The sequence below is a fragment of the Phyllopteryx taeniolatus genome, chromosome 1 (assembly GCF_024500385.1).
Source record: "Phyllopteryx taeniolatus isolate TA_2022b chromosome 1, UOR_Ptae_1.2, whole genome shotgun sequence".
NCBI classification, from domain to species: Eukaryota; Metazoa; Chordata; class Actinopteri; order Syngnathiformes; family Syngnathidae; genus Phyllopteryx; species Phyllopteryx taeniolatus.
Window position 1 is genome coordinate 44,572,743 of NC_084502.1, and position 144,179 is coordinate 44,716,921.

Genomic DNA, 144,179 nt, shown 5'->3' on the forward strand with positions numbered 1-144,179 from the left:
GGCTCTTTCTCAAGTGTGGGATGGATAAAATGATTGGTCCAAGCAGAAAATGCGATGCTAATTCAATACTAGCAGACAGTATTTTGTGTTCCTCTTGCATTTATTACAAAGTTATACCTCTCTCTGTTGGCGCTTCATTAAGAATAATTGGCCCAATGACAAGTCACCGTGTTGCACAGCCATTTCATCAGCATTGCAAGTCACTATAATTGGGACGAGGAGCCACGGTGACAAGGTTACCCTCTGTAATGAAAAAGGGGCCAGACTTCAAGCACTACTCATGGATATAAATATATAATCTAAAATGCCTTTGGAATACAAGTATTGGAGGGATCACAAAAAGATCGGGTACCAACATCAAGCAGCCAAGATGGGGTGGACTGCCAAAGCATCAATAAGGAGCCCAATACAGAGCTCTAACTGTATAAACATTTAGACAAGCAGTTACTGGGAAATAAAAGTAAATGCTTATCCTTGTAGTCAAAAGGCTAGGAAAGGGGATTTTGAGCTATAGAAATGCGATAATGACACCAACCTCTTTGTTATTTTGAGTTATCACTTTATACAGTTTTCTAGATAACAAGCTTAGAATTGAGTGGTAGAGAATATTTGGACGAATCAACAGTCTTTTCCGATTCAGCCATGACAATCCAGCACACAAGTTTCTCTGAACACAGAAAATGCTCAATAGACTGTGGTCTTTGTCCACACTCTCCCCTTTGGAGCACAATCATTAAAACTAGTTCTGATCTGTGGTCTATTATTTTCTCCACAGTGGATCTTCTCTGCTTCAGTGCTAATATTAAGCAGCCGCACACGCCACTCAGGGAATTTCAGAGTCCTAAGCTTATCTGTTTTTATAAATAACTGTAGTTGTTCCATATTGGCACAGATTCAATGCGTCTGCCAGCCAGACTAGACAGAAATGTGAAACCATCCAGTATCACGACAAAATCAAATATGCCTCACATATGTTTCACAGAGCGGCTGAAATGGAATGGGAGATGCTTAAAATGTTGCACCCGGAAGAATGCTCTTACTTTTATGCGCCAGATGGCTGTTTATGTTTGAGCTTTTTTATTTCCTCAAGAGAGTTTTACCTATCACTACGCTGAACACATTGGTAGAGCTAATGTTGCTCTTGTGCTATGGCAAGTGTTTATTATTTATTTTTATTTTTTTTGATAAACGCATTATATTATTACATGTTGATTATTGCTAAAAGAATAAAATGATTCAGGCTGTGCAGCAAGCCTTTCCAAAAAGCCTGGAAATGTTTGTAATCTGAAGACAATCTAGCTCCAAAAGTCCAGTCTTTTATTTTATTTTGTATCAAAACCAAGCATTCTGGCAGTGTCTTTTAAAAACAATGAACTGCCATGTAAATGCAGCGCTCTAAAATATCTTTCTTCCTGTTTTGAGAGAACATAGAGGAGGGGGTTATGTTTTTTGAACAATGTAATGTGAGGTGACAACCTGTGGTGTGCAGTCAGTTCTTCAGCGCCTGTGGTTTCAGTGTTGTAGCACCAATAGTGTTTTTATGAAAGCTTGTCATATGGCATTAATTCACTAGATTCCATTGGTGGAAAATCAAGTAGCAAACCTGAAAGACATTCAACACGAAACAGTATCCTAAATGACAGATGAAAATAAAGCCAGTTGGCCACTGAAACACAATCATGCTTCATAATTTAAGTGGTAACATGGCTTGAATTAAAGCATACAAACTGTTGAAGACAACAGCATTATAGACAATAAATCAATTTTAATTTTCACAATGGCATATTTCTACCAAGCAGTAAAATTCAATTTAAATCGCTAATCAGTGCATTGGTCTGTTTTGGAATCAAATATATATTGAAATGCAATCATAGGTAGTCAAACAATGGCATGATGATGGCTTGTTGCCACGTTCAGGGTTGATCTATTTCTTCAGAAAGGTGTCTTGTCTTGGTTGTAATCTTAAGCATGCATGTTTTGAAAGGCAGCATATTTAGGTCAAGCACAATAATGTGTCCATACATCCACAGAACATTTGACTGAATGCAGTCTGAACAACCTTCTATGTTACCTCTGATTTGCACACAACAAAAATTAATGTTTGCAGAACTGATGCTAAACACATTATAAGCAACATAGTACTGTATTTACTTTGTTTTGCATCACATATGGAATGTTTATGAACATTTGTGGCATACAGTAATCCTTTCAAAAAATTCATTCACAAAAAAATGGAAATAAATCAATGGATTAATTACAAAAAAAAAAAAAAAAAAATCACACAAACTCAGTCGGCGGCACAGTGAACTGGTTAGAGAGTCTGGCTCACAGTTCTGAGGACCGGGGTTCAATCCCCGGCCCCGCCTGTGTGGAGTTTGCATGTTCTCCCCGTGCCTGCGTGGGTTTTCTCCGGGCACTCCGGTTTCCTCCCACATCCCAAAAGCATACATGGTAGGTTAACTGACGACTCTAAATTGCCCGTAGGCGTGAATGTGAGTGCGAATGGTTGTTTGTTTGTACGTGCCCTGCGATTGGTTGGCAACCAGTTCAGGGTGTACCTCGCCTCCTGCCCGATGATAGCTGGGATAGGCTCCAGAACGCCCGCGACCCTAGTGAGGAGAAGCGGCTCAGAAAATGGATGCATGGATGGACAAACTCAGTCAGCTTAAAAGAGGCAACCTCACTTAATATTTGTCGGAAAGTTTCTGCATGGTATAAGGGTCTAAAGAGAATCATGTCATAGAATGACTTAAAGGACAAAACGCATCAGGATGATGTTTGTTTTAAATCTCAGTGCATACTGTACTGGATTGGCTCGGAACCAGTTCAGGGTGTACCCCGCCTCTTGCCCGAAGATAGCTGGGATAGGCTCCAGCACACCCGTGACCCTAGTAAGGATAAGCAGTACAGAAAATGGATGGATGGATGAATACTGTAATTTCCATTTAACAGAGGGTACAAAGGCATCAAAAGGACTGCATGGTGAAGAGATTTTATCAACAAATGAACTTTTTATCCATCCATCTCGTGTTCAGTCATGAACATGGATGAAAGGAATCCTGTTATGCTCATTGTACCATTACTAATATGTTTGACAAGATGGATAAGACATCTAGCATGGTGCAAAGTCCAAGCAAAGCAATCTATGATAGCAAGCGACTTAATCACTCAATTTTGTCTTTTGTCTTTTAGTTCATTGATTAATTTACTAATCGCTTTGATATCTGGCTGTATTGTGAGGGGAAGGCCGATGCACACAATCACAAAATTCTAAGTTAAGTTATAAGTTATAAATTATACAAAAGCACCAATTACACCAGTTTTTTTTAAATAGGTTATTTAAAACCTGCATTTTTTGTTTTTTTTCATTGTTAAATGTGACTTTTTCCATTGTTGTGAGGGGCCACACAATGATATCGCACCCAAAAAGCGAAGCTAGAAGTAATATAGTCTGTTGATAGTTCAACAGAGAATGGGCCAAAACACAAACCAAATCAGGATTTACTGTTCTAAACTGTGCAGCGTTGACCTGAGCTGAACCGTACAACTTGGTAGAAACATGACTAAGGTATACCACAAAGACGCGCCAAGTGACACAGTGATGAAGTTTGGGAAGGAAAGCAGCTGGCTTCTATGGCAAAGGCTAGGGATTATGAAAGCATCTTGAAAAACAGGAAATCCCAAAAGTCGATAGTACTCTACGAGTTTTTGGCCCACCACACACTTCTTCTCCCAAGAGAGTATTTTTGTCTGTACCAGCACATCACTCCATCTCCTTCGGGGCTTGTCAGACATCCATCACAAACTGTGTGCCACAGCTTTAACAGGGTCAGCAAAGGGCTCCTTTCTGAGTCACTCATATGCCAGAGACCCATACATAGATTCAGAATGTTTTACACACGATTTTGAACTTAACTGAACTTCCGAGCTCACACACACTGAGCTTCGTGACGCGTGATTTGATCAGTATGGAAAGCTGCCAGCAGTGTTTGCACCAGAACGGTGCAGTTCTGACTCACACACACACACACACACACACACAGACACGATACCTTCCATCCATATTCAGTGTGTGAGCACTTGCATTCCTGTGAGGGGAGTCACTCGAACGGTTGTCGGATCTTGGTACGCTGACTCGTCTTTACGCAGATAAAAGGGTAAGCCACGGTGCAAGAGGCGACACCTGGGGCAGGGAATAACACCACACACTGAGTTGCAGCAACATCAGTGGTGATGGATGCAGACAAGGGTGTAAAGTTCCATCAAGGGAGGTCAATGTTATCATGAAAGTTGAAGAACAAAAAAACCTTGTCTGGTCGGTTTGGCACATTGGAGTTGATGTAAATCAGACCAAAGGGGACCAAAGTTGTGTCATGCTTCAAAGGACGGAGTAGGGAAAGCATTAAACTAACAGATCATGCTGAAGCCAAGGTTTGAAGTCTAGTGTACCTCCTTGGACTGATTATGGCTACCCACTCTTTGATGTATTTATTTTCTTAACTTCTTTCACATACAATTCATAAAAGTAAACCAAACCTCTCAATCTCATGAATAGATTTTTTGGGGAAAATTCTGTACTGATGACACCAGACGTTTTAACCATCCAACCATTTTCTATGCCTCCTATCCTGTGCATCCAAACGGACACCGGAATAGAGTAACACTGTACATCGCTGGTGTCCAGCGGAAACCTCATATCTCCAAAACCATCACTTTTAAGGAAACCCCCAAAAACGTATTATTGTTGAGACAATAACATTGCATTGTGAATGAGAGAAAGCCTTTTTAAACACTTTATATTGGTCAATAATTAGAAAAAAATAACCACCCACCGTGGTGACTAACAAATAGTATCAATTTGTGAAAAGTATATCCATCCATCCATCCATTTACTGAGCCGCTTCTCCTCACTAGGGTCGCAGGCGTGCTGGATCCTATCCCAGCTATCATCGGGCAGGAGGCGGGGTACTCCCTGAACTGGTTGCCAGCCAATCGCAGGGCACAAACAAACAAACAACCATTCGCACTCACATTCACACCTCCGGGCAATTTAGAGTCTCCAATTAATGCATGTTTTTGGGATGTGGGAGGAAACCGGAGTGCCCGGAGAAAACCCACGCAGGCACGTGGAGAACATGCAAACTCCACACAGGCGGTACCCCGGTCATCAGAACTGTGAGGCAGACGCTCTAACCAGTCGGATATATATATACATATTGGGCATAGGAGAATTTGACCCAATGCCAACAATATGTGATTGCAATTGAAAGGGGCCATTTACAGAATGTTTTAACTGAAAACAGAAAGTAATAATAATAATAATATGATGATGATTCTGATTTGGATTCTAAAAAGTGAATGTTTTCATTTTTTTTGCAGATCTATCTGAACAGGGATTGTTCCGAACAATGTTGTCTCAAAAGTGTCACCTCTACATTAATGATATTATTAAACTTTTACAAAATGTGAAAGGCTTTATTTTACATTCAACTTCCGTTCCACTTATCCTCACTAGGGTCATGGGCGTGCTGGAACCTATCCCAGTTATCTTCGGGTGAAAGGCGTGGTATACCCTGAACTGGTCGCCAGCCAATCACAGGGCACATAGAAACAAACAGCCAGTCTCACTCACATTCACACCTACGGGCAATTTAGAGTCTTCAATTAATCCCTGTTTTTGGGATGTGGGAGGAAAGCAGAGTGCCCGGAGAAAACCCACACAGGCACGGGGAGAACAGGCAAACTCCACACAGGCGGGGCCGGGGATTGAACCCCGGTCCTCAGAACTGTGAGGCAGATTTGCTAACCAGTCGATCACCGTGCCGCCTTTATGTTACATTGGAAAAATATCATATTTTGAATGCATGCTCCTTGAAGAATGCATTTTATATTGTCGCTTCCACACCTTTTTTTTTAGCAGAACTAAATTAATACAGATATCAGGAAGAAGGATTTTCAAGCCTTGATTATTCCACAGATCTGATTACTGAGCTAACAATTTTTGTCCTGATTGCAATGATGCGATCTCATTTTCACAGTCCCAAACTTAATTTGGGTATGCATCAAACCCATTTGTGACTGACAGGCAGTGAGCTTCCCCCCGATGTGTGGCGCTGAGCCAAGTGGCCGGTAAGTGTCCTCCTGACGGACGCTAAATTGCAACAGTGGGAAGTGTTGAGGGTTGGAAGTGCTGACAAGACAGACGGGTGAAAGAGGAAAGTGGTGACAGACACACCTTAGAGTGCTGACAGATAACATCATAACTGCCTTGATCTTAGCTGAACATCCATACATGATGAGAGAGAGAGAGAGAGAGAGAGAGAGAGAGAAAGAGAGAGTAAAGCAGTTTTCAAATTGTCCTCGAAGGCAACACCTTACTTAGATAGATAGATAGATAGATAGATACAGACAGAGAGAGAGATAGCGAGAGAGAGAGAGAGAGAGAGAGAGAGAGAGAGAGAGAGAGAGCGAGAGGGAGAGAAATGTCTCATTTTCTATGCTCTGCCAGGAAGGTTCACCTAAAAACATAATATGATATTTCCCGTAAATTCTAAAAAGCAAAATGAAGTAACGATGCTTATCCCCAACAGTAGCAAACACGACACTGCTGTGTAGATAATTCGTGCAATTGGGATGGGGGGGGGGGAATCCTGATGCAGCATTTACTGCCCACTGTGAGACAGTGTACTTATTGTTGTGGTGGTGAGCAGCTGTTGGTAAAAGGGTAGACAACAACACAAACAAAAGCAGAGCTGCGAGTCTAGGGATGTTACACAAGCTTGTGAGATTTAAATGCAAGGAGATGTAACGGCTTTCACATCGAGCATGGAAAGCATTAACCTGTCTTTTTATATGTATAAATTGGGGGTGTTAACATCTGTCAACACTCACATTGTTGAGATTTGGTGACAATTATTTTGTTGCAGGACATGCTCAAGAATCACTTGCACAAGGACAAATGTGTTGGGACACAAGGTTGAGAGTCTGACAGGGAATGAAAAGGGAAGAAAATGTGTTTGGTTTCCCCTTTGCCGACATAACAGCAGACTCATTCAAGTAAGTCTTTATAAACCTTGTTTTGGGCACTGGGACCCAAGTTTCAAAATAAGAAAAGGGCCTTCTCCAAACCTTTCTCACAAAGCTGGAAACGGAATTCTCCAAGATTTCACGTATTCATAATTTGACTACAAAGTGTGTGTGTGTGTGTGTGTGTGTGCGTGTGTGTGCATGTGTGTGTGTCTGTGTGTGCGTCTGTGTGTAGTACAGACCCTTTCCCAAAAAAATTTAAATCATGGAAATGATAAAAATAAAAGTCTATTTCCATAATTCCATTCAAAAGGTTAAACTTTCATAGATTATAGATTCAGGGCCCACAATTTAAACAATTTCAAGTATTTATTTGTTTATTTTTACATAATTTGGGCTTCTAGCTCATAAAACCCACGAAATCAGGAAATAAAAAAATTTGAATATTGTGAAGAACTCAGCATTTACTTCTCAGTTTTTGTAGGAAAAAAATAAACAAATTAGGGTCATATTAAATCAATCAAAATATGGTACTTTCAAAACGATATGTTAATCTTCAATACTTGTTTGGGAATCCCTTTGCTTTAATCACTGCCTCGATGCGCTGTGGCATTGAAGCAATCAGCCTGTGGTATTGCCTGGGAGTTATGGAAGCCCAGATTTCCTTGATGCTTGCTGTCAGTACTTCTTTGTTTTTGGGTCTGATGCCCCTCATATTCCTCTTGATAATAGCCCATAGATTCTCAGTGGAATTTAGATCTGGCAAGTGGGCTGGCCAGCCAAGCACTGCGATGGCATGGGCATCAAAGCAGGTTTTGGTGCTTCTGGCTGTATGGGCAGGGGCCAGGTCCTGCTGGAAGATGAAATCTGCATCTCCATACAGATACTCAGCAGAAGGAATCATGAAGTCCTCTAAAACATTCTGGTCGACTGTTGCGGTGCACAAGCAGAGTTTACCAACACCTGCACTGGACATTGCACCCCAAATCATGACTGACTGTAGATATTTCACACTGGATCTCAAGCAGCTTGGGTTCTGTTCTTCACCCGTCTTCCTCCAAACCCTTGGACTTTGATTCCCAAATGAAAGGCAAACTTTACTTTCATCGGAAAAGAGGACCTCGGACCACTGGCCAACAGTCAAGTCCTTCTTCTCCTTGGCCCAGTTGAGACGCTTCCTACGTTGGCTCAGGCTCAGAAGTGGCTTGACCTGAGGAACCCGACAGTTGTAACCCATCTCCCGGATGCGTCTGAATGTGGTGGTTTTTGAAGCTGTGAGTCCCGCCTCATTCCACTCTTTCTGGATCTGTGCTAGATTCTTGAATCTTATCTTTGATAATCCGCTGAAGCCCACGGTGATCTCTTTTGCTGGTGCATCTTCTCCTGTCACATTTCGTCTTTCCACTAGACTTTCAATTGATTGGACACAGCACTCTGTGAACAGTCAACCTCCTTCGCTATGAACTTTTGTGGCTTACCCATGCTATGGAGCAACGGGGTGAAACTCAAATTCACGGTGGGCCAAAATAAAAAATGGGGACAACGTCGCGGGCCAAACTCAATATTTCATGAAAAATCACTGCGATGTGCATGTTTCCCTTCTCTGCAGAAATGTAGCGTTAAAGTTTATCATATGACAACAAACTTACATTTTGCTGAAACACTGAATCTGGAATAAACAAACTTTAATATTATAAACACGAGAAATCAAATTTGCGATAAAAGACATCAGTGGTATTTGTTTGTTGTTTTGTAATTAAATAGATGACACAAATTTTTCTGTCTCTCCATCTTCTATTTATCTATTTCCAACTACCTTTCTTTTAATGTACATCTTTTTTCAAAGGCCAACAACAAACAACCCAAAAAAATAAGAATGTCCTTCAATAAAATTCCAAACTTCAAACTCTTAACAGTCCCTGCCAAGGAGTTGATAAAGGGCATTAAAAAAAAAAACATGAATTCAATGGTGTTATGTTCTTTGTTACAGCCACATTGCTCCGCACACAACAAACAGGTTGGTCTTTCACTTTAGTGAACAGATAATCCGCCTCCCACCTGTCTTGGAAGTCAACTGTTTTCCATCTTTTGTTTGGCCATTTTTGGGGAGGGAAAGTGTAAATTTGCTCGAGGAGACTAGTAGTATAGTTGCTAACGACTGCAACAGAAAAAGAAGGAGCACTTGCCAGTCTAGACTGATGGGCCAACACTCCAGCAAAGCATTCTGGGATTTGTAATATTCGTGGCGCATGTGCTATATACTGGCGGGCCAGCTCTAATACACATTTAATATTGTCTTGCGGGCCAAATATAATTACATCGTGGGCCAAATTTGGTCCCTGGGCCTGAGTTTGACATATAAGCTATGCTATGGAGGGTATCAATGATGGTCTTCTGGCCAGTTGTCAAGTCTGCAATCTTCCACATATTGAACCCAACTGAGACAATTGAACCAAACTGAAGTAATTTAACGACACCTGGGGAAATCTGTGCAGGTGCTTTGAGTTTAGTAGATGATTAGTGTGTGACACTCAGTTTACAACATTTATGGCCTGCAAAATTTGGGCTGATTTCGTCACAGTATTCTACTTTTTTGAATTCCTGATTTTGGGGGTTTTATAAGCTGGAAGCCCAAATCATGTAAAAATAACAAATAAAGGCTTGAAATTGTGGGCCATGAATCTTTAATCTATGATATTTTTTAATGGAAATATGGAAATAAATAAACTTTTCCATGATATTCAATTTTTTTTTGGAAAGGGTCTGTGTCAAAGTAGACAAAGTTAGCTTCCCCATGACAGGAATTCTTGGCTTCATCCGAAATCTAATCTGTATCAGCCTTTCTGGAAACAACCAGAACATGCATGAAAAGGAGGCCAATTTTTCATGGTCTCGTTTATTCTAGTGTTAGGTAAAAGAGATCTAGTCTAAGGGTGCTTTTGATTTATTCTCACATCAGGCATGGATGGACACATCAGAAACAAGACAGTGTGTACAATAGAAGCAAACGATTAAAAGTGAAAGCTAAATAGAACATATGTGACCCGTTGTAAAGTAGGTTTTTATTGAGATTGTAACCAGCAGTCTAAATCCTGCACAAAAAAAGTAATTATAACTACACAGTAGAATGAAGAAATCCACCAGCCAAACAATCTTAATCAAATCCATCTGACTTCTTTAATGGATTGCAATGCAACTAAACTAAACCATCCATCCACCCATGACCTATGACACTTGTCCTCAATAGAGTTGTGGGTGAGCTGGAGCCTATCCCAGCTAACTGAGTGAGAGGGAGGGTACACCCTTGGACTGGTCGCCAGCCAATCACAGTGGAAATTAACTGTAAATCCAAAAGCGAAAATTACTGTACTTTGATTCATTGGTACACGCACACAAACACACATGCCCACATTTATAGACATAAAAAAAAACGAATTAAATACCTTTTTCCTGTGTATATATATATAGGCGGCACAGTGCCCGACTGGTTAGAGTGTCTACCTCACAGTTCTGAGGACAAGGGGTTCATTCCCCGGCACCGCCTGTGTGGAGTTTGCATCTTCTCCCCGTGCCTGCGTAGGTTTTCTCCAGGCAAGGTAGGTTTTCCCACATCCCAAAAACATGCATGGTAGGTTAATTGACAACTCTAAATTACCCGTAGCTATGAATGTGAGTGTGAATGGTTATTTGGTTATATGTGGCCTGCGATTGGCTGGCAACCAGTTCAGGGTGTACCCCGCCTTCTGCCCGATAATAGCTGGGATAGGCTCCAGCACGCCCGTGACCCTAGTGAGGAGAAGCGGCTCAGAAAATGGATGGATGTATATATATATATATATATATATATATATATAAGTATTTAACACGTCACTATTTTTCTCACTAAATATACTTCCAAAGGTGCTATTGACATAAAATTTCCCTCAGATGTTGGGAACATCCTGAGTAGTCCATACATACAAAGAAAGTAGAACAACTAAGATCAGAAATTAGGTTGTGTGTAATAATGTGAAATGACACAGGGAAAAGTACAACTTTGTATTTAACACATGAAGATAGGGAGGTGCAAAAAGGTATGCAAAGCCAAGACAACACCTAAAGTCTGTCAGTAATAAAACAGCAATCCAGCCCCATGTCAGTATCAATATCAAATCAATATGATCTGGTTCAGTCCTAATTTATGGCCTACAAAAAGGTCTCATTGCCAAGGTGTGAGTCAAGACACATTTCATGATGGGAAAGTGTAGAGAGCTGTTTCAAGACCATCGCAAAGTAATTGTTGCAAAAGATAACGATGGCATTGGTTACAGGTGCATATCTAAGTTTCTGAATGTTACAATGAGCACGGTTGGGGCCAAAATGGAAAGCCAATTATACCACCATAAATTTGCCTCGATCAGGTGCTCTTTACAGGATTTCTGAGAGATGAGTGACAAGAATAATCAGAAGAGTTTTCCAAGAACAAAGGACCACCTGTGGAAATCTTAAAAAGACCTGGAATTAGCAGCTATTGTTGTCACAAGAAAACAGTGAGTCATGCACTCCTCCGCCATGGCCTGTATGCATGCTCATCATGCAAGACCTCATTGCTGAAACATTGCTGGATACATGAGGCCATCACGAAGATAGAGAGACAGTTGATCAGCCCCAAGGTGTTCTATTTATTTTCTTATTGAGGGGAGATAACCACAAAAGTCATGAGTAGTGTCCCCTGAAGAGAAAGCCAAATATATGTATATATATATATATATATATATATATATATATATATATATATATATATATATAAGTATTATGTATAATATATGAATATGTAAGTTTTTTTTAAATCAGTAGTAATTTTAAACAGCACAATATACTGTTGCACTTAACTAATAAAATGTACCTGATTCAAGTTAATTTTGTTTAAAAACATGTAACCCTTTTAATTTTAATTTATGAAGACGTCCAAGACATTGGAATTTAGTGAAACCATGAATCTTCATATTCATTGGGCTTATTTCCAGTAGTTTTGCATTTGCAGTGTGCAAGGTTTTCATTTTAGGAAATACATTAAAAATGGTAAGCATAATAAAAATCACTAGTAACCACAGAAAACAAACACATTTTTATTGAATTGATCAGCAAACATTTGACCAGTTTATTTATCCAATTTATACTGTATGCCTCTGTATATAAATTTAGGGTAGAAAAACATAAAAGTAGACTGTGATTTAGTACTTAGTGGAACTTTTTTTTTAATTACTGCCCAAAACAGCATTTTGACAAAAAAGACAAAAATTGTTCTGTATACCAATAATTGCTCTTCAATAAATGTTGAGTATTTCGGACCCTTATCCGACTCCCACTATAGGACAATATTACTCAAACATCCATCCATTTTCTGTACCGCTTATCCTCACTTGGGTTGCGGGCGTGCTGGAGCCTATCCCAGCTATACATCTTGGAAATTGGAAAAATATGTTTCGTCCCAATAATTGAACCCTCCAGTTTTCTTTTGTGTTGTTAAACCATATTCTGTATGAGTGTTTAGCTGCAATGTGTTTTGGCAACCCCTCATCAAGAGTATCTATCCTGTTTCCGTACCTCTATCTGTACCTACATCAACTTTTAGAAGCAATTCAAAAAATCACTTTGGTGGCTATTATCTTGCAGAGCCATGAAGAGTTCTGCTAAGATTTTGATAGACCTGTATTGACTGTGTTGATGAAACATATGGTAGAAACGCGCCACAATGGATTAGACTTGCAGCCATAGCTTCAAATCATCCAGGTTTATTTCACACTGCATCTCTACACGGCATAAGTTTACTTGCCCTCGGCTTTGCATCAGGAAGCATCAGCCTCATCTGCTCTTAGCAATAAAAGGGAACAATTTGTACAAAAGAGCAAGGCTTCTAACTAAAATATACCAAATGTGATGTCCTGAAAAGTGACATATGAGCAGACTTGGAAGAAAAAAGCAAAACACAAAGGCACAGGTCCAAATTTACTGAAGGCACTTTGTCCATGTAATTATTTTTAAAACAGCAGCAATGTACATGCAACTGACTATGCTGGCCTGCTCACAGTAGCCACATTGAACTAGCACTTTCACTGATGGAAGAATACAGTTTTGTAATTTTTTAATTCACCACTGAGGGGGGGAAAAAATCATTGGGGAATTGATATTTCTGTCTTTTTCATACTTTTTTCCCCATCACGCTATTTTAAATATTTGCTTGAGTTTGTCGTGTTGGGCATTACATAATTCATTAGCAGTTTAGATAAAAATCAATAACTCCTGGCACTTTTGAGAAATGATGATTTTGCTCTCCGGCTAACATTTTCTTACTTTGATTATAACATTATTTGTCAGGAAGATGAATATAACCTTTTAAAACATGAGTCATATTTTTAGTCAGATGGAATGTGTGGTGGAGATTTGCCAGTTTGGAGCGGTCAGTGGCAGCAGCAGCTGAGCTTGTTTGTGTTTGTATTTGTCAGCGGTATATTGCTCATTCTTCTTTCTGTCGACCCACCACCCCTCCTCCTCCCCACCCCAACCCCCACTCGCTGCTTCTCAATAGGTTTTCTACCCATTTGTGACAAACACACCTGTGTTATCTTTGTAATTAGTGCCTCGCTCATAATAATGTGGACCAAAAGCTAGATGTCATACAGAATTGGGCTTTGAGACTACGTACAGTGTTAGATGTGGAGATTGGGTGTATTGTCCTTACATGTTAGAAGGGCAACAGCTATCGTCAAACTATTGAGCCAGTTTTTGATGTCATGAAATACGATAGCAGAAATTGCCAGTCTAGACTGATGGATTGACAGCATGTCAGAAAGCAATAGAAGTTGAATTGGAACACTTTAATACCAGCCCAACAGTACCAGTATCTGTAATACCAGCATGGATACCTCCGGATGCAAATGTAGACTTAAAATTAGTTTAGAATATTTTTTGTCAACTTGGATAGATGCTGTATTAATAATCATAGTAATTGTGTTGAGAGCAGCAATTGCCATACCTGAATTCAATATTGAAATAAGACGAGGGATCACTGGAGAGGTTTCAGTATATACAGGAGAGATGGAAACAACATTGTTATCACCACAATGGACAGACGAAACCGGACCGACACTTGTATGTTAAGATTCCAGTTCAACATTGAAAAGTTAACAATGTAGTCAGTCAGAGAGCAGACCAGGCATACTGTAGCTCTAAAAAATCAGCAGGTATTATACAGGGTGGACCAAAAGTAGGCTTACAGTTGTTTCATGTTTTAGGTCCGTGCATTTTGTTTAAGCTACTGTATATTCTGCCTCAGGCAGCTCCACTTTACTACTGAATTGCATATAAATGAGGGCGTTTCCCCCTAATGTCTTTTGTTGACGGACAGTGGCCTCTATGTCAGGCATAATAAGGACTGTTCTTTTTTGCAAAAAAATTATCCCATACATGGTTTGGGACGTGCATAAATAGTGGAGTTTTTCCTCACCAACTCAGGCTAATCTGTCCTAACTTAGCCTTGTTGCACGAACCGATGAAGCGTCCTCAGATGAGAGGCAAAACGTTTGTGCACTATGTCAGACTACTGCCATGAAATCTTGCTTTATCTTGGTCAGTCACTGACAACAGTACAGGACATTTATTACGATACCACCGTATCCTGTCTGTTACAATCACTGGGCATTTTCTTGTCAAATCAAACACCGTTGGGTAGGTCAGGGACCAGAAAACGTGTCACTCGTCAATGCGACCGGATACGCAGTGGTGTATCCCCCGGCCTATCGTCATTGGTAAATAATAAGTAACTATTACCAAAAAATATATAATAATGATAATAATATAATATACAGTAAATATGATACTGGGGATAGGCGGCACGGTGTACGACTGGTTAGCACATCTGTTTCACAGTTCTGAAGACTGGGGTTCAAATCCTGTGTGGAGTTCGCATGTTCTCTCCGTGTCTGGGTGGGTTTTCTCCAGGCACTCCGGTTTCCTCCCACATCCCAAAAACATGCGTGGTATTTTGATTGAAGACTCTAAATTCCATGTAGGTGTGAATGTGTGCGCGAATGGTTGTTTGTTTATATGTGCTGTGCAATTGGCTGGAGACCAGTTCAGGGTGTAGCCCGCCTCATGCCCGAAGATAGCTGGGATAGGCTCCAGCATGGATGGATATGATACTGGTTTATTGGAAATTAATTGGTTTAAATATCCTGCACATTGTGTCACTGGCCTCTGGTAATTATTTTCCTTAAGTAATGACACATATCATATTTAGAACATGCTTTCACTGTTGTATAGATTTGTGGTTTTAAATGTTTTTATTTGTTTTGTTTGAGCAGTGTGTATATTGATTACCATTATCAAGCCAGCATTGACAGGGTATATCTGGTCTGTCTGATTATGTTAGACTGACATTGGCACACGGAAGACACGTCTGTGACAGCCATGTTGTAGGTCGATGCACCAATTTTGAATCAGAATGAGAAGACTGAGCATTTGTTAAGAAAATATTGATTGTTGCTGTGGTTTTATATTAAATGTACATAAGTAAAATTTTATATTAAATGCACATAACCACCATAAATGTAGGACTTTGATTACCAAAATGGCAGTTCACTCCAACTATACTAACTGCTATCTCGCCTTCGGTGTTAATGTTCAGCAAAGTCAATGCCGTTTTAGCTAAAGTAAGCTAAACTGTCAACTATTCCGGCACATTAAGTGAAACAGTCTTGGTTTTATTTCTGCTTGTTTTGACACACAGACATTGAGAGATGTTTGAATTGTGTGCGCTTATCAGTTGTTTATGATAGCCAATTTGTCATTGTTTTGCGCCTGTACTACTGCTTCCAAAGTTTCTCTCTATTATCAACATTTTACCCCTTATCTTAGTACGTCTAAGGAGATAGGAAAAATTATAACATACAGTAACTGATATTAACTGATAGGGTTATAAAGAAAAAACAAACAAACAAAAATGAACAAGCATCGGTCGACTCGTATTTTCGTTTCGAGCCAAGCTTATCTTCCCAATCTTGACCGCCAAAAGGGCAGGGCTTGTACGAACTTTACCACACAGGATTAGGTCTCGTCTATCAATCCATTTTTTTTTTTTTACCGCTTATCCTCAATACGGTCGCGGGCTGCTGGAGCCTATAGGTCCTGTCTATTTCAATATTAATTTGTTATCGTTATCAGTTTAGCATCTTTATCTTCTGACCATGTCTTTGAAACTTAACAAATGCATGTTTACCAATTTTTTATTTAAAACTAAATTGTACTTTATGCCAGTTCGGTCCTAAATTTAAATTTAAAGTTTTCTGACCAGCTTAATATGAAAACACCCATCTACCTACCTTATACCTATTAACTTTGACCTTTTTCCTCAGCAAAATTGACTAGCTATTACAAAGTAAAATAAGGACTTGTTTTCACATACCAAGTGACTTTGCATTATTAATTCAATGTCAAATTGTCAGCTAGTAATGCCCAAATGTACATTTCTCTGAAACCTAGAGCCCAATTGATGCATCCCAATGCCCGTGGCATTGATATTCATGGCGATGATGAGCCCGCAGAAGTGGATTTATGCAGGAAATGCATAGGGAGACAAATTTGTCAGATGAGAAATCCTCTGAAACTGGAGGACGCCCTTGGCCTGTCCCCTTCAGTGGACTCCTGCACGTTGCCAAGCGCGTGCATAGGCTCAGTTCTAGTGGCAATTTGTCATAGTTTCAATCCGTCTCTATGCTGATGAAGCTCCCAAAGACCAAAATATCAGTCCCGGCTCATGCATTTGGTACTGTAAAGTTGAGACAGACACTCACGGACATTTTTATGCAACCATACATGTTTCTCATTGAAAAACATCTGATTTAAAATACAGCAGACATGTCAAATGCCGATATTGATTGAGGTCTGTTTCATTTGCTCCCTAGTCAACTTGTGAAGCACGCCAAATGTTACTTGCAAAGGACAAACCACATTTGCATCTGGTTCTTTGACACAAGTACTGCACTATGGAGCAAATGGAACCAATTCCATCCTTCTTATGTCACTCTCTATCTAGGTCACAAAAAGTGGCAGACTGGTGATGGTAAGGAGCATCATTACTTTACTTGCAGCACAGTGCTCTCTCACTTTTTGGCTTTCTCTGTCCAATTGTACTCCTTTTTCAAAGGCTTTGATTTAGAAAGACGATTTGCAAAGAGAGAAGCAATGAAGCAAGTGCAACCTCTGGCCTCATCTGAAGATCATTTATATATATATATATATATATATATATATATATATGTGGCTGCATTGTTTGATGTGAAGTGGTTTGAAAGAACTCTCGAGAGAGAGGTCATGGGGTAGACTACAGACGATGTCTGTTATCCAAGAGATTGCAATATGAATGGCAGCACAGTTTGCACAGGAAATACCACACTGGGATAGATGGAAAGCTTTGACTGAAGACTCATGTATTGCTTGGTATGTCTCAAATCCCTGTAAATGTAATGAAGCTAGTGACTGGCAATAAAGCACAGCAAAAGGGAAGCCTTGCTGAATGACAAACTGAAAGGAAAAGAAAAAAACAATACAAATCATAAAGTCGCTTGACAATTTATAAGGTAGAGCTGAATCGAAGGACAGCCATTTTAAGATTTACATAATTGGGCAAGGCGGGACGGTGGACGACTGGTTAGCACGTCTGCCTCACATTTGTGATGACCCGTGTTCGCCTTGCCTGTGTGGAGTTTCTCCAGGTACTCTGGTTTCCTCCCACATCCCAAAAACATGTATGGTAGGTTAATTGAAGACTCTAAATTGTCCGTAGGTGTGAATGTGGGTGTGAATGGTTGTTTGTTTATATGTGGCCTGTGATTGGCTGGCGACCAGTTCAGGGTGTACCCTGCCTGCCACCCAGAGTAGCTTGGATAGGGTCCAGCACGTCCGTGACCCTAGTGAGGATAAGCGGTTCAGCAAATGGATGGATAATTGGGCAAATGTCTTAGACCACCATTAAATGTTTTTGTCTTCCATGATGAGCATTTATAACTAGAATGCCGCAAAGTAAAGCGAAGACCTTTACCAAGGCTGAACTGTTATAAAATTTAAAAAAAGTTGTGTATTCAGGTTTGCTTGTCCATCTGTTTGTTAGTTGGCAGGCAACTTCTGGACTCATGGAAGATGACAAATAGAAAGCAGTTTTCACTGTGGTGCTGTGGGGGGACAGTTCCACTGGTATCATAGTAACAAATATCCCCACCTGTATCCAAAGTCTAACAATTTTTGTGGAAATTGGTTTTGTGGTTTTCTTCTTCTATTTACTGGTTTACAATGTCAAAATTGATGCTGAGAAAAGGGTTCATTAAATAAACAAAGGTAGTGGTGGCAACAGGCTTTTGCACAGTACTGTCCATGAAAAATTGTGCTCTATAAACAATAATAATCAGTTTCTATTGACACTTTCGAGATCTACATTTAACCAGGTAGATAGCAGATAGTTTGTACATCATATTCACAAAATGTGTTCTCTGCATTCAACCCATCATAGTAGTGATGAAGACTTGTAGCACATGGAGAGGTTTTAGTCAACTTCCTTTGCAGAAATCTATCCATCCAGCCTATCGTCATTAGGGTTACGGGTGAGCTGGAGTCTATCCCAGCTGACTTTGGGTGAGAAGCGAGTACATTCTGGGCTGGTTGCCAGCCACATATATACACACTTAAATTCACACCTACAGGCAATTTAGATTATTTAATTAACCTACCATTCCTTATTTTGTTGCGGTGGTGTGGAGGTATGTGTGGGAGGAAAAGGGACAACTTGGAGAAAACCCACACAGGCAACACAGGAGAACATGCAAAACATATACAGGAAGGCTGGATTTTAACCTGGGACTTTGTATAGAACCCCACGTCACGTTGTAGTTTGTGTCGCCCGGAAAAAAAATGGCACTTGTTTACAGCACAGAGGCAGTCGGATCTGTTTCCAGTCAGACATATCACACGTGCTGCTCTTTGAATGTGTGATGGATGGGTCGTGGTTGATGATCCGACAGCTTCAGTGAAGAAGTTCACCTCACACCTGCCACATGGTGTCCGTTTACCTGCATTGTGGGGAGTAAGTAAATCCAGCTGCAGCTTTTATGCAGGTTGTTTTGTTACATACACAAATGCCAAGTCGGTTGTTTAACTACTTCCCTTTTGCTAGTAAACACATTAACTGATGACGGAAACGTTTTGCTAAACTCCTGAAATAAAACAGATGGCTTCAACCAGTAAAGGTTTACATGATGGGAATGTATTTGTTTACATGGTGCATCAATCTGCCCAATGAATGGAACTTTGATTTTGAACACTATGTGACACATGGACATTGTTCTCCTGAAGACCAAAAATACAAGATAATGCAAATGATGCAAGTACATTTTTTTGTCATCCGAATAAAACATCAGCAAAGCATTTTATCATAGTTTATCCCAATATGTAAATACACAATGATACAAATAAAGTTCTCTAACTAACAGATCTAGATGCAGAGAATGTTATTTTCACGATGGTGGACAAAAAAACAACAACTAACCCTTGTGGGAAAAGTCATTAAGTTTTCTTCCAATGAGGTCTTTTCAGGAATAACAAAAAGTGGGTCATGGGATTATTTGTTTCTCCAACAATCACATTCTTCATCTCAAGAGCCCTGCAGGATTAAATGCAGAAGAGAACCACACACTAAAAACATGTAAAGAAGTTTCAAAAAGCCACAAGCAGCTGCAACGGATGATGAGAAGCACATTTTCCAAGCTCTTTGAGTTTTACATCTGCACCCTTCGCTCCAGTGTTGCAGAGGCCAAAAGGTCGCCAGCTCGTATGTCGCACTTCGACAGCCCCACTCTCTTGTTTCAGCAACAAGATCCACTGACTGTGTGCCGGTGGTCATCCTCCACGATGCAGAGCTATCAGCCCTCAGTCAAAACCAATCAGCTTATCATAAGAAACACCTCCTTGTGGCTGTTTGAAGTCAGTGAAAAGACATGTAGGAATGCCACCTTATTTAATGGTCTAAGTATATTTTGGCTCCCATGGCGATGAGAATGTAGTTCAAAGACTGAACATTGTCTAGGATCAAATAAAAAGCATCACCTCACATTCTTCATGCTGTCAGGCACTGGTAGGGTCAGCAAGGCTAAGGTGGAAATGGAGAATGTAGCCTTTAAATAACTGTGCCCAAGCAAAATGTTAATTTACTTTTTATACATCACCTCAATAGGTTCATTTAAATGCATGTTGGGTATTAAAGTGATGGTCCAATATAAAATCAAAGTCGAGCAGTGCGGCAATTGCCTAAAACATCAGAAATGAACTGCTTAAGGGGAAACATTGCTGCTGAGACCACATGGCGCCTCGTCCTGCTGAAATCACCCTCATGTGCATCAGTGTTTATCCTCTGGACATAAACAGTTACCTCATGCTGACTTATTCTCTCTCTGGTCCTATTAGATTGTGACAAGCTTACCTGACCTATCTGGGCCATGGTAAACTTTGTCGGGGCATTTGTCCTCGAATCAACACATTGCGGATGTGTATACAAGTGATGTGGCCTTCCCTTCGCTCGGAGCCTCTTTTGCATTTGGAGTCACACTTGTTTTCATGTATTATTTAGTTTGTTGGTCAGCTGTGTGTTAGTACACAGAATGATGATAAGCATTTGGGACAGTTTTTTTTTATTTTTTAATGTAAACCTGTTTCCTGTGGCTCAGGATGTGTTTTGTTGGAACACCCTCAATGTGATTTGCTTTCCATTCTGGACTAAATACATCATTGTATCGATGGAACTGGGGAGCAGTTATTTTGTGGGGAGCAATTATTTGGTGGTGTTTCAGCACTGTTTTTTCATATGGTCATGTACTAAGAGTTGTTCGACAGAAATTAGATGGGCACATCGGGCTCTTGTGTATGTTTAACACAACGTCCCAACTTCATTGGAATTGGGGTTGTAAGTGACACCCCATTCTTAGTCCATCGGGTTTAATATGACATTGACCCACCCTCTACAGTTATAACATCCTAAATTCTTCTGGGAAGGTTTTCCACAAGGTTTAGGAGTGTGTTTCTGGGAATTTATTACCATTTTTCCATTTGTGAGGTTACACACTGATGTTGGACGAGAAGGCCTGGCTCCCAGTTTCCGCTCTAATTCATCCAAAAGTGTTCCATAGGTTTGAGGTCAGGATTGTGCAGGCCAGTCAAGTTCATCCATGTCAAACTCTCTTGTCCGTGTCATTATGAATCTTGATTTGTGCACCGATGCACAGTCATGTTGGAACAGGAAGGGGCTATATGCAAACCGTTCCCAAAAAGTTGGAAATCTCCAAAATATTAGCCCAGCTCCAGTGAAAGGAACTCTAAATGCTTCGGCAGACCAAGAGATTTTGGCCAGTCAAAAAGTTTAGGGATTGACCTTTCCTGTTCCAACATGTCTATGCATCAGTGCACAAAGCAAGGTACATAAAGACATGGATGAGAGAATTTGGTATGGATGAACTTGACTGGCCTGCACAGAGTCTTACCCTCAACCTGATAGAACACCTTTGGGTTGATTTTAATTGGAAAGCCAGGCTTTCTCGTCCAACATCAGTGTGTGACCTCACAAATATGACCCTGGAAGAATAGGGAAAGAAATTCCCATAAACTCACTCCTAAACCTTGTTGAAAGCCTTCCCACAAGCGTTTGAAGCTGTTACAGCTGCAAAAGGGTAAACCAACATCATATTAAACTATATGGATTTTGAATGGGACAGAAAATCACATGTGAGTCAGGGCAGGTGAGTGAATATTTAGACAATATAGTGTATAAACACGTTTGCTCACTGATGGAAAGTGATCAAATGTCGGCAAACCTTCTTGATTTCAGACCTGGTTGATTCCGAGTTGTTGGTGAAGTCTCTGGGAACTCTTGGTAATTATTTCCCGTAATGATGGAAATATTTCTTCATGATGGAAAACCGAAGCTTCCACTTTTCCGGTTTGCATCGATTTTCTAGAAATTTGCATTGTAGAAAATGTTTTGACAAGCAAAAACTACATTGCAACAGCTTGAAGAAACGTGTGTGACTTTTGGATAACTTGTTAAAGCGCCCTACAGTAAATGCTTCAGAATAAGTAGGCTGATTGTCAAAAGAAAATCTCTTCATTAAATTATATTGTAGGCTATTACATTATATATTGTTATTACATTTCAAGTCAACTTGAAAGTAAAATGGGTGAATGTAATTGTGCACACGTTGAAGCAAAAGAGTAATACAGTACTAGCAAACAGGAAAGGAAAAGAGGAAGTGCAACCCAGTGTTAATAGTCACCATCTGGGATAGAACATATTGTTTATTCACATTCAGTATTGCTTATGTACAGTATGTGCTGTAGCAAATGTGGATTGTTCAGTGCAGGGATGTAAACCTCATGAGTTCATCTAGGGGTGCTGCTCAGTAAGTAAGAACACATTTACATTTGTTGGGAGAATAAAAAACATGCAAATCATGATTAAGATAGGGACAGCGATTACTCAGTTTATGGGTTCAAATAGCCAGAGGTCATTTTTGTAAAAGGTTTGCCCTTCAAACATCTGGCGGCGTACATCTTAATATTACAGTACATAATTCTATGTTGTGCGAAGACCTCCACATAATCACATTGGATGCATTGCTAACTGCTACATACTGGCACTCCAGGAAAAAACAATGATTCCGCCAAAGAAAATAGCAAAATTCCCTTTGTCTGGTTTGGTGTCCAAATTTCCACTTTCTGACTGCCATCGTTTTTTTCTTTGCCAACTTAGGCTCACACTGGGAATCATTTCAGGACCAGGTGGACTGTTAGAAGCTGCTACTGTCTTTACACTCCCTTTTGAAAATGTGTGCTGATGCCTGAAGCTTATCTTGAGGATTCAAGTGTATACAAACCTCTAATATTCCAAGCCTTGGGTTCTTTTGAGATTATTGAAATTCACTTGTCAGAATATTTTTAGCAATCTTAAAATGCTGGTGTGTGTTTCTTTACTGAACTGCAGTAGCATCATTCTTCTTCTTAGGGAGATGGACTTGGAGGTTTAAGTGTGATACATACACTAGCATCCTTTGATTTTAACCGAGGGCCTCAAAGGGTGGTTCCACATCAATTACACATTTTGGTTTGTAAATCAAAGGTAATGTTGTTCATAAATTGCATGTAATGCAAGCAGCCTTCCAACCATAAACATTCAACAAAGTAACCATTTCTATACCCAAGTAAATAATAACAATGTGCACATGAAAGACCCCGCTGTAGCATTTGATTTTTCAAAAAGGGAACATTTAGCAGGCTACCTTTTGAAAAACTGATGCCTTGAAGCCAGCAGGTACATCATGGTGCAAGCTCAAATCTGCTAAACAAATTAGCAGTCTGCAAGAAACCAGAATCCTAAAATAAGACCGCTAACAATACAAGAAGCTTCCAGGATGTGAGCCTTTCGAGCGCATTTAGATATGAATTTAGCCTAAAGGCAATCAGGTGGCCTTATGAGTGCCATCTGCCTGATCGAAAACAACAAAAGGGTCATTGAGTTATTGGCCAGGCCAGTGTCTTTTACACCATTACTTCCATGGGTTTATTCCGAATGGACAAGTTCTTCTAAAATGGTAAATGTATTTCTTTTTATCTTCTGGCAAACAAAACTTGTATTGATCTGACAATCCCGCTCATATATTACAGTATTGTATATAATACCAATAGCTATCAGTCAAATCTTTGGACTACTGCACAACCAATCTGGTGTTGTTTGCCTTTCGTCCAGTTAGCGCCTAACGACACCAGTTTTCCTAAGACTCCATACAGGATAAGTTCTTGAAATTAATAAACAATGGAACATCACACGTTTTAACACCCTGCTAAAATGAATATATAATATGAAGTTTTTAAGAAAAATATTACTCAAAAATCACATTAAATATTGAAGTTCGAGCCTCTGCCATGTATAACGCACCACAAGACGTGAGCGCACAGTACATCAAAAGACCTCAGTTCAACGAGCATCAAAGGATTGAGTCAAAAAGGGCTGGCCTCAAAGAGGGATATTAAGAGAAGAATATGAAATCAGTACTTATACTCTAGTATTGGGATACACATCATTGCTTGTTATGAAAGTGAACTAAAGTGTTTTATTGTTTTTACACAATAATTATATGACAATCAAAAATGTTATTAAGTGCGATGTATGGGGTTACATCTGTGTCATGACTGTTTGCATTATCCACCCATCCATCCATTCTCTGAACTGCTTATCCTCACTAGGGTCATGGGTGTACTGGAGCCTATCCCAGATGATGCAAGAGGATGGGTACACCCTGAAGTGGTCGCCAGCCAATCGCAGGGCATAAATAGACAAACAACCAATCACACTCACATTTACACCTACAGGTAATTTAGATTATTCAATGAAACTACCATGAATGCTTATTGAATGGGGGAGGAGAACGGAAACCCACACAGACACGGGGAGAACATGCAAATTCCGCACAGGAAGGCCGAATTTGAACTCATCACCTCAGAACTGTGAGGTGGATGTGCTAACCAGTCATCCATCGTGACGCCCTGTTTGCATTCTAATAAGAACAGTTCCTTATTAAAGTGAAGACTGAGAATTTTTTTTTATGATTTAATATTAAGTGTAATTACCTTATTATTTTAAAATGTCCATCCATCGATCCATTTTCTGAACCGCTTAGCCTCACTAGGGTCGCGGGCATGCTGGAACCTTTCCCAGCAAGGGCGAGAGGCGGGTTACACCCTGAACTGGTAGCCAGCCAATCGCAGTGCACATATGTACGAACAACCATTCACACTCGCATTCACACCTATGGGAAATTCAGAGTTTTCAATTAACCTACCATTCATGTTTTTGGGATGTCGGAGGAAAACGGAGTACCTGGGGAAAACCCACACAAGCATGAGGAGAACATGCAAACTCCACACAGGGAGGCCGAATTTAAACTCACCACTTCAGAACTGTGAGGCGGCTGTGCTAACCAGTCATCCACTATGATGCCCTGTTTGCATTATAATAATAAGAATTCTTTATTAAAGTTAAGACTGGCGGCATGGGGTATAACTGGTTAGAATGTCTGCCTCACAGTTCTGAGGACATGGGTTCAAATCCGGCCTCGTCTGTGTGGTGTTTGCATGTTCTCCCCATGCCTGCGTGGGATTTCTTCAGGTACTCCGATTTCCTCCCACGTCCCAAAAACATCCATGGTAGGTTAATTAAAAAACTCAAAATTGCCTGACGGTGTGAATGTGAGTGTGAATGGTTGTTTGTACATATGTGCCCTGCGATTGGCTGGCGACCAGTTCAGGGTGTACACCTCCTCTCGCCCAGAGGCAGCTGGCATAGGCTCCAGCATGCCCATGACCCTAGTGAGGAAAAGCGTTACAGAAAATGGATGGATGAATGGAAGTTGGGACTGAGTATTGTTTTTATGAGTCAATATGAACTGTAATTACCTTATTATTTTAAAATGTGAGTTTGAAAATTGCCTGGGGAGGACAGGGTTTTGAGCAAATCCATTTTCATTCACTTAACCTGGACATTGATGTCCCCAGCCACCTCCCCTAGTCCCACCAGTGTGACACAAAGTCACATATGGGTCACCGGTCAGATGTAGTTAGTCCAGGATGTGGTAGATCTGCATCAAAGCCTCTTCTGGTAGGACATTCCCCTGCCAGCCAGGATGGGACCAGTGGAATTCATTGCAGAGGCTCAAGCCACCACATCTGGCCCCTTTTGATATGAAGGAGCAACAGCTCTATTCTATATTCGTTCGGATGACTGATCTCCTCACCATATTTCTCTGGGTGAGCGCCCAGACATCATGCAAAGGAAACTGATTTTAATGCTTGCTTTTTTGGCCACTTGTGATCAACGATCTCGACATACTCCTTCAGTCGAGGCAGGACAATCTGGAGTGTTGGATCCACCTGTTTCTGACTGAGATTCATGCCCTCAGATATGAGGGTCCTGATTCTCATTAACATGGAATGTGCGAACAGCTCCCGCCCAAGGAGACCAAAATGGGCAAACTCAATTCCTTGGTTATGTTTAAAAATTACAAGCATTAAAGTAATGAACAGAACTATTAATATTACACAACACATTCATGTGGTTGATGCAAAACTGTATATATATATATAGGAGAGTATTTAGCAGTATTATCATCTGAATGTTTGGTATGGCTTTGGCATTGCATTTCATTAGAATTTATTCAACCTTAATTTATCCAGGTAAAGCATTTGAGAACAGATTCTCAGTTGCAATATCGACCTGGCAGAAGACAGCAGAAGAAAACAAAGCAAAATAAAGTGTAGTTATTGAGGTTTTGTGTGTGTGTGTGTGTGTGCGTGCGTGTGTGTGCGTGTGTGTGCGTGTGTGTGTGTGTGTACTTTTGACTATTTTGGGATTTTTATGAAACACCAATCTTCCCCAGGAAGCATCCAAGTGTGAACCAAACATTTCCCCAACAATAAGTCCTATCGACTTAGTGGGCTCTATTTTTATGAATAGCACAAATACGGCGTGGTCCCTCGCATAACTGTGCGAGGCGGCGGGTTAGACCGGGTTGTCATAATTTCGCAGATCTGTGCAGTTGGTGTATTTTACAAAAGGAGCTGTCTGCTTCGGTGGGAGTGAACACAGGTGACATGATCCACCCCCAATCAAAGCTGCTTATTTCACAAATGATGGGCTTAAATATGTCTGTGGACCTCATTGATCTATATCTCCTCCAATGATCTTTCGTTTTCACCCTCTCCCACCCCCCCAACCACCATGGCGGCGTGCCAATCGGTATGTTATGATTTACAAAATAGAAGAATGATGTTGACAATAATAATGCATTTAATGGATTGATTTCTACAATGATTAAGAGGGTTGGATGCCCACTGTTGAAATAAATCTGTCATCCACTACACATGTCCAAGGAGCTTGTGTGTCTGGCTGCCTGCATCTGCACCGATCAGACTTAAACGTGGTATGAGCAGGCATAATTTTAGACTTTCTGACACCAAAATGTTACTTTAGCAAGCGCATCTCCAACTGCGCGTCGGCAGACCCAGACCAAAATGGGTTGTGTAAGCGCAGTGAGTCTTGCGCTTGCACGAATATCAAGACGCGCCACTGAAAATAATTGAAATTGCCACATGTGCGGGGCAGATGCCAAAGGACACACCCTCGATACGTCGGTATATGACCAGCTTGGCGCGGACTGGTTTACAGAATTGGAATGGAAAACGCACAGCGAGCCTTAGGCTGGCACAAAAATTAAGATGCGCCACCATTTATGGTCCGGCGCATGTTGTGCAGTCTACGAATTTGGAGCCCAGTGTCTTACGTTAATAATTCAGACATAAGGGGTTAACATCACGCATTAATGCACCATCTCCACATCCAGCAAGGACTCGAGCATGAAGACCCCCCATCCTGAAATATTTAACATATTTCTCACGTATTGTTCCTTGTATCTTGAGTTATAGGACAGGACAGGGAGCTTGAGTTGTCCTTCCTAAGACATCATGACTACACTTGCAGAAGGAGGAAGGCAAACGTTCCCTCCTCCCATGCTGTAACCCCTGCTGTTCAGCCTAAAGGTAATCAGTGTGAGTTAGTTTTAAAATGAATTATACACAGTGGACCACAGCGCAAACCAGTTTGGAAAACATTTTAATTTTGGCTTTTGATGTAAAATACAATCCACCCCACACCCCCTGCGGTCCCCAAAAATACTGCATTTGTGTTGTTGGAAACACATTTTTTCTCTGTTGGATGCTTCTTCAGAGGCCCCACACTCAAACATCAAAACACACATTTGTCCCTTGTCTTTCCTCCTCTCTTTATCGGTGAAGCAGGAAATAGAACGCATAGACACAGTGATGTAACAGTGTTATCCCGTAGCCTACTGAAAATGGCTCAGTTTGCATCAGCTTGATAAGAAAGAACCTCCATACTGGCAAGAAGCTTTTGCCACTGTGCAACACGCCCGCCAGTTAGTGATCCACCCGCTATCTGCATCACACTCTAACGCATCATATCAATATGGCATAATGCACGAACATGTCTGAAGGGAGGGTACGCACGGTGTGAGGGGGTGTCCAGAGAAGCGCTACTTAGCCACTAGCTGGTCCCTGCGGGTCAGCCCAGGAAAAAGGAGTCGCGAACTTTCTGTGTACATCTTGGAGACAGTGAAAGACAGTGATGACCATTACTGGAATAACCCATGACAGCCACAAAACAGCACAAGGCCATGATCGCCAAAATGCAGCCGTAATTATAGCTAGCTATATACTGTAGTATAGCGGCGGTAATGAGCTGCTTTTCGTGCACTTTTTTTCTTATCTGCCAGAGAGTCTTCTCTCGTTAACACTTCAGCTCAAAAGATAATGCCATACAGTTCAAACCGATAATTTTGACTAAGATGAAAGTGGTGTTTTGATGCTGCATTGTCACATAGCTCTGAAGAAAAAATGAGTGCAAGAAATAAGTATTTGAGGTCGTTAACTCTGCCTTCCCATTAAAAAATATATATTATTAGCTTTGTTTGGCTTCATCCAAATTGTAAGGATTGGGCCTTGTGGCCATTACGGGTGAAGGAAATATACCTGTAAATGGAAGGTTGCTTGGCCCCACCCTTTGCAGATTAAACAGCTTCTTTTTCATTTTTCTCTTTTACTGCAAATACTTTTTACCAGATTTTGGAGTGTGTTTGCTTCTTTTGGTCAATTAATCAATACATATAATCTTAGTGAAGTTGGGGTCCACCGATGTTGAACGAATGTGCTTAGCACACTACCTCTGTTCTTGTTAAGGTGTTTAATGGGGTTGAGGTCAGGGCTTTCAACTCATCCAAGCATGTTTTTGTTGACCTTGCTTTGTGCACTGGGACACGGTCGTGGTGGAACAGAAAATGTCCATCCATCCATCCATTTTCTGAGCCGCTTCTCCTCACTAAGGTCGCGAGCGTGCTGGAGCCTATCCCAGCTGTCATCGGGCAGGAGGCGGGGTACACCCTGAACTGGTTGCCAGCCAATCGCAGGGCACATACAAACAAACAACCATTAGCACTCACAGTCATGCCTACGGGCAATTTAGAGTCTCCAATTAATGCATGTTTTTGGGATGTGGGAGGAAACCGGAGTGCCCGGAGAAAATCCACGCAGGGAGAACATGCAAATTCCACACAGGCCGGGCCGGGGATTGAACCCCGGTCCTCTGAACTGTGAGGCTGACGCTCTAACCAGTCGGCTACCGTGCCGCCAGAACAGAAAATGTCCTTCCTCAAAATGGTCCCACAAAGTGGAATGCATGAGATTATCCAAAATCTCTTGGGAATAAGAGTCAGTGGGAAGAAATGGCTAGGAGATGTATCTGAATATGTCTCTGTATGATATAGAATATGACTCATAATTTCCCTGTTGAGAATCAGTCGGATTTCCTGGTGGTTTATTGGCTTTATCAGAATACTACCTGTGCATTGTGATTTAAAAGCTGAATTTTGAACATCCTGCTCGTGTACTCCGGTTGGCCACGTCCTTCCCATCGCCATCTGAGGTTGCATTAACTCGTGGCCTCACACCGCACTGGAGACTGTGTGAATCACATGTGAATAAAAACTGCAGGCATCTCCTAGCCACACAATTCTCACATTATTTTTTACCACTGTTGAGGATCAACAGTTTGAAGAACCTTTTTGAGGAAGTCACACGTCCTGCAGCAGCCTGAACTTTTCTGCCAGTGGGTGACAAGTTGCTTCTAAATGACGCAGATGATGTGTATTCAAAGGCACAGGAAATAAACTGCATGGTCTCTTTGACCTCTGCACTATTACACAAACTAAATTTTGATCAATTTCAGAAATTGCATAATGCTTTTTATTATAAATAAATATGGACAGTATACAGGTACATTACTTCAAATCATGCTGGCTGATGCACACAAATTGTTTGAATTATCACATACTGTGAATATTTGAAGGTTTTTTTTTTTAATCATCCTTCCTCCATGCAGAACATCCACGAGGTCACAAAGAGCCATTGTGGCTTGTTAGTTGGAATGGGTGTTCAGTGACAGTGTGGTGAAGTGAAGGGGGAAATTGTGACCTTTAATTAACCCCTCACAGTGTTCTTAACAAGCTTCTTCTACGTATGATTGTGCACACGATCCACAAGCAGTAAAGAAGCCTCTTCATCAACGATTTAAGTCACACACAACACAAAAACTTTTTTTCACTTTTGGTAACAGTTTGGCCTTGAAGGAGATCTGTGCTTTTTTTGATCCAGTCAACCGATGCCAACTCACGAATCATCATTCGGATACTCACCTACACACACATATTTCCTGTAGCACAACTAAAACCAATTCCCTAAAACAATGCACCTATCAGATTACTTTTGTGCTCTTTCTGTAATGCCAAAGATGCCGCCTAAATGTAGTTTATGGCACACTTATGATGCTAAAGGAGAATGTAAACCTCCTGGTTATGCTCAAATGATCAAAATGTTATGGCATGAAGGAAAGTGTTGCATGGTACAAAAAGAAGAACAAAATAGCAATAAGGAAGACTGAAGAAGCTAGCTTTTGTTAGTACTAAACTGGTTATCACGATTGTCAGAAATAAGCGCATTGTATTAAGATTTAACTATCAATCTATCTTGGTCTCCTTCCCACAGGAATAGCGAGGGTTGAGTGTAACTGAGATTTCTTTTGACAATTGTTGTGGATTTTCAGCACTCCCAAAATGATTCACTTTCATTAGTATTTTTGTTGTTGGAGTCTTTACTCTCTCTCAAACATCTTGATTGTTTCATATCAATGTAATCATAACTATTTACGACTTGTCGAACCTAAGCAGACTCAGAGCGTTGCAGTTAATATGCCCTTATTTTTTCCCACAAACAAATAATAAAAACTGTCGAAAAAAAAAAAAAAAACCTAAAAGAACTACTAGAACAAAAAGCACTGCTGACAAGTAAAAAAAAAAAAAAAAAAAGAATAATACTGTGGGGACAAAACAAAAGTAAAACTACAGTGCGAGGTGAAAAAGGGTACCACGACAAAAAATAGAGGGCAAGGAAAAAAATTACATGGCTAACAGCCAGTGAAAAGCGAAGTAAGGAGAGAAGCCAGTTTGACGCCAAAAACGACCTGAATCAAAAATCTAATCTAATTTCTCTGGTAACCTAGTAGGTCCTCGAGCATTGCTCCTCTGTTTTCATGTTAGCCTCTCCCACCAGAGATCTCATCGAGGAGACGAAGAAAACAACAGAGAAACGATGAGGTAGGAGGGACATATATTTGGAGAAATGAGATGGTTACTCGATGACATCCTTTCATGGGGACAGCAATTAAAGATCACGTCCAGGCAATGACACGTCACAAATCAGTCCACTCACCACATAGGTTCACGTTATGCTTTGTTTCAATGGGATTACATTAAAGTCAAATATGATCGACACTGTTACTCTTCACAACTCAACAGATGCAGAGGGAATTATAAGTGGGCTTCCACAACGACTCCTGTTGATATGTTGATCATGTACTATGTGGAATGCTAAAACAATGTAGAAATATCAAAACAAAATTACATCCAGTGTCATTGTGTAGTAACCATGAGCCTGTGTAATTAAATAATTTTAGTATTAAATATTGACTAAAACAGTATAGAAACTCAGCAAAATGTTTTTTTTAACTTAAATAATGAAGGAATGGCAAAAACAGAAGAGCAACTATTTCATTTTAAGTCCTGCTCTGTTTACGGTAATCGTCTATTTTTACGTCACTGTTGAGGAGCTAAAAGAATTCTGCAAAGGATATGTGGTTCCTTGACTTTAGCTACTGGAACCTCTTTGATGCTCGATCCTTGCGCCTTGAAGCACATTAAAAAGAACAGACATATTCCTGCCCATGGTGGCATTGGAATAACTTCCTTGTGGCTTTCGAAGCGTCAAGGAGCGAGGAGCTACGAAAGTTCAGATTAAGTGAAATGAGATTCAGACAGGGTGTTAAACAGAAAGTTAAATCGAAAGGCGGGAAAAAAATCACAGATGAAAAACAGAAGGGGACAGGATGCAGTACAGCAAACGTCAGTAATAAAAGGAACAATCTGGTATCATTGTAGTGGGGATTCTAAATAGCATTCATGTGTGCCTTGCTGTTCCACTCTCCACTGGCAACAACGCTACCTAGAGGACACAGGAAGAACTGTGAACTAACAGAAAAACAAAACAAAACAAAAAACTCAAGAGTTAATCATGACTATCACAGTGTTTGATTTTGCCAGAGTTTTTTTTCTGGGGTCAAGCGTCTTTACACAATTGCTTCATGTTTTACCTGCGCTTATCCCTGAAGAACATGTCACCTTGCAAACTTTCCCACCTGCATTTCATCTTTGAAAAAAATTTAAAAAAAAACAAAAACGAATTAAAATGCTAATTGGCAGAGGTGTACAGGAATGATGATGGGGCATATCAAAACGACATTGTCCTTTTTTCAACAAGGGCAGTCACGCTGAGAATAAAATCATTTATAAATTGATAGTCGGGAAAATAACATTTTGGAGATGGACCCTCAGTGAGCTGGCATTCTCTGCTGCATTGTTATTTCTTTCTTCTTTCTTTTCTTTCTTTCTTTTTTTTAAATTACTAATTAATAGGTACGTGCACAGATTGACCCCTAGCAGTGCACTAGCACTTGGCCTGGAGCTCTGGATGAGAAAAGTACCCATTTCTTTGCTTCATTCATCAATATTTCAAAAAAAAAAATACCCTCTCTGTCAATAACCCCCACACCCAATTTTTCAATATCTGGGCTTTTATTTGACTTTTTGTGAGAATTGTGCCCCTATTGATCCCCACCACCTCCTCCATTTTGCTCTCATGGAATGCTGAGCACCAGCCACCAGGTCAAACAGGTCTTTTCTGCACATAACATCAAAGACAGGTAATGACAGTGTGAGCAATCCCTTGCCTCCCCCTGATAGGTGGAAAAATTAACCACAATACTTAACATTGTACCACTGCTGAAAATATTACTCGGCTACTGGCCCAGCGTTTCCTGAACCCACAGAAATAAAATGTGTGTGTGTGTGTGTGTGTGTGTGTGTCTGTGTGTGTGTGTCTGTGTGTATGTGTGTGTGTGTGGCAGGGGAGGGTGGGGGCGCGGTAACATTATTGTTACCCATTGCCTCAGCTGCATTGGATATCAAGTGTTTTTCAAAATAAGTACACTTCTTAAAAATATACAGGGACACCTCCCATGGGGTTGTTGTATGAAGCCACTTAGAATACAATTGTTGATTATGAGCATAAGACAAAGTTGTTCAAAGGCGATTTAAAAAAAAAAAAAAAAAACCTGCTCTAAATTCCCTCTGATTGACACACTGCACATTAAATTTTTAATTTCATACTTTGCCACTGAACCATGATGCTTGTAATTGTGAATTACGTTGCAGCTGTTAGCTCTCTCCTCTCATATACGTTACATTGTATTGAGTGGAGGAAACCTGCCAATGCCATTACTCCTCAAACTCATCTGACAGCTGACATTGTCATGCTGTGGTGGCTATGTTTTGGTCGTTGAAGAATGAATAAGTCTCACCTTAAGAAGTTGTTCAATGTGGCCTTTGGGATCATAAAAATCCCCTCTTGGTGTAGTATGCATAACCTGGCAGTGCCTTTTTAGTATGCCAACTTTACGTTAAGTCACACGTTAGCCATGATTTATCAAAAAGCGGTGTACCTGAGATCCTTTCAATGTATTTGTATGCTATATACAGTAATTAAAATGTATGTATGTAAAATGTATGTAATACTTAGTTCAGATGCCTTCGTTTTCTTCTTTTTTAGTAATTCTGGCTCAAAGCCCATGACAGTTATAAAATATATTACATAAAGCTAATAGTATCTCTGAATATCAACCACACTCATTTTGATCAAACCACAGGGGGAGACCTTCGGTTCTGCGACACAAACAATGTGAGACAAATGAAGCCAAGCTAATGAAGGAGCATGGTAAACACCAACGAGTCTGTGCTTTATTCAAGTTTAGAGTGAACACAAAGTAAATGAATCTGAACAGTGAGCATTAACACTGGTACTAACACAACATAGGTAATGTCTCGGCTGGTCTACTTATAGCCTACATTAGAAGAAAACAGATGACAGAGTTGCCATGACAATAACACAAATTTGATCGGCTTACAATATAAAGAGCACAATAAAGATTAAGATTGTGAAGCAGGTCGTTTGAAGTCTAATTTTTACCTATTTTTGCTTTGTCTCCACCAGTGAGGTCTTCCTTTTGCAAAGATATACAATAAGCTTTTTGGGACAGAAAAAGTGATCCTCAAGATCAAATAAAAGTGAGCGGAAAGCATCCTGAGCCCATTCACCAGCTCGTTATTGACCTCAGGTGCTGCAGTCCGAGTTGTCTCAACTAGCCAATTCCTGAGTGTTTAGCTGCCATGATGAGACTGACTTCAGAGAAAACATCCCCCCCAGGTTTTTGCAGTATGCAAGCTACCAGTGATTGACAGTAACTGTCTACGAGGACATCGTATCAATGCCAGACTGATTCAAACGTCTTAAAGTGAGGAAAAAGCTTGCAGCAAATAAACCTTAGATGTGTGCAATCGTATTTGTGATCCCTCCAGGAGGGTTTGGGGACCGGCTCTGCTCCATAATCTCTGACGTTTCAAAGAGATTCGATCTGTAGAGATTTAGTCCCCTCTTCTAACTTTCTGAGGGTGATGCATGACTCATAATAAGTTTCCAATAAAGTTTGAGGAGGCTCAGGCTCATTTCTCAAGTAGTGGCTGAAAATAGCTTGGAGGGGAATGGAGCAGAAAGGAACGTGCTCCATGTGAAAGGGCTTGGAAGAGAAAGAACACTGGACATATCGTAATGTGTTGCTGCATTATTTTTTTAGAGCGTAAAAAGATGCAGTATAGATGTTTAGAATACAATGCAATACAATGAAATACAACCCCAATTCCAATGAAGATGGGATGTTGTGTTAAACATAAATAAAAACAGAATACAATGATTTGAAAATCATGTTCGACCTATATTTAATTGAATACACTACAAAGACAAGATAGTTAATGTTCAAACTGATAAATGTTATTGTTTTTAGCAAGTAATCATTAACTTGGAATTTTATGGCTGGAACACGTTCCAAAAAAGCTGGTACAGGGTCATGTTTACCACTGTGTTACATCACCTTTTCTTTTAACAACATTCAATAAACGTTTGGGAAATGAGGACACTAATTGTTCAAGCTTTGTAGGTGGAATTCTTTCCCATTCTTGCTTGATGTACAGCTTCAGCTGTTTAACACTCCCGGGTCTCCGTTGTCGCATTTTACGCTTCATAATGCGCCACACATTTTCAATGGGAGACAGGTCTGGACTGCAGGCAGCCTGAACTCTATTGACTGACATTGGTTTTCTGAAGTGTTCCTGAGCTCGTGTGGTGATATCCTTTACACATTGATGTTGGTTTTTGATGCAGTGTCGCCTGAGGGATCGAAGGTCACAGGCATTCAATGTTGGTTTTCGGCCTTGCCGCTTACATGCAGCGATTTCTCCAGATTCTCTGAACCTTTTGATTATATTATGGACCGTAGATGATGAAATCCCTAAATTCCTTGCAATTGTATGTTGAGGAACATTGTCCTTAAACTGTTCAACTATTTTCTCACCTCACCCCATCTTTGCCTGTGAATGACTGAGCAATTCAGGGAAGCTCCTTTTATACCCAATCATGGCACCCAGCTGTTCCCAATGAACCTGTTTGGAGGTGGAGATGTTCCAAACAGGTTTTTGATGAGCATTCCTCAACTTTCTCAGTTTTTTTTGCCACCTGTCCCACAGAACGTGTTGCAGCCATAAAATTCAAAGTTAATGATTATTTGCTAAAAACAATTAAGTTTATCAGTTTAAACATTAAATATTTTGTCTTTGTAGTGTATTCAATTAAATATGATTAATATTTAATATAGTAATATATTATAAATATGATGATTTGCAAATCATTGTATTCTGTTTTTATTTATGTTTAACACAACGTCCCAACCACCTGATACGGGCTGTTCGGTCCCTGTACGACCGGAGTCAGAGTTTGGTCGGCATATCCGGCAGTAAGTCGGACTCGTTTCCGGTGAGGGTGGCATGCCCTCTCCAGGTCGGGGATGAGATCTTACCCCAAGTGGAGGAGTTCAAGCATCTTGGGGTATTGTTGACGAGTGAGGGAAGAATGGAATGGGAGATCAACAGGCGGATCGGTGCAGCCTCTGCAGTGATGCGGACTTTGAGCCGTTTTGGTAAAGAAGGAGCTAAGCCGAAAGGTCCGATGTGTCCAAGGACTGAACAGGACACAACTGTTCATGCTTTTGGCAGGAACTTTGAGCCTGCTGTCAGGATGGTAAAAAAAGGCTGCTAGCCTCGCATTAGACTTAGTTTTGCTACATTGCAACACACTCTTCGCTGTACAAGTAGCATGTGACTGTCAACTTGCCTGGGTCCGAGTGGACCATGTTCTGCGCCTCCATTGCTGAGGCGGCCGACCGGAGTTGTGGCTGTAAAGTGCTTGGTGCCTGTTGTGGCGGCAATCCCCAAACCCGTTGGTGGATACCAACGGTGAGGGCTGCTCCTCCACATCGAGAGGAGTCAGATGAGGTGGCCTGGGGCATCTGATTTGGATGCCTCCCGGACGCCTCCCTGGTGAGGTGTTCAGGGCACTTCCCACCGGGAGGAGACCCCAGGGACGACCCAGGACACGCTGGAGAGACTACATCCTACGGCTGGCCTGGGACCGCCTCGGGATCCCCCCGGAAGAGCTCGATGAAGTGGCTGGGGAGAGGGAAGTCTGGGTGTCACTGCTAAAGCTACTGCCCCTGTGACCCGACCTCGGATAAGTGGTAGAAAATAGCAGGATGGATGGATGGACAACGTCCCAACTTCATTGGAATTTGGGTTGTAGAAACGGTACACACGGACGAGATTGTTGGCCTTACATTAAAGAAAAGAAAACACAATTGTCATTCAAATTACTGAGTCCAGAACTTCTGGTTCTACAGTGTTAGTGTCAAAATAAAAGCATGAGTTTCAAAATATCGAGAAATTTAGTTTGGATGCATTATTATGTCCATTAGCAACAACACTCTTACATCTAGGGGTGGACTGGCCACCGGGCACACATGCCCAGCGGGCTGGCAGTCCTCTGGGGCTGATTGTGACGCTGTTTTGTTTTCCCCCCTTTTTTGTAATTATTATTATTATTTAATTTTTTTTCAATTTATAGGGGCAACCCATTGGTCCATCTTTAACATAGACAGTGGATTGAACAAATCAGAATATTGTATGAAACCGGCCGCACCTCTTTGGGAAATATAAAAGGGTGGCCTATTGGTCCATCTTTTACATAGATGGTAGACTGAACCAATCAAGATATAGGATGAAAGTGGCAACACCCCTTTCCTGTGGGTTCCGGTTGTCATCCAGGCAAGTTGACACAGTCACATGCTACTTGTACAGCGAATTGTACAGCGAAGAGTGTGTTGCAATGTAGCAAAACTAAGTCTAATGCGAGGCTCGCAGCCTCTTTTTACCATCCTGACAGCAGGCTCAAAGCTCCTGCCAAAAGCATGAACAGTTGTGTCCTGTTCAGTCCTTGGACACATCATGAAATAAACCCCAGTTGGAAAAAGAGAATCCAAATTGCTCCAAGGGGCTTGTGCATGAGTCACCAAGTCAGTCGCAATTCTGTGTTTAGCCGACAATGCTGGACATGGTCTGATTACAACGTGCACATAAATAAATGTGTGGTTGAAACTCTGGAGACTTACAGTTATTGATCCATTGCAGCTGACTATGAATATATAAGTATGACTGCACACCAACAGCAAACAATATGCTAATGAGGTGACCTGTTCACAGCAAGGCCGGCCAGTGTGTGTAAATGTAGGTGCGTTGGAAGTTTTCACCAGGCACAAATTAGCAATGCTTTTGAGATGTGGTGGGTGGTTAGAAAAAGCACATGCTGACCTCTGTGAGGGAGTGGCATGCGCTTTCATAGAGCTATGATGCAGATAAGAGCACAAAACTATGGGCCATGTGGGCGTCGCATTTCTGTTATCATTCCTAAACAGGCTTATATTTGCACTGTAAGACATGCATGTTTCAGGTGAGCAATGCCATCAGAAAGGACTTTTTTTTTAGAGGTGCCATCCACCCTGTTCTCGATGTACGATGAATCCCTTGGAGGTTAGAAAATGAGTAGCTGTGTGCTGTTGTAAAACAAACTATCCCAAACGAACAGCTTCTGCACTACATGTAGTGCTGCTTGAGCCGACCAGTTGACTTGGATTTTCTTTTATGTATTTCTTACTATGAAATCACAGTGGGAATAAATATTTTATCTGTCCCAAAAACACTGCCAGATATGTGGAAATACCTCTACACAAAATTGCAATTTCTGTGTGTCAGTGCATGCTTGTTCGCCTCCACACAGTACAGGCCTATGGGTGGAGAGTGACTTAATTGTTTTGACTTATCACATCAAGAGTACAAAATCAGCAATGCACAAACCCCAGAGCAAAGCCTGTTCATGAGTCTTTTGTGTGAATGTAAAATTTCCTTGAGGTTATATATATATATATATATATATATATATACACTCCAATTTGAAATATTATATTGAGAAACTTGAAAAAGTTAAGGAATGTAGGTAGTTTTTTTATCGCTGATTATTATTCATCCATTCATTTTCCATACCGCTTATCCTCACAAGGGTCGCGGGCGTGCTGGAGCCTATCCCAGCTATCTTCGGGCAAGAGGCTGGGTACACCCTGAACCGGTCGCCAGCCAATCGCAGGGGACAACCATTGGCACTCATATTCACACATACGGGCAATTTAGAGTCTTCAATTAACCTACCATGCATGTTTTTGGAATGTGGGAGGAAACCGGAGTACCCGGAGAAAACCCACGCAGACACGGGGAGAACGTGCAAACTCCACACAGGCGAGGCCGGATTTAGACCTGGTTCCTCAGAACTGTGAGACAGATGTGCTAAACAGTTGTTCACTGTACCAGATTATTATTCATTCAAGGAAAAATTAAAAGGAAGGAGTACAACCCAACCTTCTTTTAATAGATTCTTCCCCCCACACCCCCCCCCCCCCCCCCACCGCCTCATTTAAATCTGTTTTCCTTTTCTCTGAGAGCAATCCGCTTCTCCGTAATCCCTAAAATTAAGCTCTGGCTATAATACCATTTAACCGATTTCTGAATTTAGTGATTCCACCAAGGGACGCCCCTAAACCCAAAACCCAAGCTGTGAGTGGATCTCGAAGACTGAGAGAGCTCCAGACATGTGGGACGTGACCTGTGAGTCACATCTGTTAGGTCATGTGAAAACCTGGATTGAATCTTTGGACACATCTGTTGGTGTTTCCCACACCATCACAGATATCCAAGGAAATCCACAAACTAGCAGAGATTATATCATGTTTTACAAGTTAACATGTATTTATTTATTTAACCTTTACTTATACAGGTAAGGCCATTGAGAACATATTGTTATTTACAATTCCGACCTGGCTACAGGAAGCAGGGTAAAACAATGTAAAATAAAAGCAAATACATGGTACAAAAATAATGGGTACGGAAAGTATTCAGAGCCCCTTAAATTTTTCACTCTTTGTTGTATTGCAACCATTTGCTAAAATAATTTAAGTTCACGGTGGCCGACTGGTTAGAGCGTCTGCCTCACAGTTCTGAGGATCGGGGTTCAATCCTGTGTGGAGTTTGCATGTTCTCCCCGTGCCTGCCTGGATTTTCTCCGGGCACTCCGGTTTCCTCCCACATACCAAAAAAACATGCATTCATTGGAGACTCTAAATTGCCCGTAGGCATGACTGTGAGTGCGAATGGTTGTTTGTTTCTATGTGCCCTGCGATTGGCTGACAACCGGTTCAGGGTGTACCCCGCCTCCTGCCCGATGACAGATGGGATAGGCTCCAGCACTCCCGCGACCCTTGTGAGGATAATCGTCTCAGAAAATGGATGGATGGAATTTAAGTTCATTTTTTCCTCATTGATGTACACACAGCACCCCATATTGACAGCAAAAAAATTGAATTGTTGACATTTGGCAGATTTATTAAAAAAGAAAAACTGAAATATCACACAGCCATAAGTATTCAGACCCTTTGCTCAGTATTTACTAGAAGCACCCTTTTGAGTTAATGCAGCCATGAGTCTTTTTGGGAATGATGCAACAAGTTTCGCACACTTGGATTTGGAGATCCTCTGCCATTCCTCCTTGCAGATCCTCTCCAGTTCTGTCAGGTTGGATGGTGAACGTTGGTGGACAGGCCATTTTCAGGTCTCTCCAGAAAACAACCAACAAGGGACACCCTCCCGCCCTCGGGGCTGGGCGGGGACTGGCTGCAGCGTGGACCCTACAGGTTGGGGTGGCGTCTGGCTCTCCTGGGGGAGTAGGGGGGTGGGGAGGGTGTGGGGCTGTTGGTGTTGGTTGGGTGGGTGGCATTGGGTCCCTGCAGCCTCCTCCGGCTGGCTGGTTGTTGGTGTGCCTCGGTGGGGCCAGCGGACCGCCCTGTCATGGGTGTGTGTTCTGGTTGTTGTCTTCCCCCTGTCTCATACACACCTGCTCCTGAGAGCATCTTCCTCACCTGTGCCTCGTTTACCCTAATTACACCATGCATTTAACCTCGTGTCTCATTTTTTCTGGTCGCTAGTTCGTTGTACCTTGTTGTCACGTTGCAGCATTCCACGTCACCGACCCATAGTAAGACTAAACCCTGTTCTGATTTTTTACCTTGCCTCTTTGCCTCACGTTTTTTGGATACTGTTGCCTTTTTTGGATTGCCTGCCTGTGTACCAACCTCTGCTCGTTTATTAAACCTCTCTTTTTGAAACTGTCCATTTGTATTAGAGTCGTGCATTTTGTGTTGTGTCCTTTGTTCCGTTCATGACAGTGTCCCGTCCACCGGGATGCTCTCGAGTGGACCACTGGGCTCTCGATTGATTGGGTGGGGTCCTCAGCCTCCGCGGTGCAGGCACAGCAATTACAGGACACTTCTGTCAGGCATTGTGCATGCGAAACGGTGTCAATTCACTTGCATGTGTCTGCAGGCACACACCCCTGCGACTCTTTCGCTGGGTGTTGGGCTACTGTCACTTATTGCGACAAATAACTCATGAATATGCAAATCGCTTGAGTATCCCCTCACTCACACTCTTGTCCTATAGACTTTTATAATTTACATAGTCAATCCCACCACACTTCAGTTGTACAGCCGGGTTCACGACCCTTGTCCTGGAGCGCATTTCATACACAAGGTAACTCAATGTGCTTTACATGATTAAAAGCATTAAAAAACAAAGAAAAACGGCTTATAAACATTTAAAACAAAGAGAGACTAAATAAATAAAAATACAATTTAAACAGCATACAGTGCAAGAAATATCATTTAAAAGTGGAAATGCTCTAAAAAGCATAGAAAAAAAAGAAGAGTTTTTAACCTGGACTTAAAAAGATGCACACTTGGGGCTGTCACTTCTGTTGGCAACTTATTCCATTTGTGTGCAGCATAATAGCTAAATGCTGCTTCACCATGTTTGCTTTGGACTCTGTGCTCCACTATTTGACCTGAGTCGGTCAATCTCAGATCCCTATTGGGTTTATATTCCATTAGCATTTCTTTTGTTGTTTTGCTAAGCCGAAAGGCGAAGCTCTCGATTTACCGGTCGATCTACGTTCCTACCCTCACCTATGGTCACAAGCTGTGGGTCGTAACTGACAGAACAAGATCCCTGATACAAACGGCCAAAATGAGTTTCCTCATGTTCGGGCTCTCCCTTAGAGATAGGGTGAGAAGCTCTGTCATCCGGGAGGATCTCAGAGTAGAGCCGCTGCTCCTCCACATCGAGAGGAGCCAGATGAGGTGGCTGGGGCATCTGTTTAGGATGCCTCCCTGACGCAGGTAAGGTGTTCCGGGCACGTCCCACCGGGAGGAGACCCAGGACACGCTGCAAAGACTACGTCTCTCGGCTGGCCTGGGAATGCCTCGGGATCCCCTCGGAGGAGCTGGAGGAAGTGGCTGTGGAGAGGGAAATCTGGGCGTCCCTGCTAAAGCTACTGCCCCCGCGACCCGACCTCGGTTAAGCGGAAGAAAATGGTTGGATGGATGGATGGATGGATAGCATTTATTTTATGTATTCAGGACTTAAACCATTTAGTGATTTATAGACCAGTAGCAGAACTTTAAAATCTATTCTAAAGCTGACTGGAAGCCAGTGTAAAGACTTTAGAATTGGAGTAACATGCTCTGACCTCTTTGTTCTAGTCAGAACCTGAGCCACAGCATTCTAAACAGTCACAGAGTTGTTCTGAAGCCACTCCGTTATTTTAGCTGTGATCTTTGGGTCATTGTCTTGTGGGATGGTGAACCTTCGGCCCAGTCAGAGGTTCTGAGCACTCTGGAGAAGATTTTTGTCCAGGAAATCCCTGTACTTGGCCGCATTCATCTTTCCTTCGATTGTAAGCAAAAAAAAAAAAAAAAAAAAAACACAGCATGACGCTGCCACCACAATGCTTCACTGGTGGGACTGTATTGGACAGGTGATGAGCAGTGCCTGGTTTTGTCCACACATGCCGCTTATAATCTTATTTCTCACCATCTTGGAGTCATTCAGGTGTTTTTTAACAAACTCCATGTGGGCTTTCATGTGTCTCGCACTGAGGAGAGGCTTCCATCGGGCCACTCTCCCTGATTGGTTTAGGACTGCAGTGATGGTTGACTGTGTAGAACTTTCTCCCATCTCCCGACTGCATCTCTGGAGCTCAGCCACAGTAATCTTTGGGTTCTTCTTTACTGCTCTCACCAAAGCCCTTCTCTACCGATTGCTCAGTTTGGCCGGACGGCCAGTTCTAGGAAGGGTTCTGGTCGTCCCAAACGTCTTCCATTTCAGGATTATGGAGGCCACTGGGCTCTCAGGAACCTTAAGGGAAACAGAATTTTTTTTGTAACCTTGGCCAGACCTGTGCCTTGCCATAATTCTGTCTCTGAGCTCTTCAGGCAGTTCCTTTGACCTCATGATTCTCATTTGCTCTGACATGCACTGTGAACTGTAAGGTCTTATATAGACAGGTGTGTGACTTTCCTAATCAAATCCAATCAGTATAATCTATCACAACTGGACTCCAATGAAGGTGTAGAACCATCTCAAGGATGATCAGAAGAAATGGACAGCACACAAGTTAAATATATGAGTATCACAGCAAAGGGTCTGAATACTTATGGCTGTCTGATATTTCAGTTTTTCTTTTTTTAATAGATCTGCAAAAATTTCAACAATTCTTTTTTTTCTCTCAATATGGGATGCTGTGTGTACGTTAATGAGGGGAAAAAAAGAACTTAAATGATTTGAAATGGCCGCAATATAACAAAGAGCGAAAAATTTAAGGGGGTCTGAATACTTTCCATACCCACTGTACGTACTTTCATGAGCTGCGATATTAGTGCGCTTTCGATATTCACTTGTCATTGTTTCATATTACGCTACAGGCCAATGACGCTATTTTGTCAATGCGGTTCTTCTGTGTCCAAATGGCTTAAATGTGCAGCTTTTGAGGTGACATGAGTAAAAAAGATTAGAGCGCTGTCACCCGTGGCCCTTGAGGACTATTGTCATAAAGAATATGTCACATCTGACACGTTATTTCAACACACATTTACTGTGCCATTTGTTCCCCAAGTAGTCCACACTGCACTTTATTTTGGGTTTTAAAAAAGGGCTTTTATGACGATAGTTTTACGATTATGCGGCTGTAACTTTGTTGTGATGGCTGGGGTTTGAAAGACATTATCTTGATGCTTTTTAATGATTTGTGCAAGATAAATATGGTAAATACTGGGATGCAACTGTGTGTATTTTAATCTCAAAACAATCTATCATGGTAGCCATTTTTTTATCATCTTCCCATTGGATTTATAGCATTCCTTTTGATCACTGAGAGACAATTGCTTTTACAATTGTGCTACAGAACAAAGTAGACTTGAGTTTATTGAAGCCACCCTCTACACTGAGATTCACTGATTTTTCAAAGTAAAAAAAAAAAGCAGCTTCCTCAGCTTATTGCAAAAACTGATCTGACTCAGCTCTACTTTTAGAATGACAGGACAAAGTAGAAGACAAAGGTACAGTTTGGAAGAAGGCAGGACAACAAAAGAAGCTGGGCTTTGTGTGTTTCCATGACATGTCTTTGAATGAAATTGACAAAATAGTAGGGAGCGCAACTGTCAAACTTACGTTGGCATAGAATGAAAAGTTTTAATATTGCTATCTTTCAGCGTTGGAATGAGTTGGTGGCTCACACTGCTGTCTTGTGTCATTTAAAAAACCATAAAAGGCCATCAGTGAGCGTACTCAATGGTCCTAAGGGGCCAAACTGTACTAAACTAAAATGGGTCATTGTCTTGTAATATTTATAGAAACACTTTCATTTATTTTGCACAGCACAATTATAAAAGGATATTTGTTTCAATGTCAAGAGTGAAAGCAACTTTCTGAAGACGCTCGCGTCACTGCCAGTGAAGCAGCCATCTCCAAACTGTTCCCACAAAGTTGTAAATGTCCAAAATATTAGCCCCTGAGGTCCAGTGAAAGGACTTTGGATCGTCAAACAGTTTCGGGATTACCCCTTCCTGTTCCTAGGTTTCTGAGCTTTTTTGTTCAACTTTCTTTGTATGTATGGATTACTTGGGTTGTTCCCAACATCTGGTGAAACTTTCATGTAATAGGACATTTAGAAATATATTTAATGAGAAAAAAAGTGAAGTGTTAAATACGTATTTCATCCGCTGTGTGGTGTGTGTGTGTATATATGTATATATATATATATATATATATATTTATTTATTATTATTATTTTTTTGGGGTGGGTTGCGGGGGAACTTTTGACCACCCTGAGCCAGGGTTGAATTCTGGGTAAAGTAGTAACAATGCGTGTTTGTGGCTCTGCCAATGCCTTGTGATCTTATATTGAAAACACTGTATTCCCAACACCTTGAAGTTCATTAAAAAAGATTTGTTTTTTGGATTTCTTTGGCTCTGAGGCAACATTGTGGAGCAGGAAAAATACGTTTGGGCATATTTCCTAGAACATTAATAGTGCTGAAACAAACCACCAATGGTATATATGTTTGTGAGTCGTAATTTGGTATTTAGAGATATGCGCGAGACCTACTTCAGCACCTTAAGGATACACGATGCTAGCATACTGCTAAAACCGGACCCCATAAAAAGTGCAAGGCATTTAAGTGGGAGATTTACACGAACTGTTATCATTTCTATACTGTTTACCTGATTTGGATGTAAATACCCTTAAATTAAAGCTGAAAGTCTACAGTTAAAGTACATCTTTTTCATTTAAATTTAAATCCATTGTGGTGGTGTTCAGAACCAAAAAGGTGAGAATAGTGTTCACGTCCCATAAATGAAATGATAGTAAGGAGTGAACTTTATGCATGAGCTGAGCTCATTTATGTATGATGCAGTTTGCCTACCGAGCAAACAGGTCTGCGGATGATGGAGTCAACATGGGACGGCACTTCATCCGAGAACACCTCGACGGCGCGGGGACTTGGATCCTGTTCGTGGACTTCAGCTCTGCGTTCAACACCATTATCCCCAAACTCCTCTCCTCCAAGCTTCTCCAGCTCAGCGTCTCGCCTGTCTTCTTCCAGTGGATTTACAGCTTCCTGGGGGACACCACCTCATCCACATGCACCACCAGCACCGGGGCACCCCAAGGTTGTGTCCTCTCTCCGCTGCTCTTCTCTCGCTACACGAACGACTGCACCTCAATTTACCCGGTACCTGTCAAACTCCTGAAGTTTGCAGACGACACCACAGTCATCGGCCTCATCAAAGACGGTGACGAGTCCGAGTTTCAACAGGAAGTGGAACGGCTGGACCTGTGGTGCGGCTGACACAACCTGGAGCTGAACACACTCAAGACTGTAGAGATGATCGTGGACTTCAGGAGGCATCCTTGGCCACAGCTGCCCCTCACGCTGTCCAACTGCCCTGTGTCAACCGTCGAGACCTTCGAGTTCCTGGGAATTACAGTCTCTCGGGACCTGAAGTAGGAGACCAAGGTCAACTCCATCCTCAAAAAGGCCCAGCAGAGGATGTACTTCCTGCGGCTTATGAGGAAGCACGGCCTGCCAGCACGGTCTGCCAGACAGTTCTACACAACAGTCATTGAATCAGTCCTGTGTTCTTCCATCACAGTCTGGTTTGGTGCTGCTACAAAAAAGGACAAACTCCGACTGCAACGGACAATCAAAACAGCTGAAAAGGTTGTCGGTAAACCCCTACCCGCCCTTGAGAATTTGCACGCTGGCAGAACTAAGACAAGACCACACAAAATCCTCTTGGACCCTCCACATCCTGGTCACCACCTCTTCCAGCTCCTTCCTTCAGGTAGACGCTACTAATCAATGCAAACTAAAACAAGCAGACATTCCATCAACTTCTTCCTTCTTGCCATTAACATCTTAAACAGTTGACTTTCATTTCATTCAATTCCATTGCAAATTGTTGTCACATCTCTATCGGTCGGGCCAATTATACTTTACTGGTGCACTCACTGTAGTAGTCTCACCACTCTGCACTATTTGCATATCTGTTGTTGGCTAATGCTGGCTACTCATGTGCTTGAGTAGCATCTGCACCTTTGCAAAATTGACATTGTCCCAGATTATCGCACTACGAGTCACTTTAAACTGCATCAATTTCTTGAAGTCTGCGCTCTTTGCACAATGCTCATTGCACCGGACTATTGTTCTATTAGTAATTTCAAACTGCTCTAATTACTCGAGGACTCTGAATCTTTTTGAACAATTGTCACACAAAAAAAAGAAATGGCCCCGGCATTACCACATTACTGTTAACCTTTTTATTGCTCAATGACTGTGTTTTTTATGTCTTTATGTCTCAAAAGTATTCTCTGTCAATCGATTCTAATTCTGATTCCACTCTTCAACAACACATTTATTGTCTTCGGTTTTGCATTATTATGCTCTAATATCGTTATATCCATAGCTTAAAAAAACATCGATACTTTCCTTTGTCATGATAGTTTTTGGAAAATATATTGTCCCTAAAATGATTTGCTATCATGACAGGCCTAAACACATATATGTAATATACTGAGAGAGAGCAAGAGCAAAGGATAACACAAAAATATTGTAAAAACAGTTTAAAAAAATAGAATAACTGTAATAAAAATCTGAAATGTAGTGGGACAGCGAAGCAAGAACCTTGATATGGCGAAGGATTACTGTATCTGTATTCTGTGAACATAAATTGTAGCAGGGACTCATTGCCCCCGGATTGAGACTCATTGTTTCTATGACTTGCATTCTAGGACTCACATAGTCTCAAGGGTAAAGATATTTCCGCTTTAGAGGTTCAAAGAAATTCATTCCCTGAATTTTGAACAATGATGACATAATATTCAATTTAATGGTATTTACTAGACTTTACACCAATTTGATCGGGCTGATCGGTATCGGCCGATATTTAGCATTTTATGCTGATCGGCTGATCGGCTTTAATGTCATAATTCACCGATCCGATCAATGACGTCATTGATCGGATGACATCATTGATCGGCTCCGCAAAAGATATTAACTCAGCGTCGCCGCGTGCACAGTATATTTGAATCCAAAAGCTCGTTTATTTTTAGCCTTGTCGCGTTTCTTTTGACGTAGTACTGTAAATATCTGACGGCCAAAGAAGTTATTTTAAAAAATATATAAAAAAATAAACCTTGGCGGTGTGGGATAGACAACACGTCGGAGACAGTCAATACGTAATGCACGGATCAGACTCCAAGACATATTTCCTCATTCACAATTGCACAGTCAGACTACTGCAATAAAATCTTGTACTCCGATACCACCGCATCCCATTTTTTACGATCATTGGGCTTTATCTTGTCAACTCAAATGCGACCGGATACACTTGGCGACGACAACAAGAGTGGAGTGCGTCGCCTTTGTATTATAAGGACAAAATGGGGAAAATCGTGTGTTGGTGGTCACCAGTGCTCAGGACAGGAGAGGACGTTCATTTAAGGCTTGCCTGAGGTATGTTCACGTACTTTTAATACGATACGGCTCGCAAGCAGGCAACAAAACGTTATGTAGCCTAGCAAGCTAGTGGTACCACGAACGGTTGGACGTAAATATGCCGCCGTTCTGTCGAATCATGCTCTAAAGTTTGTCTAAACTGGGTGAAGTAATTTAATTAAAAATAAAGTAATTTAATTACAGAAAGTAATTTTTTTCTGTCATGTAATCTTGGTTTGACCTGACTGACCTTACAATACACGATCTGACGAGAGCAGTGATTTCCAAACTTTATGGAGCCCAGGAACATATTTTACAATTGAAAAATCTCACGGCACACCAACAAACAAAAATGGTACAAAAAGTGGATACATTAATTACTGAATTTACTTCCTGCCATCTAATAGAAGACCATTCATTTGTTCTGTCTGTCACTATGCCTCACTGGGATAAATAGAGGACCAAAGATACATTATTTATTTTCAACATAATTTTTTGAGCAATTAAGTACACAAGTATATACAGTAAATGAACAGGTCATTTAAATAGACACATTCCTCCATCTTGTGATCAGATCGGTGATCAGTTATCGGATTTTTAAACTCGCTGATTGGTGATCGGCCCCAAAAATCCTGATCGTGTAAAGCCTAGTATTTACTTTTATCAATGTCTTCTATTCAATTTATAATAAGCAAAGTTGTAACATTCGATTGATAAACTTTGAACAACTTGGCATAAACACCTTTCCTTAGCACACTCCGCTGGACTGTTGGCCTTACGTATTTAAAATCCTCCACCCTTGCTATCTCTTCTCCCTGTAGCCTCACTCTTCCACATCCACCCCTCTCATTCATGCACCTATATTCTGTCTTACTTTGGCTAATCTTCATTCGTCTCCTTTCCAGTGCATGCCTCCACCTTTTTGATTGTTCCTCCGCCTGCTCACTGCTTTTATTACAGATCACAATTTCATCTGCGAACACATAGTCCACAGGGATTCAAGTCTAACATCATGTGTCAGCGTATCCATCACCACTGCAAACAGCAAGGGGCTCAGGGCTGATCCCTGATGCAGCCCCACCTCCACCATAAACTCCTCTGTCACACCTACAGCACACCTCACCGCTGTTCTGCTGCCCTCATACATGTCCTTTACTATTCTAACATACTGTACTTCTCTGCCACTCCAGACTTCTGCATGCAGTACCACAGTTCCTCTCTGAGTACTCTGTCATAGGCTTTCTCTAGATCTACAAAGACACAATGTAGCTCCTTCTGACCTTCTCTGTACTTCTTTCTTACGTACTTCTTCTTGCTACTTCTGTACTTTCCTTGTCTGATTTCCTGTACTTTAAGTTTCCACCACCAAATTTCCTTCTCCCCTTTCCTACCAGAAGACACACCAAGCACTTTCCTGACTGTCTCTCTGATCATCTTGGCTGTAGTGGTACCAGTCTTCTGGAAGGTCCTCCTGTCCACCAAGAGCCGCACAACACTCTTCTTTCCTCAGCTTCTACCACATGGTTCTCTGCTCTGCCTTTGTCTTCTTAGGCTTCTTCTCTACCACCAGTCATCTTACACACAACTATCCTATGCTGTCTAGCTACACTCTCTCCTACCACTACCTTACAGTCAGTAACCTCCTTCAGATAACATCATCTGCACAAAATGTAATTCACCTGTGTGCTTCTAACGCCGCTCTTGTAGGGCACCCGATGTTCCTGCCTCTTCTGGAAGAAAGTATTCACTAAAGCCATTTCTATCATTTTTGCAAAGTCTACCACCATCTGTCCCTCCAAGTTCCTTTCCTGGATGCCAAACTAACCCATCATTTCTTCATAATCCCTGTTTTCTTCCCCAACATGTCCATTACAATCTGCACCAATCACAACTCTCTCTCTGTCTGGGATACTCAGAACTACAGGACTTTCTCCTTCTCCTTCCAGAATTTCCAAAATCACTAGGTCCAATCCTAACTGTGGGGAATAGCTACTAATTACATAAAACATCCATCCATCCATTTTCTGTACCGCTTTATCCTCACAAGGGTCGCGGGCGTGCTGGAGCCTATCTCAGCTATCTTCGGGCGAGAGGCAATGTACACCGTGAACTGGTCGCCAGTCAATCGTAGGGCACATATAAACAAACAACCATTCATGCACACATTCACACCTAAGGTTTCCAATCAACCTACCATGCATGTTGTTTTTGGGAATGTGGGAGGAAACTGGAGTGCCTGGAGAAAACCCACGCAGGCACAGGGAGAACATGCAAACTCTACACAGGCGGGGCCCGGGATTTGAACCCCGGTCCTCAGAACTGTGAGGCAGATGTGCTAACCAGTTGCCAACCGTGCCGCCTAGATTAAATATAACACCCCAAATTTCTCATCACTCAATCTGACACTCTTTTCACCTCCAAGAAATTCTTAACTGCAGTAACTCTTCCTTTAAAATAACCCCTACTCCATTTCTCTTCCCATCTACACCATGGTAAAATAATTTGAACCCTGCCCCAAACCTTCGAGCCTTATTGCCTTCCCACCTGCTCTCTTGGCTGCATAATATATATAATTTTATTCTAATCATCCTGTCAACCAACTCCCTAGCTTTTCCTGTCATCGACCCAACATTCAAAGTCCCCATATTTGGTTTTATTTGGTAGTGAAGTAATCCAAATGTAATTACAAGTAATGAAGTTACATTACTTTAATCTTACGGTACTTGAATGATATTACTGACTACAGTTTTTAACAAGTATCTACTAACTGTATCAGAATACATTTTTAAAGTAACCCTCCCAGCTCTGGAAACAACCCAATGCAAAAAAAAAACAGGTACACAACAGTAAACTGGGACGCAAATGGAGGGAAGCAATGAACAAAGAACCTGCAATACTCTGGTTATGTTCTCCTGCAACAGCAACGCTTCTATACCAGGTGTGTTGCCTGAAACTCCACCCACCAATGTTAGCTGCAGCAACTGAGGAAACAGACAGGCAGAGAAACAGGAATGTGACAACACTGTGATTGATGTTATCTTTGCTCTATTGACCCAACAAAAAAAGGGCCAGAATATAAAAATAATTTCAGAGAATGGACTTTTCAGTTTGATCTGTTATGCATTCATGGTTTCTTTCATTACAAAGGAATATACTGTATCGTACATCCCATGACTGAACACCTTTGATGTTTTGAACCAAATTGGGTCACCGGCTTGATGCTCCAACTGCTTTCCAAGCGAACAACAGGATCGGGGTGCAATCCGTGAGCTTTATAGCAAGCTGCGAAGCTTGGCAACCCAAGCATCAAGAGATCGCTGAGGGAGAAGGGGGATATGTGAAGGAGCACCAAAATACAGAAGTGGATATTTGCGAAAAATAAATGGACACAATCCATTTCAAATATGGAAAGTGGAAGTCGAAATATTCCATTTTAGACAAATTCAATGATTAATGAGACCTCATATATTTTTTTTAAATACTATTTTCAATTTTGGATTACTTTGTGATGTTGACTTTAATCATGTTTTTTCATTGAACAACGACATGAATGTCAAGTAGAATAACCATTTCTTATAGTTCTCCTTGCATTCACCAATATACTGCAGGGGTGAATCATTCAATTAGACTACTACTCTACTAAGCATTTATGTTTTATGTTATCCTGTATTTTTTCATGAGCAATGTATATTCCAATGTAAATATTTTCCAATATCGTGCAGCCCTATATGTGTGTTATACTTATTATTTCAGTTGAATTTTTTATTTTTTTTTGTATAGGACTTAGTCACCTGAAGCTGTGTTTAAATGTGGTGTATGAATGAACTTGACTTGCACATACCACAATTATGGTAATAATGTAATGAATAAGCTTCAAGTGTGAATTTGTGAAATTAGGCTAGAGTGAAGACACTGCACTGTATGAGTGAGGAGTAAAGCAGGACATGTTTATTTCAAAGTCATTTTTGGGATAATTGTACATTTTTATTGTATTTGTATATGCTCAACAGTTTTTCCTTTTTCTTCACCATTTCTCATTTATTGTTCTGAAAGCTCAGGTCCCTTTTAAACAACACAACATATTTATTTTTGTGCACTTTAATTATAAAAAAAAACATATATTTGGCAGATATTGTGTAGCATAAATTTGTATGTTTATGTGTTGGTCCATGGCCTATTGTAAAGCTATTTGACCTCAACATTTATCCATCCATCCATCCATCCATTTTCTGAGGTGCTTCTCCTCACTAGGGTCGCGGCCGTGCTGGAGCCTATCCCAGCTATCATCGGGCAGAAGCCGGGGTACACCCTGAACCGGTTGCCAGCCAATCACAGGGCACATATAAACAAACAACCATTTGCACTCACATTCCCACCTACGGGCAATTTAGAGTTGTCAATGCACCTACCATGCATGTTTTTGGAATGTAGGAGGAAACCGGAGTGCCCGGAGAAAACCCACGCAGACACGGGGAGAACATGCAAACTCCACACAGGCGGGGCCGGGGATTGAACCCTGATCCTCAGAACTGTGAGGCAGACGCTCTAACCAGTCGTCCACTGTGCGGCCAAGCAGCAACCTATTTGCACAATTTTCTGCACTGCCAATTTGAAATAATGTCCTGTGTTTGAATCAGAGGATGAAAATGAAATATATTTTATCCGATTCTTTGATTATTAAAATAATTGTTGTTGCCATTGGCAACATAATTCCTCCCATGGTTCCTTGCATGCGCCATACAGAACATTCTGTGCGAGATGGCCAGTAGGAAGTATTGGGTATTGGAAGTGTAATTAAATCTCGATAGATGCAGTAGTCAGATTTAATGATATTTTTCAAGCACTTTGCAAACCACACTAAAGTCAGCCTTGAGAAAAAGGTGCTACTGCTCTTGGATAATATTTCTCACCTCTTTACTGTCGCCATCGACTTCTATTAATAATAATAATAAAACCTTTTTTCATACAGCACCATTAAAAACACATGTTCGCAAAGTGTTTTGACATAAAGAGTAAAACACAGTACACACCAAAGGTCAAAGACATCACATAAATGCCACTTTGTAAAAGTGCCTTTTAAGTGATCTTAAAAAATGTCACAGATTTTGCATGCGTCTGCTCCTCAGGCAGGTTATTCCAAAGTTGAGGCGCTCTGATGGAGAACACTAGATCACCTTTAGCTTTGAGCTTCGACTTTGGAACAACCAGTAGGCCCTCACCTGAGGAATGTGAGTTTGCACCTTCTCAAGTAACAGCCAGAAACCCATCAAACCTGGAAAACTGAGCCACTGGAGACTGAGAGAGTCCTCTGATGATGATCATTTCTGTATCTTCTCCATGGAACACTTAAATAACTCAAAGCCAAAAGAAGCCTGCATGGTTAAGTGCATGGCATGTCTTCATAGGCCCATTAAGCTTGCACTCCAGGAATCACCACTGTCAGTCGGACACCAACAATTATACAACATAGTAGGCACATACAATCCCCCCAACACACACACACAAACACCGACATCTACTGTACAGCCCCTTTCCAAAAAATTTTAATATCATGGAAAAGTTTATTTATTTCCATAATTCCATTAAAAAGTTAAACTTTCATAGATTATAGATTCAGGGCCCACAATTTACAGTAAACAATTTCAAGTATTTATTTGTTTATTTTTACATAATATGGGCTACCAGCTCATAAAACACACTCAATCAGGAATTCAAAAAATTTTAATACAGTGAAGAAATCACCATTTACTTCTCAGTTTTTGTATAAAAAAAGAAAAGAAATTAGAATCAAATAAAATCAATCAAAATATGGTACTTTCAAAACAATGTGTTAATCAATACTTTGTTGGGAATCCCTTTGCGTTAATCACTGCCTCGATGCGCCGTGGCATTGAGGCAATCAGCCTGTGGCATTGCCTGGGAGTTATGGAAGCCCAGATTTCCTTAATGCTTCGTGTTGTTCTTTGTTTTTGGGTCTGGTGACCCTCATTTTCCTCTTGGTAATACCCTTTAGATTCTCAATGGGGTTGAGATCCGGCGAGTTGGCTCGCCAGTCAAGCACTGTGATGGCATGGGCATCAAACCAGGTTTTGGTGCTGGAAGATGTAATTGGCATCTCCATACAGATCCTCAGCAGAAAGAATCTTGAAGTCCTCTAAAACATTCTGGTAGACTGTTGCGGTGACCTTGCATTTAAGAAAGCAGAGTTTACCAACACCTGCACTGGACAATGCACCCCAAATCCTGACTGACTGTGGATATTTCACACTGGACCTCAAGCAGCTTGGGTTCTGTTCTTCACCCGTCTTCCTCCAAACCCTTGGACCTTGATTCCCAAATGAAAGGGACACTTAACTTTTATCGGAAAAGAGGACCTTGGACCACTGGCCAACAGTCCAGTCCTTCTTCTCCTTGGCCCAGATAAGACGCTTCCTACGTTGGGTTAGGCTCAGAAGCAGCTTGACCTGAGGAACCCGACAGTTGTAACCCATCTCCCGGATGCGTCTGAATGTGGTGGTTTTTGAAGCTGTGAGTCCCGCCTCATTCCACTCCTTCTGGATCTCTGTTAGATTCTTCAATCTTCTCTGTTTGATAATCCACTGAAGCCCACGGTGATCTCTTTTGCTGGTGCATCTTCTCTTGCCACATTTTGTCCTTCCACTGATATGCTTGGACACAGCACTCTGTGAACAGCCAGCCTCCTTAGCTATGATGTTTTGTGTCTTACCCATCCTATGGAGGGTATCAATGATGGTCTTCTGGCCAGTTGTCAAGTCTGCAGTCTTCCACACATTGAACCCAACTGAGACAATTGAACCAAACTGAAGTAATTTAATGACACCTGGGGAAACCTGTGCAGGTGCTTTGAGTTTAGTAGATGATTAGTGTGTGACACTCAGTTTAAAACATTTATGGTCTGCAAAATTTGGGCTGATTACTTCACAGTATTCTAATTTTTTGAATTCCTGATTTCCTGGGTTTTATGAGATGGAAGCCCAAATTATGTAAACCTAAACAAACAAATAATTGAAATTGTTTAAATTGAATCTATAATCTATGAAAGTAATTTTTTTAATAGAATTATGGAAATAAATAAATCTTTCCATGATATTCAAAGTTTTTGGAAAGGGTCTATATGTTCAGTTGTTAAAGCCAGTGAATGTTATCACATTTTGTTAATTTCTTCATAATTTCAAAATGTTATGTTAGACAGCACACATACTGTTTGATTGTTGAAGCTAGTGCAGACTTTAGACTGGTGTAAGTCCTAATTTTGTTTAAAAGGTTTGAACTAAAAGCTTTAAATGTATTATTGTGATGGTTCTTATTTCATAATGTTACATTACACCCTGAGGTATGTTAACACTGACATGGACTATGGGGTCAATTGTAACATTTCACTCCTTTAAGCCATGAAGCCATGCATTTTCTGTTTGGGTTGTACAGGCATTTTTGAGGCATTTTATGAGCAGACCCTTGAAGCTTTTCCGTTTGGTAGTTTGAATGCACAAGGTTAAAAGAGCTCTAAGTTCATGACAGAAATAACAAATATTACAACTGTCTCCAAATTTCGGTGTTTTAGAATCCAAAATAGGCACAGATGCCTACACTTCTTCACAAGTAATTGGCAGGTGCTAAACAATTGCCAATGAGCTCATGTATGAAAATACTGTGCTGTCTCATTAACAAGAATGATACTTGAATGCAATAGCTTCAATAAAATAATTAGTTTGTCCATGTTTTGACCCCACACAGATCAGGGGCACTCCTCATTGGCTCACACCCAGGGGGAAAGAAAATCGTCCACCCATAGCGGCGGGCTGGGCCACCCCACCGGCGGGTGCGGACACCTCGCTAGTGGTCACAGCCACCGCTAGCTGGTGTCCCGAATATAGTGTTTTTCAACACAGAATGGTTTGATCAGCAGCCCCCCGCCCCTCCATCAACGAAAAATTTCAGCCAACCCTTGGAAAATTTTGGTCACCCCACGGAAAGATTTCTGGCTGCGCCCCTGCTTGGCTCTGACTTGAACCCTGCTACTGGGTCTCATCATGTCCACTTCAGAAAAATCTGTTACATGGTCATCATTGGTGTCACAAGTGACTTGCTCTTACAAGTTGATTTTTACTACAGCGTATCACATCTACAGAAATATCAATAAAACATACTCGGCTGGATGTAGTCTGTTGCTTAAAATGCAGCAGCGGGGTGTCAGTTCTCCTGCTGAAGAATTTTGGAACTCATGTTTGCATTGTAATGGAGGATTGCACAGTGCATGTATGCTGTGTCTGTGCATGCCGTACAGGAAGTTGTGTGGTGTTTGCAGGTGGAAAATCGATTAAATTTGCTGCACAAAAAAAATGTAGATTGTTTTGGATATAAAGATTGGTGTCTAAAAAAAAAAACCTGTTCAAATGACAGGATTTTGTAAATTAAAAAATAAATAAATAACGAAACAAAGATAGATTATTGTTATGTTATGGTCTGATGAAACCATGGTTGAATGTTTTGGCCGTAATTCCAAAAGGTATGTTCATGCTCATCACAAAAAGAACACTATAGCTCCAGTGAAGCATGGTGGATGCAGCATCGTGCTTTGGGGCTGTTTTTCTTCAGCTGGAACTGGGGCCGTAGTCAATGTGGAGGGAATTATGAACAGTTCCAAACAGCAGGCAGTGCTAGCATAAAACCTTCAGGCTTCTTCTGGAAATCAAGAAAATAAATGTCAGTAAAAGCCCACTAGAACACCTAAACTTTATTTGGGGTTAATCAAAGGCGCTTTAAAGGGTGGCACGTCTGTGTTGACTCCCATTTAACATAAGTTTGAATGTGATTTGGTTAATTCTGAACACAGCCACCATCACCAGTTATAAGAGGGTGCGCACACTTGTGTAACCACATTATATCAGTCTTTTTATTTTTATATATAAAAATATATATTTTTATATTTAAAAATATATATTTTTTTAGTTGTTTGTGCCGGCACGGTGGACGACTGGTTAGTACATCTGCCTCACAGTTTATGGGACCGGGGTTCAAATCACGGCCCCGCCTGTGTGGAGTTTGCATGTTCTCCCCGTGCCTGGGTGGGTTTTCTCCGGGCACTCCGGTTTCCTCCCAGATCCCAAAAACATGCGTGGTATTTTGATTGAAGACTCTAAATTCCCTGTAGGTGTGACTGTGAGTGCGAATGGTTGTTTGTTTCTATGTGCCCTGCGATTGGCTGGCGACCAGTTCCGGGTGTACCCCGCCTCCCGCCCGAAGATAGCCGGGATAGGCTCCAGCAGCCCGCGACCCTAGTGAGGATAAGTGGTGAAGAAAATGGATGGAAAGTTGTTTGTCAGGTTCTAGATCACATTAATGGTGAAAAACGTTTTGATATGAATTATTTTGGCCTCATTTCGTTATATCACAAAAACCTGGGGCAGCACGGTGGACGACTGGTTAGCACATTTACCTCACAGTCCTGAGGACCAGGGTACAAATCCCAGCCCCGCCTGTGTGGAGTTTGCATGTTCTCCCTGTGCCTGCATGGGTTTTCTCCGGGTACTCCGGTTTCCTCCCACATCCCAAAAACATGCGTGATAGGTTGATTGAAGACTCTAAATTGCCCGTAGGTGTGAATGTGAGTGGGAATGGTTGTTTGTTTACACTGCATGTGACCTGCGATTGGCTGGCGACCAGTTCAGGGTGTTCCGCCTCTCGGCCGAAGATAGCTGGGATAGGCTCCAGCACGTGCGCAACCCTAGTGAGGATAAGCGGTACAGAAAATTGATGGATGGACAAAAACCTGGCATTGGAACAGGGGTGTGTAGACTTATTATATTCACTATAAGTTCCCCGTGAAGAGTAGCCTCAAGTTTTTCAAAGTTCCAGTTCATTCCCATCAATTCCATTACATTACCATGTATTCTCGGTAATTTTGTAAATTCTTGTGAATGTCCACTGGAAGTTGCCCACTTTGAAAATTCCCAGAATTTTGTTACCCTTGAGGCTAATTCTACTTCAGCACACAGGATGCGGTTTGGCTGTGATGGAAAACAAATACAAACAAATGGCGACAGTGTGTGGCTGGTATGTTGTTCTTGCTCACTAGTTTGTAACATATCGGAAAAATGGCCTTTGTGTGTTTGTTGTATTCCTTTTCTAAATTAGCTCCAGCCACGCTGAAGAACTTTAATAAGAAATATTTATTTTCCTCATAAAGTCATTGCGTGTAATTACAGTGAGTGAACAGAGGAATCATTGCGCAGCTGCTGCCTTGACATGTTGCCTGTATCAGCACTAGCTTTCCATCAGGTAAGCTTAAAAGCAGAACTCGGCCCTAATGAACCGCCATTTTTTTATCAGCACTGTGCATATATATGCAGTAAAATATTACTTTGCATCATCTCCTCTGTGTGGGGACCATCACATTAACTGTGAGGCTACTTTTGATCAATTACTAAAAAAAAATAAAAATGAAATGTTTTAAGCTGAGGTGAAATCATTTAGAGCAGGGGTATCAAACTCATTTTTCCTGGGGGGTCCGTCATGAGCGCGAACACATATATAGTAAATTCACTATTGCCTCTTGCTATTACATATACACACAAAAAAATCGATGAATAACTATATTTGAAACCAGAAGCCAGTAAAAAGTTGTTAATTCAGTTTATTTTTAAATGGGGATTGGTAACAAAAATGTTTGGAATCAACATTATATAAAAGGGAAGACGATTTGCAATGTTGTTATTTTAGCAAGAGACATGAAGCGACGCACTTGATTTGCTTTTGCGGGCCACATAAATTGATGTGGCGGGTCAGATGTGGCCCCCGGGCCTTAAGTTTGACACTTGTGATTTAGGGGAATAATTTAGAGTATGCCATAGTAATAATGTAACATTGACAAAAACAACAAACAGCATGTTCTTTTCTATACCTTTGTATAAAAAACAAAATCCTAGTCTTGCACCGGCAAAGGACTTTTGCAGCAATATTCACTAGGCAGGATTACTAATGCACCAAATTGGACCTATTCCTATAATTTCTCCCTTGTAAATGATTTAGTCCACCTCAAAATGGAAAGCAGTGCTTTATTGGCATTTTTTTTCTACCACCTTAGTGCACACTAGTCTAATTTCTCATCATTTGTGGCACTACATTGGATCCTCCATGGCTCCATGTGTTTAGCACACAAGTCCATAAACAAACATCAATCCCCAGTGGTGTGGGTTTTTTGTGCTGGTGCTGTATACGTATATGTGTTTTCATCTCCCCCACTGTGAGGTTGCATGCGCTGCTCTCGCAAGGAGCTTCTGCAGCATCAATTGTTATAGAAACTGTGCTGGCTAGCTACAACCCCCACAGCCATTGTTGTGTGATTAAGGACTAGATTTGAGCCTTTGCGCAGAACGCAGGGGTACAACAGCAGGGAGATAACCAAATTAGTATTTGCACAAGTATGAGCCTGTAAAGAAGGAAGCTGATTGGAGGGGAAGAGGAAGGGGGGATCAAGAAAGCAAAGACTGAGATTTCCCTCCTCAATACTTAAACACACATTAACATGCCCATAATTATGTTGTATTCTTTATTTTTCTGTTCATTAGTTACAACTTCATTTTATGGTCTGTACAGCACTGAAGGCACACAGAACCAAAATATAGAATGCACCATGACTATTTACAAGTTGTACAGAATAAATAATTCAATCAAGTAAGGTAAAAAAGCTACAGAGTGTGTGCTTATATGGAATCCTGAATAATGTCCAAGTTTAGAATGTCAGTCGCTGACTGTCTTTTGCTTATAAGAGTCATAAAAGGGAAATGCATTCTTTTGCAACATTCCAGTCCAGTTCACAACATTGGTTCGGATTAGACAAATTGTGACGTCTGTATTTTTTGGAGCAGGAAGAAGAAGAAAAAAATATCAGCAGGACTCAGTTGATTGTCATGCACTATCTTGTCGCATCTGATTAGTGCAATGCATTTTACAATAGTACTGTATAACAGACTGTACTTCTAAGTGCTCTATTTGTTTATTTAGACAAAGAAACCTTCCTCTATGTGACCTATCCACACATTTGTATAAAAATAAATATTCTGTGATACGTGTTCAGTGTATATGACAGGAGAGTTGACAAGGGAAAACATTATACCCATACTTCTGTATTTCTGATGTACACTTAGTATGTTGCTGACCCGAAAAACCCACCACCAAAGATACACTCCCTGGCCCATGGCACAATGAGCATTCCGGTTCGAGCAATCCAGCTGGCTTATGTTGACAGAGAGTGTAATCAGGTCAGACCCGGAGTGAGGATAGACTGATTAAACGGCAATTCTAGGTCAAGTGGTGATTCAAATTCACTGTTTTCTAACATCTGCTTTATCCTGAACGAATGGGCGTGGGCTGGATGAGGGCAGAGTCTTTACTGATCAATTCATCTGCAAGCTGTGGATGCTGGATGGGTTAAGAAAATAGTCTATTTATGTTATATTTGGCCCCAAAAAGTACACCTTCCACAGGCTACATCACATGGCTGTCAATGGATAATAAAATATCTGCGCAGTTACATTCTGTGCTACAGTTTGACTTAAAGTGACGTGCCTGTTACAGATAATTTCACACTGTGGAAAATAGAAGAGGGCAAAGAGGGCAAGGCACTTGCTTCAAAACGTCACACTTGGTCTCTATTTCTGATGGAGCTCAGTTATATGCCGGTTGATGCTCTACAATCTCCAAGTAGTCTGGCTCAGTATGTAAATTGGCCTTGAGTTCAAAGTACTCATTCTTAGTTTGCTCGAGCATGACCTTACGCGGCCGGGAGTACATAATTGTCTCCATTAACTTTAACTCCTCCTGGTGCCCTGGGACCTGCCTTTCTACAGCAGGCTGAAGATGGGCCATGTTTTTTCGAAGGTACTCCGTTATACCAAGCTGCTGCAGCTCTTTCTCTCGCTCCAGGATATTCCTATACAAGGAGTTGGGGTCTCCAAGCGTAACAAACTCAGCCGGGCATTCCCCTGCCATGTGTTTGAACTTGGAGCTCGGGTTTCCTGTAAGTGGGGAGGTGTTCTCTTTCTCCATGATACTCCGGCAGACATGATTCTTGGAGCTAGATTGGTCTACGCCAAAATCCAGATCTGTATCGCGATCTTTGTGCTGAGAGCAGTAGGTGGGGTTGCGACATATCTGCACAATGGGACTGTGCGATCGCTCCTCATACAGTGTGGCAGACCCGGGTCTTTGTGTCAGAGTGTGGTGTGTGGTTTTCTGTCCATACATGCTATAATGTAAGTGGATGGGGCTGCTGCTGCTGTTTTCTCTTGGATGATCTCCTGCTACTTTTCTTTTTGCTCTGCGGCGCCTCCTGTGCACCATAAACACAACCAGCCCGGCTGAGCAGAATATAACCATGAGGACTAAAACAAGAAGGCTCAGGATGAGCACTGAGAGTGGCACGGTGTCTGTGATAGAGTTGAGCAAGCCGCTGCCAGTGCCATCGGGGCCCAGCGTGGCAGTCACACTTTCCTCTCCATCTGGAACCAATGAGTGGGTGCCCAAACCGGTGCACAGCACTTCATGACGAAGGCTTCTAAGATCAGCCTGCATCACTTTCTTTGGGGTGTGGCACAAAATGGAGCCCACTACTGTGTCTTTTCTCAGTTTTTCTACCCACTGTTTCAGGCTAAACAAGTCACAGCTGCAGTCCCAAGGGTTGTCCTCTAAATAAATCAACTCTAATGAGTCGAGTTGATCAAGCACGTTGCTCACTGGCAGGTGCATAAACAGATTTTTCCTCAGATTTAATTTGGTGAGGGGTGCATTGCGAAATATCTGTGCAGGAAGAGAGCTGAGCAGGTTGTTGTTTAATGACAACAGATTAAGAGTGGGCAGGGGATTAAATGTGCCTGGAGCAATGTCCTTGATAAGGTTATATTCCAGATATAAGTATTCGAGATTGTGGAGACCCACAAACATTGTGGAGTGCAGTTTTTCAATTCGGTTGCCATTCAAATGCAGTTTCTTTAAACTGCTTAAGCTAAGGAAAGTCTCATTGTCAATATAATCAATCCTATTGTTTGCCAAGTTGAGCAATTCCAAGCCGTCATGTGTAACAAAATCATACCTGTAGAGTTTCTGAATCATATTTCCTGTCATTACCAATTTAGTTGGGCTTTGAGGAGGTACTCCGATATCTGAAACCTTTTGAATTCCTCTGTCTTGACAATGCATCAAAAACCCTGTCACTGGGTAATTGTGACATGAACAATGCTCTACACAAGGACTACCTGGAACGTGAGATGGTGTTGGTTGCTTGGCGTCATCTTTGGCATCAGTCAATTTGGGAATCTGTGCCCCTTTGGATGATGGTGTGACAACCATATCCAGTGACTTAGAGGGCTCCTCTAAATTGATATCTACGTGGGATGGACAGAGAATTTCTCTCTTGACTTTAGCTAAAATGGTCCCCTTGAAGTTGTGTGGTGTGCTGCAAACCACCTCCCCAATAGCAGATTGCCCCCTCATATTTTCCATCCAGATTTTTAGATGCAAAATATCACAGTCACACACCCAGTCATTGTCCTCCAAGAGTAGTTCCATAATCCGTCCGATGTGTTCTAAAAAGCCAACATAAGGCAGCGTCTGGAGTTTATTGCCACGCAGGTCCAGGTGGGTGAGAGGCACAAAACGAAAAATGTTGTTTGGTAAAAACTCAATGGAATTATCATTGAGGATTAGGACCTTGAGGCGGATCAGTTTGTTGAAGGCCCCTGGTTCGATGACCCGAATGAAATTTGTGTCCGCTTGGAGAAACTCCAGATTCCCCAGGCCTTGAAAAGTGTCCTCTTTGAGTGTGACGAGGAAATTTCTATTGATGTGGAGTTTTTTCAGCGAACCAAGAGCACTAAAGACCCCTGGTTCTAACTCTTGTATGCTATTACCGCCGACGTGTAGAGAAAGGGCATTCTTGAGCACTATCATTTCTTCTGCACGAAGCTCAACCAAGTCATTTTTGTAAAGGTTCAAATGGAAGGGGACATTTGACAGAACTTTTATTTGGGAGATTGTACTGATGTTTCTCTGCTCGCAGTTAATATAGAAGATACCGTCCTTTGCCTCGCAAGAACACAAGGAGTCACAAGACTCGCTAATGGAGGTTGACGGCCTGTAAGGGATGGGAATCTTGGGATTGCGCCGCCCTTAAAAACAAGCTGACGAAAATGACGCAGGACAACATGATGGTCTGTGACACCTGTAAAAACAAAAAGTGGATGGGGAGCAGAGAGGAAAAAAACAACATTAAATGCAGTTAGTTTCATGTTTTAAAATCTTAAAACAACACTGAAGTTCAAGGTTTAGTTATATTGTAGAGTGTGATTAATAATAAAATGTCTACAAAGGTGTACTACAGGAATGTGTCGCAGCTAATGGCAACCCAAATAATACACTTTTACAGATGATAAATATATGTTTCAAAGGCTGAGAGACAACACAGTGATGGCATCTCTCTTATGACTCTCAGTGGGGTAATGGCGCGTTTGAAAACATGTCTCTTCTTTGACTCAGTGTTTGGCCCTGCCTATGCTATGCATCTATATGACTCATATAGAGCTCTGTTCAAATGTCATCTCATGTCTAGCTCAAGAACACATAAGAACTTTTCAACCGGTTATCTCTCAACCGCACAGAATGGATATCATCACAGATGATGGTATAAGCATTGGTGATACATCAACAAAATGTATCCATTAATTTGATTATAGTGACAACAGATCAAAAGCTGAATACTTCTCATGAACCGTCTGTGTGACATCTTGAATCATGAGTACATAATGATGGGAATGCCTTCTTTACAAAACTCAGCATCTGGAATGCCTCATGGAACAAGACTAAGAAACTGTGTATGATTCGGAGATCAAAACCTATGAGCCATTCATACTTCCTTACTATTTAATATTACTAAAACACTTGGATGATGTGTGTGTGTGCGTGTAACGCAAACATAATCTTTATAATGTTATCCATCCATTTTCCGTACCGCTTCTCCTCACAAGGGTCACGGGTGTGCTGGAGCCTATCCCAGCTATCTTTGGGCGAGAGGTGGGGTACACCCTGAACTGGTGACCAGCCAATCGCAGGGCACATATAAACAAACAACCATTCACACTCACATTCACACCTACGGGCAATTTAGAGTATTCAATCAACCTACCACGCATGTTTTTGGGATGTGGGAGGAAACCGGAGTGCCGGGAGAAAACCCACGCTGGCACGGGGAGAACAACACCCGGATTTGAACGCCAATCCTCAGAACTGTGAGGCAGATATGGTAACCAGTCGTCCAACGTGCCGCCTTTATGATGTTATATCAAATTTAAAAAAAAAACTGCCAAATGCCACATTTTTTGAAGGAGTATTTAAATTAAGGACAATTGTCATAGATTATAGAACACAGGATACAGAACACAAAATAAATACAGTGAAAAGTGAAACAATGGGAGACTATTGTATCTCTTTGAGAAAACAAAAAGAAGACTGTAGTTCACGCAGTTCTCCAAATAAGGGACGAAGCATGCTTGCATCAAGCCATTTATTTATTCTACCAGTGAAATTTACTGTTAAATTAACACATAAAACCAAAATATTATGTTAACACGAAAAATATTGAACCAAATGATATAATTTCATCTAGCGAAAGGCCCCTCGCTTAATGCTATCATGTAATGTGAAACGCCATAGATGAGCTAACATTTGTATTGTTACAGTAATCAAACTTTTAAACAACTACCTGTACTACGATATCACACAGTAACACATACAAACAGAGCATACAACAGTACTCACAGGCATACATTATTTTTGCTCTGTCTGAACTACTGTTAGTTAGAGACCTTCTGTCCCTTTTGGCTTGCTCTTAATTACATGCCACATCACTTCCAGTAGACTTCAGTGTGTCTTTGCCTGTTGTAGCACAACTCTCAGTTCAGACTTGCTTGTATTCTGTAAAAAAAATCATAAAAACCAATCACTTAAAAATCCGTAATAGAGTGTGGGCGCGAAGGATAAACCACGATAAACTGTTCTCCAACCTTGCCGGCATTTAGGATGTTTTATGAATAGTTCTGCTTTCTCCCTCATTGTTTAACACCTTTCTGTGTCTCACAATGCAAACATCCTTGCCACAATTGACATAATTCCAAGGTCACTTTCCAGACACCTCACAGACACTGAAGCTTTGCAAAAGTATGAAGCACAGTTATCACAGAGGATATTTTCAGATAAACATGAATGAAACACCAAAGCCAGAAATAAAACATTACTCCTCTTAACAAAAGCAGGCAACTGAATAAATAACCTTGTTGGTTACATTTTATCAAGAAGGATGGAAACATGTTCATGAGATTACACCATTAATTCTTCACACAGTCGAAAAATCAGTTTCCGCTTGAAGGACAATCTATGAGCATAGTACTGAAAAACTAACCCACTGTATTATTGATAAATCATAATACAGCGCAATATTAATTATAGACCCTGGTCCACTGTGTGGCTTTGAGTTGCCTTGTTTTTTGTGGCACATGGGATGGCTAAGGCCAACCTAAAGTAACAAAGGATGTAAGAATCCCCAAATTAAGTTAAGTTAAAAAAGTAAAAGAGCACAACTAATCTGACCCATTTGTGTGTCATGTTGTGTATCAACACCCCATCAACATTTTTGGAATGGAGATTTGCCACTGTTTTTGTTTATGCTCGCAGCAGTGTCACATGCTGACGATACAAATTGATATTTTACAAGTTTTCCACTTTCCAGTCCCAGAAGCTTATATTTGCATCTCTGTTTAAAACCTCCTCTTTTATGGTTAAGTGTAAAGTTTGGGAATACAATTCTATTTTTTAACCAAAAACCTAAATTAAGAAGAGTTCAAAGATGGATTCCAAGTCTAAGGTTGACCTTTGGAATTTTTGTCATCACTAAGAAGGCGTTTGCTAACACTGTTTTGACCTGAAACTGGATAGAAATGGTGTGTCGAGTGCATGTTTGTAAAAACAATATTATGTTCATTTAAATGCTGAAAAGAGTTGCCTGTAAAAAGAATAGAATGTGAATGAATGAGTGTTGAGTGTTTAGTTGAGGCATCATGCACTGTTACTGTATCCAGCTTTCATATTACTTATACACATCCATCCATTGTCTGTACCACTTATCCTCACGAGGGTTGCAGGTGTGCTGGAGCTTATCCCAGCTATCTTTGGGCGAGAGGTAGGGTACACCCTGAAATGGTCGCCAGCCAATCGCAGGGCACAGCTAAACAATTTTCACCTATGGCAATTTAGTCTTCAATCAACCTACCACGCATGTTTTTGGGATGTGGGAGGAAACCAGAGAACCCGGAGGAAACCCACGCAGGCACGGGAAGAACATGCAACCTCCACACAGGCGGGGCCGGGATTTGAACCCTGGTCCTCAGAACTGTGAGGCAGATGTGCTAACCAGTTGTTCACCATGCCACCTACTTATACACAGTATGTCAAATTTGAAACCAATACATAGGCTGTGTATTCCAAAGACAGTTTCATATAAGACCTAAAAGCAAAACAGTTGGTTCACGTGCACAAAAACACAACAGTCGAACGTCAAAGCAGTAAGGCAATTTCCTTTTAATATTTTAGCACCATTTTTGTCCGTGGTCCTCATACCCAAGATGTTCACCACACAAAATAAAAACCAGACTATGATCCAGTGTTATCTGATGGTGAATAATATCACAGCAGTAGCCAAATATAGAGGGACATTACACTTCACACTGTTACACTTTTTCATCTGCATTTCAAACAAACTTTGTCAAAATTCTTTGTACTCCCAAGACGATCAAAGTTGTATGTGACACCAGGTCACAGGTGTGTGAGAGAAAACGTCTTTCAGTCCTAGTCTTCCTACTCCTCAGTCGACATTCAGATATAAAAATTCACTTTGCCGTTCAGACGACTCAATTTGTGGCTCCGCCAAAGCCCAGTGAGAACTCCCCTCATGTGTGTTTGCAAAGACACTTTATTCTTAACTGTCCTCACCATCACAATGTATTTTACTCATCAGCATTAATATTTTGACCCCTATTTGCTTGTTCAAGCATTCTGAGAACACAGTCTATTGTTAAAACCTTGTCTGAAGACCACAGTATACCAACCTTTGTGCAACTCTGACATTAACAAACCTCTGCAACACACAACTGTTCATTGTTACATTACAAAGGGAGCATCGCAAAGCATGTGATGTTTACTGACGGCATAAAACCCTTTTTTTCTGTTTATTTTGTATGCCTTGTGCACAGAATGCCCCATGTGTTAGTGTTATTTTTATCCTCAGATGTGTCACACTTTGTGTCACAACTCATTACACAAATCTGAATTCAGACAGTGCAGAGTTGTGAGCATTCAGTATACTGTAATCATGGAGTATGCACACAGCGGATTGTACTGCCATCAAATAAAATACAGCATACTGTGAAGCCCAATTCCATTTCCCAAGTATAAATGGCCTGTGAGCCATAATCTTTGGATTCCAAATTAAAATGTCAATCAAAAGAAGCCCTGTATACATTTTGAGAACAAAGTACAATCATGATTCTGGAAGTTGTTTGATTTTCAGTTCATCTCCAAAATCTGCACAGTCATTTCTTCACATTTTATTCATGAGCTTCACCCTCATTAACAAGCTACTGTACCTGCATTCAGGTGATTTATAGAGCTTGACAGCAGCTATGTTGAGGGAGTCCACTTTATTTGAGAAAGTTCTCAAATAGAATAGACTACAGAAGTAGGATCAAACATGAGCTGAAAAGTGGTGCAGAATTTTAAACATTTGAATGTAGGAATGATGCCATCCTGGGAAATGTTCTCACTTAATTACCGTTTGCATATACAGTTGCCTTTTGATAGACTAGTTTCTAACTGCAAACATGCATGAAAAGATTAATAATACTTCAAAAAGAGTGAAAAGTTCCACCCCTTGGTGCAATATTCTACAGGCGGGTCCACCATCCCTTCTGGCTTCATCTGTTCTTCACGACTTGAATTGCTCAATTGAACACCGCAACCACAGTCAGTGAGAAAGGCCACAGGGTACTGGCAAAGATAGTCTTATGATTCACTCCATAAATACAGTAGGTGTTGCTGCTGTATGATACTCAAACTTCCCTCTCAAATGAGGCATCCCTGTTGAGCAGGGCAACACATGCACACAGTAATACAGATATAAATTATGCAGATATGAATATTTGAGGATTAGAACAGGATTCGACAATGATATACAAGCTTCAGCCCCGGCGGCCAACTGGTTAGCACATCTGCCTCACAGTTCTGAGGACTGGGGTTCAAATCCCGGGTTCGCCTGTGTGGGGTTTGCATGTTCTCCCTGTGCCTGCGGGCACTCCGGTTTCCTCCCACATCCCAAAAACATGCGTGATAGGTTGATTGAAGACTTTAAATTGCCCGTAGGTGTGAATGTGAGTGCAAATCGTTGTTTGTTTATATGTGCCCTGCGATTGGCTGGCGACCAGTTCAGGGTGTACCCCGCCTCTCGCCCAGATTCAGCTGGGATAGGCTCCAGGACGCCCGCGACCCTAGTGAGGATAAGCGGTAAGGGAAATGAATGAATGAATGAATAGCGATGCGAGACCGCTTCATTCAAGCCTTGTTTGTGACAGGTCTTTTTAATGTAACCTCTGAAATAATGTGAGAAAATTAATTCATAGCATAGCATTTTCATATAATAACTGAAAACGTACCATCAATCAGTTTGAAGGGGCACAAACTAGACTTGACTTGGGACTTTTTTGTAAAGACTTACTTGTGACTTGCAAAGCAATGACCTGGTCCCACCTGTTCCCTGCGATTGGCTGGCGACCAGTTAAGGGTCGCCAGCAGGCTCACCCAAAGATAGCTGGGATGGACTCCAGCACGCCCGCGACCCTAGTGAGGATAAGCGGTGCAGAAAATGCATGGATGGATGGGTTCAGCCCATCTTTGATTAAGAATTGATTATTGATTTGGCGCACAGCAGAAAAAAAAAAACACTTTGGGGCCCTCAATGTCAGCGCTCCATATTGGAAATACTATTTTCTCGGTCAGTCGTCAGTCAACTGTCAGTCGTGAGCCCTTAGATTCTACAAACCCCCATCCTGCTTGCCTTTTGTGACATGCCAAAGTCAGTTTTAGTTGAATCAAGTAGAGGAGATCAGTCGTCCCCAACCACCGGTCCGCGGACCGGTACCGGGCCGTGAGGCATTTGTTACCGGGCCGGAGAGAAAGAATTACCAATTTATATAATTTCTGTTGTATTGCAATTCGCGTGTCAATGTGCTTTATTTTGAAAATTGACTGGATCTTCTCAGCCACACTAGCTGCGCGCCTCAATGACACGTCGAGTCTGCACAAAACGCTTCCGTTTCCAAGCGGCCTGGCTAACGGCGGGAGAGCTCAAAGTACGAAATCATTTCATAAACTAACTCAGTTCATTGCGTTTACTGAAAAGATTTGTTCTTTTGAACGAAACGTTCGCGAACGAAACAACACTATATCAGGAGTCCTACTTAAAATACGGGTTTATCGCAACAGTTAACTCTCACGCACCAAGTCTGTTACAGTTCTGCTCTGATACAGATACAGTCACACACACACACGCCACCACCTGTCGGTCCGTGAGAAAAATGCTGACTCCTAACCGGTCCGCGCCGCAAAGAGGGTTGGGGAACACTGGAGTAGATGACTTATTTCCTGCGAACTCCTCCCTCACCAAACACAGTTTATTTACTTCACATTTCAATGATTCATGCATGCTTCATGAAGCAAAGTTAGGAGTTTAACGACAAATAAAACAAATACTGCAGTTTTTTTGGAAAACACAAATTCAGGGTTTAAATCTGAATAACTAAAAATATACAATATAATAATACAGTGAATGGAATAATAATCGTGCCCAAAAGTGCTTACATATAATGGTGGTGATGGTGTCAGTGGAATTAGTTTGAGCAATTGTAGCGAATAAAGCAAGAGCAGCAGCATTAATGTAGATTAGTAAGAGGGCCGTTTATGTTTAGCCCCCTCAAGCAATGCTGGAATTAACTAAATGTCGAGACTCAAGTACAGGAGACCGTTCAAGACCAATTCAACAAGAACGTAAGTTAAAAAGGTCTACAACCCATGTTAGGGCATGTCAAAAGAACAAAGCCAAGTCAAATAATGAAAGCAAAACTTCCAACGCTCTTTCTACTTGTTTTTGAATGGCCTTACAATTAAGACCTTAACAATAATGCAAGACTGCATGCATTAGCTTTCAACAGCACGTCTCAAGTGTGTGGACATCACCACACAGGAGGATGCAGTGTGAACAAAATTTATTTTCGTTAAATAATGCTTACTCTTCTTCAAAAAGCCCATCGATCCTCTGTATGCTCGTCTCGGAATTCCATATATTTACAGTGTTCAGCAAGAGGCCCTTTAACCTCATTGCACACCACACATATAGTTGTGTAGCTTAGAACTAACCTCTTTCTTCAACTGTAGGCAAAAATAAGTTTAATATTAATGTAAAGGTTGTTTTGTGAATACAGCCATCCATTTTGGCGCCCAAAGCACTGAGTCCTCTGCAAGCAGCTTCTTGATTTGTCTTTTTTTTCTCCCCCCTATCTGTGCTATTTATCTCTCTCAACATTTGGCAGTTACACAGGCACGCATTGCTGCAAAACATGACCTGCCTCAGGAGCCGTCATTTTGGGGTGTCCTGATCCGCTCTTTGAGATCGGAAATTGGTCCGATGTCAGCAAAACAAAAATAAAATAAAAAAATAAAAAATAATTTAAAAAAATCTAAACAAAGAAAACAAAAAAAATCGGCCTGGATGTAAAAGCTCCGATTTTACCACTCTTATACAAGCATTCCATTCCATATTTCCCTCCAGCACTTCTACCCAGCAGCGTATCCGTCATGCAGAACCCACATGATCACAACAACAGGTTGCTAAAGTGCTAACATATCAAGGAGTAAGAGTGAATGTTACTTGCTTAAAGTCGTTTATTGACACTCCAGTTTAAGTTCACTGTAAAACTAAAAACATATAACAAAAGTATTACATCTATTGAATATTCAAATACATCACAGACTTCGTTTCTTTCTTCAATTTTGTTCACAAAATTCGCTAGCTCAAAGCTAACACACAGTGAATGAAAAACATCATCCATCCATCCATCCATTTTCTGAGCCGCTTCTCCTCACTAGGGTCGCGGGCGTGCTGGAGCCTATCCCAGCTATCATCGGGCAGGAGGAGGAGTACACCCTGAACTGGTTGCCAGCCAATCGCAGGGCACATACAAACAAACAACCATTCGCACTCACAGTCACACCTACGGGCAATTTAGAGTTGTCAATTAACCTACCATCCATGTTTTTGGGATGTGGGAGGAAAGCGGAGTGCCTGGAGAAAACCCACGCAAGCACGGGGAAAACATGCAAACTCCACACAGGCGAACCCCAGTCCTCAGAACTGTGAGGCAGACGCTCTAACCAGTCGGTCACCGTGCTGCTGAAAAACATAATTGACGAGCTAACGAAAATTAGCATTGAACTTGCTGCACTTATATCTCTCAAAATAATGAATATTGGTACACAAATGCAAGCAGGCAACATAACAGTATTCTCTGTTAGAACGTACCTCTTTCTTCAAACTCTGTGAAAAACGAGTTATATTAACAATATTCTATCATGACGTCTTCCCGTGCCCACCACACTGGTCCCACAGAGGTCAAGACATGCACCGCAGAAACTGCGCTCCCAACAAGGCATACAGAGACAGCTAAGCACCTCGAGCCTCAATACATAATTCATATCCACCACACCATTGTCATTAAAACTATACCCCAGGTGCATCAAGAAGTTCAAGTGTATTGGCGGACATGTGGAAAAAGCAAATGCTATTTCCACTATATACAGACAGTAAAAAAATAAATAAATGAAAAATAAAAAATAAAAGAAAATCACGGAATTGAACTTTTATTTACACTTTAAAAGTATAATTTGTATTATTTATTGAGGTTATTTTTCATGGTTTTTGAAATTACTTTTGATTTAATCTATTCAAATGTAGAATATGCTTCTGTTTAAGTTAAGTAGAGGTTATGTTGCAATTTAAATATTTATTTTGTTATTATTGGTTTTATTTAAGTTATTTTTCAGGATTTTTTAAACAAATTATTATTTATTTTATTCAATTGTAGTACATTCTTATTTTTAACGTTACTTTATGTATGGTTAAAAATGGGTCAATTTTCTCATTCCTACTGTTTCTCTGTTTGAGTAATCTCACTTGATCAAGCCTTTTCTTATATTCCATACCACAAAATAAGGAAAGCATATTTGATTATTGCTGATATCGGTATCGGCCAAAACTCAAGGCTGCAAATATTGGTATTGGATCAAAGGTGAAAAAGTTGGATAGGGACATCCCTACTGTCATCCCTCAAACAAGTCCCTTGGAGGTCAAACGCCAACGGTCACGTGTGGCCCCTATTACATCAAGTCATCAACTGCTTTTTCTCGCAGGCGCAAACGAGAAGGGAGTCAAAGACAGTGTTACTTGTTGCATGCAGCTAGGCGCTGTTTCATTTCAGTCACACACACATACCCCTCACCCCTCCTCTGCTCTATTGCTTGACTATGCAGAAATGTGAGTGCATTTTTGTGCCTTTTTTATGCACACATGCACACTCTCATCGTCGCATGCCACAGCACCGTGCAGTGATCCCGAGAGCCAATTACTGAGGGAGTGAGGGTCCCTTTTTCATCCATAGTAATGAAAGTGATGTGGCTCACCCTACAGGGATCAACACCACTACTATGCCCTCGAACATGCGAGAGCAAGAGAGATTCACTCCAACGCAAGCCTGATTTAATGATACTTCTGACAACCGAGGTACATCCACTTTTCCTTTTGCCATGCAGCACTTTTTGGGAAGTGCATGCATGTTTCTCTCTATGGAAACCACTGTTACACTATTTGATATTCCAATGGAAACTTCGGGGGGTTTTATGTCTTCTACGGTTAATTGTTCATGGCGTTCGAGCTATGAAACCTTAAAAAACAAAATAACCCTAAACTAACTAGAATGATGCGGCAGGGTGAAGTGCTGTGGAGTTTCCTCCCACATTGCCCCAAAAATTTATGTTCGGTTTATTGAAGAACCTAATGAGAAATTTTATGAACTCCCTGAAGGATCAGCACCAAATTGTGGATTTATAGATAGCCACTCATTGCATATGTCTGAAAATTATTAAATCAATTTATGAGAATCTTTTTTGCGGCCCATGTCAGAAAAACAGGTTTTTAAAAAAAAAATTTTTTTTATTATTGTTCCATCACAAGTTGGGAAATCTACATAATACTGTCCCCACAGCAATTTTCTCCACTCATGACCTGGCAGCAAAGATCTGCCATTTGCTTTACTTCTTTACGGACTATTGGAAAACACATCGTGTCAAAGCCAAACGCTAACACATTAGCGTTAACTTACAGCAATATCAGTGTTGGCTTCCAACAGCCGACATTTTGAACTTTACAATGGGAGTTACTGTAGTTAATTAGAGGATAGTTTTTTTGATGATGCTTCTACTGCCTTTATAGGAACTTTTCTTCAGACTTGGGGCTGCCGCTTCAACAAGCAGCTTGCCAAATAACTCAATTCAAAATGCTACACCTTTAAGTAGGGGTAGAGGGCCGGGTGAACAGTGGCTCTTTTGCAGGAGACAAAACAGGCTGATTTCAATGAGGCTGTATGAAGAGGGTGAAATGTGTGTGGTAATTCTTGATATTTGGGGTAATTGATGAAAGCCTGATGAAATGTTAAAAGGACACCTGTGAGCTGTTTACATTTGTGAGTGAATGAGTTTCCTTTACAATCCGTGCATCAAGATTCATGGAGATTCAGAAATGCCTCTCTATAAATTTTTTACAACCACTTATCTGATTCAGGGTTGCAAGGAGTTGTAGCCAGACTTTTGACAAAAGGCAGACTACACAGTGGACTGGTTGCCAGATTTGTGATTCATATAACCCTGTTCACTAACACAACAACTAACTATCCAGCCATCCATTTTCTATACCGCTTCTACTTATTCGGTTCGCGGATGAGCTGGATTCTTTCCCAGATGAATTTGCCAGCCAGTCGCAGGCCACATAGACAAACACCCATTCATACTCAATTTAACACCTCTGGACAATTTAGGTCTTCAATGACGCTAACATGCATGTTTTTGGAAAGCGGGAGGAAGCTCGAGTACTCAGCGAAACCCCACGGAAGCACAGAGAGAATACCGCATGCAAGCGCCACACAGAGAGGCTGAGATTCGAACCCATAACTTCTGAAGTGTGGGGCAGCTGTCTGCTGTGCTAACCAGGAACCATGCTGGGCCAATTAACTGATGCTGAAAATCAAGTAATGTTCAGGACAGTGTAACACCCAGACACTGCATCTACTTTCCAAAAAAGAGAGCAGTATTATGAAATCGGTGTCAAAAGGATCGATGAACTCGGATATTTTGGAGGTACGGTCAATTTTGACATGGCATAAACACCTACCTGCTTTCATATTGGTCTACATACGTGGGTGTACCTGAGAAGCCTCAGGTTAAAGCAAATACAGCACGCCTAACACGCCTGTAATACACAGTGAACAGGGAAAGCGAGACATGAATTTACTTATGTTACTGTGAGACGAAAGGCAGTGAAAGGGCACAACATGAGTCTGTGCTGTGCCGTCGATTGTGTTACGGGGTTCAAGGTTAGCTGTCAAGTTCAAGCTTTTCTTTTCTTTTTTTCATCAAATAGACAATGGAAATTGTGAAGGAATCGTGTCTCTTCGTGTTATAAAATGCTCTAAATTGGATGTTATATTGATGCATGTCCGATGGAGTCCATCCCATAATAGTAGCCACTATTGATACACGGTAAATTAGCTTTCCGAACGTTCATTTCGCTCACCATTATAGACGTAATAAAATGTAATGTAAAGTTGAGGGGGGTGGGAAATGTAATGACAATAAATTCTTACCAACAAAAAAAGTGGTTGGGAAAGAAGCTATTCCAAATGACACCGCGCAGAGTCCATCAGTGCGCAGAAGCGAGTCAGTCCGCGGTTGTGGGTGAACTTCTTCAGTCTCCCGGTGGTCTCCCCGGGTCAGGTCTCCGCTTGCCCGGTCACTGACACGCTGTCACACGCGTGGAAGTATGTTCTCTCTCCTCTGAGCGACACTAGTCCTCCGTCAGCTTTCCCCGAATGAATGTGTCGAAAGTTCCCAGCCTAAAGTAATACAAAAATGTACGGTGTTGTGGAATAAAACAGGTGTTAATTTGTTTCTTCACAAGCGCAGACCATAATAACGTGCTCCGTAATGGTCTGCTCTTGCGGCGCCGTGCTCTTTGTAAAGCGTTAACAACTCTGCGACGCCTTGGCTTGGCTCTTCTGCTCCCTCATTTGCATGCCGTGGAGGTGCACACAGCGAAAGGCGAGGAAGAGCAAGTGTCAAAGCGAAAGGAAATGACACATCCGGTAAAGCTTAACAAAATAAAAGCAGTGAACACCATAACTGCGGTGCAGTAATACTATAACTAGCGGCCGTCTTCGACGCCATTTGATTATTACTGATCACAATCTAATATTGTATACGAATAGAAGGAATTGATATTATATTAATACAACAACAAAAAATACACAAATTTCACGTGTTTCAAACGACCAACTTCCGGTATTTACCAATCCAAATGTGGGGGTCTAATCATAAAACAGGGAGCTGTTCGACCCAACTCCCTCCTCCTGGAGTATTTTACATTACGGGGGGGGGGGGGGGATGAATTGAAGCGCTTTAAATAGCTCATCTGCAGCGCCGTTCAAAGGGTTGCTGTTATATAATAGACAGGTAGCAGGAATAAACATATTCTACGATCCAGTGAAGGATAACAAAAGTAATGAGACGGAGATAAAGGAAAAGTGTCGAATGCAGAAAAGGTTAATCAAGTTTGTTCAGCTCAGAAGGCATCCAGTCAGTCTGAAACAACCTTTGACCTCCCCATTGTTGCATGATGTCTGTTATTCCAGCTCATGACTCTGTGACAAAGCCCGAAAGGCAACTGATTCATCCCCCCCATCTAAATTCTCTGCAGCCTTTACAGGCTGATCGCTTTCAGATGGGCGCTGATGTGGCTTTACACAGCTTGGAGCCACACTTGGTTTGTCACCAGATTTAGGGTGAATTACATTCCCATCTGGAGCAACAGCAAGTTTTTGCAGAGCTTCACTTGTGACCCAGTCTGAGCACATGATCAGCATGGTAATATTTCCAAATTAAAAGCTAAAAGAAGCGGTTTTGCTGTTTCAGTCATTGTTCCATTGTTGCCACTGAATAAAGAATGGTCTTTAAAATGACTTTGGAGAGCTGGTGTTTAAATAACTTGCAGACACGACTATTTTAGAGTATTTTAGAGTATATACTGTAATCGATCCTCTTAGTGGCGCCTGGTTCAAGAGAGCTTTTAAGCTTCATAATTTTGTATGAACGCAATAAAGCTGTGTGTTGGTGCATGATATCATTGGGTCAGCGAGGTTGAGTGATCTTTTGAACACACTTGAGTCGAGCCGCTGCTCCTCCGCATCGAGAGGAGCCAGATGAGGTGGCTCGGGCATCTGGTTAGGATGCCTCTCGGACGCCTCCCTGGTGAGGCGTTCCGGGCAAGTCCCACTGGGAGGAGGCCCCGGGGACGACCCAGGACACGCTGGAGAGACTACGTCTCTCGGCTGGCCTGGGAAAGCTTCGGGATCCCCCCGGAAGAGCTGAAGTGGCTGGGGAGAGGGAAGTTTGGGCTTCCCTGCTTAAGCTGCTGCCCGACCTCGGATAAGAAGAAGAAGAATAATCACCTTTTATTGTCATGAACATGCATGCATGTACACCAAATACATAAGCAGAGGAAAATGGATGAATGGATATTATTTTTGGTGTGTTACATCATTTTCAAATGTTGGCTTGACATAAAAGAAGTTATTATTAACAACAAATGCTGAAGCTGAACACATGCTGTGGTACGGGGCGAGTGTAGTTTAGGACCCAAGGGCAGCATACCAAACCACCCAATAGTTGAAAATGTCTTTAATATCAGCTGTGACAGTTAGCTGGTTACAGTCGAGATGGTGAGACTTTAAATATTGGGAATTTGTCTTTTTACAAAGTCATGTAATGCTCCGTAAACCACAGATAGCAGGCCAGGGATGCATACATTTCCTTGTTGTCTTAATCAGCAGCCAGGGAAACTCACTTTGTTGTCTTTTTTGCACAATCTCAAACAGCCATGGGGACAGGCAAACAAACGCGCTAAGGCAGAACTCGTGGTCGGGCCAGAAGGCTGGGCCAACAGCCACAGGAACAGGCAAACGAGATATGGCAGAACTCGTGGTCCAAGGCAGAAGGCGGGGAGGTTCACGGGGTGGTGTAGCGTCTTGCGTGGATGAGTTTCAAACAATCTGACAATGAGTGAGTCATCAGCAAAGCGTTCAATAGATGGGATGGGTGTGGCTAACTGGCGGAGCTAGGCGGGGCTTCCCGTGGCTGAAAGACTGACATACACATTAGCTTAACTTTCTTAATGCAAGCCCTTTTTCTGCTGTTTCTTATATTTTGGATTTCCTATGTGTGTGGACTGTGGATTGTGTTTGTTAGTCTCCAAGCAAGATATGGGCAGCTCTTAAGTGATCAATCTATCTATTTTTTTTTTTTTCATTTTCACAGGCCTGTCATGATCTAAATTTTGGTTTAACATGGCATTAGGATAGATTATTAGTTTTCTATGTTGAGATTTAGTATTGCCTTCCCTCCCATTAGTTATGTTCCACCTGTTCTCGTCATCCCTGCTCCCCTTATGTATCAGCCAATCAGTTCTGTCATTCCCTTGTGTCTTGTGCAGGTGTGCCTGTGTCTTGTCAGTTTGTATGTAGTTCCCTCTTTTCCATGTTCTCTTCCTCTGACCATTGTCAGTTGTCCTGTGTTGTGTCATGTTGCCTATCATCTTTGGTGGTGTCTATTCCTTGTGTTTTGTTGTTAATTTGAATCTTGGTTTTACTAAATGTTCTTTATTCTACATTACATTTTGTTTGCCTTTTTGAAAATACATTGTTTTGAGACTCCCCTGATCTCCTGCCGTCTTTGCCTGCGTCCCTGCGCTTGGGTCCAGCTCATGCCCGCACACCACCACGATTAACCCCCCGACCACCAATGTAGTTATTTGAGCCTCTTTAAACACATTTTACAAGTTTTAATTGCAAAGTACAAATATGTCAAAGCTGAAATGGTAGACTTCAAGGTGTTTCTACATTTATGCTTATAATGCTTCAGCACTATGCAAGTGTGCACTTTTCAAACCACTGGTGTCCAACAGTCACATTACTTACCGTACAGAGAATATAATAGGTATTGTCATTGATAAAGAATAATGCAACAGTTTTAAGCCCCACCAAATGATAAACAGTTTGGTCAAAGGTTTACATTTTTATACTCACAAAGTATTTATTTCAACTGTTCTCTTTCCAGAATGCATTTAGAAGCGGCTCTCCAAAAAGAGCCGAAATTCCCATCAATAATTCTATGAAATTAGTGTTAGTGATTGGGTCCGCAGATTCTACGAGGAAGCCTTCGCCGATGTTGGTCGCAATCAAATGGGTCGACAGGATCTTAAGGATAGCAGCAACGAAGAAGATAACTGACTGTGCAATCAATGTGACTTTTCTCTCCCTTTGAAGGGTTAGAATTAAGGGTTAATTTAGATAAAGGTTAAGGGTTAATTCAAGAGATTGTAGTTCTAGCACACTCACCTGTTAATATTTTTGTATTCACAAAGCATAATACTTATATTTTAGTGTAATATTATAGTTAAAGGTATGTGAAAATTTGGACTGAGCTGTTTTTCCATCGATCAATTTTCCGGACTGCTTATCCTCACTAGGGTCACGACCATACTGGAGCCTATCTAAAATGACTCTGGGCGAGAGGCAGGGTACACCCTGAACTGGTCGCCAGCCAATCACAGGGCACATATAAACAACCATTCGCACTCACATTCCCTCCTACGGGCAATTTAGAGTCTTCAATTAACCTACGATGCATGTTTTTAGAATGTGGGAGGAAACTGGAGTACCTGCAGAAAACCCACGCAGGCATGGGGAGAACATGCAAACTTCACAACGGTGAGGGCATATTTGAACCAGGATCCTCAGAACTGTGAGGCAGATGTGCGACCACTGGCTACCATGCTGCCCTGATCTGTTTTTGAACAAAATAATTTTCTTGAAGTTTTGTCTGGTTTTGTGTTTAAATTACCTTTTTTAATAAATGCCAGATTGTATCCAAACTAGCTAATTAATTGTTAAATACATATTAACTACCATACACTATATCCTGGATTAAATACTCAAAATAAAAATACTAGTTTTAACCTTGAACCAGAAACAGTAATGGGCAAAAATCCAAGTAATTTCACTCAATTCACAAAAAATGTGGAGTTATCTGTTTTTTGCATTTGAACTCTTAAAATCCCAGTCTTGTTCCAAGTTACTGCCCTTGAGCAAGATGCCGCCCCCGACTCAAGAGGTGCATTGTTTGTGTGTCCCTGTATTCTAGCATCTCTCCTTGCATGCTTGCATGTGTGTGTTTCTATGTGGTGTGCAAAGTAAAAGATACAGCCGACTGTGAGTTGAATTAATTTGAATTTTCAGCTGTTATCATGAGCTATTGTAGCACTTTTATGTTGCTTTGTTTTGCTCATGCTTGACCTGTTATCAGTCATTATTTTCCAGTCAAAATGTAGTTTGCAGCAAAGCTATGCCCATGGGTTTGTTTTATTCTTCTTGTAACACACACTTTGCAAGTTAATCAAGGAAAACTGTGCTGACATTTTTTTTCATATAGCCAAGTTATTAAAACACCCATTGTATATAATTGAAAGTAAAAAAAAACAAACAAAAAAAACTTTCACTTCTTTACTTAAGTATATTTCAGAGTTTGTACCGTTTCACTTAAGCAAAGGAGTTTAATCTATTAGGGTCAAGTGAAAGCTACTACAAGCCACACAAACCAGATGAGGGAACAACTCCAACATGGCCAAACACCTTGCTGACTGGCAAAATTTGGAGATGACATCTATCTCACAGTTCTAAGGTTGGGGGATCTAATCTTGGCTCTGGTCTTCCTGTGTGAATTTTGAATGCTGTCCCCATGCTTGCATGGATTTCCTTCCTCCCACATTACAAAAATATGCATGTTAGGTTAATTGAACACTCTCAATTGTCCATAGGTCTGAATGTGAGCACGAATGATTGTTTGCATATAAGTGCTCTACGATTGACTGGCGTACTGTAACCCATCTCCCACCCCAGTCAACTGGAATTATCTCCAAATCCACTGTAATGAAGACAAAGGATGTAGAAAATGAACGGATGGAAATTCTGTTGAGGCACTATTAGTATCTAGCTTTTTTGTTAAGCTTTTTCTACTTGTTTATTCCCTACAGTAAGGTTAGCACGCTTTCTTCTCACTCATATTTGTATGTGTAAAATGTTTTGCTTATGAACGAGAGTGCTTTATGTGTTAATTATTGGGTGTGGCTTATTTGCCATGTACTCAATAGACACGCATTTGACGATATTTCTATCATATTTAGTCTAACAGAAATGAACTACAATGTCTTATTTTATTTGTCCTTTGGTTTTAGCAAAACTCATGCTCCACATGCAATCTTGGCTTTGTTTGTACCCCAAGGCGTTGTCTTCCTCTTCATTTTCTGCTTCCCATACAGAGCTGCATCCGCCATGCTCTTACTTTCCCTACCTCTGATGTCACTATAAGTCATCTTCATGGGAGCAGCTTAGTACCTAAGGAGCCAAAGGAGTAATACACAGCTGCATGATGGGATGTATAAGACAAGGCAGCTATTGGTCGTCGACACAATGCATTGCTTCCTTTTTGCATCAGCAGCTTTTTTTTCTCAGTTTCAGAGTGCACGTGTGAACTATTGAGGTCATTTCAGGTTAAACAGATATGGCGCTGTCTTACACATTGGCAAAAAAACTACATTGGGACACGAGGACAACATTAGTTTCTTTCCAACAAGTTACAATATATTCTGATGAAGAAATTTTGTATATTTCCATTATATAAGACATTATTATCGTAGAGGGTGACGTGTCCGCCTCACACATCTGAGGTTCTGGGTTCAAGTCTTTCACGGTGGCAAAAATGTCAAAAACAAGAATGGTAATTGACGACTCAAGTTGTCCATCCATGTGAATGTGAGTGTGAATGGTTTGTCTATATGCTATGTACAGGTTTGAATGTTGGCTTTTTTAAATTCTGATTGAAATAATTCTGATTGAAGATCTCAGGTCAACTGTTTACATGTGATGTTATCTATTCCAATCTGGTGTTTACATGTGCCACAACATTCAATCAGAACAACCGTTTTACAGACATGTTACATCTATGTAAAAATCACGTGATTTATCAAAATGGAGGTCAGTCGTCCATTTACCAAAGCAGTTGTAATTGTTTTTACACTTTTATTAAAGCAACAGCGTGATAAAAACAAGTTACAAGTACCGTAGTTACAAACAAGCTGTCTGCTGCAGACCAGGTAGGTATTCCAGCAAGCAAAATGCTCATTAATCTATATCTGAGTTCTGACTTGACTTCCCCTGAATTCAAAATCTGGGATCACTCAGGTGCAGAACAGCTGATCTGATGCAATTCAGTCAAGTCTAAGTTTGCTCACCTTGAGCTAAGCTCGTGCACGGCCACAATTAAAAGACATCATCAATGGAGCCAAGATGTCGATTCACGATGGAAAACGATAGAAATGTCAAGTTACTTAGTTCCCCCTTGGAATTTGAGGTGCTAATGCGAGCGTTTAGTGATATGAAAATATATTCCGTTAAAAAAAAAAAAAGTTACTGCTGAGGTAGTGAAGGAAAAATAAGCAATACATGCACGAGTGAATACAGAAGTTTCAATGCATTACTATTAAATGCACTGACTTAACATTTAACTGCTCTTCAAATTCCAGCATATAGGAATATATCAGATTTTCATTTACCGTATGTGCAGTTCGATGTATAAAAGTGTTCTTGGAAACAGTTTAATGGAATATAAAAACATCATTCAGCCAGTAAAGGCATACATTATTTTTGCTTGGCCATGATTGGACGGGACTAAAGTTTTATTCATACTAATTAACATTTATTAACAGAGTAAATATTAATTTAATTAATATTAGCTTTTAATTTAATATTCATCACATTTTTATTTAACACAATTTTATTTACATATTTATGTCATTGATTTGTAGACCCAAATGTGGCAGCCTATATGAATATGAAGTAAATAAATAAATAAAAAAACATTTGATTTGTACTGAGCCAATGGAAAGACATTTTGTGCAGGAGCAGTGATTGTATTTGCATGTGTCCCATCCACGTCACATTTGGAACTCAAAAATCCAATTAGGTTGCATGGGGGACCAAACTTTTTGTGCTCATGGGCTACACTGGCACTTTAAAATGGACAGATGGGCCAGTTCATTTGTAGATGAGATCAAAAGGAATAGTTAGTGTATAAAATATTTATAATAATAATAATAATAATAAAAAAATAAAAATAATGTTCTTTAAAAATGATAATAACCACCATGCCGGCAAAATAAGTCATTCTCATTTAAAATTTTAATATTTATAATGATGTCGTTGATAATTAATGAAGCAGTTGTTGATATGTTTAAAATTCAAATATATGATATATGTAAAATTATTTTATTGTTAATATATTTTATTGACAATAAATCAATTCACTAATGATTTAATTAGATAAATGAATAAAAAAGTAAATAATTATGAATACAAATAAAATATTATATTAAATATTCTCCTTTTAAAAAGTAACTATTTAGAACTAAGAGAAATTAATATATATATTTTTTAAATAAACAACATTGTTAAATGGCGGCACTGGTTAGCACATCTGCCTCACAGTTCTGTTCTCCTGTGTGGAGTTTGCATGTTCTCCCCGTGCCTGCGTGGGTTTTCTCCTTGTACGCCGGTTTCCTCCCACATCCCAATAAACATGCATGGTAGGTTAATTGACGACTCTAAATAGCCTGTAGGTGTAAATGTGTGTGGGAATGGTTGTTTGTTTATGTGTGCCCTGTGACTGGCTGGCAACCAGTTCAGGGTGTAACCCGCCTCTCGCCCGAAGATAGCTGGCATAGGCTCCAGCACTCCCGCGACCCTTGTGAGGATAAGCGGCTCAGAAAATGGATGGATGGATGTTTAGGTAAACAATTAATTCACCAATCACTTGCAATCCTCTGGAACTATTTTTCTTACACCATTACAGTTAACAGACATTTAAATGTGATGGTGACTTTTCTCATTGGCGTATACATCATTGCACAATATTTGCACCGATGTCAGTGCAAATGATATGAATAAACCTATGAAAAGTAATAGTTTTCAATCAAAATTTACTCTGGGAATACCAGAGTATCATTTTAGATTTCATTGTGGCTCAATATCGGTGGGATTGTGGCAAAACAGACTAGCCAGGTTTGCTTCAGGTGGGAGGAGACATGTAGAAAGTCAGTCAGGATTGACTTTGAGCATACCTAACCTGCCAGCGAGTAGGAGTCTTCATTCCTCTTCCCCACGTCTTAGAAATGGATTGATCAGGCTTTCCCTCATCCCAGAGCCAACTTCCTCTGAGTTTTCATGTAACCTGCTTTCTGGAATACCCACCAGCTCTGGATGCAAGCCGCCATATATATGCGTATATGATCACGTCACTGGGTCAAAAAACAGCATGCGCAGACTGGACGCAACCGAACTATACTAATATCATGTACACATGATAGGTTCAGGGAAAGGAATCTTCTACCCATGTGAAACCGTATACAATTCCATTCTTTTTCAGCCTGTTTATTCTAATTGAGGCGTTTATATTAGGGATGTTCCGATCCAATTAAACTTTTTCATTTCCGATCCGATACCGATATTACAGCCTTGAATTTTGGCCGAGACCGATATCAGTCCGATCCGTTACCAGCAATAATCATACACACTTTATTTATTGTGTCATATGGAATGTTAGAAAAGGCTTGATGAAGTGATATTACTCAAACAGAAAACAATAATCAGCAACAGTAGGTCTGAGAAAAACTGACCCATTTTTTATTAACCAATGTTTTCCATGAAGTAACTTTAAAAATAAGAATTAACTACAGTTGAATAAGAGAAATAAAAATAATATTATAAAATCTTGAAATATAACTTCAATAAAATCAATAACAAAAATATATATTTAAATTTCAACAAAACACAAAAGCATATTCTACATTTGAATACATTAAATTAAAAAAATATTTAAAAAAAAACATGAAAAATAACCTCAATAATTAATAAATACAATTTATACTTTTAAAGTGCAAAATAACAATTAAAGTTCAGTTTTTTTGTTTTCTTGTTTTAACTGTCAGTGTATGGTGGGAACATAATTTGCTTTATGCACATGTGTGGCAATAAACTTTAGTTTTTGATGCAACTGGGGCTTAGTTTTATTGACAATTGCTGTTCCTGCTGTGCACGTCTTGGCCTATGAGGGGTAGTGTGATACATGCAATGAGATACACACTTGCAGTCACAAAGAAAGCAGAAGTCATGATTGAATATTGTTATTATAACTTGTTTTTTTATAGCCTTTGAAGAATATATGGCAGAGACTTATACATATGTACATATACATCCCGTGAGCTGATTGGCTGCACATCATCGCAGCCTATATATATATATATATATATATATATATATATATATATATATATATATATATAATTGTTATTACCTGTTTGTATGTGGTTATACAGCGTTTGTGTGCCAATATTCATCATTTTGAGAGATATGAGTGATGCGAGTTCAATGTTCATTTTCGTTAGCTCGTCAATGGTGTTTTTCATTCATTGTGTGTTAGTTTTGTGGTAGTGATTTTTGTGAACAAAAACAAAGAAACAAATTAAGGCTGTGATGTATTTGTCAATAAGTGTAATTCTTTTGTTATGTGATTTTAGTTTTCCATTGAAGTTCAACTGGTGTGTCAATGAATGACTTTAAGCAAGCAATATTCACTCTTATTCCTTGCTACTATGTTAGCATCTTAGCAACCTGTTGTGATCACGTGGGCTACTATTTTTATTCAGTTTGGACTTCCAGCCCCATTCTAATCGGAATAGAAGGTTCTATGCAAACCCGGCTTGTGATTGACTGGCGACCAGTCTTGGGTGTACCCGTCCTGTCACTTAAAGTCAACTTGGATAGGCTTTGGCTTGGTCAGCAACCCAGAACAGGAAAACTGCTAAAAATAGATGGATTAGTGTGCAAACCAGACACTACTTGTTCAATTAATACTTTATTTAACCTGGGGAATTTATTCTCCCTGACCCTTAATTTGTCCGTAAGTGCCAGAGTCCCTGACCTCCTCTAAACCACACTTTGTTCCCAAGTGTTCCTCTAGTTGGTATAAATGCCCTTTCATTGGCCTTATTGCTGCTTTGGTTTCCTCAAAGTCTCCTGTAAACCACAGTTGTTATTGTAATTTCGATGTATTCTTTCACATGTAGAGACATGCCAGACTACACTTGCAGCTCGCGGCGTATGTGCACGTCAAAGCGTGTGCACTCAACACTAATGTTCTGAAAACAACACACTGTAATACACAAACAATGTCTCTCAAAACACAGTCAAAATGTATGTACCACATGGGGCAAATTATTGGAATTCCAGGTCACTGTGTTTACCTTTTCCATGACCAGACTCCAAAGTGTGCCCACTCACATAGAGGGAGTATTCTTTGTCACCACACTGCAGCCTTTTTTGACAAACACGCGATGAGGCGGCACTTTGTGATGAAAGAAGCATGCTAATTTCCCTCACTGACTCACATCAAGGCTTGTATAGCATGCTTTTCCGCCACACTGTGGCAACCGACCCATTAAAGGTCGTAACACAGTCTGAGATACACACATCTGCGTTGTTTATATTCCATGTGCACCTTGTGGAAATGGAGGTCTTGTGTTTTTGTAATCAAAGAGGGGTCTCTCAGATTAATCTAAAGTGTAATGGGGCAAAAACATTTCTGATGGTTTGAAGTTTTGACTGGTACCACAAGCCACAGCATGCTTTTTTTGGGGGGTGGGGTGATTTTTCAGAGTGAGAGGTTTGTTTTTTGCCACGTTGATCTTTCACAGCAATCAATTACAGCTTGTAAAGTGATACTTTGAGGTCTGGATGCAAACAGCGACGGGGATAAAAAAATATGATGATAGAAATACTGCATGCCATTAGGGCACAGAGGAAGTACAGTACTAAGGCTTCCTCTGACATTCCAGAAAAAAAACAAAAAAAAACCGCTTCTTAGGTCAATTGAAGACTAAATTGTTCATAGGTGTGAGCGCTTCTTTTTCAATATTGAAAAAGAGACCTCGGTCTCAATGGGTTTTATTTTCTAGTTAAATAAAAATTGGTTGCTGTATTGATTGATTGCTTGATTGATTTATTGATTGATTGGTTGATTGACTGAAATCCTTGCCAGTCCAGGGTGTACCCTGCCTCTCACAGTCAGCTGGGATAGGCTCCAGATCCCACGTGACCCTGAAGAGGAGAAGCGGTACAGAAAATGGATGGATGCATGCTATTTAATGCACTCTGCACAAAATCCACCTACCTTGCACATGTCCAAATCCTAGTGTTGCTCACTTGTATGTTAAATGAAATGTTCAACTCGAATAAGCAACAAAGCAGAAGGTTGGCAAATGCTTGGCAGCCAGATGCAAAAGTCCCAGTAGGACAGAAAGCAGTGTGTGAAAGTGTGTGATCGGAGGGAGACACTTCACAAGGCAGCTGGGGCATGAAACCGGTAGTAGTGGCCACCTGATTGAGTTGAGAGGAAAGTAGGTCCTGTTGTATTCCCAGTTGTGCTGCATTAGAACCCAATGCTGTTGCTCTGTTGTTGAAGAACATTGACTCATTGCATCCCGACCCTAACCCTAAAATGCATATTTACTGCATTTAACCCATTCCTGCAGAGTATGGGGGCAGATTCATATCTCCTGGCACTACCTTAGTTAAGGGAACTGGCTTTTAATTAACCTAAAATAGCCTTGGTTTGTGATAGAAACCTTGAGTACTCAGGCATGGTGGCAGAGTGCCGTGCAATGCTCAATGACAGCCGCTTTGATTCTGCCTTGTACCTACCAGAGCCCCCAGCTTTGACGCCTTTCTGTGTGGCGTTTGAATGCTCACCCCGATACCTGTGTAGGCTCCCAGCACACCAAAGCATGTATGCTGGGTTAATTTTCAGCCAGTTCTATTGGCCAAGGTGTTTACATCTGGATTCGAACCCTGTTGGCATACAGACAACCAGTCACACTCACATTCACACCTAAGGGGCAATTTAGAGTCTTCAATTAACATACCATATGTTTTGGGAATGTGGGAGGAAACCGGAGTACCCAGAGAAAACCCAAGCAGGAGAGGCGGGATTTTTCTTTCTTTTTTTTTTTTAACCCAGGTGTCCTGTTTTTTTTTTTTTTTTTACTTAGTTTGTTTCTTCTTCGACACTGATGTCCCCTCTTTCAAGCCATCTGGGAGTGGTTCCGCATCAGGTACCCGGATCCATGCCAAAAGATTGAGATTTGACCATCAGATAAGAGCTAGTGAAGGAATATACTGTACGACCTTGTCCACGGAGGCCAGAAACTCATCTGGCAAATGTATCACTCATGTTGCCTGGACCACGTTGATCCATTTTTTAGCCTAAATCTTATTAGCAATCTATTCGCTGCAGAGCACCCTTCCCCTCGGCACCATATCTTTTCCCAGTGTGAGTCAATAAGTGTCATATGAACATTGCTGATAATGTGGCCCTCGTCATTTTCCAGCCCGTGAACACCTGTCTGTTCGTGTCCCTGGAGAGGTGTTCATCTGACACCGCTCTAGTTTATCTCAAAAGACCTCTCACCCCTCAACGCAACAAAAGAAGGCAATATCCTGTTTGTTGTTCACCTCTAATTAAAGCCTAACATTGCTTTTGTGTCTCAAACAAGGCACTTGGAGGGCACCTCTGCTTTTGTGTTGACTCCCTTTATTGACTGTTGGTCTGAGTCACTTCCAGGTAACAGTTAAACGTGTTCTTGCAAAGTGGCCAAATTAAAAAAAAGTCAGGTGACAGCTGGTGAACAGTAGTGCTCAAGTAAAAGAGAGACCTCGGGGTGCGACCCTTCCTGTCGCATGGTCACACGGCCCATTGCGCTCTAATTCAGATTTTATTGAACACCTGTTTGCAGTTGTTCTCCATGTCTTCCCTGACTTGTTTTTCTGCCTCCTGTTTTGCACTGCAGCATTTATTTTGTCGGGTCCACATTACATTACATTATAAATAATCTAAAACCGGAGAGAAACTCTTGGTGGTGGTCAAACAAAAAAAGGTGTATAGTTTGGGGAACAATATTATTGATGGATTCCGTATTTACAATGAAAGGCAAAATGTTTCACATAAAAAAGCAAATTATAAACTAAGATTCTAAGATTTATCATTATTGATCTCCATGGTTGGGTTCTTGGGTACTTTTGTCTCTGTATTTGGAAAAGAACCAAAATACTCGATGTGAATCATCACTTTGGATGGACTGTGTCTTTGCAATTTGTTTGTTTAGGGTACCACCTTGTGGTGATTGAATGTAACAGAAGTTCTATAAAAGTGCAATGGCAGATTTTGTGGTTTAAATGTGACAGGATTTCAAATAGGAAATAAGACAATGAAAGTGGAAGAAAAACACAATAAAATTGTAGTTTAAACATCTTCATGGTTACCACCTCCTGCATATGGCATGTAAGATTTCATGGGTCACTGGTAGTGTACCGTTCACAACGCTGCCAACATACAGCAACCAGGATCTATTCCAGCCCCGACATTGTTGCTGTGGATGTGAGTGGTTGCCTGTCTTCATGTGAGTCCTGCAATTTACTGGCAACCTGTAGTCTGGCATTGTCCACAGTCAGCTGGGATTGTTTTACAGCGTATTTGCAACCCTGAACAGGATTTGTGGCATTGAAGATGGATGGATGGCAAAAGTGTTGAAAAAAAGCACAAAAGAAGAATCCTGCCTAAATGGGCCAATCTTCCATGCACACACATGCCTTTTTGTCAGAGATGAAGGCAATAACTTAATTGACTTGGCTTTAGTTTCTGTTCATCAGTATCGGTGTGGTGAGTATGCGTCAATCAATCATGTATCACCTATTAACTTTAGTCAGAGCTCAGATGTGCAATATATTTGAGGTATAAGCCAAGTGGGCAAAAGCAGCTGCCTTAGATGTCATGCATTCCTCCAATCTTTGGGCCTCAGCTGCAGGTTGCCCTCCACTGGCAATTACTTTCAGCCACAGACTGTGACCAGGAACTGTTCCCCTTTGGGTTGGCACACACACTTGCACACCTCTAGCCTGCTGAATGCTAATTCTGGGCTTCTGTCAGTGCAGCTTTGGTCTGAGCTCCTAATCCCTTCCTGTATGGTGGCAGGGAATCCTCCTAAATGTACCCTGATGGTTGTGTGTTCACCAGTCCATGCCCGTCCATGATGGTCAAACACATGGAAGACACACTAGTGAGACCCATAACAGCGTGTGCACAATGAAAACACACTGTTGGCCAAGCTTTTTAGCACCACTGAATAGGCAATGATGCATTTATACACAGGGAAGTAGGAAGCCACTCATCCACTCCAGTAAAACTGCAATGGGGATATTAACCTGCATGAGCTTGGTGTCTTGAAGACGATTATAGAGAAAGCAAACAGTGAGTGAGGAGGAGTGGGGATTAGGGTGACAGTGTTTGGTTTAGAGGATTAATGTATGGTTACAAGGAGATAGGTCACTCCCCAAAGAGAATGAGTGCTAAGCAGGGATGAGAGAAGATGTTTAGTGGCAGCCAGGTAGAGCTAAATAAAATGGTGATGCTGCATGTGTGGAGGACAGAAAATGTATAGAATTTGTGATGCTAGCTACATTGTCTCTGCAAATCCCAATAACGAGACAGTAGTCACATGATGGTTTAGAACACAGGGTACACTTAAAGTTGACCAGTTCCAGCCCTATTCCCTCATTACTTTGTCCCCCACTGGTCCACACTCATACTGCGCTGCATTCACTTCATATTACAACACTGCATTACTACAACTTTATTACTTTTCTGACTTTTTTTTTTGGTTTATTGTGACTTATTCTGTGTATTCCTATTGTGCAAGGAGGTGGTTATAATTAATAACTGGCAGGAACAGCAATCGCTTTGATTATACCACACATTCAGCCTGGGTGCTCATACATGTGCTCTTGTGCTCTTGCAATCATGCCAGAACCTTCTCAACATTGTGTGCTGTAGCCATGTACTACTCATGAACCCAGATCGGAGCACTCACAATCGTCAGATGAACCAGACATTAGGGGTTCTATTTACGTGACTGGCATAAATCCGACGCGGCGTGTGGCGTAACTCTGCGCAGAGACGGTTTAGAGCTGGTGTTGGTGATTTTGTGGAAGAATAATAACAATGCATTATACTTATACGGTGTAGTGCTTTTTCATGATACTCAAATACACTTTACAATTGCAAACATTATTCATGCACTCCACAATCACAACAGCACAATTAAAACAGGAACGTCTGCGCTGACAACCATTTGCAGCCACATTCACACCTACGGGCAATTTAGAGTCTTTAATTAACCTACCGTGCATGTTTTCGGGATGTGGGAGGAATACCCGGAGAAAACCCACGCAGGCACAGGGAGAACATGCAAACTCCACACAGGCGAGGCCGAATTTGAACCCGGGTCCTCAGAACTGTGAGGCAGATGTGCTAACCAGTCGGCCAATCTTCTTCTTATCCTTTCGGCTTGTCCCTTTAGGGGTCGCCACAGCGGGTCATCCTTTTTCATGTAAGCCTATCTCCTGCATCCTCCTCTCGAACACCAACTGCCCTCATGTCTTCCCTCACGACATCCATCAACCTTCTCTTTGGTCTTCCTCTAGCTCTCTTGCCTGGCAGCTCCATCCTCATCGTCCTTCTACCAATATACTCACTATTTCTCCTCTGGACGTGTCCAAACCATCGAAGTCTGCTCTCTCTAACTTTGTCTCCAAAACATCGAACGTTGGCTGTCCCTCTAATGAGCTCATTTCTAATTTTATCCAACCTGGTCATTCCGAGAGCGAACCTCAACATCTTAATTTCCGCCATCTCCAGCTCTGCTTCCTGTTGTCTCTTCAGTGCCACTGTCGCTAATCCGTACATCGTGGCTGGCCTCACCACAGTCTTATAAACTTTGCCCTTGATCCTAGCAGAGACTCTTCTGTCACATAACACACCTGACACCTTCCTCCACCACCGCTTGGACCCCAACCTGCTTGGACCCCTTACTAATCATTGCCACTTCCTGGTCCACCATACTTGCCTCTTCTAATCTCGCTTCTCTCTCATTTTCCTCATTCATCAACTCCTCGAAGTATTCTTTCCATCTACCTAGCACACTGCTGGCACCAGTCAACATATTTCCATCTCTATCTTTAATCACCCTAACCTGCTGCACGTCCTTCCCATCTCTATCCCTCTGTCTGGCCAGCCTGTGTAGATCCTTTTCTCCTTCTTTAGTGTCCAACCTGGCATAAATGTCATCATATGCCTCTTGTTTGGCCTTTGCCCCCTCTACCTTTGCCCTGTGTCGCATCTCAATATATTCCTTTCACCTCTCCTCTGTCCTCTCAGTGTCCCACTTATTCTGAGCTAACCTTTTTCCTTGTATGATTTCCTGTACTATGAGGTTCCACCACCAAATCTCCTTCTGTCCTTTCCTGCCAGAAGATACACCAAGTACTCTCCTGCCTGCCTCTCTGATCACCTTGGCTGCATCTTCTGGAAGCTCCTCCCGTCCACCGAGAGCCTGTCACACCTCTTCCCGAAAAGCTGCACAACACTCGTCCTGTCTCAGCTTCCACCACATGGTTCACTCCTCTGCCTTTGTCGTCCTAATCTTCCTCCCCACCACCAGAGTCATCTTACACACCACCATCCTATGCTGTCTAGCCACACTCTCCCCTACCACTACCTTACAGTCGGTAACCTCCTTCAGATTACATCGTCTGCACAAGATGTAATCCACCTGCGTGCTTCTACCTCCACTCTTGTAGGTCACCCTATGTTCATGCCTCTTCTGGAAAAAAGTGTTCACTCCAGCCATTTGCATCCTTGTTGCAAAGTCTACCACCACCTGTCTCTCCAAGTTCCTTTCCTGGATGCCGTACTTAGCCATCACTTCTTCATCACACCTATCTCCTTCACCAACATGTCCATTACAATCTGCACCAATTACGACTCTCTCTCTGTCTGGAATGCTCAGAACTACTTCGTCTAGCTCCTTCCAGAATTTCTCCTTTCTCTTCTCTAGGTCACATCCTACCTGTGGGGCATAGCCACTAATCACATTACACATAACACCCTCAATTTCAAGTTTCAGCCTCATCACTCGATATGATACTCTTTTCACCTCCAAGACATTCTGAGCCAACTCTTCTTTTAAAATAACCCTGACTCCATTTCTCTTCCCATCTACACCATGGTAAAATAATTTAAACCCTGCCCCTAAACTTCTAGCCTTACTGCCTTTCCACCTGGTCTCCTGGACACACAATATATCAACCATTCTCCTAATCATCATGTCAACCAACTGGACGACTAGTTAGAGCGTCAGCCTCACAGTTCTGAGGACCTGGGTTCAATCCCTGGCCCCGCCTGTGTGGAGTTTGCATGTTCTCCCCGTGCCTGTGTGGGTTTTCTCCGGGCACTACGGTTTCCTCCCACATCCCAAAAAAATGCATGAATTGGAGACTCTAAATTGCCCATAGGTGTGAATGTGAGTGCGAATGGTTGTTTGTTTGTATGTGCCCTGCTATTGGCTGGCAACCAGTTCAGGGTGTACCCGCCTCCTGCACGATGATAGCTGGGATAGGCTCCAGCAGGCCTGCGACCCTCGTGAGGAGAAGCGGCTCATAAAATGGATGGATGGATAATAATAATGCTAAGGCTAAATACTGGCACAATACCGATAGTCAACAAGTACTTTAAGGGAAAGTTGAAAAGAAATCTTGAAGAGAGAGTTGAACAGGGCGAGAAATTGCTGAGAGGTAAAAGGGAGGGGGGGGGTTCACACAGTCTGTGCGGGGGACAGGCATCCCCCTCGGAGGAGCCCCACTCTCGGTGTGCGCATTTCCCCTGCTGCAGTGCGCCGCGACTGGCTCCAGGTCAGCCTGGAAATTCTCGGGAGGATGGTGGCACGCGGCCGGGGCCTCCGATCGCACACTACAGTGCTCCCCGCCCTAACGTCGCCACTTCCCCGGGGCTTTGCGCTTGCACGGAAATCAAGATCCAAGTTTTTGCACTCCGCCGCAGTTGTGATGTCTCCGAAAATAGATCCCCATACGTGTCTACCATGCCACAGCCCGGTATGAATTGGCAAGTGTTTGTGTGCCCCGAATCTTTTAAGAGTGGAGTTTTGGGGAAACCTTGTTGTGTGAAAAAGCCCAAAATGTGACCATGAGAACAGTTTGTCTGACAATTCAGATTTAACTTCAGACACAAGCTTTATGACACCACCACTCCCCCACCCCAGACACCCCACCCACACGAGCAGCTTTGAACTATATTCCCTTTGCATGTACATAAGACTTCAAATTAGATGTCTTCATTTTTTTTCCTTACAGCTTGCAACACCTGCCGACGAGCACGCCTGCTGGCCCCCCATCATGATCCTACGCAAGAGGCCCATTGTGTTGCAAACAGCCAGTATTGTTTAGCACCAGGGACAAGGTCGTTTAAGTGATAATTAAGTCGTCTCATTAACGTAATGAGACACATTTTTAATGAAGGTGATTTGGGGGGGAAATGTGCAGACACAATGAGGAAAACATGCAAGCTGACAAATCTAATGAGCGTGCAAGTGCACACGTTTACGGAAAAATATATTCATCTAAAGTTGCACAAATCTTTGTTTGAATCGAGCCTCAGCGAGTGCTCAATTCAGTGAGCATCAAAAGATTAACCCAATACGTTTGTTTGGCTTTTTTGTGACACTTGATCAAATTGAAAACAAAAGCCCACACCGTTCCCACCACTGTGAATCTGAGAGGTGCTCCTTTGAGCTTGCGCACATACAGTAATCCCTATATCTCCTTCAAGCAAAAGTACCTCTTGAAATGGAATTCATTCATTCAGTCTCCATCAAAAGCTCACTTCATTCACTCTCTTCTCTATTCCAGGGTAAACACAAATAAATGATTTTGATATATTTTTTTTACATCAGCAGTAAGAGGGGTTGTTTACTTTGGTCATTAGGGCACAATTGACTCTCTCCTGCAACGCGTAGGAGCCAATCAGATAATGCAGTAGCTCTTGGTAAAAGCAACACATATTCTGCCACCCCATACTGTTTGAATAGTGTCCAAAGTCCATAGCATTCAAAATGTCTGTCTGTAAACCAAGAGAAAGAGACACAGTAAACTCAGAACCACAATGTAGTACATCCAGCAATTTGTGTTCTTTCATCTTAGAAAGTGGCTTTTTTATTACAAACCCCCAATTCTAATGATATTGGGACATTCAAACGTGAACTAAAAATAGAACACAATGATTTACAAATCATTTTCAACCTATATTTAAATGAATGCACTACAAAGATATCTAATGATCAAACTGATGAACCAGTTTTTTTTTTTTTCAAATATTTACTCATTTTGAATTTGATGCCTGGAACACATTCTAAAAACGGGTATGTTTACCATTGTGTTACATCACCTTTACTTTTAGCAACACTCTAATAGCTTTTGAGAAGTGAGGACACCAATTGTTGAAGCCTCGAAGGTAGAATTCTTTGCAAGTCTTTCTTGATGTATAACTTCAGTTGATCAACAATCTCCGTTGTTGTATTTTGCACTTCATAATACGCCACACATTTTCAGAGAGACAGGATCTGGACTGGTGGCAGGCCAGTGTAGTACTCACACTCTTTTACTACGAAACCAATCTGTTGTAACGTGCTGATTGTGGCTTGGCATTGTCTCTCTGAAATACTATTAGCTTGTCAAGTGCGGTAAATAGACATGTCTTGGAGGAGACATTTGTCTCAACAGCTGGGGAGTAGTTGTCCATCTTGTTGCAAAGCATGAATTTACAGAGAATGTCTTGTACCTCTCAAGCAGCAGACAGACCACACATGGCTAAAAGTGGGTCCATGCATATTCCTGAAGTATATTTGGAATTATGCATGCTTACAAATGGATATTTGAGTGTGTATGTCCGCCATTGAATGCCTTTGCTGCACATTCATTGATCTCTCCTTGTTTGTCCTCGACTTTGCTTGTCTTTTCCTGCATCACGCCACTTTCCAATCTGCACACTGAGAGTCTCCCACCGACCACACCAATTAGCAGCAGTTAACTGGCCATGCCACTGGGCTGCAGATGACTACATTTCCCACAGCGCAAGGAGGGAGATCGCCTCCCATTATTAATGACTGCCAGAGAAGCGACAGATGCTGAGTGCTACCCAGTGAACCTGCCATTGGATTTGTTCCATCTCCCTGCAACCTACACTTCTCTTGCAAAAGGTCCCCTCTTTATTCGCCTGTTTGACTCTTCGCTCCCTGTTTGATTTTGCAGTTTATTTATTTGGCCCCCTTGCCTCTGTGTGAAACTGACGTGATTGTGTGCATATTATCATGCATCTCCTCACACACGCCTTTGGAAATCAGGGTGATGGGGCGGAGATGAAGAGAAGGTGAGCCAGGGTTGACTGATCAATCTTGCCGTTGTTTTAATCGTTTTCATGGAGGAAGGCATGACTTCCTGTTTGCCTGCATGTGTGTGCGTGTATGTGTCTCCCAAAGCGTTATTGATCAAGTGCCAGGACGGTGGGTTAATGCACAGTGTTTTCGAGTGCTAAGGGCACATGGCAACCAAAGTCATTTCAGGAAAAAGGGCCGCTGGCGAGGGATCTGTGAGTTTAATCCTTAAATCAAGAAGAAGGGGTAAAATGTTGCTCGTCCCCTTCCTAAAGTGACTCTCAGTGGCCTCGAGCACTCATCTCAGGGTCAGCTAGTGGATGCCACGTTGAGACATTTCCTGCAGTGCGGAATAAATTAATGTAAAACTTGATACAAAAATATGTAGTAAATTTAATATGTAGTAAGTTTCCATTTAACAAAAGCTTCAATCGCTACTATGGTACCCTGGCCTGTGATGGGGTTTTACACTGCTGACTCAGTGACCACCAGTTAGTGGTTAGTCTAGTCATAATTTTGGTATTTCAGCAGCTTTATTTGTTGAAGCATTACCAGACATATATATTCCTTTAGGTTTTTCATTAATTTATAGGCCTTCCCTTTCTCTACTTTTCATTCCAGTGAATGACACACATCATTCACTTGAAAGGAGCAGGGCTTGTTTGTACATTTAGTTTTGACCTTAGGATAAAAGTGGTACACATACTTTCTCCTCATCTGGCCATATTACTGTCTTAATGCATGAAAATACACATCTTAACATCAGAAGGACTTAACTTTTATTTTAGTATTGCATTTTAAGCTTGTTCAAGGGTCCAATTAACAACTGTTGTTATTTGAAATGCCAAGAGTGACTTTTAAAAGCCAGAGATCTGACTGCTGTTCCTTTATAGGCCCCTGCTGCTGATCAATAACCTCATTAATGATATGTTAGGGTCATTTTGTGAAACGGGGCACAGAACCAACTCAGTGGCCTTGAAAAAAAAAAGTGGAAAGACGAGTTTAGCGATCCATGCCTTCAGTTCATGGCCACAAGCTATCCTTCTAGTCTCTTGTAGGCCTCTTGGAAGTTGCCTAATGTAAATCTCAAGCAGCAGGGTTGCTGGCACCATACACTTCCACTTCACGACGGTCATAAAATTAACAATGGCCATAAAAGACACACTAGCAAAGTATGCTTCTAATGACACCTGGAAGCCTGCAGGTCACTGGCAGAGGGCAATATACAGTAAAATATTCTTAAAGCATCACAGGATCAGAGCGTTTGTTTACTTCCGATTAAGCATTATCTCAATAATAGTCAGAGGACCTAGGAAATCCGGTGATCATCATTAAGTCCCCCCTTCTGACACAAAGAAGAACCCATGTGTAGGCAGTAGTTATTTTTATGTCTCCAGTGTCACGGTATGGCAGGTCATATAATCTTGCCTTTTATGTTATGGAAGAACTGCAACGATCCCTGCAGCTCATTATTTTATGTGTGTGAAGATCTGTGCTTGCCTGGAAGCTGCCCATCAAATTGCCGGTTGCCAAGGCAATCACTGTTACTTTTTGCGTGTAGTGTGGAAGTATACATATAAATCTGGGTCATATCATCACACATCTCAACAATAAATTAACATTGCAGCAGGATATCATTTTGTGCAAAAGCAGGAATCACAGTTTTACCCTTGTCAGTCAATTGTTTTGGGGCAAGAAATAAGGAGAAACAGTCTAAAATCAAACATTGTCAAGAAATGTTTCTTCATCAATAACTAATTCAGATTATTGATCATTATCAAAGAACTCTAAAGGTGCCTGAAGCCCAGGACACAAACAATCAGGGGTCAGGATAAAAGATAGATCTTAGTAAAAGGTCTGTAGGAGTCTGAAAGCAACAAAAGGTGGAGACCCTTTGAATGACGTGGTTGTAAAATAACAATTTTCCAGGCAAGCTTTTGAGGAGATACATCAGATAAAATGGCCAACAGAGCAGCCATTATTTGAAAATGCAGTCTACAATCTGACAGCAAGAGGGCGATAAAAGCTTGTGGCACACTTACGAGGTAACATGTCTCCAAGGGATGGTTATGTCGTTCTCTGTCTGTGTTGAGCTGCAGGAGTCTGCATGCCAAACAGTATTTAAATAGAGAAACAACAGCCTGAATTATTTGAATGTTTTTATTCCCAATATATATTTTTTAATGGAAACGTCCCATTTTCTACTCTTGCCCTCCTACACAACTAACATTGCAATCAGAGCACCACCATGGACTAAAATTAACGCACCGACCTCCACCTCGAGGACAGGGGATGCTGTAAATACTGCCCAATGCTGAGACATAAAGTACATTCAAACACAACTATGCCTTTATAAGAAATGAGGAGAGTAAAACTGCAATGAATAAATAAATTACCAATAAACAAGAAGGGGGGGGATTTGCTACTTTCGTTCTTGAAATAAAAGGAGCTTCAATCGATTGTGGTGGGCGAAGCAAAGAGTTTGTTGTTGCTCACAATCAGAACTACAAAACGCTAGAATCTCAATCTATCGATTCAGAAGTGTCGCCACACATCACTGGAAGTGCAAGGGCATTTCATTCTCTTGATGAAGACCCCCCACCCCCTTGGATGAGGATTTAAAGAGTACCACTGTAATCACTCTTTTTCTGAAGAACAAGGTTATTTATAACACTTCTTGTTGCAGACTTAACACCCTCACTGTCTTCTAGAGGACACTGGACCTTTGCCAAGGCACTGTGCTGCTCCTCATCACAAAACTCAGTCACGCTACTCTGTTCAGCTTTTATTTATTTATTTATTTTCTTATTTGTTTGTTTGTTTGTTTGTTTATTTCCTTCCATCCATCCGTTTTCTAAGCCGCTTCTCCTCACCAGGGTCACGGGCATGCTGGAGCCTATCCCAGCCATCATCGGGCAGGAGGCGGGGTACACCCTGAACTGGTTGCCAGCCAATCGCAGGGCACATACAAACAAACAACCCTTCACACTCACATTCACACCTACGGGCAATTTAGAGTTATCAATTAACCTACCATGCATGTTTTTGGGAGGTGGGAGGAAAACGGAATGCCCGGAGAAAACCCAGCAAGGCACGGGGAGAACATGCAAACTCCACACAGGCGGGGCCGGGGATTGAACCCCGGTCCTCAGAACTGTGAGGCAGATGCTCTAACCAGTCGTGCACCATGCCGCCTGTTTATTTATTTATTTTATTTTATATTTTTACATAGTTCCTTTAGAGGGGATGATTTACCTGGGGCGGCACGGTGGACGATTGGCTAGAGCGTCATGAATTGGAGACTCTAAATTGCCCGTAGGTGTGAATGTGAGTGCGAATGGTTGTTTGTTTGTATGTGCCGTGCGATTGGCTGGCAACCAGTTCAGGGTGTACCCCGCCTCCTGCCCGGCTCAGAAAATGGATGGATTGATGGATTTACCTTGCATTGTCTATTATGTGGTAGCCACTTTTGCTAATTGTCCAGTGTTGAGCTGGTAAATACTGTCTAGGATATGGGGGACATTTTGCCTTACTGCAGTATACACCGAGGGTCACCAAACCTTTTGAAATTAAGAGCTTCTTTTGGGATAGATGAATTTGAAGGGCAACTAGTTTGATCGTTACAATAACAAAATTTGCTCAAATTACCTTGAATTATGTTTTTAATAGGCTGCAAGGTGGATGACAGGTTAACACATCCACCTCACAGTTCTGAGGTTGTTTGTTCGAATCTCGGCTCTGGCCTTCCTGGGTGGGATTTGCATTTTCTTCTCGTGCTTGCTTGGGATTTCTCCAGGTATTCTTCCAAAAAACATGCTTGATCGTTTGATTTAAGACTCTAATTTGTCTGTCGGTGTGAATGTGCATAGTCTACAGTTGAAACCAGATATTTACATACACTATATTATAAGACTTGTTACTCACTGACATGAAATCAGACGAAACGGTTTCTCTTTTAGGTCATTTAGGATTAACAAAATTATCTCGATTTGCTAAATGCCAGAAAAATTAATAGTTTTGTGGGAAATTTTTTATTACTTTCTTCAGTCTTACATTTACATACATTTCATCAGTATTTGGTACCATTGTCTTTAAACTGTTATGATTTGGGTCAACCGCTTTGGCTGTCCTTCCACAAGCTTTTCACAGTAGTTGGCAGGAATTTTGGTCAATACTTTCTGAACTCATTGGTTTAACTGAGCCAAGTTTGTAGGCCACCTTGCTCGCACGTGCCTTGACACGTCTCCCCATAAATTTTCAATATGGTTGAGGTCAGGGCTTTGTGATAACCACTCCAAAATATTGATTTTGATATCCTTAAATCACTTTGTAAGCAGTTTGGCAGTATGTTTCGTGTCATCTGAAAGAACCATTTGCGCTCAAGCTTTACCTTCCTGACTGATATCTTGAGATGTTGCTTCAGTATTTCAACATAATGTTCTTTTCTCATGATGCCATCTAGTTTGGGAAGTACACCAGTCCCTCCCCAACAACCCCAAACATGATGCTGCCACCACCATATTTCAAAGTTGGGATGGTGTTCTCAGGATTGCTAGCCTCCCTATTTTTCCTCCAAACATATAAATGCTCATTATGGTCAAACGGTTCCATTTCAGTTTTGTCAGACCACAGGACATGTCTCTAAAAATTAAGGTATTTGTCGCTGTGTGAATTTTCAAACTATAATCTGTCTTTTTTATGTTTCTTTTGAAGTAATGGTGTCATAATCAGTGCCCTGCAATTTCTCTTTTGGAGCTTGGATATTTACACTTATTTGTGATACACAGGGCGGCACTGTGGACGACTGGTTAGAGCGTCACCCTCACAGTTCTGAGGACCGGGGTTCAATCCCCGGCCCCGACTGTGTGGAGTTTCCATGTTCTCCCCGTGCCTGCGTGGGTTTTCTCAGGGCACTCCGGTTTCCTCCCACATCCCAAAAACATGCATGAATTGGAGACTCTAAATTGCCCGTAGGTGTGAATGTGAGTGCGAATGGTTGTTTGTTTGTATGTGCCCTGCGATTGGCTGGCAAGCAGTTCAGGGTGTACCCCGCCTCCTGCCCGATGATGGCTGGGATAGGCTCCAGCACGCTAGTGAGGAGAAGCGGCTCAGAAAATGGATGATGGATGGATGTGATACACAGGCCGACTCTCGTGTGTAAGTTATTATCCGACGACCCACACCTGTACTTACCCACTTGTGTTCTCTTCCACTCCAATGCCTCCCGCTTTGCTGCCCACTCCAACCACGCCGTCAAGCTTGTCCACCTCCTCTCATTCCCGCTTCCTGATCATTTCTTGTTCCGACGGACCACTAGCACGTCTTGGCTATACAAACTCGAAGCCACTTAAAAAAAATCATTCTCATCTACTCTGCTTCAGTCTGCTTTTTTGTCTAGTCCAATTCGATACGATTACGTATCATGACAGAATACTCTGAGAAACATGGACCCAGCGACACCGGAAGCGTTGAGGGAAGCGCTCGCCCACCAGGGAGTTCACATACACAGACAGGACAAAGCCTCCCGCAAAATCATGGACTCATTAAATACCTTCACACAACAAGTATCTCTCCTCTCCTCCCAGATGCACTCTGGTAACCTCCCGTGAGTATTCCTCCCAAGCCCGCAGCCTCCGACCAACCCCTCCTACCGTACAAAGAGCTTCACGTCCCTCCTCCCGAATCTGACCTAGGTTCATGTAGACAATTTTTATTAAACTGTTCACGAGTATTCAACCTGCAACCGCTGAGTTATCCCACGGACAAATCCAATCCGATCCAAATTCATCCATTATTAACCTGCGCGGAAGAGCTGCCAAATGGGCTACCGCGCTTTGGCATAATTCCTTCCCAGTACTCCCATCATTCGACTCATTTTCGGACGAACTTAAGAAAGTCTTCGACCACCCCATCAAGGGTAGAGAAGCCACTTGGCGCCTCCTAGCCCTCATTCAGGGTTTGAGTTCCGTGGCTTCATATTCAATAGACATTAGGATGCTTGTGAGTGAATGAGGTTGGGATGACGCCGCTTTAAACTGATTTTTTTTAAAAAGGATTATCTGAGTAGCTCAAAAATGAGCGCATTCCCAGAGACGAACCCACCTCGCTAGAGGAATTTATTTCGTTAGGCATAAAATTGGACAATCGTCTTTGTGAAAGAGCTAGAGAACGAGGAATTAGAACGCGCAGTATAACGCCTTTCATGGGCACAGCAGCTCCAGCCATTCCGTCGCATGCCGAACACCCTGCCGCCTCCTCTTCACCCCCTCAATGGACTGGAGGAGCCCATGCAACTGGGCAAGACCCGTTTAGACCCCTGGAACGTCAGTGCCGCTTCAATCAGCGATTATGTATTTATTGTGGACAGCCAGATCACCTCATAGCCACCTGCTCCATAAAACCAAAAGACCGGGCTCATGGTGAGTCAAACCAACACGTCTCCTAGCTCTCTTTCCCGTATGACCATTCCCTCATGTATTCTTGGTCCCGATAGCAATACCCCTGTCACAGCCGTCATTGTGCAAATGACTACATTTTTCACGAGTCAGCTCCAGCTTCCCCTCGGACCCCTCCCGTTCCCTAAAAACGTTACAGCCCTGGACGGGCGACTCAGCTTCCATGTTACACACCAGACTGCACCGCTCACACTACTTATCTCAGGAAATCACCGTGAAACCCTGCAGCTGTTTGTCATTCCTTCCCCGGAGACTCCGGTCGTTCTCTGTATCCCCTGGCTCAAGAAACATAACCCCGCCATCGATTGGAATCACCTGTCCATCACTGGTTGAATTCCATTTTGCCACTCTCACTGTCTCCTTTCGGCTGTCCCGACCTCCAGCAAACCTCAGTCTCCAGTAACTCCTATCGATCTCTCCCGGGTCCCTGAAGAATTTCACGACATCTCCTCGGTGTTCAGTAAGGATCTTGCCATTGCTCTTCCCCCCCACCGCCCCTATGATTGCGCCATTGATCTCTTGCATGGTGCACTTCTCCCCTCCAGCCGCTTATTTAACCTTTCCTGTCCTGAAAAATAAGCTATGGAGAAGTATATCCACGACTCCCTTGCCTCCGGACTCATCCAGCCCTCTTCTTTCCCCCTGGGGGCTGGATTCTTTTTTCTTGTCAAAAATAAAGATACCACTCTCCACCTCTGCATTGACTTCCGTGGTCTCAACGACATAACAGTAAAGAACAAAGCCCCGCTGCCCCTAATTGACCCCTCATTCGAACCCATCTGCGATGCTCAAATATTCACCAAGTTGGACCTGCGCTTATCGCTTATTATCTCATCTGCATTAGAGAGGGGGACGAATGGAAATCTGCCTTCAATACCCCCCACAGACCCTTTGAATACCTGGTTATGCCTTTTGGATTTACCGTAGTGTTTCAAACCTTCATCAATGATGTCCTCCGTGATATGCTTAACCGGTTCGTATTTGTCTATTTAGACGACATCCTCATATTCTCCCGGTCCCCTGAAGAACATTGCCAACATGTCCGCCAAGTCCTTCAGTGCCTACTTGAAACCGTCTCTTTGTGACACCTCTCCTCTGTACACTTGCTGGGATACGTCATTGTAAAAGGACAACTACAACCGGACCCAGCTAAAATCCAAGCAGTCGTTAACTGGCCCATTCCATCCACCTGCAAATAACTGCAACGTTTCCTGGGCTTTGCCAACTTCTACTGCAGATTCATCCGGGATTACAGTCTCACCTCCAACAGATTTCCATTTCAGTGGAACCCGGAAGCATCTCAAGCTTTCGAACGCCTGAAGGAGCTTTTCACCAGCGCCCCCATCCTGAGACGCCCCGACCCCTCCCTCCAATTCGTTGTGGAGGTTGACGCGTCAGACACGGGAGCCGGGACCGTCCTCTCCCAGGGGGATCCCAAAACCCAGAAATTACATTCTTCTCCCGTCGCCTGTCACCATCCGAACACAATTACGACATAGGAAATTGTGAGCTGCTGGCCATCATCTCGGCTCTGGAGGAATGGAAGCATTGGCTGGAGGGGACCGCTTCTCTGTTCATCATATGGACTGACCACAAAAATCTTCATTCTGCCAAGTGGCTTAACCTCGTTGGGCCCTATTCCTCAGTCGATTCCATTTTAGCCTCTCCTTCCACCGTAGTTCTCATAAGGGCAAACGGGACGCCCTCTCTCGCATTCATACACCCCCCTCCAACTCAGGGGAACCGGACCACATCCTTCCCTCCTCCTGCTTTGTTGGGGCTGCCACGTGGAAGATCAAACGAGTTGTTAAGAATGCTCAGAGAACCCAACCCGATCCCAAGACTGGACCATTGACTGTCTCTTCGTGCCCAATTCTATCTGCTCAGAAGTACTTCAGTGGGCCCATAACTCCAAACTAACCTGTCTTCCCGGAATCACCCGAAACATTCAATTCATTTAACAACACTTCCGGTTGGCCCAGTCTGGCTAAAGACACCCGAGAGTTTGTCCTAGCCTGCTCCGTCTGTGCCTGAGGTAAGACTTCGCACCAACCCCCAGCTGGTCTGCTGCGCCCCTTACCCATTCCGAGCTGCCCTTGGTCTCACATTTCCTTGACTTCATTACCAGCCTACCCCCCTCTGAAAGTCACACCATCATCCTTACCATCATCGATCCATGCACATAAAACAAAGCATGTTTATCTCTGTGACACAGAACCCGTTTCCTTCTTGAGTGGTATGATAGCTGGATATTCCCATGGTGTTTATACTTACACATAATTGTTTGAACAAATGAATGTGGCATCTTGAGGCATCTGAATATTGTACCCAAGTATGAACCAGACTTTGTCAAGTCCACAATTCTTTTCCTGTTGTCTTGGTTAATTTCTTCTGATTTCCACATGATGTTACACCATGAAACAATCTGTTTTGGGTGTGCCAAGTTCAAATACATCCACAGGCATGTCTGTAATAAAGTTAAATGTTGTCATTAAACCTATTAGAAGCTTCCATAGAAATTACATAACCATCTGGGCTTTCCTAAATTGTTTAAAGCCACAATAATCTCATTGTATGTAAACTTCTCACTTTGACGAAAGTAATGAAAAATTGCCCAAAAAAAACCCCTCTTATTATTCTGCCAGTTAGTAAATAATGTTGGTAATCGTCCATCCATCCATTTACTGAGCCGCTTCTCCTCACTAGGGTCGCAGGCGTGCTGGAGCCTATCCCAGCTGTCATCGGGCAGGAGGCGGGGTACACCCTGGACTGGTTGCCAGCCAATCGCAGGGCACATACAAACCAACAACCATTCGCACTCACAGTCACAGTCACACCTACGGGCAATTTAGAGTCACCAATTAATGCATGTTTTTGGGATGTGGGAGGAAACCAGAGTGCCCGGAGAAAACCCACGCAGGCACGGGGAGAACATGGAAACTCCACACAGGCGGGGCCGGGGATTGAACCCAGGTCCAGAGAACTGTGAGGCTGACGCTCTAACCAGTCGGCCACCGTGCCGCCTGTTGGAAATCGTAATTGATCTAAAACAGGAAAAGTGAATATAAATATCTGCTTTCAAATGTATATGTGCCCTGCCATTGGCAGGTGACCAGTTCTTTGTGTTCCCCGAATCTTGCTCAAACTCAACTGGGATAAGCTCCAGCTCACTCACGACCTTAGTGAGGATAAGTAGTACAAAGAGAGGATGGATGGATAGATATGTTTTTAATGTTTTCATGTGAAGACAATGATCATGTTCATGATTTCTCACAGTAATTATTAACAATGATTTAAATCATTCTTATGATATCAAAAGTTGAATTTCACTGGTGAGCTATTTTTAGAACAGGCCTGAGGGCGACTTGTGGTCCTTCGGGCTAACTTGGTGCCCATGGGCACCATAGCCGGGTTTACATGCAGACTTTTTTTCATTCTGGTTGAAGATCTCAGGTCAACTATTTACATGTCACGTACTCTATTCCAATCTGGTGTTTCGATGTGCCACTACTTTTAACCAGAAGAGCCATTTTACAGACGCAGGTCTGTGTAAACAACACATACTTTATCAAGATGGAGGTCAGTCGCAATTGTTTTTACACTTTTATTTAAGCAATAGCTTGATACTAATGCGCTCCTATTGGAAGCACTAAAGAGAAGAAGGCATACACTTTGACGTTTTGGTCTATGCGGATTTGCTGAATTTTTCGTAAACTTTTAAAAATAGTTTAATATTCCTTGTAGTTTTGTCACTGTCTAAGCATACAATAATATTTAATTCTTTGAGAGTGTATATTAAAAAAAGCATGCTCTACGTCAGAGCAGTACATTCTATGCTGTGTTTGAAAGCTGCCATAATTTCAAATGAGTAAAAAACGATATCACTGCGCATTCACATCAAGAGCTTAACACCATTCCGAGTCACCGTTTACTTGGCAAAAAATTGCATTTGTTCGGTTTGGGGAAAGGAATATTCTACCCTTGTAAAACCAAATTAATTTCCATTCGGTTTCAGCCTGTTTCTTCTAATTGAGGTACAGTATTGATAGAGCATTTTTATTCGGTTTGGGTTTCATGGAGGCAAGGCGGGAGTGCAGGAATCACACACACACAAAAAAAGATTTATTTTCAAAAACAAGAGGACAAAAAGGCATACTGAATTATCAAACATACTAAATTAACAAAGTCCAAAAAGCAAGGTTGAAAGTAACAAAGAAACACATGGCATAAATTCACCACAATCAAAACCATAACATGACAAGGGAACCATGATTTACAGCAACATCAATGAACCGACACAGATTAAACAAACCCAGAGAAATAAATACAAACAAACAGTCAAGATAACGAGGCTGATTGGTTCACCGAAGTAGACAAGAACAGTTGGAACTGAAAAACAAATGAGCAGACAGGACATTAACATGCGACACAGGAAAACGTGACAAAACATGAAACAAACTAAATCTAAATCAAAACCAAGTCAACAAAAACAGATCATGACAATCCAACACAATAGGCAACAATAGTAAAACATTATTATTATAATGGCAGACTTTAAAACAGTTCTTGGATCAAATCTCTTTAGATTGTGCAGGTGTACCTAATGGTGTGGCCAGTGACTACATTTTAGCAGACTTCATAGTCTTAGGGAAAACTTTTATTGAACTACAAGCTAAAAATAATCATAATAATCTTAAAGTGAGCTGCAGAGACTGAGCACGTAGTTAAATTACGCTGAAAAGTGTTTCAATGAAAACAACAAGGCGTCCTGCACGATAATGGTGCTCTGTTTCTTTTGGAGAAAAAGGAAACAAAAATCGCAAAACGCCTGCACAGTTTGACTGAAGGTCCCCTGATGATTAATGAAAGTGAGAACTCCCCCAAGGAATTACATAAATTTCTCAGACAGACTGTTGCAGAGACCCATTTATTTCATTGAGACACAATCAATTATTTGAGGACCATCCTAAAGGCATAAATTACTGTGGCATAATGTAAATTTCCCTAATCTACCGCATGCAGAAATGTGTTCAATAGAATACCAACATTTGAAATAGTTAGACATTGCCTGATTTGTGTGTGTTGACAGTGTGACACTGTCAAAAATGCACCACGAAGAAAAGGGTTATTCTTATCTATGAGTTGTTTGTGGAAGGAGGGTATATTTTTGGCAGATCCATACCTGCCAATTTTGACAGGTGAACAGTCACCTAGTAAAAATGCACATCCATTAAAACCTGACAACTTATTTATTCTTATCCATGAATACTAGTGATTTATCAGGTCATGGTTTGTCAACATAGTTAGTGCAAATTCCATTCATTGTTTTTAAAAGAAACTAGGTACCCATTTCGTGAAAAGATACCAATACAATGGTTTTAACATTTTCTTACATTGTCCTATTACACATAAATTCCATCCATGTCAGTCATCTTGTTAAAAAAAAATAAAAAATAGACATAGGCAATTTTGGCAAGTGAATCTAACATTAGCCCCTTCCACAATGCCTTCAAGGAAAATTGGCACATCAGAGGTGACCTTTTCAGACAGAACTCTCAGAAGCATGACACAGTCGTTGTGGCTTTGCACACTTAAATTTAAAGTGTGGCATTGTCAGCGCCAGCGTCTTGCAAGAGCAACAATTGCTTTCAACACAAAGGGCATTCAGTCCCGAATGTTAGACTTCAAACTCGGGTCACAGCGCCTTACACATGGCGGGGGGTTCTGCCTGTGTTACGCCTTTGATAATACGTCGGAAGATGGCAAATTTGTGATTTGACTTCAACGCCCCACCCACCCACCCCACCCCCCATCCCATGTTGGTACCTAAGCGCCAATATGGCTGAGACGTCGCCGAAACTGCCAAGACAGATTCACCTGGAAGTCGCTAATATAGGCCTATATACAGTATATATATTCTTTAAATAAATACATAATGTATGTGTGTTTGTGTGTGCATGCCGTGTGCATGTTCCGCACTCAGCCAGCGGAGCACGGACAGTTGTCTAATAAGGAAGACACTTTAACCTTCATAAAGTCCAAAATATTGTGATCGATCTGATTTTTCCAGAGGTTGAAGTGGGCGTAAGGAGATGTTTATATCAATTTTGGTAACGATTGCTCACAGTTTTGCGACATTAAGATATGTATAGGTTATTCTCTGTAGTGAGCCAATAGAGGAGTTGCCCAAAGGTCTCCAATGAACTTGAACATGTTCAAATTCACCGTGACTCCTTGGCGACCTGGCTAGTGTCCAGGAGACTACACGAGACATCTCCGCAACCAGCGGACACTCGAGTCGCCACAAGTCGTCAACTAGTCTTCAGGCCAGTGAGATAGGAGTCTTAGACACAGGGCAGAGAGTCTGGAAAAAGCAGTGAAAAAGCCTGTTTACAAAATGACCAGTTTAACTCAGTGATATGTTTGTTTGCCCTTGCAGTGCTCTCCCAAATGTTCCATGGTGCAAACAATTTGAGCTACCTAAAGGTCAAAATAAGTTTTTTTTTAATACTGCTGTTGCCCACAGTGCGTGCAATCTGTTAGAGTGAACAAACAATTTAACACCAGTTATTTGGGATCTTAGTCAATCATTCCCTACATCTTTGTAGCGCGAATTCATGTGTTTAATGGTCAAACACAAGATTTCACACAATCTCCACCTAAGTGCACCAAATGGAAGGACCGAATGTGGACAGAGCTCAGCAATGAGGTGCTGACACTAACCTCATGTTGTCATTTGCGAGTATCACCAAGTTCTTCGTATATGATCTGTAGTAAGTGGTGTGTCATATGACGAGGCCTTCTGGAGGCGTACTGCTTTGGTCTGACATGCTGGCTCTCTGCTGGGGCCCTCAGCATGACTCACTTGCCTGTAGGAGTGCGCCTCTTATGTGTGTGTGACGGATTGGACCGGTGCATGTCACCGTGCCCAAAGCAGGAGCGCAATATGGCTCATGGAGAACTGTCACTGCAAGGAAAGCGGCCATAGCTGCTTGCCTGCCACACGCAATCTCAGAGATGCTCATGTGTATTCTGCAGCCTTACTAACTCTGCTGCTTGCGTCCGACTTATACAACATCGACGTTATGCTACTATTCAACTGTCACGTTTCAGTTAGTTTTATGGCCTTGTATGAGATAACCAAGCAACAAACGGACACTTTTCTCTTTGCTACCAGACAAATTGGCTCATATTTTCTTCTCCTTGTCCAGGGTGAGGTTAACTAGTGCTAAATCTCTCTAACCCCTTTTGCAACTACCTGACAAATGTGTTTATTTTTCATTGATGTTACTAATATTATTTTCGCTGTCTTTTTTTGGACCCTACCACTCGCTCAAAGTTAGCTGGGATAGGCTCCAGCTTCCCCATATGCATCTCTAATGAGGACAAGTGGTAAAGAAAAAGGGCGGTGTGTGGTCTGTTTCTGTGTATCTCCATTATGGGGACACTTTTTAGTGTCCAGTCTCTTGATTTTATTTATACATTTTATATATGTATTTATATAACACTGAAGCACAATGAGATAGCAGTCAGACACTTTCTATTTTATCATATTGGATGAAATTGCAAGTAAATATTTACTCAAATGAGTTTTATTCAATGCCTACATTTTAAAAGTCATTTAACATTGAAAGTAAATGAAATTGATTGTAAAAATTAAAAACTTCATAGATAAATCTTATCTTCTATCCATCTTTTTATTTTAAGTTTACCACGGCCGTTTTATCGCAATTGCTTGGTATAATTGAATCACAGCTATTCTGTGTAATCCACTTCATATGATCAATTCTTTATGAATTCGTTATGTGAGATTATCTCAGTGATACACACTTGCCTGTAGCACGGAACGACCGACACTGTACGCTCCTCTTCTGTCAGCTGATTATTAAAGGGACTGTTTGCAGTTTTCAAACTGTGAGCAAAATTTGAATGTAGCCTCATTTCAGTACCGTGCCCCCGCCCACTCGCGTCTCTGCCCAAAAAAGCTCACTAAACAGCAACAACCAAACAATAAAGACTTTGTGAGAACGGCGATGTGACGTACACGCTCCTTTTCCAAGCTCAGCCATGCAGCTGTCCGCATATAGGACATACACCACTGTCATACCCTTGATTTGAAGTAGTGAACTGTCCAAATTCCTTTTTTTTTTTTAACTTTTGTTGCTAACCGGAGTTAAATCATCCTGGCAAGGAACTATAATAGTCTACTCTGCGAGAAGCTGTGGTACATCCCAGCAAGCCTCCGTGGATGTGGGCAAATGATTGACAGACTATTCGGTCATGCCTCCTGTCATGACACTCTCTGATTGGCTATTCTTGTCATGCTGTGCCCAGTTGTAAAATAATAATTACAATTAAATTAGAGGTGATAGATGGAGCCAGAGAGGGGTGATTTTTCAAAAGATCAGTTAAATAATACTCTACTGTCAGGTCATACGGACAGTAGGGCAAAAAGCATTTATTATTATTTTTTTTATTGCAAACTACACGTCTAAGTATGATTTCCGTACTAGCTACAGGTCCAACATATTTTTTCTCCTGCCCTAGGCACTGGCTTGGCTACCCACACTATGGCAGTGGTGATGTCTAACTGTTTATGTAGTTGATGCAGCTTACACCATCCTGCCTACACACCCTGCAGTGGAGACATAAGCTATATCAGGGTTTATTGTTCTAGTCCAGTGAAGTGAACTGAGTTTTATAGCTAGGTGAAAATGTGACAATAATGTGCTCTTTTATTGCTCTGAAAAAACAGAAATGACTGTTTATGACTGCCAGATGATGCTTAAAACACATGCACACCGGCTCCAAACCATTGTTTCAAGCGATAAATGGTCTAATGCATTAGCAAGCAACAGATTTGTAAGGTTCAATCCAATGGGAGGGGTTAATGACCTGATTGCAAGATTGGCATCTTTTCCTGTTCTCCTCTAACCTGGGACAAAAGTGCACCCTAAATAAGGGTGTGAAATATTGTGGCCAAGATCAGCCAGACAGCCGGCTCAGACTTCATCCGGGAAATGTTGAGAGATAAAACCTTGAAAGCCCTCCTTGGTTGTGATGAATAGTCGAGGTGATATGAGATATCTCAGGACACCGCACTGAACATTGCTCCCAAATAAGCTTCATGTCATTGTGCTGCTAGCCCATCGTAAACCAGAGGATAGACTATTAGAGACAGAAAATCAGTCTCTCACAGTGTCAGCACAGCTCATCTTCCCTTGACTGTCAGTAGAGGGTCAAATTACAAAACCCACAGTTAACTTGCATATTGTATTTTCATAATGACTTTCAAGATGTATAGATCTGAGTGTCTGTTTTAAATGAAAGCCATTTCCCCAACAGTCCCTTCATTACACCTGCTCCATAGTTACTGTCTGTGTTAAGAGCTTAATGTCAAACAGAGAAAATACATGCACCAACTGGCATTCTGTATAATTCTCATGTGGATAAAGGCCACCCAGAATTCGTATAAATCCCAAATTTAACTCAGGATGTGGCAGGGTGTCAAGCCTGTTCCTTTAGGCCAGGGGTGCTCAATGCGTCGATCGAGGTAGTATTAGTAGATCGCATGACATCGCATGACATAAAAAAAAGACATCAGCCTATCATCTATCCCGTTGCTTGATTGATATACATATATAATCAATGATATCTGAATTTAGACACTTAGGTCACGCACATGCGCAAACAACGCTGCTAAAAGGTAACTGCAGATGCGCAAACAATGGCGTCAAGTCTGTCAAAACTAACAAGCTAGTCATTGCGTTACCTCCAATTTTTATCTCTCGGTGTTTTCTCATAAACTTAAGAAAGGGTATAAAAATGAGTGGGGAAGCTGGACCAAGTAAGAAGACAAAAACTTACCACTTTTCATGCGGGATGGGACGAGGAGTATTTTTTTCACGAAGACATTTGCCATCGCATCACCAAAGAACGGAAATTTGGAGCGGCATTTTAGGACTGTGCATGGAAAATACAACACTGACTACACATCCCTGGCTGATTCACTTCAGTGCAAGTCATTGGAGTAAACTCAGGTAATGACAAAATAATTTACATTGTTAAATATGTTATGTTGTGCAAGATTGGCTCATGCGGTGATGCAAGGTACATCAACATACATTGGTGCTGAGCTGTGTCGGCGGCCCAGAAAAATGTGTTTTGTCTTTTTGGGAGGCTGGAACGGATTAATGGCAATTCCATTCTTTTCAATGGGGAAAGATGATTTGAGATGCTAGTGTTTCAAGTTACAAGGATGTTTATGCTTTTAACAACAATTCGATTCGTATCACGATTTGTGGTTGCCGATTAGATTCAAGGGCGATATTGGTTCATTTAGAACAAGATGATCCGAAAATATTCAGTGGCTTGAAATCGATTCAGTCACTTTTTAGCCAAAAATTCAACCACTGTTAAAGTGCAATAAATACCTGGATATTGGACCGTGCAGGTGACATTTCCTATCCATCCATCCATTTTCTGAGCCACTTCTCCTCACTAGGGTCGCGGGCGTGCTGGAGCCTATCCCAGCTGTCATCGGGCAGGAGGCGGGGTACACCCTGAACTGGTTGCCAGCCAATCGCAGGGCACATAGAAACAAACAACCATTTGCACTCACAGTCATGCCTACGGGCAATTTAGAGTCTCCAATTAATGCATGTTTTTGGGATGTGGGAGGAAACCGGAGTGCCCAGAGAAAACCCACGCAGGCACGGGGAGAACATGCAAACTCCACACAGGCGGGGCCGGGGAGTGAACCCGGGTCCTCAGAACTGTGAGGCTGACGCTTTAACCAGTCGCCCACCGTGCCGCCTGACATTTCCTAAATTCCTTTTATTTCTTGTGAAGGTATCAGGTAAAATTAATTACGAATATACAGTACAATAAACAACCATCAATGGCAAATGCATTCACACTTTATTTGAATAAAGTGCAACTAACATCTCCATGTTGGATTAACAGTAGGTTTACATGCGACTTCTGATGTTGTTTTTCAACACAGAAATAATACAAATCTGAAGAATGAACACGCTTACTCTAATTTAACACAAAATACGTAATGCTCAAATGTTCTATTCATATTTATTACTACCCAGTAGTGGTTAGGTACAGTAGCTCTATGCTCCGTGATCTTTCCCGCACTGCTCATGCGCATCTCCCATGATCCCCTGAGCACTTTTCATGGGAAATGTGTTTAGCTTCTCAGACCGTCCCACTCAATAGGGCCAGAAAAAAACTATACTGTTTGATACTCCCATGATTCCCTGCGATGTCACAGACATCTTAAATCCAATTAAATCCAATGCATTATTTCGTAGTATCAATACAATCGATTGATTACCTTGCACAACAATTTAAATTTAAACACTTTACACTAGCTTAGTGACAGATTGATCCATCCTGGATCATAGAAATAAAAATCGATACATCGATATAATTAATTACTCATTACACACCTAATATATATTAGGGGTGGAACGGTTTTTGAAAACCCTCCAAACGGTTTGGATGAACAGTTTTGGTTTGGTCCGCATTTCACAACGTGCAATTTTTTTTCCCCCCTCATTTGTCAATGAGGCAAAGCAGTGTGTACACTCCAGAGCAAAGTAGCAAGTTAGCCGTGCGGCACCAGAAAACCTGCGTTGGGGAGAAGAGATTAGTAGGCTTACTGTACAATGGTACTACCGCGTCTTTATCTCTCCAACACATGATTTCTGCTACATATAAACAGATGACTTGGAATTGCAACACGTTGGAAATTGCTATGTTCGTGAGGTGTTTTGAGTATCACAGAAATCTTGCTTCACCCAAGGATACCTGATGCTAGCATGCTAACCCCTAAAAAGTGGGAGGCATAAACACATTACTGTTATAATTCCTACACCGTTGACCAAATTTGGATGTAAATACCCTCAAATTGAAGCTGAAAGTCTGCATTTAAAGCACACCAGTTTGATTAATTTCAAATCCATTCAAATCCATTTCAAACCCATCCAATCCACAAACATCTATTTGGATGTTTACAGTTCAAAAAGATGAGAGCTGTGTCCCAATATTTATGGGCCTGACTGGAAGCATTCCATAGATCAGTGCTGCTCATGACATAAAGATGAAGTTCATAGAGTGAACTTTATGTATGAGCTGTGCTCATTCACATATGATTATAATCAGTAGGCCTTTGTTGAGCCAAGGCACCTATTTTACATAAGAAAAACCTCAAGGTCACCCGCCAAACAAAAACATCATAAAAAGTATGAATCTTGAAATAACAATCTTGTCTCAATTTAGTTACAAATGGACTTACTGAGTGTGAAGTCTGGGCTTGTTTAGTTGAACACAAAGCTGATATATTTGCAAGGAGCTATTACTTATTCTGTTGCAGGGACACACAGGCGGAGGGGGTTATGGGTGCTCTGGCACCTGCCCATTTACCCTTCATGGCCAAAGCACACTTTTATCAAAATAAATAAATGCATGTGGTCTGTAGTCGTTCAATGCGAAAATGTTATTTAACATTACCCCCTTTTTAACACGTCGTTATACTGCTCTTGAACATCACACAAGCAGGTACTAATGTCCACGATGACGCGGTCGTGGCGGCAGAGCTGATCTATTTTTTAACAAACAAGTCACGTAAGTTGAGTCAAACTGTTACATGTTGATAAGGTAGACAATTTATGACAAATTAATTGGTCACGTAAACTTTAAGGGATTTTGTGGATTGTGGAGTGAGTCGGTCATTACGGTGAAAAGTCCATCGACTGGGAGTCGTCAGACTACGTGGTCCAGCCCTTTCAGATAAAACAATTTTGAGCATTTTGATAAGTTATTACGTTATGTGTCATAAAGCCCCCCCACCCCCTCAAAAAAAAAGCTTAAGATCAGGTTGAGCATTTTAGGTGATACCCAGACGTGAGGGCGCTCAGAACAGCTACATTGAAAATAGAACAAATAACAATAAAACCTGACCCATTTCGCAGTTATTTCTTGCATCTATACATCAGCCACCCCTCCATTCACATTCCTATCCAGTTCCATAGTTGATATTTTTAGCATTTTAGCACAGTATCCGATGTGCAGCTGTTGAAGGGCCTCACCGTACAGGGTCATATGTGAAGTCCCCAATTCCCAAGTTGATGTAAGTGACCTATTTCTTTAATTTACAGTGTGCTAGATACATTGTAGAGGCAAGAGATACATTACTGGTAAGCCACTGTGGAGTGTTATACAATAATTCTGATTTTGAAGCAAGCCATTGCATTTCCTTTCAATTCATTAATCAATGATAACTGTCTATAGAGTCTGTTACATCAATTTGGATGCCAAATCATAATTGCAACAGGGACAAGGTCTCAAGGGTAAGTGCGACAGCTAGCATCTTGTCTATAATTGCAACCTTATGAAAACCTGTCAACTCATGAAAATCATTTGGGAAGCACTTCCTAATTTCATCAAGTGGAGGGATTTCCAATGCAATTACAACTACACATGCGGCGCTAAATCAATAGTGCAATTTTGAGGGTTTTTATAGCAGCTCATCAATTGATCTGGTCTGTCCTCTTTTCATTTTGTACTTTTCGTAAGAAGTCTAATTCAACAAATACTGTAGCTGTGGGTAGAGAGCAGGTGGTTGGGTGTGATGGTGTGAGATACTGTGATAGGGGGTACAAAATATCCCCAGAAAAAAAGGAAACAAATAAATGCACGTCCTTGCTGTAATAATGCATTAATGTAGCCTTTTAAATGTGTTTGTATGATTTTCTTCTCATGATAGCTTACATTTTTCCCAATTTTGTGCCTTCACTTCCTGTTAGATCTTCTCTTCATTGATACATATTTCGCTAAGAGAGACTCAGTTTGTTGTCATGATGACACACGAAGAAAAAAGCTTTGCCAAGTTGATGTTTGGGTACAATATATAAGGTACCTAAAACTTGCACGTTGTTTTCTATTAGTACGGGAAATTAGCTGCACCATTTTGCAGGAGCAATATTTTCATGTAGATACAAGTGTATTTGCTACAACACTGATATCTGCGACCTGCCCCATCAAACATGGTGAGGGATTTGTCACGTGCCCACTTTAGACCTTCTATATTCTGGAGTTTCCGGACCCACGGGGAACGACATAATTGAATAGTCTATGTCAAAAACTCCCCCACTCCACCAAAACCTCCTAGGGACAGGCTAACATTAATTATCTCCCATTGCAATATGGCCTAGTTTTATAATTACTGGTCCTTCCAAATATATTACAACATACACACCCTCCTACCAGACTGTTATTAATTCCGCGTTTGACATCGATAGACGTGCTCTGCGCAATGTGCCTACTTACTGTACAATTCGAGGCTAGGTAACAATATTTTATATCAAGCTGTGTCTGGCTTGAGTGTCACATTCAGACAGTTGAATGGAGCATATACTGTATGTGGACATGTTATAGTTCATGTGCCAACAGTTACATTGTTTTAAGTATGGGCAGATGGTTCTTATTTTAATCAACTTGGCTTGAGCTTTTCCTAACTAAGCAGTACAGGAGTGTTTATTTTTGAATTTGGATAGGCTCTCACAAAATTTTGTTAATGTGATGCATAATGGAAGGTATTAATATGCAAAAGTAGGGTGAAATGTTCTGTATCTCATCTCATTTGGGAAAGCAGAGATGGTGTAAAACATTCCTTTTATTTCTTTTTTCATTTTCTCTTCTGTATTTTTCCTGTCCTGGAACACGGCTCGCTCCTGGCAGCATACTACCCTACTTTGAGCTCACGTTTTCACATTCAAAACATTAAGCATATTTCTTTTATACAGTACAGCTACTAAAACACTACTATTTTATCTGACTTTGTATCAGTGCTTATTTCTTATTTTTTTTCCATGGTAAATCTAATTGTAGTTTGGTGCGGAATAGAAGAGAATGAATAGACATGAACTTGTGATGGTAATCTGGATCCAAAACTGGTGAACTAAAAGTCAGCTGCAACAATTTGTGATAATACTCTGAACACATCAAAGCCAAGGAAATGTAGTTATGTTCCTTGATATGTTTATACCACATCCATTGATGCAGGCAACAGGACACAAATAAGATGGCACACCAACAACAAAATGGTTTGTGGTGTGGTGTAACTATGTATTATACCAAGTAGCCCCTCTATGTGATCCTGTGAGTAACAACGAGGCACAGCTAGCTGCAGCTGCATGTTTACAAGTCTTGCTCTATCAAACACAACTTTTACATAAGACATGAATTGATCTTTTGATATTTTAGCTGAGGTCGCAGATGAAATTGATTCCTATTCATTTTCTGTCTTCAACCATATTTTCAACTGGTTTTTAACTTTGAAGTGATTGTTGTTCCATTTCAAAGCAAAGACAGGGATCATTGAGGATATCTCACCCAAGAGGAGCAAACGGGCTAAAGAAAATGTCATATCTTTAATATGTTTTACTTCAGCGCTCTACCAGTCGCAGCACGCCCTTCACAAGGTCACCACTCTGTGACCTGCAGTACTTATTTAATTATTTACTCTCTGACACAGTTGTCCCATGTATTTTGGGCATTGGAGCTAAGCTGGCTCCAGTCCTAAAACTGTTACCCTTCAGTTTCTATCTGCATGCTGTGCATTTATGGCTGGCAAGTGAAACCTTTTATAGCTCCAATTACTGAGTGCTGTTCTAAAATTAAAGCTAGCAATTAAAAGACATACCACTTACCCAAATTATATAATTGACTAAAAGGTTAACAGCAAGCACAAGCAAATAAAGTTCACTGGCAAGCAAGTTACACGAAGCATAACTTCAATTGGGCCTCATTTCCCCTGCTGTAGTCCCCCAACACTTGGCTTACATGGTGGCGCCACCATATATGCAGTTAACCCTTTGCCAAGATTTTATTGCACCGATCCCCCAAGCAATGATCTATATCAAGAAGAGCCTTCTCACCTCCATTAACATAAAAACCTGTTAAATTAAAGTAAAGAACATAATTTCATGTTGTCCTAATTTTAATAACAATTGTGTGCGTCTGTGTGTGTGTGTGTGTGTGTTTGTGAGTGTGTGTGTGTGTGTGGTGTGGGGGGACTGTAAAGAAAACTACAGACTATGGCTGCTGTATATCACATCACCTTCCAAGAGGACAAAGCAGGTGTCCTCCTATCTTTACAGTGGCTTGGGATTGTGCTTTTTCGTTAGCGTGTTGAAGAAATGTCACAAAAGTAAATATTGCGCCTTTAATTGTTTTGGTCTTAAAAAGCAACATTGTGGTGCTGAATTACAGGACAACATTCATCTAATGTGACACGTAGTAATAAGGTGTAACATTCATCAAGCTTGTCACAGATTGTTTGCTTTGCCATTTAGCCACTCTGCTCTCATCATTAGCAGCGTGCTATTTCATTGAACTCACTACATAATCATTATGTCTGTGCGCTGAACTCCTCAAGGACCCCCTTTTTAACGACTCCCAGCTTATTCATTTTTATTCATTCAGTCAGGACTTGTTAATTAAAATGCTGAATGGGTGCACTTTAGGGTGCAGAACACCAAATTTTGTTGTTTGACCTTTTCTGGTAGCCAATGTGCTGTAATACGGTGTATGACGCGGTGATGAATGGATCATGTGCTATCCCATCTGGCAGACCTCTTTGGGAAAATTAATGGCAACATAGTAAAGTGAGGGATTGCAAGAGGGAAAAAGGTGGGGAATTTCTCGTTAGTTTCTAATACCCGAATTAGCCTTGATGGCTTATGTTGCTAGCAGAGCGTGTAACTGGTTAATTGAGGAAATGTAATTTATCATGCAATGTCATGGTAAGAAGAGGAGAGTGAGAAAGGTAGAGAGTGATATAACCTTCATGCAAGTCATCAAGTGCTAATGTTTTGTTGGATCCTCTTCTGCGGAATCAAAAACTCAGGATTGCATTATGCAAATTATAACACAAAAGAGATGCTTATGAAAGGAGACATTTCTCCGCAAGGTCTTCAAACTGAGTGTAGACAGCTAAACCAAAACTGTGTAAGACGAGTATTGCCTTGTTCTTCTCTGCCATTGAATATTACCAAAGTAAGAGCACGAAATCTATTAACTCATGCAAATTAGTCAAGCCTTCTTGGCTGTATCTCATGAGTCATTACCAGTCATGAAGATGCATCTCTGGTAGATTAGCACGTCTTCATGAAATGTAATAAATGGTCCTTTGCCTCATTGATGGCTACGTGAAAAGGCAGATGATTACCCAATGGAAATCATGGATGCTTTGTGTTGTGTGCTCGTTTTAATTATATATTATTTTATATATATATATATATATATATATATATAGGAGACAACATATATATATATATATATATATATATATATATATATATATATATATATATATATATATATATATATATATATATATATAATATAATTCTGCTGAACAGAAATGCAGCGCAAATATTAAAAAAATAATATAATATATATATATATATTTATATATTTTTAAAAATATACATATATTTTTTTGTACACGAGACTAATAGTAGTGTGTGGTCAAGATTATTGTGGATTGTACAATGGGTTTGCTTTGTCTAACTAGTGCTATTTCATGTTCCTGAGATGTTAGCCAATATACTCAAGACCACTTCCTACACAGTTCTGAGGAGCTGTTAAATGGCGGTTTGGTTCTCGAGGTACTAGTGTCGTAACCAGTCTCGAGACCACATTTTGAAGGTCTTGGTCTTGTCTCGGCATTTTCTGTCAAGACCAGTCAAGACCAGCACTGATCTGCTATTCTTCAAATTCATTAAAATGATAATAAGGAGAAGCTTTTGGTAAAACAACAAATATCTTCAATTCATATGACTAACCCCCCACCACTGCCGTAATGACTGCAACCTTGTTGTGACTGAGGGACACTGAATGAGGAGAGCAAACAAGAACAAGAGATGTCTGCTAACTCAATTAAATTTGGCTTCCTCAACCACAGAACCTCATATGTAAAACAACATGCAAAAGAAAACACTCTACGGTGTGCTAATTCAGCTGTCTTCAAATCAGTGAAACGGCGGGGACGTCGAACTTAAGACGGCATCTCGGAAGAAAACATAAACACAGGTAAGCTAATGTTAACTAAGTAACACCAGCAAATCTAATTTTGTCTTTCTGAGAAGAATATTTCTTGAAAGAGGATTTAATTCCACCTTAAATTGGCTTTATTTAACATTATATACGTTGGCTGTAGCTTATGCCAAATCGACTAAATTGGCAACTTTTTATTTCTATGCCCTCTTATCAGCATTCGTAAACTATCTTTACACTCACATTTTATTTTTAGGGTGTATTCACACCTGGGGTCCGCTTTAAACGAACCGGCATTAATTTCCCCCTTGGTCCAGACCTTTTGTGCAGGTGTAAATACAGACAGGCGAATCCTGATGCGCACCAAACAAATGCAGCGAGACCTCCTTTTTTAAGTGGTCTCGGTCCGCTTCCAAACTGACTCGGTGCGGTTCCTTTGTGGTGTATTTGTGGTGTGCATATGAACTGATCTCGATCCGCCCCAACAAGTCCATCCATCCATCCATCAATTTTCTGAGCTGCTTCTCCTCACTAGGGTCGCGGGCGTGCTGGAGCCTATCCCAGCTGTCATCGGGCAGGAGGCGGGGTACACCCTGAATTGGTTGCCAGCCAATCGCAGGGCACATAGAAACAAACAACCATTCGCACTCACAGTCATGCCTACGGGCAATTTAGAGTCTTCAATTAATGCATGTTTTTGGGATGTGGGAGGAAACCGGAGTGCCCGGAGAAAACCCACGCAGGCACGGGGAGAACATGCAAACTCCACACAGGCGGGGCCGGGGATTGAACCCAGGTCCTCAGAACTGTGAGGCTGACGCTCTAACCAGTCGGCCACCGTGCCGCCCCCAACAAGTCAATATCCCGTATTTTATAATGACAGTGGATGTTGTATGTCATACCTGATCCACCGTAAATATGAAGAGAACCCTCCGACAGTGCACCTTGACATTGACCAACAGGATTGTCTTGCAACGGCACATCTCGCCGTTGTCAACATTTATTCACGTGCAAAAAATTTATTCACGTGCAAAAAACAATGTTTACTGAAGCATGTTTCCATATAAACCTCGGTGCTAGAACTAGCTGACTACATAACGTTATGTTGCCTGCTTGGAAGCCGTATTAAAAGTACATGAACATACCTAAAGCTCTCCTTAAATGACTTTCCTGGTGTGAATACACCATGAAATACATACAAGGATTTATTTTTTGATAGAAGTGAGTGGGAAATTGTTTTTTAAGATTTGAGATGTTTGCATGTTGTGCTTTGAAAAAGATACAGAGTCATGTTTTGGGCTATCAAATGTATGTGAACAAAAATTAAAGTACAAGAGAGAATGCTCTTCAACTGTTCAACCTTGTCTTGGTTTTTAAAATAGATTTTTATGGTCTTGGTCTTGTTTCAGTCATGGCTTGTTTCTGTCTTGGTCTTTACTGGGTCTTGTCTCCCAAAAGTATTGGTCTTGTCGAGTTCCTGGTGAGTTCTAGTCTCTAACAAGTATTTTTCTCAGATTGTGTGGTCTTGGGCACAACACTCCGAGGTACACTAACAGCAATGATCCAAGGTGCATTGCTAATGGTTGTTACCTGTTCCTAGCATGATCCAAGACTGGATCATCCAATTGTCACTATTTGCTTTAACATTTTAGAGTAAAATGCTAAAAGGATTATGTTCATTGATTGTCAATTTTCAAGAGTACTGCCCCACGCACACACTTTCTCCCACGTTCTCCCATCCATCCATCCATCCATTTTCTGAGCCGCTTCTCCTCACTAGGGTCGCGGGCGTGCTGGAGCCTATCCCAGCTGTCATCGGGCAGGAGGCGGGGTACACCCTGAACTGGTTGCCATCCAATTGCAGGGCACATGCAAACAAAAAACCATGCACACTCACATTCACACCTACAGGCAATTTAGAGTCTCCAATTAATGCATGTTTTTGGGATGTGGGAGGAAACCGGAGTGCCCGGAGAAAACCCACGCAGGCATGGGGAGAACATGCAAACTCCACACAGGCGGGGCCGGGGATTGAACCCGGGTCCTCAGAACTGTGAGGCTGACCCTCTAACCAGTCGGCCACCGTGTCGCCACGTTCTCCCATTACATTGTTAAAATTCTCTTTAGCATGTGAGGAACCCATTTTGTTGAGAATCAGAATAAATTAGCAGCTATAATCAATAATTTTTCCCTTTTTGCTGCTGCAGTCCACTTCAATTTAGGTTACCTGAGGCAGCTTAACCCGAATGAAAGAGTAGAGGCCTTACACATCAGATTGTTTTGGATTGTCCAGCCTTGGTGGAGGTATGCACATTCTGCAGGATCTTGATGAAACCCACTTGTATCTATTAAGATCCTGAATAGCAACTATTCATTTATTTTGAATGCAAGCTTTAGACCTTCTGTAAGGAAGAGTGCCTCTCTGTTTAATGGGGTCTGGCTACTGCATCTGGAAGACCATTTCTTTCCATACAGCTTCCTTTCGTCTCATTTTCTTATATAGGACACTGCACGCTTTTGACAATCTGCAGTATTCAAATGTATTCACAAGCTTGACTCTATAAAATAATGAATAATGCTTATCGTGCGGTGTGATGAAGACAGGGAGAACATATATGGAAGATATAGGGGTGAGCGAGTTGTTTTGGACACTGCAACCAAAATGATGTTACATAATTTTAAAGGGCCAGTTCAAGAGTACACAGCCTGTAGAGAATTACAGAGCCTGCAGCTATTGTTTGGCTTCTCATCAAACCAATGAAGAAAGAGGCCAGTTGCTTTGAAATATTCTATAAACTACTAATTAATCAGGTGACTGTTTATTTACAAGAGGATGACAGACATGGATTACAGCAGGAGCATTCGCATAATGCTGCTGATACTGCTAAAATTATTTGGGCAAGTATGGGAGTGCATGGGGGCTCCATATTTATAGAGCAGTAAACTTTTTTCATTGTGTCAAGATTTATCCCAGTGCTTTGATTTCACAATTTATTTTGTACTCAAAATTAGGCCTGTTATGAAACAATGTTATTAATCTCTGCAGCTAAATAATTGGAGTCTGTTTTTGTTTGCAGCTATTTATTTATTTATTTATTTTATTTGGGTGACTCAGCTGTTTGGGGTGTGAAGCATTGGTCATGGCCAGCTGGTAGATTTGAAATGATTTAGGGAATTAGCTGTTGCTACAATTTGCAAGAAACTGGATTAGTGTTTCAAGATTTTAATCCTTATTTCCCGCTCATACCTCCAATTTAAAAAAAACACATCATCTTCTCATGCCCAAAAATCAGCGCTAACATTGAGATGTTTTTCTAAGCATCAATAATCCTGTATTTTCGATGTCGAAAAACAGATAACACAAATAGCTTACTTAGAATGTTTTTTATAGTAGTAAATGCACATGGTTTCTAGCCTTCTCATCCTTACATTTGTCCTCTGTTGTCCTCAGCTCTGGTGTCAAGTCTTTATCTCACACTATGTTCATTAGTGACACCGTTAATGTCTATGACATCCCACTGGCAGATGGGTTGGTAACCACTTCCAATTTGGACCTTATCTTGCAGTTGGTGCAAAACGACCTCCACAAAGCCGTGGCAAACGCTGCAACTTATCCTTTTACATTTGTCGGGGAACTCCGCTGTATAAATATGATGTGCATTTTTGGGCCAAGGGATCATTGCTGTTACAGTAAATGAAAATGGGAGAAAAATTGTTACAAGCGCTTCCGCTCTTCTGGTTAGGCTTTCTAAAAATTAATTGGATTGCGTCACTGGGAAGTTGTGTCCACTCATTCAGAAGAACTCACTGATGTTGGCTCTCAGAGAGGGTTTATCCAAAAGATGTATTTTTGTCTTTCGATCATTACAGGTTTGTCCACACCGAAGTCATGAAAACACACCTTTATGGGCCTTTCTTTGTGCACTTCAATGTCTAAATATCTTTAGAAAATATGACGTCATCACTGTACAGAACAAAGAACAAAATATATTTCATTAATGAAATTCATTTTATAGTCTTCATTTGTATAATCATTTAGGGAACTCTCGCCAGATGATTTGCATTGAAATATATACGAATATAAAAGGAACGAAATTTAAAGCAACAGTATGGTGCTATTAATTTTCAATATCGAGAATAGTATCTCAGTTGTTCCCATGTCATCTTTGTTAATCCTCCTCCAAAACACTGATCAGGAGATTAAAAGGCCTTAATGTATGTTGCTCCTTACATCCATGGATATGAAGGCACAAGTCAATATTCTTTCTAATTTTGTGGTTATGTTTGCTATAGCCGGCACGGTGGCCGACTGGTTTGCACATCTGCCTCACAGTTCTGGGGACCGGGGTTCAAATCCCGGCCCCGCCTGTGTGGAGTTTGCATGTTCTCCCTGTGCCTGGGTGGGTTTTCTCCGGGCACTCTGGTTTCCTCCCACATTCCAAAAACATGCATGGTAGGTTAATTGAAGACTCTAAATTGCCCGTAGGTGTGAATGTGGGTGCGAATGGTTGTTTGTTTCTATGTCCCCTGCGACTGGCTGGCGACCAGTTCAGGGTGTACCCCGCCTCCTGCCCGAAGATAGCTGGGATAGGCTCTAGCAGCCCATGACCCTTGTGAGGATAAGCAGTAAAGAAAATGGATGGATGGATGTTTGATATAGGTTATCAATATGCTAATACTGTAAAGAATCCCAGTTAGTGATAAAATACGCGTGTGGTAATGTATTAATATTATTATGAACATTTTGAGTTATTTAATTGGCATTTAAATTATGGCAGTGCAAGTTTTCTTTCTCATATTAGAGGTAGGTAAATAAGCAATAGAATATTTTATTATTCCAGCTTTTACAATACATAGTTGGAATGTTTTTGTTTTAGGACAATGGAACCTCATATATGTGATTCAAGACCTAAATAAAGAAGCAGCACAGTGCATGTCCAAAGTCACAATTTATTGGATGGATCGAGCATGAAAGAAGTGTGCCTTTGGCTTGAGTTCCCAGATAATTGTTTTTATTATTTTTCGACATTCAATAAGTATTTATGGTCATCGAGTTAGTAGTTATTTTATCCTTCCTGTTCTGTGTCTGTCTTTGTTTTAGGGATTTAAAAAAAATACTGCTGCTGAAACATTTAATGTCATGTTAGGATGTTCAGAGGGATGTTCAGAGGGCTGATTGAGAGGGGTGTTTTATCACTAATGAAAATTGTGTGATATTGTCATATCAAGAAAGTTGTTAGCACATATACTGTAATTTGAGGACTGAGTACTAAAAACGTGTAGACTAAGAACTGAACTGTGTTTATACCTAAAAACCTCTGTCTATTTGTCTGTCTGTGAATCTATCTTAAAATAAACAACTGAATTGGACTGAAATTGAGATTTTAACATATCCAGGTTTTGACATATTGCTTTCCTCAACAGTCTCAAAGGTTCCATCTTGCTGGTCAGGAGCTTGTTTGGGTACAATACAAATCAATTGCTGATGGCACATCTCCATCTTTCCGCTTGCCGTAATCACAAATGTTATCACAAGCCGTCAATGTTACAGATTTCCCTCTGCCCTATGAATTAATCTGCCAGGATTGCAGCATCCTCCCTCCTCCCTTTCTTTTGCCTTCTTATCGTTGCTCTGAGGCATTTTTTAAAAGTGTGACCATGAGATAAGATGAGGAATGAGGGATCACAACCTAAACTGAGATTTAATTTGTGATGGAATTTCAAAGTGTGTTGTGTGACGGCATAGAGGTACCACTCGGGGGAGGTGGGAAGCTCGCCATCTGAGCAATCAATTGCCCTCTGCTCGTGCAAACAATTTGTAATATACATCTTGGTGATGAACTGGGGTCTGAATTGCAGCCTTAGGTGTGTCGGGCAGACGCTACATGATGCAAATGCAGACAGGCAGCAGTTAAGGGTTGACTATGTTTTCTGCTTTAACTGCCCATAAAAGTATATATTTTTTTCCATATCAAAAGCTTTGAAATTTTTATTTTAATAAGAAAATACATCCTTTAACATGCCAATGTAACATCTCAAATACTATAATAAAAGTTGGTTTGGTAAAATATGGGAGCTTCAATGTAGCTCTGTGATGCTATCAGCACCATAGCGCCACTACAGGTCACATGCCATTTCCTCCCCCCCATAATCTTTGATATCCTTGATGTCAATATCTTTCATTTTAATGGATTCATTTTTATTCATGTAAAGCGCTTTGGGTTGGGTCATTTTTTTGTGAAAAGCACTTACAAATGACGTTTGACTTGATTTGATGTCCCTTTATCGGCTGTGCTAAGATAATTTGGGTTGGAAATGCCCAGGATGCCATTTATCAAGCTATTGTTTTTAGTCTTTTACACCTGGCTACTGAGACGGTTGGATTTCTCATTAATATTTGTTATGTAAATAAGCCCTTTTCTGATTAGATTAGACAATTCACCAAGCGTTGGATTGTTGGCCCACTAATATGGAACATGATCTGAAAGTGGAAGTGGGTGAAAATTAAAACAGAGGGGGATAGTTTGAGGTTAAGCTCATCTCCTGCCCGAAGATAGCTGGGATAAGCTCCAGCAGCACGCGACCCTAGTGAGGATAAGCGGTAAAGAAAATGGATGGATGGATGGATATAACTATAACCGATTTGTCAGCACTGGCAAACATTCTTGAATCTCTTGTGAATGAGTGAATTGTAAATCTTGTTTTTAATCCAACAATATTTTATCACCTTAACAATCAGGTTTAAGAAAAGGGCATAGCACTGTCACACCTGCGATGAAAGTGGTAAACGACCTTTCCGTATCACTTAACAAGAAACAACACAGTGCTACACTTTTTATTGATTTGTCTAAAACTTTTGACACAGTTGACCCTGTTGTTTTAAAACCTAGACTTCTGAGCTCTGGGCTCTCAGAAGAAGGTGAGCTGGTTTTCTAACTATCTTAGCAGTCGTTCACAGTGCATTAGATATGATGGTGTATGCTCAGATATTATATCCATTCAGAAGGGTGTGCCATAGGGTTCTGTGTTAGGGCCACTTTTATTTACTATTCATATGAATAATCTCAGTCAAAATGTGTCAAATGCAAAACTCCATCTCTTTGCAGATGATGCCAATGTGTACTGCTGTGCTGCATCTCTTGCACAAGCTGTTGAAAATTTGCAAAATACTTTGGTGATCATTCAAAATACACTGCTTGAGCTCGAACTTGTTTTGGAAGCAGATACTGTAAGACCAAGCTAATGTTTTTTTGTTTTTTTTGTTTTTGTTTTTTTACCAGATCAAAGACCAGACAAAATGTTCCTGTGCTTTCTACTCTTGATGGAAAGGAGATTGAGGTTGGATACTGTTATAAATACCTGGGCATACTGATTGACAACTCCATACATTTTAAATCACTTATATTGTGTTTTGTGAAAAGACTGAGGCTAAAACTATGTTTTTATTTCAGAAACAAGTTGTGTTTTACTTTTAATGTAAAAAAGCACCTTGTCGCTGCATCATTTTTACCTGTTTTAGATTATGATGATTTGTTGTACATGTATGTGTCTGCACAGTACCTGGCTTATATTGTCTACCATTCATCTTTGAAGTTAATTACAAATTGCAAAGCTCAGTCTCATCATTGTGAATGTAAAATCTGCCTCAGCATTTTTTGTCCAAGGGATGCCAATGACACGTTCAGTTAAGCATAATTACTGATCCAGGACCTGCAATAATTTGTCATGCCCAAACGTAACATCTGGATCATTATTACGTTTTTCGTCTGAAGGTTGGGGGGTTTGAAATTTAGAAATTTAGTTTTTCAGATGACAGTTAAAATGTATCTTTGCTGACTATTTCCCAGTATCAGCTAAGAATTTCAATAAGGCCCCTGTGTTCCTTTTTCAACCTATGTTCTACAAGTCTTGTAATTTGTGTAATTTTTAATATGTATACTGCATGTGTAAGGCCACCATATCATACCATGTTGACCTAATGACAAATGTGCACAATTTAGTCTATATCACGTCATATAGAAATAGGTGAATGTTTCATAATGAGTTCAAAATTATCGACATTAAATGTTTGTAGAATAATCATCATATGTATCATTGTAATAATGCTAATATCGATGCTGTGTTTGCAGCCTGTTGAATTGGCTGTAAGTGATTCTATAAATTCAGATTTTGTGGCAATCAGTTATCTGTCAAACATAATAATGCAACGTGTGATGTGACTTGTGCTGCTAAGTACAAAAATAAAACAATCTACTGCCTACTACTTCCATCCATCCATCCATTTTCCGAGCTGCTTCTCCTCACTAGGGTCGCAGGCGTGCTGGAGCCTATCCCAGCTATCATCGGGCAGGAGGCGGGGTACACCCTGAACTGGTTGCCAGCCAATCGCAGGGCACATACAAACAAACAACCATTCGCACTCACATTCACACCCACGGACAATTTAGAGTTGTCAATTAACCTACCATGCATGTTTCTGGGATGTGGGAGGAAACCGGAGTACCCGGAGAAAACCCACGCAGGCATGGGGAGAACATGCAAACTCCACACAGGCAGGGCCGGGGATTGAACACCGGTCCTCAGAACTGTGAGGCAGACGCTCTAACCAGTCGTCCACCATGCCGTTTAGTTGCATACATTAACTCCATAAGTGTGTATATGAATGTTTGGTGGTAAATTAAATAACTAGGCTAAGCGAAGCAGTGTTATCAGTGCCAAGCGCGTCTTCATTGCAGAAAAATAACAAAAAGAAACAGCAATGTTGGATGCATGTGTGTCTGCATATCAACAGTTAAGAGTTAAGCGCGGCTCTGTCTTTGGGGCCGCCGGGAGTCAGGCAGAGGCCAGACGAACTGGGTCCCCCACCATCGATCCCCACCATAAGTGCAAAAGCCCTTTTTTTTTTTTTTTTTCTCCTTCGGACAGTCTCTGATCCAATTCTATCCAATGTCTCTTCTTTCTTGACGGCACTATCCGTGAGTTTCATTGACAATTTCTGCATTTTTTGGGAGCGCAGAAATCTTTTCAAGGCAGATGGTTTCTGTCTAAATAGACAAGGGGTTAAGTTATTGACTGCCGACATTTTCTTGCTGTGTATGTCATTCAGCGGCCCAAAAAAGAAAACATTGGCCTTGGTGATAGAGTTGTTCCCAAACAATCGGAGGAACAGGAGATATGGCGACACGAGGCTCAGACGGATTCATCTGGGTCATCCAAACAATCTGAGGAACGAATGACAAAAGAGATGAGCCAGCACATTGAATCTCCCACACCCCTCCCTGCCCCATTGGCGCAAAGCCCAACGCAAAACTCATTCTCTACTAGCCTAAATTCTCTGCTAGGTGTGACGGACAGGATGAAGACGATTGTCAATATTGGAATCCAACACACACCACACCAAGATCTTCCTCCCATCCCCCCTCGCCTGAAACCACCATCCACTAAGATGCGAAGGGCCCCTCCTCCACCCATGAAGAACCTTATCTGTGGATCTGACTGATATCTTCGGGGTCTTTTCCAGAATAAATCAGACCCCTATGGAGATCAGGCATTTTTGATCCCTGTAATTACAAGGGACAGAAAGCTGGTCAAAGAAATATGGCACAAAAAAAGTATAACTACAGCGAGGATAAAATTTGTGAATCTATCAAACCAATGTCTCCAGTAATCTCTGCGAGACTAGCTCTTTTCAACATCAGGTCACTGGGTGATAAATCAATGTTGATTAATGACATCATTACAACCTATGATCTGGACTTTTTGTTACTAAATGAAACGTGGTTAACAGAAATTAGCTGTAATACCATTTTAAATGAGGCAACACCAGCAAATTAAAATGTTATGAACAAGTATTGAATAGGGAAAAAAGGCGGTGGTATTGCTATTATTTTTAAGTTATTATTTCAGTGTAAAGAAATTATACTGGGTGATTTTAGCTCTTTTGAATATCTCTGTTTTTTAGTTAACGGTGACCCAAAGGTTATTGTTTTAATAATTTTAAGGCCTCCAAGATACAATGGAACATTTATGGAGGACTTTTCAGAACTGCTGTCAGTTATTTGTACTGACTACAACTATTTTGTCATAACGGGAGACTTTAACATTCATGTTGACAATAACATGGAAAAAAAATCTAAAGAACTCTCTGCTATACTAGACACATTTGACTTCTCTCAATATATTAAGAGTCCGACCCACACTCAAGGTCACATCTTAGACCTGGTCATCTCTAAGGATGTTGAAATTCAATCAATTGACATTAAGGATATGGCTATTTCTGACCATTTTTGTGTATTGTATTTTTGTGTGTACCCCCCCTAATCAGATAGCTCCAGAACTCCTATCAGCAGATAAATCAGATAGCTCCAGAACTCCTAACAGCAGATACATTGCTTATTTTAGTGAAAAAATACAATCCATCAGGTTACATTTTATCACAAATCAGCTAAATGATAAATTGATACTACATCTTAAGTCACCCAGGAAAAACTCTATTACCATGTCAGAATTTGATACAATTGACCAAAAAAACTGTAGAGAAAACAGTTCAGCAGCTTAAAACATCAACAAGCTGTCTTGACCATCTGACTTTTTCAAATCTATTGCGAAGTCTGTGCGAGCTGATTTGCAGCAAATAATCAATTGAGCACTTCAGTCAGGCGAGTTTCCTAAAGCTCTTCATGTAGCTGCCATTAAGCCTCTGCTAAAAAATAGAGCGCTGGTCGCTTCCATGTTAGCATGCTATATGTCACATGTGGGAAGTAGCTGGACCCAAGAGCAGGCGGAGGCTGATGTAAAATGATGAACAGTTTATTGAGCAAAGGTTATGGAGGTGGTCCTGGATGTGTTGGCAGGCAGCGGCGTGGACAGGTGGCAGGCGGTGGACAGAACAGGCGGCTGGCCGGAATGAAGTGGGTCAGGAACACTGGGAACGAGGAGACACAAGAATTAACAAGGGAACGAGGAGTTGAGTAGCTTACATGAGTACGGTGGGCCGTGGTACCGCTAAAAGAGGCTGCAATACTTTGGCGAGGATTTGCGGGAACAGGCAGGCTTAAATGTAGGTGGTGATGAGTGTTGATTGGAGACAGGTGCGTGGCTTGAGGAGAAGCTGCAACAGAGAGGGGAGGGGAGAGAGAGAACAAGAGGGCGCCATCCAGGCTCCAAAACGGTACTACAGGGCAGTACATGCCACTATATATATCTCAAATCTCCCTTTCATAGCCAAGATTGTTGAGAAAGTTATTTTTAATCAACTCAGCAATTTCTTGAACTTAAATGGACTTTTTGACAAATTTCAATCAGGGTTCCGAACTCATCACAGTACAGAATCTGCTCTTATCAAAGTGCTAAATGATATAAGGTTGAATACTGACTTGGGAAAGGTGTCAATTCTGGTTTTAGCAGATCATAATATACTGCTGAACAGGTTGGAAACGTGGGTAGGACTAAATGGAACAATCCTTAAATGGTTCAGGTCCTACCTGGAGGAAAGGAGTTATTTTGTAATCATTGGAAGTGTTCAATCTCATCGAATGGCAAGGACCTCTGGGGTCCCTCTAGGGTCAGTTCTTGGAGCCCTCCTGTTCAGCCTGTATATGCTACCCTTGGCTCAAATACTTCAGAACTTTAATTCTGACTCATAGCTATGCAGATGACACACAGTTATATCTAGCAGTCTCTCCAGATGAATACAGTTCAATTGAGGTTTTGTATCACTGTCTAAAACAGATAAATATCTGGATGAGCCAAAATTTTCTTCAATTAAACCACAACAAAACTGAGATAATTGTTTTTGGTAATAAAGAAAAGCGAGGTGGCATGGTGGGCGACTGGTTAGCGCATCCGCCTCACAGTTATGAGGACCGGGGTTCAATCCCCGGCCCCGCCTGTGTGGAGTTTGCATGTTCTCCCCATGCCTGCGAGGGTTTTTTCCGACCACTCCGGTTTCCTCCCACATCCCAAAAACATGCATGAATTGGAGACTCTAAATTGCCCATAGGTGTGAATGTGAGTGCGAATGGTTGTTTGTTTGTATGTGCCCTGCGATTGGCTGGCAACCAGTTCAGGGTGTACCCCGCCTCCTGCCCGATGATAGCTGGGATAGGCTCCAGCTCGCCCGCGACCCTAGTGAGGAGAAGCGGCTCAGAAAATGGATGGATGGATGGATGGAAAGAAAAGAGAATTGCTGTTAGTAAATACCTGGAGTCACTCTCTTTAAAAACCAAAGAGCAAGTCTGAAACCTTGGTGTTCTGATAGATTCCCACCTGACTTTCAACAGTCATATCAAATCAATTACTAATATAATAATAATAATTTCAATAGATGTTAGGGATTATTTTACAACATCCACATCATTATCTAGTAATGCCATTTAATCTCACTTTGTTCGTGGACAATTTTCTCTGAGGGTTAGAATCACTTTTTATTTCCAACTGGAAAAATCCTGAAAAATTATGAACTTTTTGAAGAAGAGTGGCCAAGGTTTCCAACGTTAATGAAAACTCTACAGATGTATTTTTTTAGGATGATCACCGTGTACTTCCTCCCTCAAGTACTAATCTGGTATAATAAAATAACTTTTTAATACATTGTCATAGTTATTCCCCAAAAGTTATTTTCCCTATAACTTCCTCTTTCTTTACCATGGCCAGTGCCCCCCATTATAAATACACTTCAGCCATGTTTGATTCCAATGTTCCTCATGCCCTCCTCAGGCTCCATCTCTCAAGCACTGCCCTGAATGGCTTTCCTTAAATGGATGTACCCAGTATTGGGTGGTACCTTGGAAAAGACCACTGAGGCCTAAATCTATTTGCCTCCCTGAAGACATAAACTGAACTTTCTTCCACCAGCGAAGGGCTTCTGCTAACGCTGTGAATCTAAATGTGGTTTTCTTTCTCCCTGGAGATTTTCACTGACATTAGTGTTGTTGGAAATTCTTTTTTTGGTAGAACAATTAATGAATAGCTGACCTTGTATCTGCAAGTGGGTCCAATTTGCCTTTGAGATTAGGAAAAACTTGATTGCACTAACTAAAGCTGCAAGGAGCCCTTTGTCTTCAACAACAATTCAATTTGTTGTTATTTCACATGGTTACTATCACACAGTTATTTTGAGACACTTTATTTTATTTTATTTCATTTTAGTACAAGATAGTTTTAGGAGCTCACTCCTTACACAAAAGACAACATATTCACAGGAGAGTGCAGTTTGACTACACTGATGAAGGAAAATGTTTTTCTAAAACAAAGAAACCTTGAATAGAACGAAGACACAGCAGCAAAATTCCTTCATTAGGTTTAAATAATAAATGCTGCGGCACAGTGGCCGACTGGTTAGCTCATCTGCCTCACAGTTCAAATCTGGCCTTGCCTGTGTGGAGTTTGCATGTGCTCCCCGTGCCTGCATGGGTTTTCTCCGGGTACTGACACACCCCAAAAACATGCATGGTAGGTTAATTGAAAACTCTAAATTGCCCGTAGGTGTGAATGTGAGTGTGAACGGTTGTTTGTTTATATGTGCCCTGCGATTGGCTGAGCAGCAAGCTTCCGGCAAGTCGGTGTGCAATCCTTGGGTACAGGTAAGCATCCAAGAGAGCTGGTAGTGTGGCAGCAAACTGGTCCAGCAGGAGGGCTTCTGGACCAAAGTAGGCTGTCCAGCCACACAGTGCGGAGGGGAGCCACAGAAGGAGTCCCATGGTGAGACTCCACGGACAAGGTCGAGTGATGGGCTCGGCAGTTCTTTTGAGTGTACTGAATCATTCGAATCAGTTCGTGAAAAAGAGTAATTCAAAAGATTTGTTCAGCGAATCGTTCTTTTTCACAAAATCATTCAAGTGCTTCCTCATTCAGTTAATGACCCATCCCTGAGGTTCATGTCCACTCAACACGTTCACCGAAGGACTATGCGTTGTCACATATTGTAAACTAGGAAAGGCGGAGAGATTTATAAAATAAAAAAATAGATATAAAAATAAACTTAAGCTAAACTATCACCCACCTATCTCTCTTTCAGCAAACTCTGGAACACCGACTTTGGTTGTGACTCGTGAACATGCATGCAGCGAGCTCTGTTACCGGACATCCTTCCACATCCGGTTACGTCCAACTCGGTTCTCGTCGGCCGGCGAGACTTATTTTGCATTCCACCGCGGTGGACAGTGTCGCTGACACCAGCCACCCTACTGTTATTGTCATCTGATTAGTGGAAAGTGTATTTGAGTGTCTTGAGAAGTGCTATATAAGTAAGTTTAATGTATGATTATTATTCTGATTATGATGATGATGATGATGATGATTATTATTATTATTAAATAAAACGCTGTCATAATCTCATTAGAGACAGAGGGAATGAAATGTATGTCTACATACATTATTACCGGTAATTTTTTGGAGCAGTACTTTTTACTTTTACTTGGGTCACATTATTGTCAAGTAGCAGTACTCTTGTGTACAATATTTGGCTACTCTACCCACCTCTGGTGAGTACACAGTCACAGCCATGAATGCAATTGTACTTATAATTTCATAAAGGTCCCATATTTTGGCTATTTAGACCACCATAGAGTGACTCTCTAACACAGACTTAGTATAAAAGTGTCCATTTCATTTAAAAAAACACTTTAGTTTTATCATGTGAGTGTCCAGAAAAGGCCCCTCTGACAGCTACTTCTGTTTGACCCAGTTTTGTGTCTGCTTTGTCCATATTTGGCTAAGACCGCCCCTTTCCTCTGAATGGTAGCCTACATGTAGAAGATCCACTTGTGAGAGCACATGTCTGTTATGTAGACAACGCTGGCTCGGGAGCAGAGAAGTAGGCGGAGATCTTTGCTAGTGACGTAGATAAGCTCGAGAAATCCGAATGACCTGACCTCTCGACAGAAAAACGTTTGGAACTCAGGAATGTGTGAACGATTTTAATTTCGCACGTTTCCTGAGGCATCATAGAGCCAATATTACATCCAAAATTCTAGAAAAAGTTAGTTTGATAAAATATGGGACCTTGCAAGAGGCTTAAATAATACAGTATAAAAGAGGCTAAATAAGAAATAATCACTAAAACATATTATAACATGACTATACGGAGCCAGTAGAGGTTCTGACAGGGTCACCACAACTTGGCTCATGGGGCCCCATGCCTAAAAAGGCTTTATGTTGGACCCTGCCTGATGAATGAATGAATTAAATGAATGTAGACAATATCACTTCATATGACAAAGCAGATAAGTGAATGTCCCATAAAAATAGTCAAAAATTATAAAGATGAAATTGTTCAAAAGTCAGAATGTCACATAACCAGAGAGAGCCAATCACAGGCGTCAGCTTAAAAAGAGGAAGTCCATCCATTTTTCAAAATGCTCAATAGAGTTGCGGGTGTGCTGGCACCTATCTCTGCTGAATCCAGGCGAGAAGCGGGGTACAACTAGAATTGGTCGCCAGCCAATCGCAGGGCACATATAAACAAACAATCACTCACACTCACGTTCACACCTACGGGCAATTTAGAGTCTTCAATTAACCTAACATGCATGTTTCTAGAAGGTGGGAGGAAACGGGAATCCTCGGAGAAAACCCATGCAGGCTTGGGGAGGACAAGCAAACTCCACACAGGGAGGCCGAATTTAAACCTGGGACCTCAAAACTGTGAAGCAAATGTACTAACCAGTCCTCCATCATGGCGTCCAGAAAGAGGAAGTGATATTAAAAGCAATCTGAGCTTTTACCGCTATATTTCAAATATAACTAAAATTGTAATCATGGAAATTTCCAAAAACAACTGTAATTTAATTACACATTTTGTCAGAGTAATGTAATGGATTACAATTACATCAATTTTGTAATTAAATTACGTAATATCGTTACATTGTCATATGTGTGTGTGTTCCGGGTTTTGTCTTCCCCCCCTGTTTCACACACACCTGCTCATGTGAGCATCTTCATCACCTGTGCCTCGTTCACCCTAATTACCCCTTGTATATAACCTCGTGTCTCATTTCCTCTCGTTGCCAGTTCGTTGTACCTTGTCGTCGCGTTCCAGCATTCCTTGTTTCCACGTCATAGATTCACAGTAAGACTTGACCCTGTTCCGATTATCGACCTTGTCTCTTTGCCTCATGTTTTTGGATACTGTTGCCTCTCTTGGATTGCCTGCCTGTGTACCGACCTATGCCCGTCTATTAAACCTCTCTTTTTGGAAACTGTCAATTTGTTTTGGAGTCGTGCATTTTTGGGTCCTATCCTCTGTTCCGTTCATGACATACATGTGATTTGTTACAGCTATGCTGCCTATTTCCAAAAATGTGCCTGTGAGCAACCCGTTGTGAATTTAACCAGATTGTGGTTTGTGCAGCTACTTTACGTGATACCAACTCTCGAATTTCTCCGCTGATTACTTAGCAGCCAGGCTGGGCGATCTGCCACTTTCAAATGAGAGACTACACCATCTGAAACACCACCACATCAAAGACAAAAGGTAAGTGGAGCTGAGTTGCTTTTCATTGGATGCACCAATTACCATGATAGGCATTAGTTAAGATTTTGATAACCGGCACACACTTGATTGTTCTGTGAATACGGTATGTTGAAGTGATGCATGTGCCAGATACATTGATCCGCATACTAATTGAGTAATTTGGTGCAGACATTTCTTCTTCACGTGCTACAGTTATCTTACTATGTCGTTAACTTATGCAAAGAACATCCGTTCTGTGAATAATTGGCACAAGTTATTAATTAGAATACATCTTGTGACAGGCTGCGGTAAATTGGGACAAAATTGTATTTTCCGGTTGAGTAGCTAAAAGTAAAGCTAATCGAGACTCATTGGCCTCCTGATGTATTTGTACTCATGCTGTTCTCATTCAGTGTTCATGCACCATGACTTAATTTTTTTCCCCAATAAGATGCAAAAAGAAAAACCATCAGAAGGTGCAAAGTTAGATGCAGGGTGGAAGTCCGTGGAATCATTTTAAACAGACAGCTTTGTTGTGATACAGTTGTGGTCGGTTTACATACACAAGAATGTCACAATTCATTTGGGGCTTTTAATTATATATTTGCACCATTATTTTTTTTTTACGGTCGGATTATTATATTGTATTACACACACTTAAAAACAAGAATTAAGTGTACAAGTTTGAATTCATTTGGGATTTTGTCTGATCCATACAGAGTGAAAAAGCTTCTCTTTACTGAGTCCATAGTTTCTCTTTTCCAGGCTTAAAAGGATTTGTTGACAGAACTCATTGAAATACCAATACTTAAAACAACGTTGAAGTCCAAGAAACTCAGTGAAGCTCAAAGATAAGAAGTTGGAGAAGTGTTTTGGAGAAATTTCTGCAGATTTCTAGATCATTTTAAACAATTCTACAAATAAGTCACACCATCAACAGAAATCAAGAATATTCTGGAGAAGTTAGGCCTATTATTGTCAATGTGACATCGTCACCCTCAGATAAAAGGGGTGTTGCTTATGACGTTCAGGAACAACCCATGAACCACTGAGACTCAAGCAAGCCATGAACTGGACTTGACACCAGGGATGGCAGTAAGTCAGGTATGTGCAAGTCACAAGCAAGTGTCAAGTCAAGTCCGAAGGTGGGACACCCGTTGAGGACATGCAACAACTAACCAATAGAACAAGATGAGAGAGGACAAAAAGGGGAGGACATGATGTGGGAAATGAGCAAGGCAGTGGTACTGATGAGTGGTGCGGTGGGATGCTTTTTATAGTGTCTAAACACCTGTAAGAACCTGTGAGTTGATATCTTAAAATAACCTGTGTTGTTATTATTAGTGGTCCCAGCACAAACAATTAAAGCCTATAGCATGTCTATGGAACTTATTAGTGAATGAAGATCATATCACATCCATGTTACTCAACTAGTGTACGGAATTGCTGAGCTGGTACATTGAGGAAGGGCCCCTTCCACCTGCAAGGGGAGGACAAGTCAAGCCAGCGACCCCATCCTGCGGGGGACCCAGGCTGGTCCCCTAGCCCAACTGAAGCTCCCCGACCAGTCCCAAAGGGAGGGTGATGGGTAGCGGACCACCGGCCGCTACACATGCCCATCCATCCATCCATCCATTTTCTACCGCTTATCCGAGGTCGGGCCGCGGGGGCAGTAGCTTTAGCAGGGACACCCAGACTTCCCTCTCCCCAGCCAATTCATCCAGCTCTTCCGGGGGGATCCCGAGGCGTTCCCAGGACAGCCGAAAGACATGGTCTCTCCAGCGTGTCCTGGATCGTCCCTGGGGTCTCCTCCCGGTGGGACATGCCCGGAACACCTCACCAGGGAGGCATCCGAATCAAATGCCCAGCCACCTCATCTGGCTCCTCTCGATGTGGAGGAGCAGCGAGTCTACTCTGAGATCCTCCCGGATGACCGAGCTTCTCACCCTATCTCTAAGGGAGAGCCCGTGACACCCTGCGGAGGAAAATCATTTCGGCCGCTTGTATCCGGGATCTTGTTCTTTCGGTCACGACCCACAACTCGTGACCACAGGTGAGTGTAGGAACGTAGATCGACCGGTTAATTGAGAGCTTCGCCTTTCGGCTTAGCTCCTTCACCCCAACAGACTGATACAAAGTCTGCATCACTGCAGACGCTGCACCGATCCGCCTGTCGATCTACCATTCCATTCTTCCCTCACTCGTGAACAAGACCCCAAGATACTTGAACTCCTCCACTTGGGGCAGGATCTCATCCCCGACCTGGAGAGGGCACGCCACCCTTTTCTGACTGAGGACCATGGTCTCAGATTTGGAGGTGGGTTCGGTACCCAATACTCCTGAAGCACTCCCCGCAGGACTCCCCGAGGGGCACGGTCGAGCACCTTCTCCAAGTCCACAAAACACATGTAGACTGGTTGGGCAAACGCCCATGCACCCTCAAGGACCCTGCCGTGGGTGTAGAGCTGGTCCTCTGTTCCACGGCCAGGAGGAAAACCACACTGTTCCTCCTGAATCTGAGATTCAACTTCCCGACGGACCCTCCTTTCCAGCACCCCTGAATAGACCTTACCAGGGAGGCTGAGGAGTGTGATCCTCCTGTAGTTGGAACACAAAACACTTCTTAAAAGGGGGGCCCACCAATTTGCCAATCCAGAGGCACTGTCCCCGATGTCCACACGATGTTGCAGAGGCGTGTCAACCAGGACTGCCCCACAACATCCAGAGCCTTTAGGAACTCCGGGCGAGTCTCCTCCACCGAGGAGCTTTTTAACCATCTCGGTGACCTCAACTCCAGAAATAGGGGAGCCTGCCTCAGAGACCTCAGACTCTGCTTCCTCATGGGAAAGCGTGTCAGTGGAATTGATAGGTCTTCAAAGTATTTTCCCCACCGACTCACAACGTCCCGAGTCGAGTTCAGCAGTGTCCCATCCCCACTATACACAGTGTTGATGGTGCACTGCTGCCTCCTCTTGAGACGCAGGATGGTGTACCAGAATTTCCTTGAAGGCATCCGGAAGTCGTTCTCCATGGCCTCACCTAACTCCTCCCACGCCCGGGTTTTTGCCACCAAAGCCGCATTCCGCTTGGCCAGCTGGTACCCAACAGCTGCCTCAGAAGTCTCACAGGCCAAAAAGGCCCGATAGGACTCCTTCTTCAGCTTGACGACAGGCACCAACCACCTTACGGCCACAGCTCTGGTCGGCCGCCTCAGCAATGGAGGCGTGGAACATGGTCCACTCAGACTCAATGTCCCCCGCCTCCTCCGCGACGTGGGTGATGTTCTGCCGGAGGTGGGAGTTGAAACTCCTTCTGACAGGGGATTCTGCCATACATTCCCAGCAGACCCTCACAATACATTTGGGCCTGCCAGGTCAGACTGGCATCTTCCCCCACCAGTGGAGCCAACTCACCACCAGGTGGTGATCAGTTGACAGCTCTGCCCCTCTCTTCCCCCAAGTGTCCAAGACATGTGGCCGCAAGTTCAATGATATGACCACAAAGACGATCATTGAACTGTGACCTAGGGTGTGCTGGTACTGATGTGCACACGTGGACACCCTTATGCCTGAACATGGTGTTCATTATGGACAGTCCGTGATGAGCACAGAAGTCCAATAACAGAACACCACTAGGGTTCTGATCGGGGTGCCCTTCCTCCCATCATGCCCTTCCAGGTCTCACTGTCATTGCCTTCAGTGACCCACGTCCGGGCAAGGGAAAACGACAATTGTGTGGCCGTTGCAGTCGGAGTTTGTAGATCGGTAGATTATAATATACTGCTGAACAGGTTGGAAACATGGGTAGGACTAAATGGAACAGTTCTTAAATGCTTCAGGGTCCTACCTGGAGGAAAGGAGTTATTTTGTAACCATTGGAAGAGTTCAATCTCATCGAATGGCAATGACATACAGGGTCCCTCAAGGTCAGTTCTTGGACCCCTCTTGTTCAGCCTGTATATGCTACCCTTGGGTCAAATTCTTCAGAACTTTAATGTTGACTATCATAGCTATGCAGATGACACAGTTATATCTAGCAGTGTCTCCAGATGTTCAATTGAGGTGTTCAATTGAGGTGTTGTGTCACTGTCTAAAACGGATAAATAACTGGATGAGCCAACATTTTCTTCAATTAAACCACAACAAAACTGAGAATTTCTTTTTGCAATAAAGAAAAGAGGCTTGGTGTTAGTAAATACCTGGAGTCACTCTCTTTAAAAACCAAAGACCAAGTCCGAAACCTTGGTGTACTGATAGATTCCGACCTGACTTTCAACATTTGTATCAAATCAATTACTAAAAATGCCTACTCACATCTGAAGAACATACTGTATCCAGAGTGAAGGCTTGCATGTGCCAATCAGACCAGGAGAAGGTCATCCTTGCTTTTACCTCAAGTAGACTTGACTATTGTAATGGTCTTCTGACTGGACACCCCCAAAAGAGCATTAAACAGCTGCAGCTCCTTTGGAATGCTTCAGCTCGGGTTCTGACCAGAACAAAGAGGTCAGAGCATATTACTCTTTTTCTAAAGTCTCTACACTGGCTCCCAGTCAGCTTTTTTAAAACATTTTAAAGTTCTGCTACTCGTCTATAAATCACTAAATGGTTTAGGTTCTGAATACATGAAAGAAATGTTCATGGAATATAAACCCAGTAGGCCTCTGAGCTCTACAGACTCAGGTCAAATAGTGGAGCGCAGAGTCCAAAGCAAACATGGTGAAGCAGCCTTTAGCTATTATGCTGAACACAAATGGAATAAGTTGCCAAAAAAAGTGACAACAGCCCCAAGTGTGAATGTTTTCAAGTCCAGGTTTTTCTCATGATTTTTCGAGCAGTTCCACTTTTAAACGATATTTCTTGCAAAGTACTGTGTTATAATTGTACTTTTATTCTTATCTTTGTTTTAAATGTTGATAAGCTGTTTTTTTCCTTTGTTTTAAATGCTTTTAATCATGGAAAGCACATTGAGTTACCTTGTGTATGAAATGCATTATATCAATAAATTTGCTTTGCATTGTTTGTTTGCTTTTTGTTAGACCAGTTTCCTTGCTTGTTCTTTGCTTTTGTAATGCAATGCTCTGTCTTTGCTTTGGGGTCTGACCAGTAACTAATCGTAACAGCAGACACTTTTACAAAACTCAGCCCCCGCTCTGTCAATAACAATGCAATTTAGTGCACTTCTCTGGGCCAATTGAATTCACACATTACCTTAAGTCACTGCTGTGAAGGAGGAAGACATACACTTTCTGTATGGAATTTCATCAAGCCAGTGTTTCACAAACCTTGAAAGCTTGCCAGTACTCAAAATGGTGAAGTTTGCTTATCATTGTCAAGACTGCTAATGCATGTCAAGTGGACAGCACATTTTTCACACACTAAGCGATGCTGTGATCACAATGTCTTGTTGCACTCCCATTCCTTTCACATTTCTTAAAGATTTTGGGAATTCTTTTTTTTCCCCCAACTTGCAAACCCACAGTGAGTTATTTGTCTTGAAATGATTGCTTCAAACAGCAGGATTTGTTTTCGTCAGGGCTAACCCTACAGTTGTCCAACGTAGATGACTTGGTCAGAAGCTAAATGAGTGACAGCAGTGAATCAAAACACTTTTGACAATTTTGCACAAGCAGTACACATAACTCTAAACAATAACATTTCCCACGATGCCTGTACTTTCAAAATGGCAAAAGTGCTGATCCAGCAACTGCTAAGGTAAGTGAGCCAGCATTGCTATTGAAATTACGATGGGTGGATCTCATGTCTGCTAAATGCAACATTTCTAGCTTCTCGATGCTTCGACTGCAACCCGGAAGTTGTTCTCACACCGCCATATTAAGGAACATCTCAATTCTCTTAGATGCATATCAAGGAGTGAGGCTCTAGCATCGAGGAGCCTCCACGGAGGGGCTATAACTGGAGAACCTCTGATCTTTCCTTCTGGAAATCTTTCACGACCTCAACTGTAACATAGACAAATGGGTGTGTACCAGCTGGATTGTAGGCAAAGCAGGACTTAAAATTAAATAAAATGTTTTGTTTTTGCTATTCTTTGATTACTTTAGTTTAAATATTCATATTTAGCTGGGTCTCTGTTTTATTTTTGGCATTATTTATTCCTGAAATGACTTATTTACATTGAAGTTGTGGTTATTAGGCCATATTAAGAACATAAAGTTCTAATGGATCAATGTTTTTGCATTCCACTTATTACAAAAGCAACATAAAACACTGCATACATATTTACAGGTCACACTACAAATATACGCTGTGAGTGAGAGGCTTGGGGGCAGTAGTAAGGGCTTGGAGAACTCCCACTCACATTTGGCTTTGCATAGGCAGAGTTGTGAAGAGTAACAGTGTTGATCATATTTGAGTTATATTTCAGTTGAATTTGAAACAAAATATAAAGTGGACTGAGTTAAAAAAGGGCTTCAAATACCCACAGTTTACAAAAATCATCCCCTGGTCTAGAATCCAAGGAAAAAATCAGAGAAAATAAATTTAGGGGTAAATAAAGGACGAAACCTTGAGAACAGTTGAGCATCTAATTTCAAATTATAACGTTGCTTTACATTTCTCCTGGGTAAATGAAAATACAGGGCCCTAATATACTGAAAGTAATGTGCATCCTTATACTGTAATCTGAGGGGATCTGTAGCTAGTTGTGCCGTGGAGAGGGTGGAAACAAACGAAACAAATTATGCATGCCTTGTAAAGATCTGTGACCCAAAAAGAAGCATGACGATCACTGTCAAAAAAATTTATTTGGCTGCTTGGCGGTTGTGTTAGCATCAAAGATTCACTCTATTAAATCTCAACCGTTGATCAAGCGGGTGTTGAGACCAACTACTGCTGAGCGCTTTGCTTTGTTCGCATCCCTGCGTTGTTCCTTATTCTTGTTTCCGAAGATGATGATGATGAGGCGTGTGGACACACTTATTTATTG

General features: G+C 41.5%; 1 protein-coding gene across 1 annotated transcript; it reads right to left on the reverse strand.

Annotated features, from left to right (window-relative positions):
* Positions 1–59,775: 59,775 nt before the first annotated feature.
* slitrk6 (SLIT and NTRK-like family, member 6) lies at positions 59,776–63,492 on the reverse strand. The gene is given in 2 exon segments (XM_061798008.1): positions 59,776–63,400; positions 63,402–63,492. Coding segments are annotated over 2 exon segments (2,535 nt in total). The 5' UTR covers positions 63,483–63,492; the 3' UTR covers positions 59,776–60,946.
* Between the last annotated feature and the right edge of the window lie 80,687 nt (positions 63,493–144,179).